The following is a 128,544-nucleotide window of genomic DNA, read 5'->3' on the forward strand; positions in this document are numbered from 1 at the left end:
ATCTCTATGGAATATAATTTTAATTCAACCAGGTTAAAAAATTCAAATTTTTTAACCAAGTATTTGAACTCTAATACATTAAGGTGGATGCTGTGTTAGGTTTATTTAAATATTTTACTGGAAGTTGAGAAAGAAAGTTTGAACTCTAGTCCATAAAAATTTAACCAACACTACACCAAATAAAGCCAGAAAAGCACAGAACCCCAAACTCAATGCTGACATTCTGAAACAACTTACTGCTATATGTTTGCATTTTAAGTTTTCCATCCCCCTCATTAAGGAATGTGAAATTCACCTACAAACTTAATCAATAAGCTATTAAAAACAAACAAAACCCCCTCAAACCTAACCCTGTATTTATTTTAGAATTCGAAATTTCACTTCAGCCACCACCATTTGAACAGTCCCCTAAGGAGACATATTTTCTTACCAGCATGGTCCATTATTGCTTGATGAGAGTCCACAGTGACTTATTGTCCAAAAAAATGCTTTGGACATGGTTTCACAACAAAGAAGTCAATACAAAAAATGTGTAAAATTATATTTCATTTCAAGAAAGCACTGAATTGATCTGAATTGTATCATACTGTATTAATTTTAATGCCATTCCATAGGCAAGTATATATTATGTGTTGAAGAAGGTGCACATATAGACAAACACAACAAACACGGAATTCAGCCCCGATTGATGCATCTTCATTAAATTTCTAGCATAGCAACTGAGTCATCTTCTGCACTTTAGAGTTATGTGAAAAAATTAAAATAGGCACAATTAATTAACACAGCTTCTAAATTACCTTATTATAGTGCACTGTTACGCACTGATAATACCATAATAACAATATGATACTATTCAAGGTCATTTTGCTGATGTACAGGTGAACACTAGTAAATATGATCCTAAGTGCTTTTAAATCAAATCCACAACTTCTGCAGCTTTACACAGTAGAACAGTGCAATACATTGTGCCCCACATTCCAGGAACAAGAGCTGAGTTTAGAGTTGTATTTGTTTCACATTAGACTGGCTTTGCGCTTTCTGGAGCTCTAGCACTTCAACTGTGTTGTCTGTGACCTCCTTTTTTCCCCTTCCTTCTTCCAGGTGCTGGCTATAAAAAAAAAAAAGAAGAAGAAAAAAGTTCTTTTGGTAGCTAGCTCTCACCTGGTAGAACAAGACAGTTTCGAAGTAATGGTACAGCTGAAGTTCTTCTAGAGGGCTGGTTCACAGTGCCAGGATGACCCCGATCTCCACTTACTTCCCAGTTCCTGACTTTGGAGGAAGCTTGCTCTGGTTTCTTGGGAAAAGATTCTGATGTGACTTTCTGCCTTTTTTCAGGAATCCCTGTTACAACCGTTGAGTTCAAAAAGGCCCTTTTTGGTTTCCTCCTCACCTTTAATTTTTTAGCATCAGGCTTTTCTTTCTTAGGGTGCTTTCCCACTGTAGTTTTCCTTGTCTGGTACCTATGGAGGGAGAAAGTAGATTTCTGGGCACAAGGCTGAAGTTGTCTTCTCACCCCCTCCTTCTGCTGTTTTTTAGTTCTGGACGTTTGTTTGCCTGTGGTTACTCTGTTTCCTCTCCTCCCAATAGTACATCTGACAGACTTAGATCCTGCAGCCTTTCTGGAAAAAACTGGTTCTTTATTAGTGCCTTCTTTTCTCTTCCATATTGTTTTTGGATTCTCCCTCTCTAACCACTCACTCCTGATGGAGGTCAGAGGAGTTTTGGTAATTCTATTAAATGGAATTAATCTATAATCTCCTTCTATCACAGAGTTCAAAGGTGAAATGATTAGGTGTTTAAAAGAGTTCTCAGATACAAGACAATCTGTCCTTTCTGTGGAAACAGAAGGTCCGTCCACTTTTTGACTTGAGGCTGCATCATTCCCTTTCTCTCGATCTGGCAGGAAAGATGCTGAAGAAGAACTGCAGAAGTCTGACCAATTGAGTGACTTTGATGGCATGCTTTCTCTCTGTGTATCAGCTAGTTTCTTCATGTTTGCATCAAAGCTGAGACTTCTGAAAAGCTGTCGAACGTGGGAGGGCTTTTTGGCCTTTTCTCCAACTGTACTCTTTGGAGGCGTTTTCAGAATTCGATTTGTCAGTGGGTCATAATATTTCAGAGAACACTGTTTGTATTTATACCTTACAGAGTCCTTGCTATCTGTGGAGTGACGATTTTTCCGCATTTTGGGAATATCTACAGGTTTACCTTTGCACTGTTTTACCTCTGGACACGAGAGTACATACACCACTGTCTTGGGCTGTACAGGACTCATGATCTTGCTATAGGACTCTGGAAGTTTAAGGGCACATAGTCTAGTTTTCATGTTTGGAGTTTTTTCATTTTCTAGCCATGCAATGCTTGCTTTCTGATCAGCTGGATCAGGTTCTCTTCTAGACATTTTCTTTTTTGCTACAGGGTAGTTCAGCAGACTTGTCTGGGTGCCATGGCTGACTTTAACCACCTGACACCTTGAAGCCAGGCGCCATGTCCTTTTCCTAGGCATTTTTACAATTTGTGGGTTGCATAGTCTATCTGAGGCTAAAGATGGGTTATCAAAATCAGAGCCACCACTTAAAGCATCATTAAATTCTGGCAATGCTTTAACTGGTGCATCTTCTGTTCTATTACCCTCAATAACATTGATCCTTTTTTCATCCTTCTGCTTTTTTTTCTTCATTCTCTTCCCTGTACATTTGGCTGAGGATTCACTGTTAAAGTAGCAGCGAAAACGACCTTCCCTGAAATCACGCACAAGTTCTTCAATTTTTATATCATCTTCATACATTATTTGAGACCAAGTTTTTCCCACAAAAGAAGGAGGCACGTGAGGCAGGGCTGGAAGAACTGGCTCTTCGGTAGGAACTATAACATCCTTTTTCACTGCTTCTATTTTCTCTAATGACTCAGTTTTTAAAACAGAAGAGAGCTGTGTTCCATAGTCTTTATCTTGCAAACATACTTGGACCTCTTTCAGGAATTCTATATCTTTTATAGCTGCCTTGGGTAAATCTGTTCCTTCCTGTATTGGTGCATCACAGTCAAAACTCATTTCAGAGCCCTCCAAATTAGTATGGTCCAGAAGTGATGAAAATGGTACGCTGGGATTATTCTCCTCTTTTAAATAAATTTCTTCAGATGTAGTTTCATGGCAGTATTTCAAAATTACATCTTCAATAGTTTCATTCACTGAACTTTCATCACCTCTGTCTGTCTTCATGTTTTTGCATCTTGCTAGTTGTGGGGATGTCCCAAGATCTAGGGAGCTGCTGATACCCACAGTATCCCTGAGCTGGAGATCAGACACCAAAGTTTCATCCTGAGTTCGTAAACTATCTCGCTTTGAGAGAGATTGACCTGAGGTAATAAAGGAAGAATTGCTGTGGCTGTGTGCAGGATTCTGATGAGAAACTGAAGGGCGTTTTGGGTGAAGCAGTGCTGGAGTAGGATTCAAACGTGGGTTCAGTAACACATCACTACTGCAGACCTCCATTGCTCTTTCATCACATCCGCTACGCAGAAACAGATTTGATGCTGCCAAATCCCTAATGTTTTTTCCTGTTTTAGGATTAACAGAGGAACTGTGGCTTGTAGGACTGAGAGAAAACTGCTGAGGTACAGGGCTCACAGCTGTAAACTGTCCTTCATGGCTATGATTTGCAATCCGAGCACTTTTCAGAGTTACCCATTTCTTATCGCTACAAATGCCAGTAGACTGCTGGGATATTCCTGAAACACATTCCTGGCCCCTTTGAAGCTTTTGAAAACCTGCTTGTCTTACAAAAGTTTTCTTTGTGCCCTCACGAGACAGGCATGGAACAGAAGAGCCTATTTCACTAATGGACTCCTGGTCTTTGCTGGAATTCTGTTTCTCACTGTTCCTCTTTTGCTGCATCTCCTCTGAGGACAGGCAAGAAATCCTAGGAGCCTCCAGAGTGGCAGGGAGTGGCATGTCATCATAGGTTGGTCTAAAGGGGAAGGCAGAAAAAACAGCTCATAAAAATCCTGTAAATATGCTTAAAATTTTTCAAACAACAGCAGTGTGGGGGGCTTTTAGGAGTAATTATCTAGACTGCATAATTTCTGAACAGACTGAAATACCTGTTCCAGCTACTTTAGCAGAGACATCACATTCTTAAAATTATGGAAGGGAAAATGCTTCACAAAGCTCAAGATAACAATCTGGGCATTAGTCTATCACCCTCTTTATGCAATCATCAATTAAGAATGGCCAAACATAGATTACAATAACTTTATAAACACAGCAAAGCAGGGAAAGTAAAGATACTTCCTTTGTTTGAAGTGGTAAGCCTATAAAGAGGTGATTTCACTGGTCAAACTACCATTACTTAAAATCAAGTTTTGTAGAGACATGGAACATAATAATATCACACAGCATAAAACTAAAACCACTGTTGAGTATCAATGCCCTTTTCCCTAGAAAACATGGCTGCCTGATAGGAGCTCTGCACATGAGGCCAAGGAATTCCATGTTTACTGTTTCTCACAGACATACCACAGCTTCTGACTCACTCCTGTAAGAAGCCAAGTTAGGATTGTTTGGCCTTGCTGTGACAACAGATTTTTATACATTCTGTAATTGGCAGTTCTGTCTTTAAGAGTGCCTCAAACACAAGGGTCTGTGTCTTCCAGAATTAACACAGCTGACAGATATGGACTGTCTTTCCTATGCAACACAGGAACCCACAAGGCTTCAATGTGTAGCAGCCAGGAAAATCCAATGAAAACCATTTTTAAAATACGTAAATATAACTGAAGAAGAGAATACAGTGTTACACTCAAAAATTATAGCCAGACCTTGTGATGGCTATAATGGATGCTTACTTTATTACATGGCAGGTATCAGTTAACAGAAGTACTGTGAACAGATTTTATAGTACAGTCATTTTCTTGGTTATATAACTAAGACTATATACAGCTAAGGAATATAGGACTAGTTAAGCAAGAGAAATCTCATATAATAAAACAATAAAAAAGAATTATTACTACAGGAATGCAAAGTAATCAAATACATCAGATGATCAAACAATGCCTATCATCTGAACTGCTGCTTTGTCCTTGCATGAATTCTTGCTCCCCTAAGCTCTGAAAAAGGACCTAAAGGGAATGCCAGATGCAACAGGAATAATCTTTCAACTTTCTAACCTCAGAGTTCTTCCATCTTTGTGTGAAACATCTTTGCATTCTGGCATCTGGATATTGCTGAAAGACTGAATATAAAACTAAATAGATTTTTCTAATGGAGAAACTACAGCAAACTCCCAGGTCTCTAGCTCAGTTAACAGCCTACAAGCACTTCTAAAAAATGACTTTTAAGCAATTGTCCCGGGGGGGAAGAGAATAGAACTACAGTTTTATACGGTTAGGAACTTCTGACTGTTTTGCTAGAAATTGCCCCCTTAAGTAGAATGAAGATTTACTTTCTAAAATGCTCAATACTATTACTTTAGGTAAAAAAACTTACATACCAAGAGTTTGGAGGAAGGAATGATTTGGTGGTTTGTGGGTGTTTGGTTTTGTTTTGTTTCGGCTTTTTACTGTGGGAGAACAACAATATCCTTTGAAATTCAGTATAAGGCAAAGCTTTGATGAATTTTTCCTTTTTCCACATAACTACTAGATATACTGGTTCTGTAAAACAAATCAAGTCTTACAAATATTTCCATAATCTTTTAAAATGACACCTAAAGATCTCTTGTGTGATTTCAGCTAAATAGTAAAAGCAGGTATGTAAATCACTGAGTGAAACCGTGTATAAATCCAAATATTTTAACATGAGAAAGAAGAGAATCAAAATCTTACCTCAGGTGTCAGTCAAGACCATGACTTTCTTTTCAGAGCAGGACCACAACATAATTATTCTATTCATGCTTTCTTTTCCATCTTTGCCTTTCTTCCTCCAAACTCTGTCTGGATTTGGGGTTACTCTTCCCCCTTCTTCCTCCAACTTAATCTAGATTTTGTATATTATTTTTCTCATTCTATTCCTTCTTCCAACAACTTAGAGGAACATAGGTACACTGTCTTTCCTAGTTAGTAGGTTTTGTTCACCAAAGGAAGAACCTTGTATTACCAACACCTCAAGAGGAGACTTTTTTAACATGAATTCTGTATTTCTCATGGCAAAAAATGGTGAATGTTCTCATAGTGCTATTAAATCTAATTGTTTAAGATGGGAGCACAATTTATTTACTTGTAGTGATGTGTACATCATGTCCTGGGCTAGCTCAGCATAGATGTGCCTATTAGCTAATTCTGTCACATCCCTAACAATACCAATGAGTGCTTTCAGACAAAATACCCCTCTGCTTGTTTGTCAGACATACAGCAGAGCTGTATTTTGAGAAACACTGTATTGTACTGGGATCAAACTGGGATTTTTGTCTGCCTTTGAAAACACAACAAATGAAGTTTAATTGATTTTCCTTCATCTACAGAGAAAAATAAAGAAAATGCTTTTCACAATCTAAGCATTAATAAATTGGCCAATTAATGTAATTCAAGTATTAATTGAACATGTGAACATGAAAAAATAAACATGCAAATACTTACCTGACAGAATCAACAAACCAAAATCATGAACTCTTTCAAAACATACATAAAATGTACTGCTAAATATATATATGGCTCAGAATTATATTTAGAATAAAATATATAAAGCCCAAATTTTAAGAATTTATAAATGCATGTGAGATTGTACAGTCTGCCATTGTAACTGCTGACCTATACATTCCTTCTTTTTTCAGGTCTTCACATTTAAATGCTATCAGTGGTGTTTCAAATCCATAAGTAGTGAAGTTGGTTTGTCTTCATATAAACAGCAACTGTCTTCATTGAGCAAGTTTCAGCTCAAACAAGCCAAATTTACTGTTCAGCAATAGAACAAAAATAGGAACTCATAACACATGCATTCCAGTAACACATATTAAATAAAAAGCCTTCTGCATTATACCTGCTGTCATGGTATCTGTGGGGATGATGCTGTAAAACATCTTGCAGGAAACGCTCCATCAAGCTACTGGTACCCATTCGATTCCTACAGTATGTTGTAAAATGCCTGTGCTGGGAGCTGAAAATATGCTGGTGAAGGATAAAACAGATGATTAGTCTAATACTACTGCTAACACACAGGCCTATTCCTAAAAATTCCTTTCCCGGTTAAACATTACGGCGTCACTATAAAAATATTAAAATAAAAAGAAAAATCTCCTTTCAGTACTTTAAAATCTTAATAGAGATTTTTAAGTATGCTTAGGCAGTCTCAAATAATACTAAAATGTATTGAAACATCTTTCTGAGTCAGAACTTAAATTAGTGGTTCTGGTAGCTGCTGACAAATCTCTTCTAACTAGCGCAAATACTCTCACAAATCTCCCAGCTGCTCACAAGTCTTAATCAGAACAAATACTATAAATGTATCTATAAATTACGTAAAATATTCTTGAACTTCATATAAGCAAACATCCTATAATTCACTCTAACTCACATGAATTTTTGTTAAGTGCAGAAGATTAAATAGGCTTCTCCTTTCTAATTAAAAAAGTCTATAAGACAGGAGACCAACAAAAGAACTGAAAATGGTTGATCAACTTCCCCCCAGCCTTGATATCTAACACATTACTATAACCCTAATAATTTAAATATAATATATATAGATCTCGAGATTAAAGACACAGAAAAAACCATAATGGATGCAACACAGAGCCGTGTGGCACTTTGGGAAAGCAGAATGCAGCAGCCATGCTACTCCATGAACATCTTTTCCAACAGGTAACAAATAAGCAACATACCTTCCTAGGGCACATATTGTGCAATTCACAAACTGCTTATTTTTCACTCAGTATTGGTTGTTCAGTGAAGAAACTGATATTTAGGAGCTGATAAAGCCTTTAGGTACTCCTTGCTATCTGCTTCCAAATTATGCAGAAGCTGTCTCACCTGTTCCAGATTACTGTAGTGTACGTGGCAACAGTTGCAGTATCCTTGTCTATTTCGCACAGTGGATGCTCCAGGCTGAGGACGTTCTTGTCCTCTTCTGTGTAAACTGAAATAAGCAGGTAATGTTATCAAGACATGTTGTGGGTTGTTTTTTCCATGTCCTTAGCACGGAAATTCTAAATATCTATCTTACTACAGAGAGGGGAAAAACCTGCAAGACAAAAGTTTCTGTTTTGGAATTGTAATGGTAAGTGAGACTATGTATTTTGAAGTATTCTCAAGCAAATTTCACTAAAGAGATTTTTCCCTAAATGCAGAACAGAGGATAACTGCTTGAAGGTACAGTTACCTGAAATCTGAAAATAACTGCCTCTAAAGAAAAAGGCAGAGTCATTTTTACATTTGTCTATTAGTATTTTGAAATAAAAGAAAAAAAGACCAAAGACACCTGACACCCACACAGTAGTTTTGGGACTACAATGTGCCTTCCCCACGGTTTTTAAGAGTACATGGGTGTAAGATACAAAGGTCCTCCAATCATATTCTTAATCCATATTGTGTCACTGTCATCCATTACACAAGGTAACAGATATGGCTGAAAAGCAGATTCTTCCCATTTTACTTTGGTAAGATGGAGCATCACCTAACTTACCTGCTACTGCTGTCCTGTTGTGGAGAGCCCTCAACACCATGTCTTTGGATTCCTACAGAAAAATGAAAACAACAACCAAGAAATAAACCAACCACACACACATGTACAAAACAAAAACCAACAGGGTATCAAGGAGAGTTTTACCTGCAGCTAGCTACTTCTCTTATATTGCATTTGTCAAAACTACTATTTTAAAGGAAGATAAAAGATTTAGTAAATTCAAAAAAGCACAAAGAGATCCTTTTGTCTGCAAACTTCATCCAACAACTTCATAAAATAAGCTTTACTCTTTCACAGCTGAGGTGAGACAGTTTTCCAGCTGATTTGTCTGCGTTCAAGACTAGGCAATCTGCATTGGTACTGCAACATCCATGATCACTGAGAGAAAATGTAAAGTGTCTCAAACAGCTCACAACAGCACAAGAAAATTACACCTACATGGAAACTTTGTGGATGATTCAGAAGTCACTCCTTACACATAAGTCTCATGATGAAATTTAAGAAATCAAAGTAAGCAATTGAACTACAAGTGAACTAATGCTTCTGTTGATAGTTATTCTGTTTTTAAATGCAACTGTGATAAAAGCTACTTTGAACTTTTTCAAATTCTTACCTTGTGCTGAAGAAGCAGAAGCTTCATCAGATCGTTTGATTCTCTCAAACATCTGTAAGTACAAAATCTTTTAAGTCAGTTCATCCTCATACTCACTGTAACCTGAAGCTCCTCCTTCAGTCCAAGCTACAAGCTCTTTAGAAGCTCTAAACTGTTCCAGCTACAGACCAATACTTGACTTAAATGAATGTGCATTCTAAAAAGAAAGTGCTGCTTTACTAGGTTACTCTAATATTACATTTAACAATATGTTTTAACTGTGATAGAAGGGGCTAAATTTTAATTAATGAAATCAAATACTATACTTCTGAGTACAGCCCACACTCTGTTAGGTTATTAAGCAATAACCTTGTCAAATTAATTTAATTACTTAACTTCCTAAGCTGCTTTAACAATTAAGACGAGATATATGTAAGAAAACCCATATGAGACCTACACCACATAAAGTAATTATCTAGGCTGGAAAAGTAATCCTTATTGCTCAAAAGATCTGCAAATCAATTTTGAATCTCACAGTTTTTAATAAAAATATGACTGCAGCAACAAGCAGTTAGGTGCTCTAGGGTGTTCAAACACAAAGGACTTCCAGGTGTCACACAGGCCTTTTAAATCAGCTTTCTAGTACCTACCTTGGAGTCACCAACCTTCCTCATCCACCAAAGCTGACTCCAGACTAGCAAGCAACAAATGTCAAACAGGAAGCCATCTGCAGCGCAGGACACTCCTCTCATCCCATCTGGCAACATGGAAGTAAAAGAGCCTTTTAAAATAACATTAATAATGCATGCTTTCCATGCCCTAAGGCATGTAAATCTTCCTGTACCATTTTACAAACACTTGAACAAATGGATGTACCTTTTTGAAGTCTGCAGCACATCTTTTTTAATATGGAAGCAATTTTTACAGTCTTTCCTACATAAACGTTAACCATTCCTTCTGGAATAACTTTATTTCTTCTTTTTTCCTCATGGGTCCTGTGTACTAAACATTGTTGACATTTCCCAGATTATGCACTGCTCATAGTAAAATACCTGGACTTGTTATAGCAGTTATGGTCAGAAGGAGTATCTTAAGAGCTCAACTTCAAACACCCCCCCTGACCCCCCAAAAGAAAACAATCCACCAAAACACCAAACTCCTCCTACTTCCCATAGTGTTGCAATTTATGTAATAATATTAAAAAAATAAACAAGAAACCCCAGCTGTTCCTATAAACCTTTTCATCTGGCAGGTGAGAAAACCTTTTCTGACAGATCAACTGATCTCAGTTGTCCTGTTGTATTTCCTGCTAGGACTCGAATGAAAGTGAAGGAAAAACATAGAAAACTATCCCTCATGAGTGATGCTTTACGTAAAATCACTTGTTCTACCTGCCTGAAGTCAGCTTCCTGCTATTTTAAGTCTTACTGTGTACATACAATCTTAAGATAAAGCTATAAGTGTGGCAAGGGTGTAGCATCCTCAGAGGAGGCAGTCAGACAGCGGCTCCACGGCCAGCAGGGGACACCACAACCGTTCATCCACTGCCCCAAAAGGAGACTAAAGCACCTCCACACCAAGGTTTAGTTTCATCTCAAAGACCGTAAGCAGTGGTAACTGCAGTATGTTGGAGGATGGAAGAAGACCTATTGTCTTAAAGGAATTTCTTAGAGGAAAGCCTATTCTCTTTATATCAGTGTTTTGAAAAGCCATTAGTGTACAGGACAGAGAAATGAGTCTGTGAACTCCAACTATATACAGCTTGCTGACCATCTGAAGTCAAGCTTAACCCACAAGCTAATAATATTAAGGAAATCTAATATGTAGATGCCTTATTTATGTTGCCAAAATCTAGATGCCCTGAGATCCTTACTTTTTTTAAAAAGGGACTACAGCTATAAATCCACAATGGATTCTTCAGAGGTGCAAGGAAAGTCTGCATAATTCTGCCTTGGTTAAGATATTTACAGTGGGAACTATCTTAAACTGTTGGACTAAGAGTAAATAATATCTGTACAAGATTAAGCTTAAACGTTTTACAAACAAAAAATCCTTCAGATTGTAAAACATGCATAAACAACCAATTATATACAGAAATATTTGATTTTGTAAAATTCTAACCAAGCTATTTTAGCAGCTGTCTCTAAAACCAAGGCTTCGTTTTGGCTTCATTGAATTACTCTGCGTACAGCAGGTAGAGAATGAAAAGCTTCAATCATATTTAGCAATGCAGCCAAAAGATATTAAAGATACACATTAATTTTTTTATTTTTTTAACAAATCAATGGTGCATTTTGATAGTATCTGGGTGTCAAAGCGGTCAGATAAACTCTCCAGACAGTGTCACTCCTGTGTCACAACAAGTAAAATAAAAAGGGTGAAAAGACAATAAACACTGCACCTCAAAAAACACCCCTTCACCTGACAGCTACTGTTCTGGGCAAGCAGAGGGAGAACTCTGCCCTGAACAGAGGGACGTGCCTTCCCACAGCACTACCAAGCGCAGGGAGGCGGCAGCCCCTGTCAGGAGCGGCCTCTCGCCGTGGCCGCCCCGCACGGCGCGGCTCCCGTCGCGGCGGCACCATTCCGCCGTGCCCGCCTCGCCTCGCCCCGTGTCCCGCCGGGCCCCGCCGCCCGGGGCGGAGCCGCAGGAGCCGCAGGAGCCGCAGGAGCCGCAGGAGCCGCAGGGCCGGCGGGCAGCCCAGGCAGCGGGGCCGGCCGTGGCCGCGGGAGCTCGGCCCGCCCCGCCGGGAGCCGGCAGCGGCCGCCGAGCGCTGAGGGGACGCTGAGGCGGCCGCGCTCCGGTCCGCCCGCTCCCAATTCCCCGCTCCCAGCGCTGTCTCACCTCCATCACTCCCCGTTCGCTCTCCAGTGCCGCGCTGGGGTCAAGGGACGCCATCCTCTGCTTCCTGCTCCGGGTCGGCGGGCCGCGCCCCGCGAAGGGAGTGGCGGGAGCTGCAGTTCGCGGGCCGCCGCTGCCGGCCGGGTCGGGCTCCATTTCCCTCAGCGCCGCGCTCCGCTCCCCGGGGACCCCGGCCGCTGTCGGGAGCTGGCTCAGCGCGGAGCCCCAGAGCCTCGCTGCCTCCGGCCAGACGCTGGAAAACTGCTCCGCAACACCTCGGGGTGGCGTCTGTCAGCCCCGGCCGGGTGTTCCTGGTCACGGAAAAGTAATCTCTTAGCTAACTTTCATCTCAGCAACTGTACTGGTCATTTTCTCCCTCGAAACACATTATTTCATGTACTTGAGAGCAGGCTAAAAGGTTTACCCAATTTTTTTTTTTTTTTTTTTTTTTTTTTTTTTTTTTTTTTTTTTTTTTTTTTTTTTTTTTTGTCGGGGGGGATTTAAAAGTAGCTTGCTTTACATGGTGTGGCTTGTTCAAGGTGTTATCAGGACGTTAAAGTCTGACTTTATCAGAGTTAATGCTAGAGCTGCTTCTCTTATAAGTGGGCTTAAGAGTGTGACCTTACTTCAGGTTCTCTTATTTTCAGTTACAGGGTTCTGAACATTTATCTCGTCTCCTGTGGGAAACTAGCCGTTGCATATTTCTCTCATTATGCTGAAGCAGCAGGGTATTTTAAGCGATCCAGGCAGACACAAAAAGTCAACACAACACCCTTATGTGTGAGGACAGGTGCAGATATAGGCTTGGATTGTGCAGTGGAGGGGAAACAATCTTGAATGCACTGTAACGTGGAAAATTTAAAGAGGTTGCTGTAAAAAGGCACTGCTGTGTGGCTATGTGATTATGAAACCATAGCTTAGAAATGTCCACCCACGCTGAGCAAGTAACTCAACACGAATTTCAGATGAGAGAGGAGTAGGAGAAGGCCTCTCTTTAGGGGGGCTGAATTCAGTTGCTGTTGGATTCTTTTGATACATGTATACCTATGACTGTATCTTTCTTGCTGAAAAATAAATACTCAATTACAAAATAGAAGTTGCCTGATGATATTTTGTTGCCTAGTATGATACACAGCTTGGGAAAACTGGAGCATTCGCACGCATGGAAGGCTCAGGCACGTGCCCAAATTAATGCACGTCAGCAGAGCTTCATTGTTTCAACATGTGGCAAACACATATATAGACATGTTATCTTGGCTAAAATAGTTTACTTTTCTGATGGTTTATGGCAGGATTAGCGAGTTACTGTGGCTCGGCTAACTCCATAGCTTGTTGGAACAAAGGAAGCTTGGTTACATAGCCGAGGCGCTGAAGTTTCTTTTCCAGAATGGCTCATGTGAAACAGAAGCCCCTTTTAGCGATGAGAAATCTATGCAGTCTCTCTTATAATGCCGTACAACTTGTCCTCAGAATATTCGTGAATATTTTTGCAAGATAGAATGCAACATTCTATCTCTTGAACTGTCACTCAAAGATAGCAGAACTTAGGCTTGTGTTGCCAAGTATTTCTTAGTCTTCAACTCTTTCTGTATTTATGAACTTGAGGTTACACCTTGACTCAGATTCAGGTAAGGTATTGAGAGATTACCTTCCTTCAGTCTCCTCTTCCCCACCAGGAAACTACTCCTCACATACGTGCATGAACATTGAGTAGGGTTGACAAACTTCCCCTTAAAAAATTGTAGTTACTCCTGTATATTATGCTTTATCTAAGCATCAGACTTTTTTCTCTTTGCTGGTACCTTTACTCATGTATTCAGATTTTAAAAACTGCCACATACCTTTCACTGCTTCGCTTTCTACTTTTACTTTGAATTGTTGTGGTTTTCACTTCTGTTTTCCAAATGTAAGTCAAAGTTGTACCTATGAAATCATTAAGACAAATTAACAGAGTCTTTCCAAAAGAGAAAACAGAGAATGTGATGAAAGAAAATCAAAGTTGCTAAAACTAGCTGGCAGGAAACTCTGGACTACATTTTTAGTTTGTTGCATACGTACTTTGTACATTCTGATGTTATAAGCCTAATTTATCCTCAAATCATTGTTTTGATAAAGTTCTTCAAAGGATCTGAGCTAAGTGTTGACTGACAGCAGTTGAAGGTCTGGGGCTTGAGCCATACAAAGATCACTTCTGGCAAATGTTCCCAAAGATGGGAACAGGATTATGTTTCGGCCTGGATTATAACAAGGCACAGACTACATGTGTAGATTTTAGAGAACTTCACATTCTGAGTAATCTTGGGGAAAAGGTATCTTTCCAACTTTATGGCTAAGTGGCTATTCCATAGTGCCTGACACTGTATTAAAACCTGTAATTCCTAAGAAATAATTGTTGTCTTTCTCTGAAAAATCTGATGTTGTCCACTGGCCAATATCACATATGAGACTTATGGAACAATTTTCTGATCCTCTATGGTATTCCAATTTTCTACTTTAGTATGAGTTCTCTGGTATTTAGTAAGGTTTTTCAAAGTAAAGAAAAGTAATTCCTCACTAGTGAAAAGGCAAGGATAACCTCTTCACAAAACAAAGCTTCTTGTTTTCTTTGCTCTTCTTTACTCAAACAGTTTGCTCAGGTGGACAGATTAATATTACACACTGATTCTTCTCTATTATAAGCATTTTTCTCATTTTTTAATAAAACCTGTGTTTTTAAAAAAATAATAATGGTCATTTATTTGCTTTGATATGGCACTGAATTAAATGAAAACCAAAATAAATTTTTACTCTTTTTTTGGAAGAGGCATACTTATTAATGGGCTTTCTGCTTGCTTCTCATTATCAAAAACCGAACTTTACTTTTTGTTTTGTATTCAAGAGTTTTTTTGATTTTAGCACAACATCTTTACCTGAGCTAATAATAAAAATATCCTAAATTTGCAGGATATTGGTTTAACCACAAAACAAAAGATACTATAAAGATTTTTGGTTTTGCTTCTCATTTTCTTGCCAGACCAACCTTCTTAAGATTAAAAGTTTGAAACTTACATTTTCTTTTTAATTGCTTAATTGTTTAATCAACCAAAAAGCTTGGTCAGCTGTATTTTAATTGAAACACGATAGTAGTTTAGTAGATAGATGGTAGTGACCAAGAAAAAAGCTTGAAATATCATTTAGAAGCTTTAAAAGACAGTTTTAAAAATCATTTTTGATGTGTGAGCTGACCATTGTCTCCTAAAAATCATATTTTACTTTTTTGTAATCAGGTCTTAAATTTTTAAATGTGATTTGAAATACTATACAGTTTGACTCTTTTTCCAGTATCTTATTAGAAGAAAATCCTCCCCTAGTCTATTTTTTATTGTTATTTGGAGGCCATGCTGCTGCTTTCACAGGCTTATGTTGTCAGTTTGTGCGTTCTACACATTTTTTTCCATTAAAATTGCTCTCTATATTTTATTTCTGTATACCTGTACAGACTAGAGATTTTTTTTATTATAATAGTGCTGAGAAAAACTCTGGGATGCACTGATCCTAGAGGGTTTTATTACTGCTGTTAGGACTGCTGTTGCTGTTCATTTGCTGGCAGGTTGTCCAGAAAGAACAGCTGAGGATACAACTCTGAATGGATCACTTTAAACAGTATGGCTACAAAATGTATCCAAATCCAGCGTTTTTGGAAAGTTTGTGTATGATAGGCTTCTAATCATCTTACATTAGATTTCCAATTCATACCCTAGCTTTGCTGCAATTGTTTTGAATCTCTGCATTAGCTTAAATTAACTTGTTTTTAGGGTGTTCTGTTCTAGAAGAAAACACAAAGAAAATAAATCAGCAGTTGACAAGTTTGTATGTTAAAGAGCATTCTGCTTCCAGAGAACACATTTTCATCATGAAATGCTGAATAGTTTACTGTTACAGTAATTTCTGTTTTCAGTTAGTCTTTCCAGATTTGCCTGGTTTTTAGGGCAGTGAGATAAGGGAAGGAACTAGGTCAGTAATTAGGCTTGGGATTGCCTGTGGGTGACTGGTCACGAACTGCAGGATATTCTTTGACCTCCATGTTGTGCATGGAGTTTTTTTATAGCTTCAAAAATAGCAGTTCCTTAGAATTTCTCTCTTCTGTTTTTACATTGTTTCATATCTATTTTCGACTATAATGCCAGTTATAAAATTATCTGATTGATATAGTTAGATTGACCCTTGAGAATTGCAATATTTTTAAGCATAATTGCTGATTACCAAATTTCTTGGAAATACATGGTAATTTCTGACATGTCTGTGCTGGAAGATGCAATGGAAAGGTGTAAAATTACTCCATTTCCTCTATGCTGAAGGGACTCTGCAGCCTGAGAGCCTTCAGCTATGAAGGGAACAGAAACACCAGTAAGTTCTTGTATTAACCACAGTCAGATAACATGACTGAAATAGGCGTATACTCAGGAATGAATTAATCTCGTCTTCATAGCATGTTTTCTTCAGCCTGTTTTAAACCATCCTTTTTATTAACAGATAAGATAACAAATTGATGTGACTTTTTAATCAGATACCAATGTGAAACATTGAAATAGAAATATTTTAAATAAGTATAGTAGATGACTAATACTCCCTTTTAGCTTGCCTCGCATTTTGTCATGGTAGGAACTCAAGACATTTTTGCATAAGTAATTATTAATTCTCATTACTCCAGCAGGCAACAACATCTTTCTGATACAAAGAAATTATTTTCTCAAAGCTGCTTGGAAGGTTATTAATTCTGTTTACCAAGAATTTTCAAGCTCCCAGGAGTTTTGAACCAGCTTTTACCCCTTGTAATATTCTGAATTAAATGTTTATATGCATCCATTTTAATGGGACTTTTCTGATTTTAAATAGATGGATATGAATTTAAGATAATCCAGAATGTAAAATGCTTCTGCAGCTTCCTTGTCTGTAGTGTAATTTATAGGAGTTGGGGAGTTCCAAATATATATACTATTATGTTGAGTCACTGGATGTTCTGCAGTCAGTTTAAGGTGGGGTCAAAATGTATTCCCAAAGTAGTTAAGTAAGTGTTATTTTTCTCTGCTTCAGCTGTTCTGAATCATGTAAAATTTTTTTTATATTCCTGCAATAAACCACATAACATATTTTCTTACATCTGAGAAAAAGTGGACACTCTGCTTTACCATGGGAATAATTTAAAGAAACATTTCTTTATCCTATTCAGGAAGTAAGCAGAAAGTTAAACAAGAGAATTTCTGAGGTTTTTTTCCCAAGGACAAAACTTAATTTTAGGCTAGGAATGCCAGTAAGCAAAAACATTAGCCTTTGAAAAAAGTGTCTTTCTCTTACAGTTTGAAAACACAGAGGTTTTCATAGAGAAATTTTAAAAGGGAGAAAAAGAACTTCTAAATGAAAAGCCTTTCATTTGGTTTGTGTTTCTTCAGCATTTCACATACTATTACTTTGGAACAGAGTTTAGCCTCTCTGTTTTTTTGATCTGTTCTATGTTGTTAGATTGTCTGTGTTTCTAATACTGAAGTAATTGTAGTTCAGTTTCTGGTTTGCACCCAAAGTACATGCAATTAGTCTAATTTCTGTTTGCCTAGTCCCTCAACTAGGCAAATGGAGAAGTGGCTGCTTCCTTCTCCACAAACTTCCCTTCTCTTCTCTTCTCTTAAAAGAAGGGAGCCTATTTGTCTTGAAAAGACAAGTAGCAACTTAAATATCCTTTACATAAATTTCTAAGTCCAATCTCTATATTCATGTAAATTCCATATTGAAGTTCATGCTAAGTTCTGAATTTGGGTCATATAGTCATCTTAAAAAATAGATTGCAAAATAAGGAGGATTTAAAATTAACTTTTGTGTGTCTTATAGAGCTTAAGAATTAGAATTAGAATGGACAAATAAATACTAGGAGGTTCAGCTGTCTCTTTGCTTAGACTCATGTCCCATGCCTTCATTCCCTGAGCCCACTGAGCTGATACATTAGTGATGGTGGTGGTTTTGCTTCTATTGAAGGCAATGAAAGAGTTAAGGTTGACTTATGCACTAAGTCCTTAACTAGCAAAGTGTTTTTCAGAGCATCTAATAATTTGCTTTGCTTCTATCACAAGTAGCAGGTTTATAGGGATTTATCAGCTCCCAACTCAGGCTGGGAGCTGGGTAGGATTTAGAAGCAAAACTGTTACCAGAGAGGACAACCGCAGAGCAGTAGACAGAAACTTGCATTGGTTTTCCCTGTCTCATGTTAATTTCTATGAGTAAATAACTTAGATCCTTGTGGAGTCAAGATCACATGTTTCACAAAATATGTTTACATCCACTAAACAGAAGAATAGTCTGACAAATGTAGCTGACTATAAAAAGCAACTTTAAAAGTACGAATGAATATGTATCGAAACCACCAAACCAGAAGCATCTCAGAACATGGTCAGAACAGCAATAGGTGATTGAAATTGATTTAGATTTGATATGCACCAGATTTGCACTTGGTGTTCAGGAACCATTCATCACTGCAAGGAACTATTGTCCCATTTAAAACCTTAGCATGTTCATAATTCCTAAGGAATGTCAATGGCTTATAAGTATTGCAAAGAGTAACCAGCAGGCTCTACAATTGCTCATGTGCAGGGATGTTTCTTTAGTTAAGATTTTGAGCATTAATGATGCAAAGCAACAACCTTGCTTGATCACATATGAGTCCTGTATAGACACCCTGACTATTAGCATATATTTTCAGGGAACTGCCCAAATTTTGTATCAACACTCAGTTTTGCTCTGTGTCATTTCCAGGAAAATAGAATCCTTTTTAATTTCCCTGTCTCCATTCTGTTTGTGTTTAAGACCAGCTGTGTCTCAGTGATCATGGTAGCCAAGAGCAATAGTCTAGTTGTAGAATAGTGAGGGACAGGAACTGGGGATTGTTTGCTTCATGTAGGTCTGGTTGCTTTATTCATTCTTATTCATCATAATAGTCTCCAGCAACTTGGCTGTGAATTGTTAATACCTGACTGCAGAAGGTGAAACAGAAGCACCTCTTGGGTCAAGAGTTTTGCCTGTTGTAGCATCATAAAACAGTCCTATTTGAATTGTGGATTTGGGGGTTTGATGCAAAGACGTATGATATAAAAAGTGGAAAGTGAGTCTTTGCACTTTAAATTGAAAATAAGATCTATGTTGTAAGCATAGGTGTAAGCACCTGTGCTGTGGCTTGCATCCCGAGTGGGTGGAGGCGACCTAAATCCTGAAGAGGTGTGGTTAAAGTTCATCCCTGTGCTTTGGGTTTCTTTGAACCTAGATGGGCTAGGCTTTGGGCAGATTTTGAGACATCTGACTCAATCCAAGGTGCAGTAAATTCTGGCTTCACTCCTCAGACCTGTCTACAGAGGTAACTCTGTAGTTGCAGGTAATTTATGTGAGGTGAAAAACAGCAAGTTGGTTAATTTGTATACTAGTATAGAAGACACGAAAATGTTTTGTGAAATACGTAGTGAAACAACTACAGTTTGCATAGTCTTATTTTTGTGTCTCTAATCTCTGTAGATCCCTCTGAAATCATTTTTCCAATTACTGACATTCCTTTCCATGGGAGGAGACAGCACTTTGGCTAAAATGGAAAAATGCTGTTGTTGAGTTGGCTGGTTAGCTATTCAATTAATATAATCTTTAGCACTTGATGACATGTATCAGAAGTTGGGTTGTCAAGACACACTATGAGAATTCCATGGGTTTCAAGTGTTTTCTGAGTGGCAGGTATAATCTCTTATATTATTGTCATATGAATATAGAGCTTGAATACCTGTGGTCTGAAAGTTTTGTGGAAAATGAGAAAAAATGCACATATAAAAGCAAAATCTATGGAGGGGAAAGGGTATTTCTAATGGTATTTTTCCCAGGTATTGTATAAAAATATATTATATAATAATACCTTACATGCGTTATATAATACATACATCACATAAATATATGCTGTAATGAATTATTATCTAATATTCATTAATTCATAGAATGTAACACCCTGCTGACTGTGTTTGCAGGAGTTACATGAACTGCTGCAACTTGAACTGGTATGTACCTACATTCATATATATATAAATGTATAGCCATATATGCTTGTGTGTTTTGACCTGACTAAAGTAAGGAGGAAGGATTATTGAATTTCTTCCATCTTCAGAATTATTGAATTTCTTCAATGTGTTATACATGAAAATATTTCAGATCGTTAATATCAGCGTAGAAAGAGGTGTGGACCTGCCTAAATGAGCCAAAGCTTCCTTCACCGGGTGGTTTGTTCCAGTGTGTCGCTGGAGAATTTTGTCATAGTTCCTGACTCCGGTATATAGTGGGTAGTTGAGCCACAAGTAAACATTACAGCTTTACCTAAAGGATAGGCATGAATAGCCATTAGTTTCACAGGAAGGGAGGAAATTACCCTTTTCCTGATTGTCAGGTAGTTAAACGCAGTTTTTCCAAGGTGGATTTTAGTCGATGAGGTATTCAAACAGTAAGGACAAAGGAACAGTGAAGGATTACTTTTCTAAAAAAAAAAAGACCGAACTGTAAACAACAGTAAGTAGTTGCTTTCTTATGTTGTTCAGTTTAAATTAACCCTGAGAAAAACTAAATATCTTTTGTTTGTTCTAATTTGCAAATTCGTGGTTTGTACAATTTAAGTGAATTAAGTAACATTGATGGGATGTTGTTTAGTTCTGAGATTATCTGCACATGCTAATAGGCAACTTGATAAGATCCAGTAGTCCCAGCAGTGGGTATAATTGTCAGAACTATCGGGCAATTGTTCCAGATAAATTAAAGTGACTTTTGGAGGGTTTTTTTTTTTACTGCTTTGTAATTCGTGCTTCGGTTAATATCAGTAAGCATTTCTGAAAGTTTTTCCCCTGTATTTTTTTCCATTCTTCCTGTGCTTCTGTTTGGTTCAACAGGGTTAAAAAGCCCCCAAAGAATCAGAAGTGCTTTTAAAATTAACTTGCTTTTCAACAGACACAGATTATTCGCTGCTGGACGACCCAATGTCTATTATCTGTATGTAAATCCTCTCCTTTGTTCTTTCTCCATCAGGTATAAAGTAGTATTTCTCTGCTTTGCAAGCTCCACGTGCACTGTATGCTCATGAATGCATGCCCCTCTTCAGAGCTCTCTGGCATATTGCCATACTTAATGTAGAGTAAAAATTCGAGGGCTTTGTTAACTTACCCAGTTGAAAAAGCACAAATAACATGGCAAAAATACAATATAACTTCCAGACAGAGTAAGGAGAAGACATGAATGTAAACAAGGTAATTTTTTTTTATTTTCCACTGATTTTCTTCCAAGCATATAACTTTCACAAATTTATCTGAAAAGATCACACTCAAATTATGTCAGCGGTTAATGGATTGCACAAAAGTGTATATTAAAAAGCAATCTAATTTGTGACTCACTATTCCAGTTTTCCAGTTTTGTTGTGTCTGAACATAGAAAGAACTACAGCAATGGAAGATTTAGAGCCTAAGCTTACATTCTTCAGGGATTTAAGATTTCCCCTGTGGTTAATCAAGACAACATGTGACTAAAATGCTGTATTTAGATCTAAACAGAAAACAAGCAGAACTAAACCTTTTCAGATTGAATGCAATTTCGTCCGTAAAATTCTGTTTTCTTTTTTTTTTTTTTTTCTCCCAGGCATGTTATTATGCTGGTTGTACTGTGCAAGTTGGGTAATTACTAATCAAAGCAAAAGTCCTTTTCAATGAAAAAGGAGCAAATGCAGGTAGGACAGAGAGGTAGAAAATTATTTTAAATGCAGCAATCTGCTATTCTTGAAAAAAAAATCCCTCATTTCCTACGAAAACTTTCCTCTGCAAAATGACTTCTGGGCCCTTAGTATTTGGTATTTCAGATTTGGTGCAGTGGTAAGGAAAGATGAGGAAAATTGTTACGTGGAGTTTAATCCTTCCTTGGTTCTGAAGGATGGAAGAGCTGAGGTATCAACACCAGTGTATGTTAGACTAGTTACAAACCTGTTTTAATTTATGGTGAAGGGAACTGGCCCATAAGGACAATTCCTCACTATCCCAACCGAAAGAATCTTTTGCACTCTCCGGAATGCTTTCTTCACTGAGAAGGTGAAAAGTGTTTGGTAAATTGTGACTGTTTGCTGGGGGTTTTATCTTTTTTGTGGATCATGTCTGGGGGTTATCTATCTCTTAATTCCCTCTTTTGTCCTGCTGAAATAGTACTGAGCAAACCTTTGAATTAACTGCCTTACAATAACTAGATTTGGCAAAATACCTAGAGAGACACAGACTCATGTGCCATTACAGGCAGAAAAAACCATCAGAAGATATGCTGTTAAATGGTGTCCGTATTTACCTTATCCCAGTATTTACAAAAGAAGATAATTACTGTTCAAAGAGCTTTTATTAGTGAAGATTCACCGATCAGTTACCTAGAGAAAACAGGAAATCTTTAAAATACAAGAAATAAACAAGTGAGGTGCTTTCCTCAGGCTACCCCCTGTGTTTGTCCCCATATATTCACAGGAATCCTGCTCCCTTGTCCTTTCCTTATGGTCCAGGAGCTCTGTGCATAATCCCCATCCTCCTTTCATGGAATTAGAGGCTTTTTCACTCATGTACAATGTACATGTAAAACTTCAGTGTACACGTATAACTTTCAGCGTTTGAAGTTATATTGGCAGAGCAAGAAGAACTGTCAAGGAGGAGAAACAAGGACTTGTTTTGCTAGATGGAGTTTTTGGTTCCTGTTAAGAGAATCTGTGGTCTGTGAACCTAAAGAAGGTTGCTTAAGAACTGACAGCCTTGCTAACCAGATGCTGAAATCTCAGTTTAGCTGATCTCAAGAAGCACTTCACTTGTCTGTGGGGTTTGTTGTTTTTTTTTTTTTCATGCTTGGTTGGTTTGTTGGAGATTTTTCTTTCTAATTTTTCACTGGAATCAATAGATTTGATATCTGGAAAGCATAGCCTTGACTAGATTCAATTGGTGTTGAACATGTTACATGTTTTGCATTAGTGACAGCATAGTACCACTGTTAAATTATTGTTTCCACTGGCAGGGTAGAGTGGCTGATTTAAAATGGTATGATTAGTGTGGTACCATCAGAGTCAGGTAAACTGTGGTAGGTAGATACTAGTGGAATAATATTTCCGTTTTACTGACTGAGAAATTGAGTGACATGGAGATTGAGGCCTCTCCACAAAACCTCATCAGGCTCTTTACAGAACTGGCCCAGTCACCTAAAATCCAGTTCAAATTTCTGACCAGTGTTAGACTATCTGACAAAGAGAGGCACTAATTAGGGTTTTGAGTAGCTCACTTCTCTCTTACATACAAAAGGAGATTAATCTACTAATTCTAAATACCAAATGAATGTATCACACTGTACAGTTACAAAATGATGCTTTCAGTGTGACTTTTTAAACATCTTTCAGCTCATTCAATATTATTTTCTATAAAACAGAGTGCTTACAAAGAAATACTGTTCAACCTCTTCTCTGCAGAACAAAAAGCAGCCCACAACTGTAAGGTCTCTTTCCATTCATCAGCCACCACATCTGTTGCTTGCTTGGACACTTACCAAAATGATTCATTCAAATGTCTAACATTTATTTTTGGTGAAATACTGGGATTATACAGCGTGGCAATATTTCAAAAATGGGTCTAGAAAACCAAAGGAAGTTGGAAACAACTTCCTCAGCTGAAAACAAACACGGCGTTATATCATTCTGCAGCTTTATTAGAAGGAAGGCAGTAGCCAAGTGAAGCAGCTGGAATCACACTGAAGTGACTCTGAACTCTGCAGATCATTTCATTCTTCCTTCTGCTACAGAGCTCACATCCCTGATTTACAGTGCCTTTTGTTTCAAAGAACTAAGCAAGGTAGGTCAAATTCTCTTATATTTAAGATCTTTCTCTCCCTTCCCTTCTAAATAGTGAGCCTCTACATCTGCAACACTTGTAGGCAAATGTTGTAAGTGGTCTAGCATATACTGGCTAAAAGAGCTTCATGGAAGAAAGAATGTGATAGTCATTTACTTCTCATTTACTTCAAAGAGTACTTTGAACCACCCCAGCACCAAGAAAAGATATGAAAATGTGCATGAATTTAATTTTTAATTACTTTATTATATGTTAATACACACTTCAAGGGGTTTTATCCTGTCAGCGAATGGTAAGTGACCTTAACTTAAATCTCTCTCCCCTCTGTGTCCCCTAGTGTGTTGGTTTTAAATTTTTCATCTGCTCGGGGATAGTGTGTCTTTTAGAGCTGTAGCAATTTCCAGTATAATTAGTTAAAAATACATCAGTTCTGAACAGATTCTAGAACAAAGACTGGAAATAATTTCAACTTAAATAGCAGATTAACAAAATACTTCTGAAGAATTACAGTTCTGCTGAATTAAATAAGGTTTTTGTGATCTCAGCTGGAAAGTTTGTGTGTTTTCCCTAACCATTGTGGAATAATGTAGGATATGGATCTAGCTTTCATTAAGTGTATTGTAAGTGAAAATAAGATTTGAAGCCTTGGATGCTACCACACAATGAGAGAGGAATAGATTCCACCTTCTATTCACAGTTAGTGATAACAGTGTCATTGTCACCTGTTGCCTTTCTAGATGTGATCTTGCAAGCCAAACAATATCCCAGACCTGGTTTTGTGGACTTAGAAAACATGTAGACGTTGAATGTTGTTTCTGAATTAAAACACATCTGCTTTCTACGAAAAAAATTGTATCCCTGAATAATATAAAATGCTTATTAATTCATAGCTAAGGAGAAGAGAGTGACTAAGGGTATGTCAAGGTAAAGTAGTTTGTCAGAGCAGATTTGTAGAAACTGATTTCAGGATTAACTTACTTAGGATAGGAAAGCTTACTTTCACTATCATAATGTTATTGTTCTGCCTCAGAACTGGGAAATGCAAATGTTTTGATAACCCAATTTACTTTTGTTTAATGTCACTCCAACTTCTGGCAAAATTTAAAGCATTGTCATCAACTTCTGCCAGGCAGACGGGATAGAGATCCTATCAACTTTACTTCAATCTTAGGGATTTTTTATATGCCATGAGTGACACCAGAGTCCACTTCTGTTGAACTGAGAATCTCTTTGATTATGGCACAGTGGAAGTTATTTGACTCTGGAGAATAAATTTATGGTTTGGATTCTCTAATTGCCTTTGTGGAAAAGGATCTTGAGTCAGGGAAGCTCTTTCTAAAGATTCCTAGGCAGATCTGATTGCAGATTTTTACTGCATGGGTGAGGGCAGATGAAAAGTGTTGATCAAAATAATGCCATTTCTACATACTCTATATTATATATTCTTCCTTTTAATTTTAAGAATTTCTTTTTCTGCTGACAACCAAATGAGCAACTTCTGAAATGCTTCAATTTTTGTTTGTTTCAGAAAGATTGATTCAAGAGGAAAATTTCTGTTTCCTAATAAAGCCAGTTGCCTTAAAGAATTTTCTTTTCCTTGTGTTTTTTAACAAACACTTGAAGTTTGTGATCTGTTATTCGATATTAATTTTGTATTAATAACTCTGCTATTCCAAGCACTAAGCTGCAGCTAGGTTTCCAGGGGGTTATAATCTATTCAATGGTCTTATTATTTGCTTATTTATTTATTTTGTCTTATGGAATGTGCCAGCAGTTCAGCTGTCTCTCTTACTGTGGTGGCTGGTTGTCTGGCTAATTTGCACTCATTATTTCTGATAATGGTTTAATTTGTATTCATTCAGTCTGAAGCTAGCAGTTTCACAACAGTGCTGGGCTCTGTTGTGGCTGGCTTTGCACAAGAGAGCTGACTGTGAGGAGCAGTTTCTCCTGGCCTCTCAGCAGAAGAAAGGGATTGCTGTGACTGGGGTAGGCAGTGTCCAAGGGACATGGAGATGAACTCTCACACAGTTGCTTTTACTTTTACACTGTGCTTGAGGCTCCTGAGACAAAAAGGAAAAGTTGTGTGTCTGCAAAGATGGCATATAGTACTTCCAGGGGAGCTCAGCTACTTCTGTACTCTTTGTATCTTCAGTATGTTCCAGAGGTTGAGGACCTTAAAGCAGGAGCAAAAATCTTATTAGCCCATGGTTGTTTTTTCCAAAAGGAATTTCTGCTAATTTATTGCAGCTCTGTTAAAGCTGGCCCACCATTTTGCTGCAATTCTTTGGATGAGCTGAACAGACCTACTGCAGATACAATAATTTTTCATTACTGAGCTCAGAGGGAAGCTATCAAAACCCATTGCCCCAAGTTAGGTGTGCTTGCAAGGATTATCTGTGAAGGCCAGCTCTGTAGAAGTCTCCAGTTCTTGCCAAGGACATTAGCTAGCAAAAGCTTTGTAGCATTCTCCTACCTCTTCTCCCCTACCCAGGCTCTCTTGTCCCTTTTTGATACTTCTTGAAGGATGTATTTCAAGAATCAAAAGGCACAAGTATGAAGAACCAGCATTTTTTTCCTCTATCCACTGAAGATATTTGCCATTTTATTCTTTTGGCAAGTTATTCTACTTCCAACTTTACCTTCAAATGTACTGTTTGGCTTTGGGCAAGATACGTCTCTTCCTTCCCCTACTCTTCGTATGTCTCTTTCTTTCCCTACTCTTCTTGTATGTGTTTATTCTGTTTAATTATAAACAAAGCAAGAACTGTCTTTCATTATGTGCTTATAGTGCCTAGAACCACTGAGGCTTTGATCTCAAGGGCTTTTGGGTACTTTCCCAACATAAAATACTTGCTTCTTTCAGCAAGTATGAGCCTGGCATGCAAGTTTTATTCCCTTCTGAGGGCTTCTAGAGGAGAGAGAGAAAGTGGTGTATAGTAAGTCCTGTAAAATCAATGCAATTCCACTTCCTACACTCCCATCTCTTCTTTCTAGTGATGTGCTTTTAATGAGCTTAAACAGCCCCACATCATTTTAATGAGATATTTTGGAAATGTTAAGAACCATTGCCCATTTAAGAAACCCGAGTAATGTTAACTGAGGGTATTGTACCATATCTGACAGAGCCAAGTGAAAAGTGATTTGTAAAGGTAATTTGAGAAGCTGAAAAACCAGTATTTCCAAGCTCCTAATTTAACACCTTAATCATAGGTACCATCTATTCTTTTTAATTCTGGGGAGTGTTCCCAATTCCATGTTAGGGAAATAGATAAATATCCGGTCCTCCTAAAACTGTGTTTAACAATATGAATTTTTCTGTTTTGCAGGAATTAAGTCAGTACTTATTATAGACTTGATCTGAAAGTTGAAAAAATAGTTGGCTTTGTATGAATAGGAAAATTAGATTAACCCTGATACAGGAGTAGACACCCTTTTAATCTACTGTACACAGTGATCCTAGTACATTAACTATGAGGACATAATAAAGTATTTTATCCAAAACATTCCAGCTGATAAGGTATGTGCTAGCAGTATTTTGGAATTCAATGTTCTGATATACCCATGCAAGAGTATGTGTCAAGAGTAATATACACATAGCAATATTGCATTTTTGCTAGAAGAAACTGCTGACTTATATAAATGTGGGATATAATAAACCTAGGAAAACAGAGATCAATTTGGAGGGCATACTGTAATAAGTGACTAGGAAACTAACCTCTAAAATTGAATAGGGTATAAGAAGGCATATTAGAGGAAGGAGTTGTGGTGCTAGTTTTCTCTGGGGTTATTTCTCAATTCTTTTTGTTAAAAGGACTGTAAATATAGCAGATTGTGACCTATTTTTTATCTCTTATTTGACAGATATTTCGTATCTTGCAGGAGAGAGCGGTACTTTGGATTTTTTCTGTAATGACCTGTTGTTACCCTGCAGTACCTTTCAAATGGCTCTTGTCTAACATATATTTAATTAACCTTAATTAGTCTGCTGAATCAACTGCAGAAAGAAATCTCTGCATTTACTCTGTATCCTCTACTCTCACTTTACTATTTTTTGTTAGGAGGGAGTTGTGGTTAAAGCATGTGTTTGTTGAGACAGCACAACCATTTAAAAAACATGCTCAGAGCTGCATGTAATGATTGCATGAATGCTAGACAAAATATTCTTTCATCACATATTTATGAAACAGTTGCAAAGTAAAAATTCCAAGTAATTTTTGCATGAAAACCTTAAAAAGCCATAATTAATTAGAAACACAAGCATTCATTATCCCTTCAGTCCGGTCACTGCAAAGCTGAGGCATTTAATGTTTTTTAATCAGATATCTCAGTTGCTCTAGGTATCTAGTTGTTATGGTGGCTTATAGCCAAAGAAAATACTGCTGGCATTTGAGGAGGAATAGAAAACATGTCAAGCTCCCGTGGAATACTTGATTAGTGTGTTACCTGACAGCCAGTAGGGTACTTGGTGTACCTGCTGGGCTCTGTCATCTCTGAGCTGTGCCTAACAGCTCTGAGGTATGTCCTGGGACTGCTGAGACAGAACAGTGGGGATGGCAGCAAATGGTGGAAATCCAGGCTGCTTTTCTCCTCCGTGCAGAGAAAACAGACCAGGAGCAGTGAGGGCTGCCCAGGTAAGTGCTGTCTTCCTCCACCACAACGAGCATGATGGCACAGAAGGGAGCCTCCCTTCAGGAAGGGAAAGGTCTCCCAGAGGTGAAGCCGTGGTTTCTTCTCTTCACCATGAGAAAAGGGACAGTGCTAAGTTTAAGAAAGGAGGGTAGAGACTGTGGTTGAACTGCTAGGTAGGGACTCTAGATTTAGCACTTGGTTTGATCAGAGACTTCCTGTAGGTCATTCTCAGCATTCTCCAGTAAACCAGACTGATGATACTTCTCGCTTGAACCTCATTTCAGTAAGGGTTATGAATACTGAAGCATTATGACTGGTTATGCAAGTACTTTGGCAGTGCTGACACATACAATACATTAGGCAATTTTTAAATCTCAAGTGTCACTGTTTAGCTGAAGGTCTCTATTTTTTTGATAAGAACATTAGAACTTTTTTCTCTAAAAATGGTGCTGCTTTTAAGTGTTTCACGGATATGACCAGTCATTTTCCTGACTCTGGTGTACAATTATTGTGGTTACGTGATTTACAGTGGCTACAGCAACTTCTTATATTCTAAAAATATATATTCTTATATACTAAAAATTATATTCTTACTTTTAGCTGTATTAACAGAAGGGAATAAGAGCAGAAACAAGTACTAACTATGGACTTATCAAGTGCCTTCTCCTGTGCAATCCAGGGGACGTTTGGGTTTCTTTGTCATCTTTGGGAATGGAAGACCTGGTGCTTGGGATAAGCACGAAAATAAATCAGTGTTGATGTTATGCAGTTGCTGGTTGCAGGCATTTATCAGGTCCCTGATTGTGTAAATATATTGGAAAATATTTTATATTCAGGGAGCTACTGTGGTACTTTTCTGACTACAGCAGCTTTACTTAGACATAAAATCGGCTTTTCCATATTTTATTTTTTTTAACGATTCTATGTGGGCAAAACTGCTGATCTGAAATTGTAGATTTACCAATATTGACTGAGTCTGTGCTATACGAGTTCGTTAATCCTGTAGCACCTTGTGTAAAGTGTTCTCAGGCTATTATCTGGTCAAATGACTTCAATACCACAGATGAGGTGATGTGTTATGACTAACAGGGTCGTGTTTGGCCTTGCTTGAAGAAAGTTAGTTTTGGCCTAGGTTCTAGGATATGTCTAGCTAGTGCATTGCAAATGCATATCTAACACTGCTTCACTGAGAGACATAATGGAGAATGAGTATTTGCATTCCTTTCTTATCTGCTAGAACAAATACATCTATATTGTGGCTCAAAAACATTTCCAGTCACATGTTGTATCTGTTGTGACCCGTTCTAGTTATTGAAATAAGGATGACGTGTGAAGTAATTAGGTTGCCATATATCTAATTACCATTAGAAGGGTAGCCAAAAGACAATTGTTTGTGTACATGTCTGTGAAAGAGAAAGCATAGACACAAGCCTTGATTCTGCCTTTGTGTATAGCAGCTTAAAATGTTCCTTACCTAGTAGCTTTGTCTGCAGGGCCAACTTAAGGCTTAATCTGTAGCACAGCTATGATTTAATTTTGTAGAATGAGTGTATCAGGCACCTCCTGCTATAGGAATGTTTCTGCATAGAGGCAAGTTATCTTGGCTTTGTCCTTTTGAGGGAGAAATATGAGTCTATGACAGTCTGTAATTTTATCAGTGTTCCTTGTGTTTTCCAATCTATCTTATGTCTTTGTAAAATGCTTGCCAGAAATACATGTGTACCTCTACTGATTTTGCTCAGCCTTCTGAGTTTTGAACTTCACAGATAAACTATCAGGTGAATTTCAAGTTTATGTTTTTGAAGTTAGATAAATTCAAAATTTGTCACCTCAGAAATTCTAAGAAAAAATTATGAAGGCTTTCAACTGAATTCAATACCTGGATAAACTTGCTGACACACAATATGACAGGCAGGCTTTAGGTGACCTTTTGTGAAACTAGTTGTTCTCCAACTTTTGGCTCTTGCAAATGACAGAAGCTGAAGTGATGCAATCAAATAAGCTTTCCTTTAGCCACAGATAATACCCATGGAATCTGATGTGCTCACAGTTGTTCAAAAAGGCGCTGATAGGAGGGTTTGTGTAGTATCTTCCCTCCATGAACTGAACTATTGACACAACCAACCCTCCAAACCTTATTTTTTCCTAGTAAGTCAGGATCCATTACTGTGACCTCTAGGACCAATTTAGCTGGGTAGAGGCTCTAAACACTATTTATCACACTGAAAAATAGATTTGTGGACTACCACTCAAACACTTGTGGTGACTTTTAACTAACATAGATAATGAATAAGCTCTTCCCTTTGCCCTTTCTGTAAAATTCAAAGGTAATGAAGACCAAAACTGTGAGAGAGAGGTTGTGTGGACTGAGCCCGAATCTGTGGCAAAGAGTGCCTCTGTAATTCAGTTAGGTCCTAACTTGTGTGGTGCCCAGGGAATTTTGAACCCTCAGGAGGACTTTGCTTCAAGTGAAGTGGACGAAAATTGCAACTTTTTTGTGTGTTTTCTTCTATTTTAGACTGAAAGCCTATGTAATTTAATTCCAAAACTGTTTCATTGACCTCAGGGCTGAAGTGTAGAGAGGTCAAACGACTTCCCTGGTCAAACAGGATGTATGTGGCATAGCCATGAATAGATTCCAAAGTACTGGTCCTGTGTCATAACTGTAAGGCCATTTTTAGTGTGACAAGAGCTGTTCTGTTTTAGGCAGATCCAATCACTTGCCCAAGTCATTGTTATGGCTTAGCTATAACAGTGGCAGAGGACACGAACTCTATGTACCTTTAGTAGAAACCTGTGAATATGCCAACTGAGATCCAAGTCTGTAATTCCCTGCTGAAATGCAGAGAAAGACTGTTCGTGCAACACGTGGTGAACCCAGAGGTTCTATGGCTTTGTATTTTAGAAATATTTCCTGATGATCTGTATTTCTTGGTAATTCTGCTTTCTGCCCCAAGAGCCATTCTGTTATATTCCAATAAAGTCATTTAGAAATTAACTTCTGTTTTACAGAGGAGGACAGGAAATGAAAGCTCCTGGTCAACTATTTTCATAATTAAGCAACTGAAGGAGGCTCAGTTTTCAGAGCTGTTTGTGGCTCAGCAAACAGGAACGGACTCGTCAAACAACTGCTGAGTGTACACTTTACACAGGGTGTTTACTATTTAAAATAAAATTTTAAATAAAAGGACAGGATGAAATCTAAACTTGGTTGTATTAATCCATATGCAATAGAACGCTGTTCTGTAACCTGTGGCTGCTCCCAAGGCTCATTGGCAGGCCTCTAACCACATTTTCCTGTTTATTGAAAAATGTTTTCCATGCACTGGCTCTCCAGACCATCAGACACTGAGCCAGTGAACTGTATCAAACCTTCCTTACCCTTTCTAGCAGTTGCCTTAAAGCCAAGCAGAAACTGCTGTGTGAAAGTATTGTTTTCTCTACTGAGCCTCAGTTTGCAAACACGTTCATGAGAATTTTTCCCACTTGGAAAGTAAGCTATTTGTCAAAGATCATACAGGAAATTAGTGACAGAATAAGGAGTACAATTAGATTTCTTTACAAGACCTAGACTTGGATTGCAAGACTATTTTGACTCTGGAAATTTATTAATTTCAGAGTCATGTATTAAGAGATTATATGTTTCAAGACCACAGAGAAACATCCCTGCTGAATTATGGTTAATGGAAAAAATCTGTGTCCTCATTGATGTAAACCAGCATAAATCCACTGACAATCATCTACTACTTATCTTTTTCAGGACAGGACTTAACACCACAAGTCCTGCTATAGAAGTGATTAATATATGTCAATGTCAGAAGTAAAAGTTTCTGGGCTTTGCAAATGTAATCGGCAGTCTTTGCAGAGCCCTAGCCATAGAGTCTAATTTCAGCATCTGTGCACTGGGAGCAGTGGCAAACAATGTTCCTTTTGCTTTTTACTCCCACTGCTAAAGAGTCCCTGCATTGAAGACTAGAGTTAAGAGATGAGGAAAAATATGAGCCTGGAAAAATAATTGCATTCTAAAAGTGTGCTCTTTCATTGAAGTTTTAAACTACAGGAGGCTTGGGAAATATTTGGCATTTATTTGGGTATGTGTTTTTTCTCCTGCAATACATCATATTTAAAATGCTAAATATAAAATTAACATTGTTGGGCAGTAGGCAAATGTTTATCATTGTCATTACAGTTGGAATTTTTTTTTTTTGTTCAGTTGCATAAATTTGATTTGGAGGTATAGTTTTTTGTATAGGCAAACCCACTTAACAATCCAGTTCTTAACCTGACTGTCCTCTGAAACTGTCCAAATATAATGTTCCAGATGTTAGTGGTACTGCTGCATGTTTATACTCTTCTTTCAGCAGCTGTTAAGCTGTTTGAAAAAATTACTCAGATGGGTGGTAGTGGTATTTGATGCAGAATCCACCCCCAAGGGGCATGTAATTACATAAATGCAGCCCAGTAAGTATCATTTATCAGGACAGCAAACCAAATAACATTTTTTCAGCCTGATGTAAATCACAAATGCTATCACAGCCTCTTGACAGAACAGGCTGTGCTGACTCTTACTACATATTTTTTTAATCAAGAGATATAAAATTACACAACCATTTTTTTTCTTTGCTTCCCTGTCTATCCACCTACAAATGAGAAGTCTAGTCCTGCTAATGCGTGCGCACATGCGTAGCTTCCCTGGTGTGAGTAATCCTTTCAAACTGAGTGAACTCCTTTTTGGGGGAAAGGTAAGTACATGAGTACGAGTTTGCAGATGTGGTTCTGCAGACGGTGTGCTCTGGAGACCCCTCTCCCGCTGTCCTTAACATGCTATAATTAATGGAATTACAGGAATGCAGGGCTGGGTTCCAAAAGCGCGGGCTGAATTTTGGTTTGGGAATGGAGATGGCTCAGAAAGCGGTAAGATAAATCATAGCACAGCTAATTGACTGCTCTCAGGCACAGGTCTTCAGTGCAGCTGAGTCCAGCCGAAAAATTCAGCTTTAAATGACAACAGAGTTTAGCACAATAATTGTTTTGATCATTGCAGAGACTTTTCTCTGATTGTGGCCACTTGTGATGTGCTGCAGCTTTGCCTACACTGCAAACTAAACACTGTGAAATAATACTGTGAAATAACTTCTGACTGCTTTTCTTTCTGTTGTTCAAACTCTGTTTCCTGTCTGTTTTCCCATTCATTTCTTTTTTCCCCCTCACTTTTGGTTTATATCCCACTTTCCCCTCCCCCTCGCCTTCCCTCCCACCCACAGAAAAAATTTCCATGTAAAAAATTATGTAGTACTTGCAAGTTCCAGAAGCTTTTGCAAGAGAAGAAAACTGAGAAAATTCTGTAATTGTCTTAAAAAAAAAAAAAAAAAAAAAAAAAGACACACATATCTTTTCATTAATAGCTCTTACAGTATGTTTTTTGTTCATAGGAAACTTTGTTTTCTTTCATCTATTATGTATTTCTCAGCTCACTAGTGGAACCACAGTGTGTATTATCCTTGCAATATGTTCTGTATATTTCCTTCTCTGCATTCTTTGCTGTTCTAAGGAAATCCAATATGTCAAATGGGCCTGAAAATCATCATTTCTTGATACAAAAACATACATGAAAGAAATTAATAAACCTGTGAATTTTTAGTTGCTGGAGAAGTCGCTGTCTGTCATTTTATTAACTACAATTTGAGACAGGGGTGGTGGGTGAAATTTTATAGAAGATGGCTTCCTGGCATTTCAAGTGAATTTTTTTTCCTACATAGGTGTCTAATGCTTCTCTGATTTTAGACAGATGTAGTCCATGAAAATTGCTTCACACAGGAACAGAGCAGTAAAATATGAAACCTGACCAGAAAAGAATAGCACAATCATACTTCAGTAAAATTTTGCATCTTGTCTCCTAGAAATTTATCAGTGATAGTGTGCTCAGTGCTGTCTATTAAGAAATTAATGTAAGGAAAACAGTTCTTGAAGATTTCAAGTTCTGTTTTGATTTGAACATTTCTTGAAATGCCTGTGACTAAGTTTCTTCACTAGTTTTGTACTAGCAACTGACAGGTAAAAGGTGATAGATATGCCAAACTAAGGCAATGTTTTTGGCTTATCACCAAGAACTTAAAAGAATTGCAGTTTACTATTTACAGTGCAGTAAAACATTTCTTCTTTGACAATTTAATTTTTTTTTCTTCCCCAGAAAGCCACTCTGCAACATGGCATTTGAAGATTTTGAGAACTACTCTTATTTCTACGACCTGTCTGAGGAAGATGAGTCACCCCAGTCCTCCCTCAGCACTGCCCATATCATTTCCCTTTTCTTTTACAGTGTGGCATTTCTGCTGGGAGTGCCAGGTAATGCCATTGTCATCTGGTTTATGGGCTTTAAATGGGATAAATCTGTTTCCACGCTCTGGTTCCTGAATCTGGCCATTGCAGATTTCATTTTTGTTCTCTTCCTGCCCCTCTATATTACATATGTGGCAATGGGCTTCCACTGGCCTTTTGGGAAGTGGCTCTGCAAAATGAACTCATTCATTGCACTACTTAATATGTTTGCCAGTGTTTTCTTCCTGACATTCATCAGCCTTGACCGCTACATCCGTCTTGTCCACCCAGTGTTTTCCTACAAATACAGGACCGTAAAGAACACCCTCGTTCTGAGTGGGGTCATTTGGATGTCAGCTGCAATTATTGGTGGCCCTGCCTTATACTTTAGAGACACAGCTACAGTTCTCAACAATGTCACCATTTGCTACAACAACTTCCATGTGCATGACAGAGAACTTATTTTGCTGACACATCACATTCTCATTTGGGTGAGGCTTGCATTTGGTTATCTCTTTCCTTTAGTGACAATGGTTATTTGCTACTCACTGCTGATTGTCAAAGTGAAGAGGAGAACTGTATTGACTTCTAGCAGGCTTTTCTGGACCATCACTGCTGTAGTTGTAGCCTTTTTTGTCTGCTGGACGCCATATCATATATTCAGCATTGTGGAGCTGTCTGCTCACCATGATGAAAACTTGCATGACTTACTACAGGATGGCATTCCCCTCTCCACTGGCCTTGGTTTCATCAACAGTTGCCTCAACCCAATCCTCTACGTTCTGATTAGCAAGAAGTTCCAAGCCCAGGTGAAGAGCACAGTGTCTGAGGTGCTGAAGCTGGCCCTGTGGGAGGTGAGCCGCTCGGGAACGGTCAGCGAGCAGCTGTGGAGCTCAGACAATGCGCCTGTGCACCACTGTGAAACTGCCCAGTGACTGCTCCTGCCAACAGCTCTCTCCAAAACAGCTGACAGGAGATCTGGAGGCGTTCGTGACTTCACATCTGCCAGTCAGACGTGCCTCTTTGCATATACACTGTTCTGTAAACAGCTGGCTTAATTGCACTTGCTGCTTTAATTGAAAGGTTTTTAAGGGACATATGATTTGGATGTGTGCCCTTGCAATGCACATACAGCCTGAACTGAAAGTTATCAGCATAGGTGGAATTACTCTAACTGGGCTTTTGATGACGAATGTTGTAATCCTGTTGGTTTGCTGTGGTTCCATATCTCATTGATATCAAAAGAACACAATAAAAATATTCCTCCTTGCCATTGCTGATACCACTCTTAATTGAGGCATTCTCATCTAAGAGGCTGTGGCTGTACATCACTGGGTCATGAGCCTCCTGATTGCCTACTACTGCCCTGAGGAGGAATCCCCTGGCTACATCTCACCTAAATGAAGCTATCAGTGGCTCCACTCTGCAGCTAGAGAAGAATCTCAAGATGAGAACACTGAATTGCTGCCTTCTACTGTCAAAAAAGTAAAATATGGAAATAAAACCTATCTTCTCCCAATGCTCTTTATCTTATACTCAAAACTAACACAGGAGACCCTGTGTTTTCTGGTCACTTACTGCATTTTTAGCACCAGTTGGGTGCAAATGAGCAGATGTTTCATATAGGTATTAGGCTCATTCAAAATGAGCAAAGAATTAGTGAAAATATTTCTTAAAGCTTCTGTGCCACAATTCTTTTTATGTGTTTAAAATTTTAGTCCTACAGAGGTTTACAACTATGGATTGGTCTTTATGACTCTTTCAAGCAAAGGTAAAGAAATAGTACAACATTTTGTTTGTCTTAATGTCAATCTTAAAAAAAAATGGGTGGAGTGAATTAATCAGTATTCTGTTACAAGTCTGTAGCCAAATTCAGACTTCTTTTCCAAATAAGAGGCAAGACAGTTCATCCAGGAAATGGAGTCCACTCCCATAAGAAAGATGAAGTAGTCCCAGTTATGCTGTATTCTGTTCCAACTTGTTGCTTGCTGCAGAATCACACAGGCATTCATGCAAATATACATATATATATAGGTGCTGTGTGGAGTGAACCAATTTCTGATGCATAACCACTTAATTAAAAAGTTGAATGTGGGACAAAACTCCACTGAAATAAAAGCATAGAGCTTTGGGTAAATTTGAATTGTTTTTTCCTAGTTATTTGCCTAAGCTTATAGAATAAAACTGACTTTCAGATAATTTATCTAGTTTATATGGCCTGCCAACACATTAGTAGCATTTATGCTGTAATTGAGGCCTTATATATAAATAGATTTGCTTTTGTATAAAATATATTTGTATGCATGAGCACATCCAATATTGGTAGCTGCACATGTAGAAACAGCCTGACTGTGGTCTGTACCTATTTCTTTGGGCTCTGGTTTCATACTCTGAGAGAGTTAGGCAGTGGAATTTCAGTGTATTTCCCTTTGGGCAGGAAAGCTGGTAAGCAGCATTCTTCCTTTGAGTCATTTGCTGCCTGGTACATAGCTGCTCATCATAATATTTTGGCACCGTTCTGCTGGACGTGCCTAAATCAAACATTTTGCTGTTTTTCTTCACATGTTCCCTGACATCTTTCTAAGAATGATGTTCTTTCCTGGCTGTAGTCCAAGTGAAGTAATAAAATTTTGTTGTTTCCGAAGAGCTTGTTCGTTTGCTTTTCTTAGCAGCAATGTATGGTGACTGGCTTTTCTTAAAACAGCCCCTTCCCAAAGATTTTGGAAGGTGAAATCAAACCCTGGCCCTTTCTACTATGGATTTAAGGTTCATATCAGCTTTCAGCTGTATGCACACACATGTTCCTATGTACAGCACAGAGACTGATTTTCAAATGGGAGAGCATATATGTCCCATCTTGTATAAAGGATCAGAAACTGTGGCCTGAAGCAGAAGGGAGAAAGAGAGAGGATAGAATTGAGTAAGGCCAGAATCAGCCTTGATCTATGGCATTAAGTGGATTAACAATTGTGCAATGGAACTGCTACCGTTCTCACCAAGATCAGTTACAGAATTATCTAAATCATTTCTTTAAGAGTAATGCAAGGTATCTAAACAGAACAGATAATGCTCTAAGTTTCTGTTTCCAAAGAGTCTCCAAAACAATACCAACAGTTCTGTGGCCTTGGACTGAGGAACGCTTATTCAACTCATTGCAGTGGAAAAAAAGGGGCAGAAAAAGGAAAGGAAACTATTCCATCATGCAAAAAGATACTACAGAAATAGCTATTGACACATTTCATAATGGACAGGTTCTAGTTACTTTTATCTTCTTCCTGTACAGTTTGTGTTTCTGAAGGTTTTATGTAGATTAGTTTTTGTTAAAACTGTTTTCCTAGTATTCCCATATGGAAAATATTGAAGTTACAGGATTTTCTAGTGATCTTTCTGTTATAGGGTGCACTTGGGATACTTGCCTAATGTATTCCAGGGTGCTGATTTTTCACAGGCACAATGACACAGTAATATACCAGCACATACCCAAACACTACCCAAAAACACCTAACACAAATATATGTGAATTGAGTGGAATACTTTTGCCCACATACCTACCTATTTTTTCACTGGGAACACTGTGCTCTCTAGGGTTTTTTGTTTCTTTCACTTCTGTGCATCTTTCTTTTTAGTATTAGGAAAAAAAAAACCCAAACAAACCAACTCTGCCAAAACCCAACACAGACACACACACACACACACACACACACACACACGAAATCTCAAGAACCAGAGAGTTTGCATGTGCCTGCTTTGCATAAATGTAGCACGCACAAATCCAGTCTGGCAGGTCACATGGATAACTCAGTGCTGTATTTTAAAAAACTCGCCATCTATAAATCAAAACATTTTATCCACTTAGGGCTTTAATTTGAAAGCCAAAAGAGTATTAAGGTAAGCAGTGCATTGAATAGGAAGGTCAGAAAGTGATGGCCAAGATAATAAAATTTTGAGGCAGAATTTTTAATAATTTATCTGATATGGTTTTTGCCAATTTCTTGCTTCTGACAGCACCATGAAAGAATTGGTAAAACTGAGCCACACGATTTAGTAGAAGCAACAGCTAGAGAATTGCCACAAAAAGGGCACTGTTTAGGAGTTAGGTTTATGGAAGCTGGCAAGTGAGCCTGTAACAATACTCACTTTCAGATCTTTAACTGTGCTTTAAGCCTCTAGCAGGCAGATTTTTTTACTGAGACAAATTATAAACAAAGCTCTTACATAATCTGAAGTTGGCAGACCTTTAAACAAGAGAGGACCTGCTGTGCCAGATAACCATACAGATGCTCTGTGAAACAACAGAGTTACTTAAACTGCTGCTGTCAGACTTCACACTGGGCATCTTCATCTCAGTGACCAATGCAGCACGCAAAATAATTCCATTTCATGGTCACAATAAATCCTGTCAGTCCAACACAAGGCCTAGAATTATGAATTTGTTTAGAAGCTTCACAGCTTTGACAGCTTCTACGTTTGCATCATTCCTATAGACAGTTTTTGGGATTTATTCCTGATAGGTTCTTCATACGCTAAAAGAAATGTCAGAATTAATTTAGAATCCAATCAGGAGGTGAGCACACAGCTCAAACCGCTATTAATTTCATTACTTTTTATATCCTTTATGCGTTTGCGTTCTCAGCTGTGTTTCTCCCTTTACCTCACGGGCAGGTGTGCAGTTTAGGGGGGTCAGGCAGCCCCCCGCAGTGGCCGCAGCCCGCGGTGACTCCCGGCTCCCGCCCTGCTCCCGGGGCACCGCTGGGCTCGCAGCGCCCCCCAGAGGCACCGCCCGTGCCCCGCACGGCAGCGGCTGCTCCGCAACGTAATTTGATGTGTTAATTAAGACAGAAAAGTCGACGTATTCCATCCCAAATGTTTCCAAGCCTCCGAGGAAAAACAAACAAACAAAATCAAGTCGTAAAGCAGCTGAAAAGGTACCAGGGTAGTCTCAGGCCTTATCTAGAGCACTGCAAATCACTTAGAAGGTAGCTTCCTCTCAGTCTCACTGGAGTGTTAGCTGTCAACGGCCATAGCATTTGGTTAGTCACCACCCTTACTGAACAATAGGAATTTATACTCCTGCTTACCCACTAAAATATTGCTTGCACTTTCACTGAGACCTGCTCCTTTCCCTTAAAACCATTTCTCCTTCCAGAGGAATTCCAGACATTTCCACAGAAGCCATTTCCTCCAGATGGAGGAAGGAGCATTTCAGGATTTTAAAGCCATGGCAATGTTAACTCTGAAGTGATGCTCTCTGCTCATACTCCTGGGTACTTCAGTGAGATGCCAGAGCAACCTCGAAATTCAGTTTCAGTTTCTACTTTACCCATTAAGAAAATCTTACATTTGTAAGCTGGATTACTTTTAAGATTCTGAAACAAGCACAGACACTGCACATTTTTTGCAACAACATTTATTCTAGATATATCAAGACTTAAATCTTATTGAAAGCAGCTACATCCATTGATTGTACATAATCTTCAAAAGCTGTTATCCTCTCTTCCAGCATATCTGTTCCAACTTTATCATCTTCAACAACACACTGGATCTGAAGCTTTTTGATACCATAGCCAACAGGTACTAGCTTGGCTGCAAAATAAAAAAAGAGAAAAAAAAATTAATACTCCTTAAATTGGTGGAATCTCTTAAAACACAGATCTAAGAATTAACTGACCAAAGCAATTTGCAGAAATATATAAGAACAGCTTTTGGCCCCCATTATGGACGATTTAATTAACAACCCAGCATTCATTGCAACTGATTGAAAAAGTTTATTTCTGTGGACCTCTGCCCCCTCCCCAAACCAGTGATGTGTGTGGGTGAAGGTGTTTGTTTGTTTGCTACATCAGCAATTGTACAGAGAGACACAGGATAGCACAGCTTAAGTTCTGTAGCTTTTAAACCTGTATTTGAATCTTAACCAGGTCACTGCACTAAGACACCTTCTCTGACTAAAGACACTAAAGTACTGCAGTTCCCGTTACCTACATTTCAGAGATCAGCAAACAGTGACCACAAGTCCAACCACTCATATACTACCCCAAGGGCCTGCACTCTCCCTCTCCCAGCTCTGGAATTTCCCCATACTTACAAGATCCCCAGACCAAGCCATCTGCCTGAATGCTTCGAACGCACTCCTCTAGTTTGGCCATGTCTGTCTCATCATCCCAAGGTTTCACATCAAGCAAGATTGATGACTTGGCAATAACAGCTGGTTCTGGGGGAAGAAAATCACCATGAAAAGGTAGGAATATTCCAAAACCTCATTAATATACTTGCAAACTGGTTTTACAAGAGCAACTTATCCAATTCTATAAACCAGAACCTGCTCACATTGCTGTGACAGGCCTCTGGCACTAATGTACATTTCTGAAGTACCGCAGCTCACATCTTCATGTTCAATATTGTAGATACATAATGCAGACTCAGATTTGAGTAGCTGACAGTGTTTGTTACATAGGAAGTCCTTTTCAGAACATCTGAGAAGGAGCCTAATGCTGTGTAACAGTTTATTTTCCACAGATGGAATACTGCAACTGCTACAGATTTGAACAGTTTCAGGCCAGTAGCTGTGGAGTAACTTTTTAAAAGAAAATGCTCATGTTATCACTATTTATGTAAAGCTCAGTCTCTGGAAAGAAAAAGCAGGAGTGTATGAATCAGAACAAAAAGCATGTTAACATTCCTACTTGCTATGGGAAGGCTGAGCTCACTGGCAATTCAAGTGAAACTAATTACTCCTGTCTCATTCCAGTCAAGCTGATCTTTTATTACAGTTAATTAGTGTTTCTAGCCATCCTGTTCAAATGCATGAATATTAACTCAAGTGTAAAAGATTAGGAAGTTCTGGGCACACATACTTTTGGATTTCTTTGATTCATACTGGGCCAGACGTTCTTCCCTCAGTTTCTTTGCTTCTTCACTTTCCTGAAAGAGAAATTTGCAGTTACAGAAAAGCACCAAAACTCTGCATCTCCAAAGTGCTACCAAACTGACTGGCATCAACTCAGATAAAAACAAAACATCACAACTGTCAGCCGAAAGATGGTGATTTTTTGTTTTACTCATCATGTAACCAGTCAAAAGTTGGACAGTTCACTGTATTCCAAGACATTGTTTTTCAACTTTTGAGTTTTCAAGCTACACTTAAGAATTTCAAGTAGGATCAATTACAAAGGTCAGAAATTTAAGTAACTTCAACTAGGTCAAGGTGAAAATCTGCATACCTGTGTTAATTTCTATAATGCAATAAAAATAATACAGAAAGGTCACAAGTACCTCCTCATCATCAGATCCAAAAAGGTCAATGTCATCATCATCTTTGCTATCCGTGGCCGCACCTGTTGTGTCCTCAACATCAGCAGGACCATATTTTCCCAAAGCCTTCTTTACTCCTGGCAAGCTGAAAGAAAAATGTAGACATTAGGAACCTACTCAAAAGGCAATACAATCACTGTTAGTTTATCACTACACCTACAAATGCATTTGTAAAGAAAACCTAGTGCTGTAAAAGCAAAAATCCAATTTTTCTACTTGAAACCAGAACCTTATGAAAGACAGCCGCTAATGCTCCTGACTCGGCAGCTGAGTAATCTGTGAATATGGGACTTCCTGTAGCTCATCAAAGCTGGTATGATCCTGCCCACCTAAGTACAGGGATAGCAAAAGCCTCCCCTTAGCTGCACTGTGCTCTGTCTCGGAGGAGTTACCAACTTCTTTTCCATGCTTTCCTAGAACTATCTTCGCTTGTTTAAAAACCACGAAGTGACTTAAATCACACTACTTAGGTAAATACTACTTTCCTTACTTATTATTTTCCTAAGTTTCAGTGAACACTTTACCCTAAACCCTTACTTTGAACAGCATAAGGCAGGACTCCCTGAATTTACCTTCTCTTGCAGCTCATATACTGTTCTCTTAGAATAAGCTCACATTTGTCTTGCTAATGTGAATTGCTGTTACTGGAGCAGTAAAACAGGCTTTTGATCTCAGGAACTGCATGCAGTTTCCAGGGTGGACTTTGTCACTTCAGAATCTCAGGCGCCTTTAGCATTACAAAAGCTTCAGAAATGGACTGGAGACTGAGCCACCCATGTTTGGAAGAGCTTCCTCCAAAGAGGACTGAGGCTCAGAGAAAGCAGTGTAGCAATACTGACCCCACCTATGCTGTAGGTTTTCAGAGAGGCCTGCAGTCTCCATGCACGTCAATACACGACCTTTCATGAACACTGAAAACCACTAAAAGAGAAAAGAGATACTATTTTCTTCTATATCTCCCTTTCTTTCCATGTTCTTCAGTACAACAAATCATTAATTTTGGCCTTCGTACTGACAGAAGTCTTCTCTGTTTCTGGAGCTGTTTGTGTTCCTACAACACAAAATGCCACGTGGTGCTACTGAAAACCGGATCTGTTCAAACTCGATGAAACAAACGCAACAATTTGCAGGCTAGTTCGGAGAGATACTGCAGCTTCGAAATTCACCCATACCTTGCCTTCTGCTTTTCGTACGACTTAATATGATTGTACCACCGGAGAGCATGGAACAAATCTGCAGGCGGTGGGGCAGCGATCGCTTCGAACACTGCTATGTCAGCCTGCGAAGGGACGTACCTGCAAAGAACAAGCCAAATTAACTCCCTTGCTCGGGGCACGCAGGAACACGTGGAGCAGCGGCGGCCGCCGAGCAGCGCCGCCCGTGCAGCTGCCGCGGTGACTCAGGGCCCTCCCGCGTCCCCACCGCTTGTCTCCGCCAGGCCCGACTCCTCCACACCCCAGCAACCCCCGCCGCCTCTCACCCCTCGATGTAGCTCTTGTCGGCCAGGAAGTCATTGAGGACGCGGAGGCCGGCGGCGGACTTCAGGTCCCCGAAGCCCATGGCGGCGGCCCACACGCAGCGCCCGCCCCGACCGCCACCGCCGCGCGAAAGGGCCGCGACGCGCCTGCGCCGGCCTTATATAGCGCCGGTATTCCTGCGCGGCGCTGCACGCAAGTGTGTTCTTCCGCGAGAGCGAGCTGCGAGGTAGCTCCTCACGGGTCGGCTGCTGCAGGGCAGGGCGTGCAGCGGACGAGGCACCAGAGGTGCAGGAAAGCGTCGAAGTTATAAATACGAGGCCTATAATAAACCTTAGGAAGCTTTGCGGCGTTACAGAGGTTTTGTAACATTGTAGTGTCGCCACACCCCGCCCCGCTGGCACAGCGGAAGTTGCCGGAGTTGGACGAAGAAAGTGACGGAAAGGGACGGAAATTGCCGAGGGAAGGGCAGCGCGTATAACGGTGGCCGAAAAGGCTGTGGGCTAGCGGCGGAAATTGCCCGTGTCATTGCTCGCCGATAGCTTGCCGGAAATACCCGAAGCGGTTCGCTCCGGAGGTTGCCGAGTGCGGACTGCGCTCTCCGGAGATTGCCGAAGGCGGCTCCGGAGATAGCCGAAGGAGGCTGAGGGCAGCGGCGGAAAAGCCCGAGGCCGCCGCCATAGAGGCCGAGCGCAGCCGTCCCGCGGCGCCGCGGCCCGTCCCGCGCCAGGTAACGGCGGTGCCGCTGCAGGCGGGCTCGGTGGGCGCGGGTGCCGCTGCTCCGGGCGCCTCCGCCCGCCCCGCTCCCGGAGTCCTTGACGGGCCGGGCGGCGGGCCGGGGGCTGCCCGGCGGGCGGCGGCGCCTCCAAGGTGACCCCCGCGCCGGGTAGCGCTGCCGCCGGCCGTGCCCTCGGCCGCGGGGACGGCGACACCGGGCCCGCCACCGCCGAGCTGCGCCGTCCGGTCCGTGGGGGAGCGGGGCCGGGGCCGGCGCTCCGCTGCAGGCGGGGAGGCCGCTCGGTGACATTCCTCTGTGTGATGTATAGATTGTTAGAGAATCATACCTTGCGTTTGAAGGAGGTAACTCACTCTCTCATAACTGTGCATATATAGGTGTGCATACGTGCTCCTTTGCAGCTGGTGTACAAGTTTTTACTCTGCCTGTTTAAAACTTGACAGCAAACATTTAAACTGATAACAACAATGCGGTTTTTTCTCTTCCCAAGGAACAATGCTTCGACTGCTTGCTGTCCCCAGGACCTTAGCTGGGGTCACCCAGTCCTCCAGAGTATGTGGTAAGTGTCTGTAGTTTATATCTGTCTCTCTGGTGATAAATGTACGTGCAGTTCATTTATCCAAGGATACATATGCATACTTGGTTTGCAGGCTCATGGATCATGTGTTGCACTGTTGGTAGAACTGGGATTTTATCAGCACTCCATAACTAAAATCAGGATTGGGGGATATGATGGTTTCCACCTAGCATTAAGTGAAAGTTGCTTTTGTTTTCTTTCCTTTCTTTCTGTCTTTCAGGGCGTACAACTGCAACAGCAGCCAGCAACCAAATAGAGGTGTTTGTGGATGGCCATCCTGTGTTGGTTAACCCTGGAACCACAGTACTGCAGGTGTGGGGAATGACATTCTCAATTTTCTGGGACTTCCCATCTCACTTCTTGTCAGCATGTTCTGTTCCATACAGCAAAAGGCCACCTGTTTTTACATTGTTTCTTGCAATTCTTTGGGGGTGTTTTAACTGTGATGCAATTTCATGTGGCAGAAATCCTTTGGGGAATTCAGTGTCTGAAAAAGAAAAATACGCCATGGTTGCTTGAAAGAAGATGCATGCAGCATCAATCCCAGCTGCAAAACTTTATGCAATGCAATAATAGACTTTGATAAATTCTGGTTGAACTTCTATCTCTGAACAGTATGTGACCTCATAGTCTTTCAGAACCTGTTCATTTTGTGTCTTGTTACAGTATGTCTTGGGTAAATGAGGGATTGTCTCCTTTTAGTTATTAGTTATGATTCAGAGTGCTCTTCCTTAGCTGTTTTTATTTGTCTTGGTGTGGGAATAAAGAGAACCTAGATTCCTAGCCTGTACTGCATGTTGTCACTTTTCAGACTAAAATTTCAAGTAATTTTTTTTTTTTTAAGAAGCCATTAAATGAAGATGTGGTATAATGAGTTAGACATTAAAATACGCAATTTATTTCAAGATATAGCCTTTGCTCTTTGGATACAAGTTCGTAATTTATTTAGGCTTTAGAATGCCCCCAGCAGGAAACTAGTGTAAATTTTTCTTAAATGCTATTTTTTTAAATTAGCTTTTCAGTTTAGCCAATGTGGTGCTGTTTGGTAGAAATTATCAGAAAATCTAGATCTTGTTAGAGTTTTTTTTTTTTTTTTTTTAATTCAGTGATATATCTTCTGGCAGGCATAGCTATTATGCTGTAGCACAGATCCCATTAGCTGTTGGGGTTTTATGCAGGAAAGGCTGTCTTCATCTGTTCTCTGGAAATCTGTTGGCTCTGTCCTCCTGTCTCTTCTGTCATGTTGTCTTTAAGTTTGGGTCTGCTGAAGTTGAAGAGTGACTGTGGAGCACCTTTATACACAGTATCTGTGTTGTTGAATTACCAGGAGTCATTATGCCCATTGCTGCTCTCTTTATGTTTTTCAATTTTTATTTTCATGTGCTGTTCCTTAAAGATTGTATGTGTTCTTTAAAAAGTTACTTGTATTGCTAGTGCCCTGTTGCAGAGAATTCTCTCTGTTATTGGAGGAAAGAATGAAAGAGAGGTCAGATCTCATTTCCTCAATCACTTACAAAGGTTAGAGAAACTATATTTGTAATTCAGATCCTGATTTTTTTTGTTCTGTCACAATTTTTTATTTATGGTCACTTCTTAAGATGAAAGGTCAAGTGCACTCTGTTCTTGAGCACTGATAGTGTTACTCTTTGAAAAGCTGCATAGTGTTTTCTGAGGTGGAACTGAAAAGTCTCACTAAGATTAGATTTTCCTTTGTTTCTTATTTTTTTATAGGCTTGTGAAAAGGCTGGAGTTCAGATACCTCGTTTTTGTTACCATGATCGTCTCTCTGTTGCTGGAAACTGTAGGATGTGTCTTGTGGAAATAGAGAAAGCTCCAAAGGTATTGTTTGTGTTTCACAGGAATTGCAATAGGGAGCTTAATAGGATTTTTTTTTTTTTTTTTTTTTTTTTTGCTGTGCTTGGGCCTAGTTTAAATCTTGTAAATAATTGTTGTCATTCAGCTGCTCAAAGCAGTTTTTTCTCATCTTCCTGCTGGACTGTAGTGATTGCTTAATGAGTCAGAGTCAGTTCTCAGGTTTTTATGGACTATCTTGCTCTTGGACATGAGCATTTGATAGCTGTGAGTTTGCTGTTAGATGCATTTTATGCTTTGTAGTTCAAGCTTCAGCCACACATTTTCAGCTGATACTACAGAGATAATAAACTCCAGATACTGTATGAATTTAGCTGTAGGATCAGTACCTGCAGGTTCATTTTAAGTAAAGATTTCAGTTAGTGGTTTATATTCTAATGCATTGGTATCTGTTGTGAAATAGTTGATTTCAGGAGTGAACACTGTCTTCAGCAGCACTAAGAAATTTATGCACATTCCTATGGAGTTCAGTCTTGGATTACACATTTATACTCACACATAAATTTTTTAGCTCACCCCAACTTCAGTTCCATCATTTGAGCTTTGTGTCTGTGGAAATGTCAGGTTGTCACTAAAGGTGGAAGTCATAATGTGATTGAAAATAAGAAGGATTTGTTTACTAAGCAGGAGTTTTTGTTAATCTTGCAGTAATCTTGAGAAGAATTTTATTCCAAGACCTTATACAGGCTTTGTGCAAATAAATGTCTTGTGAATGATTCATGCTCTGAACTTTGGTTCTAGAGTTTTTCTAGATGTCTGCTGAAGCTCTTTGATTTGCCTTTGATTACACCTGACATTCTTAATGCTGCTTAAATTGGGACTGGAAATTGTAGAATTTTTACCTTTAAATAAATCATAACTAATGTAACCTTTCTATATAGCAGATTATTAATAAATATGGCTTCTAAGTGACTTTACCAGGTAGACTCTTATTTTTTTCCTTGCAGACCTCTTTATTTCTATTTATTTGTAGCAGGTACCTATGTTAGGACTTGGGGGGAGGAGGTGGGGGCTTTGTGCTCCTGTTGAGAAGAAACATATTGTGTTCATGCTTGCTTTTTATGGTGATTGCAGCCAGTTGCTGCTTGTGCCATGCCAGTTATGAAGGGCTGGAATATACTGACAAACTCTGAGAAGTCCAGGAAAGCAAGGTACTGTTCTTTCAGCCTCCTTTTGCTGATTAGTTCTACTGTCTGCTAAATGATGTTAAGTTGACATTAATTTCATTCTCTGAACCTAACAGAGAGGGTGTAATGGAGTTCCTGCTGGCAAATCACCCATTGGACTGTCCTATCTGTGATCAGGGTGGAGAATGTGATCTACAGGTACAACATCCAATTAAATTATGTAGACTTCTGTATAAAAATGCTGCTTTCCAGCAGCCTGGATATGTGTATGTTCTGTTGTCTGTTGTAGGACCAGTCAATGATGTTTGGCAGTGACAGGAGCAGATTTAGAGAGAGCAAACGTGCTGTGGAGGACAAGAACATTGGCCCGTTGGTCAAGACCATCATGACTCGCTGTATACAGTGCACTCGATGCATTAGGTAAACTCCTTTACTTTCGCTGAGGAGAGCACTAAGCAGGCATGTTTGTGTCAGTTTGTTACTAGTGAAGGAAACATCATGAAGGGTAGTCAGTTTTTTAATTTTTTTTTTTTTCTGATGATACTTAAAAATTTTATTTCTGTTAGTGACTGATAGTTGGTTTCCTGGAGCTACCAGACAGGAAATAGAGAAAGATGGCCAGTGCATGAAAGTGAAATCAGAGTTTTGCAGGACAGAACTGCTCCCATGGTGTTGGTGCCAGAGTGGGTATGTGACTTCCTCAGCCACAAGCTGTAAGATTTATTTATTTTTTATAGCCTCCAGTAGCTATATTTATGCTGTTCTGTAGACCTGAGATGCTGTACTGGCCAACTTGAGCCAGATGGAAAAGAATGCAATGCACCCAACTAGTTCTAGAAGGATCTTGTTAGTTAGGACTATTCTTGGACTCTGTGTAATGCAGTGAGTGCTGAACTGCTGTGTTTTTTGATATAACTCCCCCTAGTTTCTGTGTTTTTTGGTGTAACTCCCTCTAGTTTCTGTAGCCCTTTCTGGATGAAATCCTGCAGATGGTCCTGCTTGTGATGGCACTGACTAATGCATCTAAACAATTGTTTTCTTCTTTCAGATGTATGAACTAATGTTTTGTCTTAAAAAAATGAGATGAGGGCTGAAAAATGTTCTCTGTTGCAGCTGTACATGCCAGATGTGTTTCTCTTTCTTTGTGCACCTACCAGGTTTGCTAGTGAGGTTGCAGGGGTGGATGACTTGGGAACAACTGGAAGAGGAAATGATATGCAAGTTGGTACTTATGTTGAGAAAATGTTTATGTCTGAGTTATCAGGAAATATTATTGACATCTGCCCAGTTGGTGCTCTTACCTCCAAGCCATATGCCTTTACTGCACGGCCTTGGGAGACAAGGTAGGTGTCTTAACTCATACTGAAGACACAGCTTTCTCTGTTTGTTGTACACTTCAGCTTAGAATATGTCCATCTGTGATACCAGGGGTTTTCTCTGATTTTTATTTTCTGCATTTTTGTTGTAGACTTTCCCATAGACTGAATCTAACACCAATTTTGTTACAGCTTATATAAGAAAAGGAAGAATGTTATAGCTTGTAGACTGTTCTTTCCTTATTTTTACCCTAAAATGTTTTGGACTTGCAGATTGCTAAATAAAAGTGCATATAAAGGAAAAGAGAAATTCATTAACTAACTAATTGTTGAGGATATTATATAAAATGTCTTTTGAAACTAAGCTGTTCCGCTTCAGAGCAGATCTGTGTGATTTTCTTAAGTAGCTGTTTAACCCTATACAAGCCCTGAAACATTCAGGAGGCAGAATCACAGAGCATTAAGGGTTGGAGTGGACCTTGAAGATCATCTAGTCACAGCCACCCCTGCCATGGGCAGGGACGCCTCTCACTAGATCAGGTTGCTCAAGACTTTATCCAGCCTGGCCCCGAACATAGGAACATGCTGGTTTGACCATCCCAAGGATATTCAAAATCCCCAGGAGCTGTTGTTAGTCTGGAGGAGGAGCAGGGGCAGGCGGAGGAAGGTCCCTCCGCACAGCTCTCCTCTGCGGGAAGGTGCAGGGTGTAATTACCGGCCGTGTCCGCTGGAAGGCTCCCGCAGCACGGAGCCGGCAGCGGTGCTCAGTGCAAGCGCCGGATCCGGATCTCCACCAGCAGTTTTGTCCTGCCATAAACCAGTGACACACTGTGACAGAATGACATCCTTAACCCACCTTCAAGAGATGATAAACAGCAAACAAGGAACACATTCAGACAGCAACGTGTTACATAACCCAGCTCTGAGAACGTTTGCAGCAACTCTGAGACTAGCACCTGTTAAACTAGTACAATGAGTGCTTATAACAAATTTGTTTTCACACTCTCTGGTCAGATCTGTTATCTCAACTCTTCGTGCCCCACACTGGATGCTTTAAAAGACTGTTGTGATTTAACACAGCAGGCAGCTAAATACCACATAGCCACTTGCTCATTTCAGCCCCCCATGGGGCATAGGAGAGAAAATTGGGGGAAGGAGATGGAAAATTTGTGAGCTGAAATAAAGACAGTTTAATAGGACAGAAGAAGAAAATTACAATAATGATAAAAGATTTGAATGTACAAAGCAAGTGATGCACACTGCAATTGCCCAGCCAGTCCCTGAGCAGCAGCCCCAGCCAGCTTTCCCCCTTGTTCACATACTGGGCTTGCTGCTGTGTGATGCAGGACATCCTTTGGCCCACTGGGGTCAGCTGTCCTGCCCGTGTCCCCCCAGCTTCTTGTGCTCCTCAGCCTCCTTGATGGTGGGACTGGGTGTAAAGCTGTGAAAAGTCCTTGATGTGGTGTAAATGTTGCTTGGCAACAAGTAGAACATCCCTCTGTTATCACACTATTCACACCCTAAGTCCTAAATACAGCACTATATCAGTTACTATGAAGAATATCACCTCTATTCAGGCCAAAAATAAGACACTTGTTGATTATATATGAAAGACTGCAAGTCGTTTATTTGTTCTTCTAAACAGGAAGGTAGAGTCTATTGATGTTCTTGATGCAGTTGGAAGCAACATTGTAGTGAGCACGAGGACTGGAGAAGTGATGAGAATTTTGCCGAGGCTGCATGAAGATATCAATGAGGAATGGATATCTGACAAAACAAGGTGTGTAGATGTGCTTGTACCAACATGTGTTTATGCATGCATTAAAGGGACACTTTGCAGAACCAGAAATGTGCACAGTAGCACTGACTTTGGTATTCAGCTGTTAGTGTTGTAAAGCTATAGTGAAGAAGAATAATTGAGGAAATACGTTTTTTAATTCTATAATTGAAGTTGCTGAGTTTCCTAATATTCTGATTTTTATAACATTTTTTCACAGTAACTTTTATTTCTATTACTGATTGTTTTGCATGTTTTTGAGAAGGAAAAGTTAAACTTTCAAAGGAAATACTTCTTGGTTTTCTCTTTTCTAAAAGCTTGCAATAAGCAAACTCATAGAATTATACACAATTATCTTTGTCTTTGCTCTTTTATAATATTCTTGGTGTTCACTTAGGTTTGCTTATGATGGTCTGAAGCGCCAGAGACTTACTCAGCCAATGATCAAAAATGAGAAAGGAGTATTTGTTTATGCCTCGTGGGAGGATGTATTAGCTCGTGTTGCTGGTGTGGTAAGAACAATTTTCAATATAAGTAATCTAAAGTTAATTTCTAAAGCTGGATGTATTATGAGTATTAATATCAAATGAGTTATATTAAAAATATTTTTTCTTTAAGTTTAGAGGGGAACATGTAACTGCTAATTAATTGTTTCCATTTAAATTTCTTATTTTTGCTAAAATTCCCTGTTTCATGGATTAGATCTTTTAAAGAACTTTTTCTTATCATGGTTTCATTTGGAGCATTGGGAGAAAAATTACTTACATTTAAATAGGAAAGTAAACTGTTACTTCAGAAATTTAGGGGGAAGCAATTTTCCTGAATACTCCGATCTATCTGAAGACATATTTAAACCTATTTAAACTGTGCTATCACCACTTTTGCCATCAAAGACATTAAGTCTGTATTACTTATATCTGAATTGTGCTTTCCTCAGTGCTTTCTCCGTGTGGTGATTGATTCTACAGCTCAAATGAAGTGCTGCATGACTGCTCTGGATTTTGATTAAAAATTTTATGTGGGTGAAGTAGAATTGAATAACTGTAATTGAACTTTCCTCAAGGATGTTTTTGCCCATGATGCATTTGGCAGGGTTTGTTACAAAAGCTATTTCTTCTCAGGTAATACCTTTGAGTTAAGTTTACTACCAGAGCTTGTGTTACGTGAGTTTGTATTCTGTCTGCACTGTGGGTCTGTTAAAAGCATTCACCAACCTTCCTCTCTCAGCACACCAAATGAGAATTAGCTACACCTGAGTGATAACTCAAGTGGGAGGGACCTGCATAGAATACAGAGAGCTCTTCCTTGTTTATCATGATTTCTGAAGGAGCTGGAGTTTCTGCCTGGCAGGAATCAGACATCACCGATCCATTTGTGCTACTCCAGGCCAGCAATTGCACTGCTGGCTTTGGCACGCCTTAATATAACAAGTATTTACCTGGGCTAAATGAGCATTTAATTCAGCGGTTTCCTTTGTTTATACTTCCTTTCTCTCCAGCTCCAGGCAGTGGAAGGTAAGGATATAGCAGCAGTTGTAGGAGGGCTGGTGGATGCAGAAGCACTAATAGCTCTGAAAGACCTGCTGAATAGAGTGAATTGTGATACGCTCTGCACTGAAGAGATCTTTCCTACTGCTGGAGCTGGGTAAGAGGACAGGCAGTGTCTGTAATTAATATGTTGATAAACTTTCCGGTCTACAGATCAGCTCATGGCAATATTCTGAAATTAGCAGGGATAACAATTGCTGATGCATTAGCAGGATTTATTTGAATTTACAATACTCACATATAGAGAGTATTTATGGACTGTGAGTTGATTCATAGTCTCTCCTCCAGCAAGGGTTGCACACTTTACCCCTTGTTGTACTGTATGTATGGCTGCTGCAGTTTAACAGTCAGTCACTGAAAGGCAGTTACACTATGTTGTAAGCTGGATAAGTCAGTCTATTTCTATCTATGGTGTGAAAACTTTAGTACAGTTATGATTAGTAATTTGGATTGAGAAATCTCTTCTTGCTCTTCCTTTTCCTGAGATGAAAAAGGGTTTTGAGCATCTACAGTCTTTACCATAGCTTCATTCCTTCCCTCTACTGAATTCTCATCCTCTTTCCTACATCTTTTTGTTATAGCACAGATTTGCGCTCTAACTACCTGCTGAATACCAAGATTGCTGGGGTGGAGGAGGCAGATGTCCTCCTTCTGGTTGGCACCAATCCACGCTTTGAGGCACCGCTTTTTAATGCTAGAATTCGAAAGAGGTTCGTATCCCGTGGTGGTGAATAAGCATGTGAATCCATCTGGATTTGATACAGTGCTCGGTTGGAGCTGCAGGCAGTAACTTGAGAGCATTCATTCAGACGGGATCATTGGATTTAGTTCACCTTTTAGTAAAGGGAATGGTGATTTATGTGTGGAAAAAGGGTAGTGCCCTGTAGCGTAGAGCCAGTTCATTCTCACTTTGACATTTTACATTAAGTTCACCTACTCAGACATCTATTCCTTTGTTGCGTTACACAGATACCTCAGATTTTCTGTTTTATAGAAGTCTGTTAAAGCATATTCCTTAAAGGTTTATTTTCAGCATCAGCTTATTGCTTTTTGTATTGTAACAAATCAGATGTACTGAGTTTAGAAGCAGTCATTCAAGTTCAGCGTTTTCTTTGCCAAGTAGTGTGGCTTTCCCAAACTTTTGAATGTAGCCAATTCAATTTTAATAAGATATGTCAGAGGCAAATGTGTATAAAAGCTCTGTCTTTCTTAATGATGGAATCTTTGAAAATACCTAACTTTAAACAGTAATGGCATTGAAATTTTGAAAGGAGAAAATGTAGTGAGACTTTAAAAAGTATATTTTCATATATTTTTATAAGTCTGTGCCATGAGAAGCTGCAAAAAAAAAATTTTAACCAACTAATTTTTTCTGTGTTTATCTAAAAAATAAGTGGATTTCTAAAATTTCTGAATTGGCAGAAGCTTGGGGGGAGGAGGGGATTGAGTTAGGAACTTGTCACGTAAGGTGTGTTGCTGTACTGTTTCTGGAATATATCTAGAGAAATAATCCTTCTGAAAAAAACTTTAGGCTTGCTTAACAGTCAGAATAAAGCTAAATTGCATCTTACCAAAACAATGAATGCCATTAAAATTCCTTTGCAATCCTATTTTAAGTTACTACTGAAGTTATAATTAGTGGCTTTGGTTGGGTAAAAGTCTATATTTTTTTAATTTTTATAAACTGTTGGTTGTATTTTCAGCTGGCTTCACAATGACTTGCAAGTGGCCCTTGTTGGTTCTCCTGTGAATCTGACCTACACATATGAACATCTAGGGGAGTCCCCACAGATACTTCAGGACATTGCTTCTGGCAAACATGCCTTCTCTAAGGTACACAGAACTTAAAGAGTGTACTGTTAAATTCCATGGGTATTGAGTAATAATCTGAATTCTCCAGAGACAGATTTGACGAAAAGTACCATGTTGTAGGTGGGGTTATTTGCTTTTAATCAAGTGCAGAGCTGAGGTAATGATTAGTGTGTACCAGGTATTTATAAACTGCGTAATATATTCAGGTGTGTAAAACTTTGCAGTGCAGGAAACTCCTGGGATATTTCTTGACATAAAACAGGCTGTTTCAGGTGCTGCTGTATCCCAGCTGGTAGATGGGGTCCGCCGCTTGGGACCCAGAGAGCCACAGCCACCCCAAAGGATGTCTCGCTAGAAACAGCTCCTTGGGGGGTCAGGGCGCTCCTCAGCTGGCAGAGGGGCTTCTCAGCATTGCGCAGAGCAGTGATTTTTCAGCTCAGTGATTTCAGCTCTCAGTGATTTCAGCTCATGCCCTTGTGAGTTAGCCCCTCTTTTAGCCGGCCGTGGTGAGAGAGGGAGAGGTCTCGTATGGAATTTCCGCAGGTGGTACTTTATTGAGAGGGTACCAGCGAAAGGGATCCAGAGACGAGGAACCTCAGCTTGGCTCCCTCCAGGGCAAAGCAGCTGGGGCTCCGCCCACTCCCACACTGCTGTTTCCACTTAAATGTGTGATTATTGAGCATACAGTTCTGTACTGACAAGGTTGTTTCCTGCTTACAGCAGGCTCTCTTGGCTTTATCTCTAAATGAAACAAGGACCATTTTGGAACCATAGGTATGCATGGAAGACTCATGGAGAGATTTGGGGATTTATTACATTATCTGTACCAAGAATTGTCTTTGTAGCTGTGGAATGAATTTCTGATTGTTGGCTTGCACAGGTCCTCGACCATGCCAAAAAGCCGATGGTGGTGGTGGGCAGTGCAGCCCTGCAGCGCGATGACGGAGCTGCCATCCACGCTGCTGTTTCCACCATTGCACAGAATGCCAGGGCCAAGAGCGGTGCTGGTGCTGATTGGAAAGTCTTGAACATCCTACACAGGTTTGCTTTGAAACTTTTTTGGGAGCAGCTTGCTTGCATATGGGGCTACACAGGTTACCACAGTGTATGTGTACAGATTGCTTTGTGTACACACAAGCAGTTTATTTGGTTAAAACCCGTAGGGACTATAAAAACCAGAAATACAGGCTAGCAAAAACTTCTTAATAAAAATAGGTTCCTTGAGCTGGCTCTCCATGAGTCTTTATTAATTTATGATATTCAAATGTAGAATTTAAGGTTTCAATTTAGACATAGAATACAAGAGAGCTTTATAACATCTACCACAGTGCCCAGTAGGATGCACAGCAGACCAGTGTCACTTGCTAAATACTTGCATTTTATCTAGAGGAAGAAGACCAAAATGGCCATATTTAAATAATAGGATTTCTTTGTTTGGGCTTTTTTAATATTCCTTTTACTGTGCAGCTTCTCAACTGAATAGTTAATAGAAAGCCTTGAAAGATTTTCATTTGAGAGCTTTTGATCTTAGCTATTCAATTTGTCAAGATACTATGCCTTTTAATAGACAAACTCCTCTTTGGACAGTCCTTCACCACTCCCTTTCTAAAATTCTGACTGTCAAATTGACCACGTCTGTAAACGAAAAATTATTTCACCAAGTGTAATGGCTCTTAATTCGGGAGACTCAAATTTCTTCTGCCACAAGCAGCTTCATTGATACAAAAATAGTATCGTTACAGCAGGGTTTTGTCCTCTGAAGGAAGCTGGAATATAGCATTCTGCTGCTGAAATTGAAATACTTAGTACTAAAATACTTATGAGTTAGAGAACACTCAAGGTACAACTGTGGTTTTGCAGTTCTTCATACTGACTTCCATGCTAACAGTGCAGCATCCATTCTATCTTAAGTGCAAAAAGCAACTTAACTTACTGAACTCTCTGTGTCTGACTCTGTCAGACAAAATGAGTTTCATTAGAAGATATGTACTCTAGAGAGAATCTTTTTTCTTTTAAATAAGACTCACACCTGATTATGGAGGATTATGCAAAAGTGTTGCTTTGGAGGACTGCCAGAAAATGGGAATTATTATTTCATTTTTTAAAGGTTTTTTTATGTGTGCATAAATGAATAGTGGTTTTAAGACTTTGATGATTTGAAGTAGCTGATGGCCCTAGAGTTGGTCTCTCCTCTTCTATGTGAGTGCCCTAAATTAAAGGCCTGATGAGTTCCATTCATAGCTGAAATGTCATCTGAGCATCAAGCTTCACCAGTGAGCTGCCTTCCACTAGGTTCTGACTTCCAATGTCTGCCTTTATTTTTGCTATCCCATCTTAAATAGGTGAGATTCCCTGTGGAAACTTTAAATGGTGTCAAGTTGTCAAAATGCAAAACTAACTTGATACTCTGTCAAAAATTTCAGCTGCCTTTGAGCTTCATGGTTGTCTTGTTACTATTAGGAACCTCTTACATCCCTTCAAAATATTTAGTCAGAAAAATAAGTTAGGTCTGTTCTAACCTAACAGATGGGAAGGGAAAATTCTGAAATTACCTAGTCATGATGTATTTGTTCCTACAGGGTTGCAAGCCAAGTTGCTGCTTTGGACCTGGGTTTCAAACCAGGAGTGGAAGCAATTAGGAAAAGTCCTCCCAAAGTATTGTATCTCTTGGGAGCAGATTCAGGTTGTATAACACGTCAAAACTTGACGAAGGACTGTTTTATCATCTATCAAGGTAATTAGTAAATTAAGAAATGTTGCTATCTTAATAGATGGGGAAAAACCATGAACAGTGGCATAAAACCCTTTGAGGAATTTTAGCCTTTGTTTTCTGCCAGGAAAGGGAACTTCTAACACATACCTGAGGTAATGGTTACCTATTCCTTAGGTAAAGATGGGAAACTGTTGATGATTAATAAAGGAATGTAAATCAGTATAGGGCTTCTGAAACAAAGCTTCAGATCTGGCAGACAAAAGAGCATTAGTTTCCAGCTGTTCTGTCATACCAAAACATGATCTGATCTCAATCTAAGAATCCTTGTTTCAAGAACCTCCCAAATCTGAGTGACTATAAAGACTGAAGTACCATTTACTCATGTTTGTAGTCCATTCTTTCTCCCCAGAGTATTAGCCAAGTAAGATCTTAGAGCAGCCAGCCTCATGGGCTTCAAATTACTGCCTAAGCAAAACTTAGAAAATCCTTTTTTTCTGGGGACACAGAAATTCTGTCTTAGTAAAGCATTTCTTTTCATTTTGGCTTACTTCTGTCTCATATGATTGTGTACTGTTTCCTTTTCCCATGTATTTAGGGCATCATGGGGATGTGGGAGCTCCCATGGCTGATATTATTCTCCCGGGAGCAGCCTATACAGAGAAGGCAGCCACCTATGTGAATACTGAAGGTCGGGCCCAGCAGACAAGAGTAGCAGTAACACCTCCTGGGATGGCGAGGGAAGACTGGAAAATTATTAGAGCTATCTCTGAGGTACTGTTGCTGTTATAAGTTGCTTCTAATAAAAGTATATTGAGAGGCTAAGTTCTTTTTGTAAACATTTTCCAATGTAAAAAATGGTAGATTTTTAGGGAAGCACATAGTTTTAAGAAGTAATGTTCTATATTGAATCCTGTGTTAATTCTGTGAGTTAAATCATATTGTTTCCCTGTTGAGGATAGCTCTAATATTGTAGCTGCTGTATGCTGTTGGAATGCATAATGGATGAAGCTTTGCAAGTCTTTGTGAAGTGCTTTAGAGGAAGCTGGTGGGACCATGCAGTTTCTTGCTTTTTAGAAAGCAAACAGCATAGACTCTGAGGCCAGGATCTGATATCATTAGATGAGGTCAAATATGTGCTCACTACTCAGAGGGAACAAGATGCATTGATAATTGCATCAATTTTTATATCTTTTGGTAGTAAGCTAAGGAAAATGCAGGTATGGAAGGAGAAAAGAACTTCCCTTTTATCCTTTGTATAGCAAACAGGACAGCCTGGTTTTTAACATGGGGAAGTGTTGGCTATGTAGGCATCAGAGGTCCAACAGAACAGTGACTTTGGTTCAGTTCATGCATTCTAACTGCCTGTGTTTTCAGGAGTGCAGACTTTTCCTCATTTTACTTTAGGGATGTTAATGAATTAGTAATCTAAACCACTATGAGTTAAATCCCTAGACTTGATGGCATTTCATTCTGTGAATCTCTCAGCTGGCTGGTTTGACCTTGCCTTATGAGAACCTTGATGAAATACGGAAGCGTTTAGAAGAAGTATCGCCCAATCTGGTTCGATATGATGATGTGGAAGAAGCAAACTACTTCATCCAGGCAAATGAGTTGGCAAAGGTAAGCAAAACCGAAGCAGCTTGGCATGATTTAGTGCTGTTACCTAGCATAATGCTTTTTTGAAAAATCTTCATGTGCAGTATGAGAAGCATTTTTTGACCTACACTGAATGCACTTAACAAATGCACTTAGCAAATCCTTTGGTAACAAGCTTCTGTCATACAGGTGACTTTCTTTTCCTCTCTTACCACAGTTAGCGAAGCAACAGCTTCTTGCTGATCCTCTTGTTCCACCTCAGCTCACAATAAAAGACTTTTATATGACAGGTATGTATAGTGTGGTCTTTCCATACTGAAATCAGAACATTTTGATTAGCTTTAGAGTAAGGTTCTTATGATTCATTTAAAGCTTTCTGCTAAAATAAATAGGATTTGAGTCTTCTGAAGAAACAACATTTTTCAGTAAAATTATTTGGAATTTACATAAGCACAGACTGTATTTTCAACTAAGTGATTTTGTTTATCCTCCTTGTATGCAGTCTTGTACTAAATTTACTTTGTATTGCATCTGTGTCCTTACGTGTTTGGATTTTTATTTTTTTACAGACTCCATCAGTAGAGCATCCCAGACAATGGCCAAATGTGTGAAAGCTGTTGTTGAAGGTGCCCATGCAGTAGAAGAGCCATCCATCTGCTAGAGACTAATCAGACTGCCACCACCTTTTTCTAGGTTTTGGTTGCAGCCAACTGCTGTGACTGATACATATTTTTCAAAATCTATTTGACAGGCCATTGTATTTTTTTTTCTTCCTTCATTCACATTTTCATCACTTCAAATAGCCCCATCATACTATAGGACTGTTGTTGTGTCTGAGGGAACATGCAGCACTCAACTTACTGTACCCAGAGGCAGGGTACATGATGATTGTAAACAAATAAATTATAAATACCAAGCCACCCATTACCTGTGTAATTCATGTACTCATGCTATTTTTGTAATGTACTTAAAAAGCAAGTTGTCACTCATACTTAATTTATGCCAATGTTAAGACCTATCCCTGCTCTGGATACTTGTATGTTTCTTCATTTAGTTTCAGTTGAGACTACTAGTGGAGGAAATAACAAATAATTTTGATGTTGTGGGGAAAAAAAAAAGCAGCCTTCACCCAGCTTCCTCATACTGAACTGCTTTAAAAATTGGCAAAAATACTAAAGGCCTTTATACCAGTTCAAATACAGAAAAAACTCAGAATAATTTCTCTGTGCATTGATCTTTATATAGCAAAGTGGGGAAAGGGGTTTTGTGTGGTATTTTTTGGTTAAATGGTTGGGGATTTTTTATGATTTAGAATAACTTCAGAACAGTGACTCTCCTCTGTATTATGCTGGTTAATGTAAATAACTTCAACTGGCTGCTAAAGTTCAGTGTAATTCTTCCAAGAATTGTGAAAATGGGAACAGTATCATAATGCCATCATTTCCAACTGTACTATTTTTTAAAAGTGGTGTTAATTGTGCATGAGGAGAAGCTACACTTCTCAGTGTTGAATAATACTGAGTGCATGGGGGTGGTGCTGTAGAAGTCTTAGTTTTATAAAATTCCTTTTTTCTTCCATACTTAAAATTTTTCAGTAACAAACATGTAACTTTTTAAAAACTTGTTTTCCTTTTGCCCAGGAGAAGACTCTTCCTGGTTATCCTGGTGCATCATGGTGTCCTCACATGAGCTAAGTCTTAAATGTTGGACATGTTTTTTCTCAGCCTGCCATCTCCAGTTACCAACAGGGACAGAGTCAGTTCTTCTGGTGATACAGAAAAGGGTAACTGTTCATTTTACTCAGATACTGCTATACATGTTAGCGAGGCAGTGAGGGAAGATTCAATCTGGTTTAAATGTGGCAGTTCACAGGACCAAGTACAGCATGAAAACTTCCTCCTGTCCTTGTGGAATGTTACTTCTTTAGGAGAAACAGGGGTTTATTGGTACAGAGCAAAAGAAAAATCTTGTGGCATATGCCAAAATGTTTAGGAAGAAAGGGTGTAGCTGAATCCTACATTCAGAAAAACATTTGGTTCTCAGGCTCCTAAGATGAAAACCTTTTTGTCACCCCCCCTGCCCCCACCCCCATGTTGTACAAACACAGAGGAGTAACTTCAGCTATGCAACAAGCCAGTTATCACTTCAGAATTTATAAAGGCTCAAAAGCTTTAGATTTTTTTTTTCCTTAAATGTTGTAGCATTACTTTGGGAGCTCTGGAATGCTTTTTGGTTTCTTGACAGCTCTACATGCTTCAATTGGTATGTATAGTAGGTTCTTGTTTCTGTTCAAAAACTTTCCAGCCTTTATCAAGAAAGGCAAGAAGGGGAAGAAGTACATGTTGTGCTCTCTGTCCTGTTTCTGCTGTCTTTCCTACCTAACTAGTTAAGTACGGAATTTTTCAGCCAAGCTTGGTAATAGCAACTAGGCTCTCTTTGAAATTTGAGTGTTGGAAACTAGGAAAGAGAAATCTAAATTAGCATTCTTATCCACTGAGTTTAGAGCACAACCCATCCCTTATCTCTTCTGTTTGCTCTGCTGGCAGTGGACAGTTGGTGAACGAGGACTTCTACCCACCTAGTGACAAAAGCATAACGGGTCTGCAAAGGCAGGGAAGTGACAGAGACGGGGCAGAGTATTGGAACAAAAATTACAGGGCTATTCACACAACTTACTTCTGTTTATTTAAAAGAAAAGGTTTACCGATACTGCTACTACTTGCTGGTCCTGAAGCTGCAACCTCAGGTTAGAGAATTATGAAAAAGTGGCAATGAAGAGCTGGGATGGTGGGAGATAAATACGCTTGGAGTATTGTTCCTGGTGGTAAGGTAAGGGCTGACCAGCCGGGTAATAACACTGCCTGAGCCATTAGTGAGCTGATGCAGCTCACTCCACGTGCAAGGCTGGTGGGTGCCTTTATCTGGACTCTGCTGGGGTGGGCAGGGGCTTTGTTTTGGAGCTGAGCGCAGCCCCGGAGGAAATGCCATTCCTGCAATTCCCCGAGTGCATCCCTGGTTCCATCTGGTGGCCAATTGGCAGAACTTCTCGGTGCATTGCCAGACCTTCAGGTGCAGTAATCTTCAGCCTGCTCCTGTGCACTCCTGCCTGTACAGCCTGCCAAGGAATAGGAATGTGTCTGGGGAGAGATGGATGGAGTTGGTCATTAATTATCCTCCTCTCTGAGCACAGCCCTCTGTAAACACGGCTCTTGTGTGCAAACTATTAACCCCAAACATGACTTAGATTAAACCTTGCCTTTTTGTAGTCTTGTCTTCAGCAGGTGCTTGTGGGAAGTAGAGAAGGCAAAGGGTGTGTTAATTCAAGATAAAACCATACTATGCAGGTACACTTTCAGCAAGTTTAGGCCAGGTGCATTCAGATTAAAGATAAACTATAACTACAGGCAGACTTCAGTATCTAAGTCTAAAGCTGTGATTTCAAACCAAACAAAAATAAAAACCAAACAACCAAACAACAACCAAATAAAACCTCCAAAAAACCTGCCAAAACAAAACCCAAACCCTGTTCAACAGCCACCTTACTGAAGCACCAGCATCCCATGGGGGCATCCCTGTAATTCCAGAGGGAGAGTGCTTAAAACCCTGGGCAGTGTAGTAAGCTGCTTCAATAAAAAGAAACTAATGGAATTATAATAAAACAGCAAGACTCTGAAATGTCCCACAAAATTAGGCCAGTCATAAAAATAGTTGGAACTGACTTATTTTTTAATGTATTTTGAAGCATAGCTCAAGGCAGAAAAGAAGGTGTCTGTAGCATTTCCCCAAGAAGTACAAAATGTTGGATCAGTGCCTCTTCTGAGGCTGATAAGATTCTTTTGGCAACACAGTCTGCTGCATGCCTGACTGGGGGATGTACTGTATTTTAATGTTGAAACCAACAGAAATATAGCACAGGGTCAGAGCTCTAAAGGAAAAGCAGGGTGGCAGACTGGCATCAGCCTTAATCCAAAGGAGAAAGGTAATATAGCTTCATCTCTGTCCTCACAATCCTGTTCCTCATAAAATACTCTAAACAATGGCTAAGCCAAAACATCCTCTCCCCAAACAAGACAGTCTCCTAATAATTTGTTCTGCTGTCCTTTGAATATGCAGTAAGATGAAGTCACCTTTAGTGCTGAAGGGTTGGAAGATGATTCTTAAGGCATGGACAAGACAAACAGAGAAAGTGCTGAGCAGCAAACAGATAGAAGAGGACTTCATGGTGACTACCAACATGGAAAAAACGTAATAAGTAAATGGGGAATTCTGGAGAGTAGCTAAAAGCTGACAGCTGCAGTAAGCTTTTTATAAGAAGTACAAGAACCCTACAAAATGTTAAAATGCGTAAGTTCTCTCTACCTGAGAAATTTTAAAGTTCCTATTTAAAAACAACAAAAAGCAAAGCTAAACACAACACACCATTTTCAATTTATTAATAGAAGTTAACAGATGATGATTATTATTCATAAAGTGCCAAATGGACACAAGTGCCTTTGCGAACAAAACACTGAAGTTTACAGAGAGTCACAAGGAAAACCTAGCTCAGAAATGAACACCAAATCCTTCACTCTGTGTGTGGGCTTATACAACCCATAGGCCTTTCTGTTGTGTAACGTTTTCTCCAAGACACTTTACAGAAACACATATTAGCTGACGGAATGACGTCAGCAAAGTGTCCGGAAGTGCCCAGGTTACTCCCAACTCTCCATAGCTCAGCACCACAGAAAACTGGCACAGGGAGACATAAATAATATATAAAGCCTTGTAATTCAAACAAAATGAGTGATTCCATAATCAGCAAAGCCTGCTATGCTAAACACTGTTAATAATAATGTTTTCCTCTAGCTACATCACATTCACAGTGCCTAATGCAGAGAAGCTTGCTGAGATTTAGAGGCTTAAGAGGTAGTAGAGACATCTCCTCACTCAACTAAATTTTGAATACAGCTAACTAGTGTTTCAAAGAAATAGTTTTATTTCATCTTGTCATCATCTGTACACCTGTGTTTGTTTGAAATGGATCAGAGATGAGAACCATGTATTAAAAAGAAACATACTAAGAGCAAAAAACTTCATATGTAACAAATAACTTTCAAAATCCACTGGAATCCCATGACCCTAGACACTAATTAAGCCTTATGCTTTGATGCTAGCTCAGCTCCAACTATTTTAGAAAAATCCTGTCCTGTATGCTCTTTATTTCCTAATTATCCATCATAGGATATTCCACACCTTTGTTGGAAGCTACTCTTAGAAGACTTAAGATACCATTGATTTGGTCCAGAGTGGCAATTCTCATCTTTCCAACTTGCAGTGGTGACCAAGATCCTCTGCAACTCGAATGTAAATGAGTAACTGGACTAATAGCAGAGAGGACTGGTGATAAAGTGTGGAGCTTTTTAACCACTACAATTACAGTTAATGAAATATCAATAGACAGAAGGAGATAGTAAAAATACAATAGTATACTTTGAATTAACAGAAGGCTTCCCAGTAAAATGGGATGGTATTAAAGCATTCTGCTGGGACAACTTATTCCATTCATTTGTCCTCTATTTAAAGAGGTCTCCACAGATGCCCAACATACTCTGGACAACCTTCCCACAATTAAGTCTTACTGCTTTGTCTTTGCTGAGCTTTAGCCAGACAATACCATTTATTTAATGCAGATTAAAATACACATTGCTAATGAAGAACAGATTAGTGAAGTCTTAGTTAATTACCATTTTCAGTACAGTTCACTATCAATTAATTATATTATCATGTAATAGCTAGCATACATCTGCTCCCAATTGGTTAAACACTTCTGCAGCTATACTCCTACTGAAACCCACAGCAAAGCTCTTATTGCTGAAAAAAGCTTGAATGAGCCCCTAAGACTCAGAAAAACAAGGCTAGTCGTGTACTTTGCGTTGCTTTGCTAGCATTTGGGGCTTTAAACAAAGTCAAGCAAAGTTACTCCGTTGTACGTATGGCTTGTCCTATAGTTTCCGCTGTGCTACCTGCAACACAGGAGTGCACTAAAGCACCAGTTTGAAAGAAGTTTAGCAGCTGAGTTAAGAAGCTCAATTTATACCATAACCTAGGTATATTTCCTAGAGAAAAATCCTCAGATCATAGACAGTGTTTTTGACATAAGGACTCTGCGGTTTTGAAAGATGGCAAAAAGCATGCTAGTTACCAAAAACATACAACTGCAGCAGCGTTACTGAGACCTAGGTTCACAAGAGACAACCACTGCTATAAAATTTCCATGTTAAAGAATTGTTAAAAAATAAGCATTTTTCTGTAATACTGATATGCTGGGATTTAGTAGTTAGCTTTACCCCAGAACTTGCCACTCTAACACAAACTAATACCACATCACAGCTGCTCAAGACATTGCTTAGAAGAATGCATCATGATTTTGGGGTGTATTTAATTTCTTACCCTTTTCAGTCTTTAAATGCCTAGAGACTAGATCTCTTACACAAATGTGGCTCTTCCAATATGAAAATCTTGAATTAATAACTATACACTTAGAGTTGTTCTTCTCCTTCACAACATTCACCTGCATTTTAAATAAATTGCTAATCCCTTTTGCAAGCATTCGTAGACATTGGAACTGTTTCCTCACTATGTGTCTTTCAAAAAGTAATACCAAGATGCCTTCATTATAACACTATTTGTGGAGAACCTGAGAGTCTTCATCACATGCACAGAGTCTATGTCATGCTCCAAAAATTCCTGAGGTCTGCACTCGGGGGTGTGTACGACCTTGAGAGAGTCAAGGTTCATTTCTTGATGCAGCCTCCTCCAGTAACTAGTGTACAACCTAAAGTACCTATTTCATTGCTTTATTAGACTCACAAAGCTTATTCTCTGCGTCGCTGCCCTCTGTCTCACTACTAACACAAGTGAGACACATCAGCACAGAATGCCTCATTAGCCAGAAACCTGTGATTTACAGAACATTAATGTTCTCTGACCACTCTGTGCTCAAGCGTACAATAAGTTTACTGGATGGAGCAGTTGGTGCAGGGATGAGGCAGATTTAAAACAAGGCAGACAGACCCATTCTGAAGAAATGGAAGTTCCAGAATACAATTCTGAATGTTGTACCATGAAAGGAGATATTTCATGCTGTAGGTTTACACATTGTCCTTGTACAGAAGTTTCAGTGTCCAATTTGTTCTCCAGTGTCATTTCAGAGCACTGCTCTACCCATCAAAATAATGTATGTCCCAAATAAGGAGTCTTGTCCATTAAGATAAGCAAATCTTTTTTTAAAAAATAATTTAATGCTACATTACTAAAGCTAGCAGACTGCTCCTTTAGGTTGTTACTGTGTAACATTTTCAGGAAAAGAATTAAAAGGATATTTGCATCTCTTAGTGAAAAGCAAATTACTCTCAGGTAAATAAAGTTTTGTTAAACAAATTTATCTATCCATAAAGTACAAATTTTCATTTCTCTGTTCAATGATTACATAGTCCACACAATCAAGATCTGGCAAATTTTTCATTTTTCCTTTTTACTTTCTCCTCCCTAAAAAGATTTTTTTTTTTTTTTTAACAAGATGCTAAAAGTATCCCATTTCAAGTTTTCTTATTCCAAACTTCCAGATTCAAAAGGTTTCTCTTTTGCTTGGCATTAAGCTTCTGGCTTCATAATTAAAACACATCAAATGGATCTCAGGATGTCACCAAAATATGTATGCTACTATGATGCATGTTTAAATTTAGGCAGACAAGTAATCTGATTACAGGCAGTAACTGCAAAGTCAAACACATTAGCTAAAGAAAAGGTTTAATATTGTTTCTGTGCTCAAGTGCATTCATAGCCATTTCTCTAAAATGTTGAATCATCTGCATCCCATTTAAAAAATGCAATTCCAAGATACTAAGTGTGCTGTACAGATAGTCTCAAGAGTACCACAGAGAGATGCAGCATAGATTAGTGGTTCATGGTGTGCATCTCTTCCTAAAAGACAAAAAACATCTTAATAGCCCAATGAAGAGAACTTGAACTGTAGTTGAATTATACTGAACTACTGAATTAAGTTGAAAGTAGCAATTCTCTTGTTTAATGCAATGGTTGATATAAGAAATCACTTTCTACAGAAACTTGACTTTGGTGCTGTAGCAAAATCCTACTGGCTTGCTAAGAGTTTTAGACAAAGTTATCCTTCAAGCACTTCTAAATTAGTAAGTGTTAGTAAGGCCTGCAAACATTTGCAAAACAGGGGTCTAAGAATTTGGCCCTTTATCTATCTATTTAGAATAAAAGAAAAGGAAATACTAGTTTATGCTGCATTTATTGAATTCCTGAATCAATGGAGATAATTTATCTGTAATATTTCAAAGGGTTTGCGGTTTTTCAATCATCTCATACCTTTGTAATACCAACATTTGTGATCCCTATCATTCCTGTAAAGAATTTCATGTATAGGACATTAAAGCAGTTTTTGTTGAAACAGCTTACAAAAAGAACAATCATACTTCATGCTCCAAAGCATACAGTAATGACTAGTAAAATTATGAAGGACCTTAATTACTGCATTATTTCTATACAAAATAGAAACTCTACTGAAATACAATATAGGAGCAACGTCTTTGGGTTGGGTTTTTTTTTGTCATTTTCCAACATCAGCAGAACTACGCATTTAACAGATTAATAACGAAAAACAGAAAAAAAAAATTCAAATAACAGAAAAACACCTCCCATGCAGTAATTCCATTGAACGCAACACTCTCGATTATTAAACTGAGCTAGGTAGACTAACCATAATCTAAAAAACACTCCTGCTAAAAAAAACCAGTTTGACCCAAAGACCAGCTGACTTTTAATTATACTTTAATTAAAACCTATTTATCTAAATGAAAAACCCACTATGAACACACGAACTACACTCACCATGCAGGCTGGGCAAACTCAAAGTATGTTTTGAAATGCGGATATACCTAAAACCCAAGATTTTATTTTTTTTTAAGTACAAGAACTGAACTAAACCAATGTATTTCAGACTTGGCAGGGGAGAGGAAAAGGTTGATAATATAAGTAATTCAGTACCTTCATCCATACCACCTTAGTCTGCCTGCAGTACAATTAGTCTATATCACCTGAATAATTTTTACAATGGAAAAAACATAATGTATAGCTCATTAGTCTCCTAATTATCTCTTCTTCCTTCGGGACAAATAAAAAGGCACCTTTGCAGTTCATCTCTGAATAGGGCTGTGCATAATACTACTTCAAGAAACATTATCACAGATCTGCTGACACAGATATCAGTGTCTTCACCTATAGATACACCACAGCATCTGACATTGTTTTGACAGCATTTAATATGTTTTTTACAATCTAATAAAAGAATCTGCAACAAAGAAAAATACTATTAATTCCTATTACAAGACACTGTAGTATAACGGTATAGCATTTCTCAACTCTGTATATAAGTTTGGAAATATATTCATAAATATCAAGAACAAAGCCCCCAAATCAAAACAGTAACTTAAAAAGAACCGAAACAGATTTTTAGAAGGCTGCAAAGTGCTTTGAAAACATTAAAAACAAAACTCAACTGTTGCCCCCAAATTTCTTGCTATGAGTTCTGTTTCTTCACATCCCATCCTGAAGGGCAGACAACGCTAAATTTATGACAGCACAATTTCTCAGGTATCTATCATAGGTTCCTCTCACTCGTATTAAATCCGCCATTATTTCTCTACGTAGCCTACTCTAGGAAGAAATAAAAAAGTAAAAATTAAAAGAATTTTTTTTTCTACCTGTATATCTAATTTTATTTACAATGCCTTGAGAGAGAGAAAGACGTTATGGTACAGTTACACCAAACTATCCGGCATCAATCTCGGCTGTTTACTAAGACTACGAATACAAAAAAAAGTTACACGAACTTTCACAATTACACACTAATTTTTAGAACCATCACACAATGACAAAAAGTTATCAATTTTAGAAATACAGAAAATAATGACATTGTTTTAAGAACAACGAAGTTACTAAAAATATATTTTTTTACCGTACCTCCTTTAATTTTTTTTTCCAGAGAGTTGATCTTTACAGGTTATTAAAAAAAGAAAATTTCTTCAGCCACGAGCCTTTGTGTTTTATTTTTATTTAAAATAAAAACTCAAACAAACGATAAAATATTTTGTTTTGGCCATTTGGCTCCCTCCTCCAAATTGACACTTTATAAAAACCTTCTGTACTTTTTTCCCCCTCCCTCTCTCCCTCTCTACTACCTCCAAGATGGTAGGAAAGTTGTTGTTTTGGAGGGCAGTGGAGCTGCTCTCTGATGTTATGTCCTCTCGGTGCCTGTAGTGGTGCTATAGGAGGCTGCTGGCTCTCTTCTTGAGCAGCCCCAGCAGCCCTGCCTTCTTTGCTGGAGAATATATTCAGGGATTCCCCTTAATAATCACCTACCCTCTGAGCACTTTGTAGTTTTAAAATAATAAAGAGCCCCCAAAGCTTCCTCCCCACAAAAAGCAGGATCTTCTCAGAGACAGGGGGGCAGCAGCTCCTCAGCACAGAAGCCCGAGCACATTCCCAGTCCCTCTGCTGGGGAGGAAACTCTGATCTGTCAGCCCAACAGAGGGAAAGGGGGGAGAGGAGAGAGAGGAGGGAAAAAAAAGCAGCTGGAAAGGTAAGCCAGGCCCGGCCTGCATCCCCGGGCTCGCGTAGCGCGGCAGGCGGTGCGGAGGGTGCAGGGTGGGCGGGGAGGCGGGCTACGCGAGGCCGGGGATCGGCCGGAGCGGCGTAGGCCGCAGTAGGGGGTGCGGGGAGCCAGGGGGGTTTTTGAAGCTTTCGGGCGCCAGGAGGAGCGCCGGAGGGGGGTGAGACGGCCGCCGGAGCCCAGCGGGAGGGTCGGGGCGCGGCGCCTTTGCCCAGGAGGTGAAGGGCGGCCGGGGAGAACGGGGGCGGGGGGGCGCTAGGCCTCGGCGCGGCGCGGCCCGGCCGCTCCGCTCCCCGCCCCGCCGGGCCCCCCGCGCCGGGCCCCGGGCCCAGAGCGGGCCGAGCCCCGCCGCCGCCGGGGCCGGGCGGCTGGGGGGAGGCGGTGGGGGCGCCGCGGCTGGGGCCGCTCTTCCCCCCCAAACCACCCCCCCCACCCGCCCCCCGCGCGGGGCGAGGAGGCCGCGGGACGGGGGAACGGGGGCGGCATTAATTTGCCGAAATGACTTTTAATGAGCGGTGGCGCGGTGGGGGGGCACCCCCTCCCCCTGCCCGGTGCGGGGCCGCCGCGGCGGAGGCGGTGCCGGTCCCGCGGGGCTGCGCCGGCCGCGGCCTGGAAAGTTTCGCGGCGTTTTCGGGGTGCTTTACCCCCCCGCCGCCGCCGCCGCCCACCCCTGTCCCGCGGCCGTGCGGACGGTGCCGGCGGGGCGGGGGCACCTCGGAATGCGGTCGCAGGTTCCCCCCCGCGCGTCCCGTACCCCCTTTTCCCCCCGTCGGTGACCCCCTTCGGCCGGGGCGGCGGCGGGTGGGTTTGCCGCACAACTTTTTGGGAGGGAGCGGGAGGTGGCTCTGGGGGTGCGGGGAAGCCCCCGGAGTGTCCCCCCCGCCCCCTATGCCGCCGGCACGTGGGGCCCCGGAGCAGGGAACGAGGGGCAGGGGCGAGGGGCTGCCTCGGCCCTGCCTTCGCTCCCCGGCACTTGCCGGGCCCCGCGGCTTCCTGAGCCCTGCCGGGCCCGGGCTGGAGTCCCTCGGTCACTCCAGGTGCCAGGACCCGTTGGTGGGACAGGAGCCACAGCCCACTGTCACCTCTGCCAGGGGAGGGGATCGCCTCAGTAGCCCCTACACGGCGAGGGCTGTGTCTGGCCCTCTCTCGTGTCCCAGTGGGCTCCCAAACCGTCCCTGTGGGCTGGGGTCCTGCTGGGCTGCGGGGAGTGTGAGGTGCTGCTGCCCCCCGGGAGTGAAAATGAAAGGATCCTTTTTTTCAGGGAAAAGAACGCCTGGTAGTTGTGAAGTGAGTGCACTGGAAGACTCATCAACGCGCTTCACCCCGCACAGGTGAAATAGCTCCGGTTTCTAATGCGGGAGGTGGCACATTTTGGTCAAATATTCCTTAGTGTGTCTTTTTAGGTCAATACGATAGTGGCTTTGTGCAAGTAACCTCAAATGAATTTTACAAGTGACAGCGACACTCACCTCAAAGCCTTATACCATCTTTTAAATGATTAAAATACACGGAGTTAGTTTTAACTTTGTTACTTAACAACGTGCAGTGCGGGTTTATTTTAAGGCCTTTCAGTTTTTGAGGATTGGGAGACTTTAAAATAAAATGGACAAAATTAGGGCAATGCATCGTTCCCCTGTAGACAGGTGCCCTCCCCTATGGGCTCACCTGTAGTGGCAGTGTTTCCTGCTCTGGCCATACCCACCAGGGACCACTGCTGATGGCTGAACTGGAGCACCCGTGGTCTGTGTGGAGCTGTCATTTACCTGGTGACACTCAGCCTTTTGCATTAATTGTTTGTAATCTATACAAAGATCACACAGGTTTCATTAGTCATAAAGCTAAATTATTTACCGAAAGCAACACAAAATTTATGTACTGGGGGTTATTTTGAAGTTCAGTATTTTTGTGATGAGTGAATGAATTTGTGTGTAGGGCCTGGTCCTACAGAACTGTGTATACCATGTTCTTATGGTGTGGTAAATCATCAGGAGGTATAAATTTATTCTAAGATCACACTGAAACTCCAATAGCTTATACCTGCTGAAAGGCTCCTCTGTGAGGAGCTCTATTGGTTTATTTATTGAGTATTCCTACTGAAGCAAGAATGATATTGTATTGTGAGCAAATAAGCTTATTTGTCTTTGTGGTATTGGGACTAAAAATAAGACAAAGGTATTTTGTTTAACCCCGTATGGAAGGGCAGGTTATCTGTTATTCGAATAAATTAAAGACTTGGACTTATTTTTTTTCCCAAGTACAGATGCAGGGTATGTTGTAGTATGTTTATCCTCCACGCTATCTCAGGATCTTGCTTTTGGTATTTTGAGATAATGTTTTTAAAGTACATTTCTGCCATATTGCAATGCCCTATGGGTCCATTTGTTGCTGTATCTGAAGGCCACCTCTTTGCAGCCCTGCTCATCCTGGCAAAACCCAGGCCTGCTTGTAACTACATCGAAATAAGCGTGCGTGACAGCCTCCCTGTGAGGATGTGACAGCAGGACTGAGGCCTGAGACCTTCTGCTCAAATAGAGAAATCCTTGTTCAAAAGACTTTCAAGATACAGAGCCCATCTTGAACCTAGGTCAGCAATAGCCATGTTTAGGAAATTACTTTTTTGAAATCTACAGGAATGTATTACAAGTTTTCCTAGGTAAGTTCTTTTTCTTTAAAAATCATCTGAAATTTCTAAAATTCATAGAGTCTTAAATGTTTGTTGTTTTAGGGTTTGGGCTATCTTTGTCAGGTTTTCTCTAAGGTACTATGCAGTACAGATGAGTGAATCAGCTGAGATGAAAATTCCTATTTAAGTTCATTTGGTGTAGGGAAACAGAAAGAATCTGTTCAGTTTGTGAGCAAAGACTTCCTTTTTTCCTCCTCTTAGTTTTGATTTTAACTAGTTACTAGTCTGTAACTAGTCTGTAACTAGTTTGATTTTAACTAGTTACTAGTCTGTAAGTTCTCCAGCTGTTGCTATTATTAGGAATAATGTTTAATTTTGTATTTATTGTGTTATATTCTAAAACATCATCTGTTTTACCAGTATTGCCTAAAACATTCTGCTGCGTCTCTGTTAATATATTGGAGATCCTTATGCAATGTAAACTGCCTTTTGCCAGAGCAGAAGTAATAAGCTTTCTAAAAAGGCAGAATGAGGGCAATACTGCTTCTTTCTTCCTAGGTAGATCTTAACATATGAAAAAAAAGTAGTCCAAAATCTGATTCCAGGTGGTAACTAAAAATACCTTGTAAGATCTTAACATGTTAAATGCCTTGATCTGTCAGGGTACTTGCATGTGTGTTGCAGTACCTGGCACTTCAGAGGCCTTCCTGAGTAAGGACTGTACTCCAGTTAATAAAAGTGCTCTGTACAGGAACTCTTGTAGTTGACTTCAGTTGCTTCCCAGTGTTTTCTGTCTCAATTCGAATGCATTTACTGACAAAAAACCTCTTGTTTCCACAATTACAGCATTCTTGGTTTGGTAGCTGAGTGTAGAAGAAAATTGAGCTGCTAAAAGACTAGAACTAAGCCAAACTTACGGTTAGATCCCAGTATAGGACAGAAGGTACAACTTGGTGATATTGGTGTTGATTACAATTACATGTGGTATAGCTTCTCTTGATTGAACAAAACATTTCAAAGAGAGGTATTAGTTGCTATTAAATAGAAAAAATGAATGGTTTAGATTCCTACTTAGAAGTGTACTTTTTACTAATACTGATTGAAAAGTTTTGCTCTTTAAGTGCGTGTCTTTTTGTCGTGAGTTTTATGGCTTCTGTTCATCTTGGAGTGGATGAAATTCCATGTTTCCAAACATCTTGCACCCTGCGTGCTTACTCATTTTCAGGAAATCGGTCTGACAGTGGCAGGTACTTGTTCTTTCTTAGTCAAGAGGAAATGACCAAAGTACTATTTATCTTATTTGAGCTTGTGGAGAAGCTGAGATTCTTGTAGATCCATGTTCTACTTCTGGCCCCAAGCTGATGGTTTTGGGAACGTACGGGGATGATTGTACCTTGTCTGGGAGAGGTCACGAAGGCACCAATTTAATTTACTGTGTTGTTTGCGTTTGCTAATACTAGCCTAAATTTCATGTTAAATACCTCTGTAGTTGTGGATTTTGTTTGGATGCAGTGTGTGAAGCTCTAAGCTCAGTTCTCTTAATTATACATCTTTTAACCACCAGCATATAATTGCCTTGCAATTTACAATGCTTTTGGGGATTCCATTGCCTAAAAGGGTCTTACGTACATTGAATGTCAAGTTCTGAGCATATGTTTAAGAATGTATCAACCCACATGATTTAAAATACTCTAATATTTTCAGCACAGCATTTGCACGAAACTACCCATCTGAGTTTTAAGGCTCTCGTGCTTTTGGCTTTCTATTAGTTAGTAAGCCATTAACTTCCCTGTAGGCTACTCATGATGTCAGGTACCATATTTCTGTATGACATAATGCTGGTACTTGGGTATGGTTATAGTAAAGATTGTCCTCCAATGTTTGCTGCTACACTCTTTTCCAGCTTTTCTGAAGGACTCTTTAGCTCTTTTGAGAGAGGGTACGTGGAGTGCAGAGCTACGACTCTGTCATCTTTGGAGCTGATGTGCACTACAAGGGAGCTGATTATGCCTGCACTGAAAAGCCAGTACTAAAAGCAGTTGGGAGCTGGCTTGTTCCAGAGGGTGATAGTAGGTATTGGCAATTGGACAGGTGTATTTCAATACCTGTGTGTATTGAAATCTTTAATTTCTATTTTTGTAGTCATTGTGCAAACTACCTTGGGTTGTCTTATATACTACCAGTGGCTGCACTTAGCAGGACAAATAGCTCTGCTTTTACATGCTGATGTTTCAGAGTGTGACTTTGCTCTGTGTTCTGCCTGTCCTTGCTGTAAAGCCTTGCTGGGGGTGGTAAGTTTGTTACTCTTCTTCACATGTCCAGATAGGACTTACAGTCAGCTGCTTAAGAATAAAAATGGGACAAGGCGAGAAGTGAATGTGTTATGAAGTTACAAATATTAGTGATAACCTCATAAGAATGTGAAAAATACCCTCTGGGTCAGATTAGCATGAATCCAACCTAATGTTCTGTCTTGGGCAGTAGGAATAAGCGATGCTACTTAGGAAGGGCACGAAAGCCCAGACACTATTTTTGTGCTTTCTTCTCTTACTATTCCATCACCCATATTTGTTAAATTCGTCATGCTAGCAGGTGCATCACTTATGTCCCCGCTGTCTATGGACTTCTCTATTGTCTCTTTGAACCTGATGGTACTATCTGCTTCCACTGTCTCATGTGACAGCAAGCTCCAGCAGTTTACTACGTGTGAGTAGTAAAAATGAAGAAATACTTCCTTCATATGTTTTGAGTCAATCTCTTACTAACTTCATCAGGTACCCCTAGTTGCAGTATTGTGTAATCTAGTATGACTGCTCTGTATTTACCTTGCTCCCTACCATGATTTCTTAAACCTCAGTCATTACATCATTTGGCAAAGGCTTGCATTTTGGGATTCCCTTCTGTTCTTTGCCCTGTTGTTTCTGACTAGCTCAAAATCTTTTCTTTAGAATCAGTTGTTGAGGGAAAATCTAGGTTCCTCAAGAAGCAGCTTCTGGTTTCTCATTCACAGGTTGTGGCTAAAGTTAGTTTGAGCAGGCATAATTTTTTTTTCTGTTGAACCTTCCTACATCTTCAGTGTAGAGTATAAATGCAAAACTGAAAACAGCTTCCAGGAAGTTTTGTATTCTGATATTTTTATCTGAAGTACAGCTGCTTAAGCATTTGCTTTTTCCAGGGGAAGTCCATGTTTCCGTCATCTTTTACTGAATCCTGTGGGACAAAAATAATTTCTCCCCCACCCACTATTTAGCTAAGTGTAGTTTCAGTTCTCCTCAGTTAAGTGACATGTGCCTATTCCATGCTTGTGCTACTTTCTACGTAGCAGCAAAAAGCTCGATTAAGAACTCCTGTAAATTGTTAAAAATAAAACACTGCATCAGATGAAATCAGAATGAAGAGATTTAAGTGTCTTCATTATTTATATATATATATTTATACACACACACTCTTATATGGTATGCCATGGAAGTGAAAAACAAAACAAACCGCTCTTTTTAGATCAAGTCCAACTTCAGTCACTGATCCTGGCAGTGTTATCCACATAGCGGTATGTCTTTTGGGAGTCTGTTTAAGAATCTGCTAATAATGATATAATTGCAAGTTTAAGAAAATTGCTCTGTTGGTTTTTTTAATATAACATTAGTTGGCTACTATGTTTATTGGCTTCCTTGTTCCTTGCACTGTTTGCAAGGAATTAGTTGCACTAATTGATTACTGTCAGGATTTTTAACGTGATTATATTGGCATGAGCTTCTCTTAGTGTATATATTTTATATAGTTTTAAACCCAAAACCTCATGTTCATGCTTGTTGGTTTCCCTGGGGATTATTGTCAGTATTTTTGTGTGAATGTTTCATATGGCATTGTTCTTGTGCCCTGTATCTCTCAGACAAGTGAGAAGTGAAATACCATGCCTGCCTTCACACAGTCAAGTTAAATGCAAAAATAAGACTTAATTATGAGTTAAATCCAAAAATAAGACTGCAGCCATAAGAACAAATCTAGGATTATAGTGGCTGGAAACTGTGGAGCTGTTTCTTTACAGAAGCTTAACGGAGGCACACAAGGTATGCATTTCTCACTGTTTACTTTGGAACCATCCTCAGGATCTCTTTTTCTTTGGTCTCTTGCTTGCTACCTTCAGAAAAGAATTACAGCTGGGTTGTACAAAAGAGGAGAAAGTTACTGATCCATCAGAAACTCTGCAAAGTATGATAGTAGTAGTTTAAAAGGAGGTGATAAATCAGAGAAAATAGAGAGCAACATGTGGGTCACCCCAGCTGCAAGATACAATTGGTCTTTCAGGTTTTATGTCCAGTTCAGTATGGCACCTAATACAAGCTTTGATTAACTGAAAGAAGCAGACTCTCCAGCAAAAGGCTTTCTGTCAGCATTGTGTGTATGAGATGCAAGTAGTTAAGACTCATTTGATTACTTTTGCTGCCACAGTAATAGAAGAGTCCATCTCTCAAACATATGGGATGCAAACACTGACCACAGCTCCTGTAATGGGTTGTGTTCCCATGAGATTTATATTTTTCCTTCATGTTGTTGCTGAATAATACTGAGAGGTATGTCAGTATCTGCGTGAGCCAAGGTGACTGAAAGGAATATTTGGTCTTTAACATGCTAAAGAAGAGATTGTTTCCTCTTCCCATTCTGTCTTTTTGAAGGGCACAGTCAACAATGTGCTTTCTTGTTGTTAAGACTGATGTGTTGTGGAAAGTCATACTCCAGTGATTGCTGGTTTCAATTGATGTATATATATATATATAGTATATGTGCTTCTATGCCTTGAGAAAATTTGGGAAAGGTGATTGGAACTGGACTAGGTGTCTGTGCTTACGTTGTGGCTTTCTGGTTGTAAGCAAAGCACGACCTGCCTCTGGGGTGACTGCTTCCCTGTGTGCATGGAAGGGGAAAATACAAAGTTACCATTATTGTCAAATGATTGCTTAGATTGCTTGCAGTAGTTACATTCAGTAGCACCTGTCTCAGTTCATAGGCTCTGTATGCCGTATGTGTGCATGTACAGCTGTTCCAAGAATTTTAAGTGTGCTTTTAAATCTTTAGTACTCTTCTGTCTTTCTGCTTCTACAGCTAGAAATATGCTAATGAAGGCCAGATTTATGCTGTTTACTCTGTGGGATTGGGTGTTTTGGTTTGCCCTGGTGACTTAAAATTGTTTTTCTAGATCCCCCAGTGCCACAATACTTTGTCATTTTTTCATGGTACTTTTTCACAGCAGAAAGTGGAGGCTTGTACCTTTACAAGAGGAAAGTACATCTTTCCTGCTAAATCTGTATAGGCTTCCTCTTGCGATTCTGCTCTTGCCATTTTGGGCCTCGGGAACAAGTAATTTCGTTGAGGTGGTAATCTGTACATTTGTCACATGCCTCTAATTTATTACATATTTCCTGACTATCACCTCTATGAACATTCCTTCCCTTGGTGTATAAAATATATGAAACTGAACAGAGTACTGAATGAATGCACAGTGTTCAAAAGAGTTCATTCCAGTGCCTCAGGATGACCTTTCTGAATAAAACCTACCTTTGGCAGGTTAAGTTTAGTGTATCACAGTAGCTGCAGAATATATGTAGTGTTAAGTTTTTTGAAACTGCTTTGGGATGATTTGGGGGGTTTGTTTGTTTTTTTAAAAAAGATGATTGCCAAAGACCTCCATAATGTGGGGAACTGAAAAATTACTTTATGGTTGCATGGATTTACACTGTAGGAGCCTACTTTAGGAGGAAAACCACCCAGCCTCTTGCTGAATTGACATTTCAGCCCTTCTGGCATTGATGGGAGTACTGACTGATACCAATGCCTGCATTTCACTAAAATAAGTACAGTGAGGTAGGATAAACTTTGAAGAACCATGATGACCTCAGGAAGGACTGCGTATGGATGCTTGCAGAAATTGTAAGGAGCTACATGATCTGAAAGACTGGTCATCAGATGTGGTAAAGAAAGCTTTTCTCAAAAAAAAAAAAATAAAAAAAGCTTTGTTGCAGTGAGTGGCAAAATAATTTTGCAGAGCGAAGACACTCTGTGGTGTTTTTGTAAGCAGAGATACCTTGAAGTAAGCCCTCTGCAATCCAATGGGTTAAACATCTTTCAGCTTGATTTATGAAAGCAAGTGATCTAATCTGACACTTAACCTTTTTCAACTTGTAGCTTCTAATCACTTTCTGGTAGATGAGCGAAGTTCTGTTAAAGTGATTTAAGTGTTGTGGCAGTAAAATTTTCTTTCCCCCAGTAATTTGGTTCATGTTTTCCAAAGATCTGTGACTACCGATTGCAAACCATTGTGCTGTTGTTTTATTGGATGCTAGCTGATCCACAGGCTTGATTCATATGCCCATTTACTTACTATAGTAATATCTGTTTTATTCTGACTGACATTGACCCTTTTGATATTTTCCTTAGACAATCTGCTTCATCTTGGTTCATCATCATTCCAGGATAGTGGTGTCCTTGGGGCTCTCTCATAACATTGACATGGTACAGAAGATTTAAAATCAGGTATTGTTTTGGGTCCTTTTTTCTGGCCAAAATGAAGCACACAACCTAGAACCAAATGCAGTTTTTTTTCCCTTATGTGATTTGTCTCAATATTTTGGTTCTTTCAGCTGATGTTCACAAGGAATAGAGTCACGTGATGTATGAAGGCAAACACATACACTTCTCTGAGGTTGACAATAAGCCCTTGTGCTCATATAGCCCCAAACTGTGCAAGCAGAGGCGACTTAACGGCTACGCCTTCTGTATCAGACACGTTCTGGAGGACAAGACTGCCCCCTTCAAGCAATGTGAATATGTGGCCAAGTACAACAGCCAACGCTGCACCAACCCCATCCCCAAGTCTGAGGACCGTAGGTGAGTTGTGGTTTCTTCTCTGCGAAGTGGGGAGTGGCTGGGATGTTTTATTTCAGTTGCTGCCTGGTTTCAGGATGAGGGAGGAACTGGCCTGACTGAATTGTTTTCCAGGATGTTCCTTAGAGGATTTTGTTTTAAGACCAGTAAATTTTATTTTATTTTCTGTGGGAGTCAAGTACTCAGTGAGAGGGCAGTAACTTAATCGCAGGGAAGTTTATGGGAGAGTTCACTGCTTTTCTCAAGTTCACTATAAACTGTGGATCAAACCTGCTACACAATATCAGCTGTTCTATCTCATTTGCTTTGTCTCTCACAGTACATGCTCTTAGAAAGGCCTGCTTGTTTAGCCAGCAGTGCCAAAAGCACACTTCCATCTGCTTTTTCAGGACAAACAGTTGAAAATGCTTATCTTCTGGACATGGGGAGTGGTGACACAGAGACAAATCCAGAATTACAATCCAGTGTTGGTGATTTGGTACTAATCTGTAGTGTTGTTTTACTGGAATAAAATAAATATTACTTGATAACAGATGAGCCAGCTGGAAAAGTGCCACATACTCCCTTTCTTCTTTGCTTCCCTTATTTCTCTCCCGCTCCCTGCCCAAATGAAGATGCCCAGAATGCTCAGGTATTAAATTCCTTGCAAAATATAGTCCTTGAAGTTGTTGAGGGCTGAGAATTAAAAGCAGGTTTCCTGTATTGCAGCCCATACTGTAACCACAAGGGCATTCTTCCTTGCTCTTTAAAACTTCCTGAACACCAGTCTCATTGGTGCTGCTTAGGCTGAAATAGCAGAATTTGTCTAATCTTGGCTGCCATCTATAAATGACTTTGTTTTTCAGAGCTGTCATTGCAGGTTTTGCCAGTAATGCAGTGTTTAATTAATGTGTATGTTAACTATCTGAGACCTTTTCTCTTAGAAATGCTTTTTTAAACCTAAAATATGAACAAAATATGCCAAAAAAGTCAAGCCACTATTCACTGACCTTTCACATTATTAGCTGCCATTCACTAACCTTTTGCATTATTAGCAGTGTTCCCACTGTGCCCTACATATAACTTCCTTCTCAGCTCACAGCTCCCTCTCTTGTCTGAAACAACAGTTGGACTGTGCTCTAAATTAACTTGCACTTCACCTGCCATTTCAGCTGAGGAGACTGATGAAGTGAGAAAAAACATGAATGTTTGTCAAAAGCTGTAGGGCAAATGCTCAAATGGCACAAGATGAATAACTTTAAGCTGTAATTTGACAGTCAGTGAGTGTTTCTTTGCTACTGTACAATTGAGGCTCTTTGGAAATAGGCTCACAGAAATGATCATAGAAATTGTTAGCACAAATGGTATGCTGTAATTTCAGATGCAAGAGCTGACTGAGAGAGTTGCTGTTTACCATGGGTCATACCGAAAAACAATAGAAGCAATAGTACTTAATGACTTTTTACATCTCATATGTTCCCATGGAATTTGTGATTTTTCTTTACACCTTGAATTGAGTTCACACTTTGTTCTTTTTGATTTTTCTCAAGTTAAAGTGAAGTGTGGTCATGACATCTGGTGTATGTTATATTAGAATAATTCAATTGCATGTCGAGTGTCACATTACAGTATTTGAAGAGGACAGCAGGTGTCTGAAAGAGAAAAACTTTTAATTTCAAATGAGAGGATGTGATATTTTAAAAGAATATTTTAAAAGACTGTTTCTCAGGGCAGAGTTTAATTTTAACAATAACATTTAATGAATGCTAGTGATGAGACTGTGGCTGTTCTAAACTTCTTTTTTTGGCAGGCAAACCTGTATCTGTTTCTTAGAAGACTTTTTTCACACTCCATTCAATATAAAGATGTTTGCAGTGTCTGGGTTCTTCACTCATAGCTTTTCATTTTCTGTGTACAGAATTACTGTCAGATGGTCATTTTGTCACAGTTTTAGACACGTAACTGTACATGATCCGAAGCAGGCTGTATGATGCTCTGACAGCAATCTTCTTTCCTACTTCTAGAGATTGTTAAAAAAATTATTTCAAAAGATGCATGCATTATATGCCAAAAGCTTCATAGTCTGTCCACAAATATTTAAGAAGAATTATCACTTGACCCCAGACAACTAAGATGCTACCAGCCAGAAAGATGGTTAATATGATGCTAGATTATTAGATTTCTTATTAACCAATAACATTCTACAAATTAAATCTATTCATAGTGTGTGAGTTCATTGCCTTATTTGAAGTCTGATTTTTCTATTCACTACCTTGTTTTTTTAAAGAATATATATATGTGGGATGATGCACACATGGGTTTTATATCTCTATTTTCTCTGAATACATGTCCTACTTCTTTCTTAATCAGATACACACAAAGATAATGAAATGCAACTTGATTTCTAAATATACATTTATTACAATTTAGTTGGGTTAAACACTGTTTTGTCTTGAATTCTCCTCACTTAAGAGAATCTTTAAATATTTTGTTAATATACAAGCTGCTCCATTGTTTATTTGGATCTTCTTTTAAGTAAGTGATGGAAATTGATATTGGACTGGGGTGTACTAAGAAGCAGAATGCATTTATAGGTAGAAAACCTCACTGTCTGGATTCTTTCCTTCCCAGTGGATGCGGGAAACTGTCCAGCTAGAGTCCTCAGAGCCCATCACATTTTATGTGCTTCATGTTACATAATTTTAATGGATATCAACCCACGCTGTGTGTGGACTTCATCTGACCTTACCTGCCCAGAATAGTGCCTTTGGTGCTCAATGAGGAAGGGTAGAAAACCTGTATTAGACACTTACTGTGATACTATCAGCTGAGCATAATTCACAGACAGGTTGCAGAAGCAACAAACAGGGCCTCTAAGACAGGCTTACTAGAATTGGCTCTTGTAGGGCCAGCTTGACCCCAGTGGCTTTCATGCTCAGACCTATGTGAAAAGCACTGTGCTACTTGCACGTTTGGTTCCTGTCTTCCCAGTAATGCGACTTCCATGGAGCTTAAAGTGCTAATGCAGACGCTGCAGCACTGTGTGAAGTCAGAGCCAGTTCAGGCCAGGGCTAACTAAAAGGCCATCCTGGAATGTGCAGGGTGGGGAAATGTGGGTGCATGCCCCCCTGGCTGTGCACAGGGCTAGCAAGAGCCTGACAGGGTCAGGGCTGAAGTGGTGCTAATGAGAACTATGCCTAGCCAAAACTGCTGGTGTGCAGTCTTCTTCAGCCAGAGAAGACAGAACTGCTCTTCCTGGCTTCTTCTTGCTCCTGTTAGTCCAAGGTGTGACAGCCTCGGTTATACTGGGAGAGAGGGAGTTGACAGAGCCTAATGCACAGAGCCAAGTCAGGGTGTATTGAAATCTGAATGTTGTAGCCTGGCATCTGTGGATTTGTGTCCAGGGGAGCCAGTTGGCTCTCAGTGATGCAGTGTGGTCAGCTGCAAGAGCCAAAGCTTTATTCTCTTTCATATAAAATTGATTCTTTTAGAGTTAAATGAACAAGAGAAACCCTTAATAGCCTAAAACTCTGAGGATTTTAGCAAGCTTATTACCTTTCCACAGACTTACTCACCTTTTCTATTTATTTTTTTACTGTTATTGCAACAAAAACAGACTATGCAGTTCTACCTCCTCACATCAGCATAAGCACAGGATGACAATAGTTTAAGTTCTGAACAATGTAAGGGAAGCATTCGTGTTGAGCAAAACACTTTTTATTGGCGTAAGAGGGAAAATAATTCCTTTGTGTTTGTTTAGTCTGTTTATTGGTTTTTTTCTTCTGTCGTACTAAAAGTGCTGTGGTAACTGTTCAAACAAAATATTTAAAAAGGGCTTAATTTTAAATATGGAAACAGTGCTTGTTGACTTTATGGGAAGCTTTATTGAGCCCTCATTATATAATTTTATTTTTAGAAGTGCATCTCTCGGTATGAATTTACAGTATTCCAGTGTGTTCTAATAAGGACTGCACAAGTTGTTGGCTTCTAGCTTGCCTCGTCTAAGTTTATTTATTACTTACAACATAATGTAATGAAGAAATTATTTAGACAATGATAAGTAGCAGTGCTTTTCAGCCTTTTCTGATTTGTGAAACCTTAGGAGTATGGGTCTCTCAAGAAGCTACATATATGGAGACCAGTAAAGAGCATATAGGAATTTGCTTTCTCTTTTTTCCCTTTTAAGGACCCTTAAGAGCTGTTCACACATTGTTTCTTTAGAAATGGATGGACAAGTTGAAAGTGACTAAACTGAAGTGCTAAACCTTTTGGGGGGGTTGTTTTGGGCTTTTCTGCCATTTTTTGCTCTATGAAGACCAGAAATAATATAATTTTAACCTATTTTTTCAACAAAACTTACTGTTCTCAGATTCATACTGATCAGATTTTAAAGAATATCTTCATGGGTATTTCATTATCTTGTCTATTATTACCTTGATGCAGACATCATTCTTTTCTTGTATCTTTGGTCATCTATGAGCTGTAAGTAACAGATGAGATTCTGCAAGGACAAATTTTAGTTGTTGGTGGGTTCTACAGAGTCAGGAGTGCCGGCCTGTGGCATGCAGGAAAAGGATCACATCATGGTTTCTAAAGTTCTGTCACATGCTGGTTCCAATCAAACAAAAGTTAATTGCTCGTTTTTAGTATGTTATCTGTGGCATAAATTGTAATTATTTTTACTTTCATGACAGATTTTCAAAGACCATTTTGCTTTTTTTTTAATAGCATGACTTTGAAAGTTTTACATGTTAGAAGAACTTAAAATCCGTGCTTGTAGCTTGTATGTATACATATTTCTGGCATTGGGTAAATTCTTTCTAGCAGCAGAGAATTTGTTTCAAACTAGATTTTTGTTGAAGAATATTCAGCTAATCCTCTGGCTTCAAAATTCATTATGTTAAAGTACTAAAACAGAATTCAAGTATTTATGCTACTTGTTCAGTAAGTGGAAATAGTGATCATAGCAGATAGATGTCCACTGAGATTGTCCTTATAAGAAACTGCTCCCTGCTACAGTGGAATTATTATTATTATTAATAATAATAATAGTAATAATAATGCGTGCATTGATGGAAATGTTAACTACTTCCCCTGAAGGAATGGGCAAATGAAAAGAAATAGTCTTCAATGTACTTTTTTTAAAGAGCTTTTGAACTGATAAGTTAATGGCTTGTGTTCTTGCTGCTTTATGTATCCGCTTTATGTATCCTGTTGTCAATTTGTTTTGTTCACTTTGGATTTTGACTGTTTACCCTCTTAGAGAGCTAAGATTTTGAATGATTGTATGTGATTCTCCTATGAATAATGAATGAAGACTCTTATATGTTAAGATTAGAAATAGTCACTTGTGTAAGTTTTTTTCTTGCTGGTTTGGGAGCACCACAGTTACCTGTTGAAAGAGTTGTGTACAATTCTTGTAAAACCTTTTGTGTTTCAGTTTGTATTTGCTTGAGATATGTGTTGAGGGGTTTCTCCTAAGCGATGTCTTGTCTTCAGATTTTACTTCTGGAAGTTTAATTAATAACTGACTGCGTTTACTTTTCAAAGGTACTGCAACAGCCACCTGCAGGTACTTGGCTTTATACCCAAAAAGGAGAGGAAGAAAAAGAATGATCCCATAGAGGAGGTAAAGGTCAGGCATCAGATGGATGCTATGGCCTTCAGTCTGACAGTGCCCACCCTGGCCTTGAAGATGCCCAACGGACTGGATGGGATGTCCCTCTCCCCTCCAGGGGCAAGGCTTCCTCTCCACTACCTGGAGGCAGAATTAGAAGACCCCTTTGCTTTCAATGAGGAGGATGATGACCTAAAGAAGGGGGCAACAGTGAAGAAAAAGTTGCAGAGCAAGTTGGCTCAAAACCGGCAGCGCCAGAGAGAGACAGAGATTTTAAAAGTTCGCCAAGAGCACTTTAGCCCCATTCCTGCACCTTTGCAGCAGCAGCCTCTGCAGCAGCAGCAGCACTCCCATCTGCCACCTTCATCAGCTTCGTTAAAGCCGACAGGGCTACCGCAGGGCATAGTCTGCAAGTCACCTCAACCTCTGAACACCAGCCTACCAATGCAGGGAGTGGCACCCACCACACACACTATAGCACAAGCACGGCAGTTGTCTAACAAGAGACCTCTGCCCCTCCTGCCACCCGCCAGGGCTCCTGTCACGGACCCACCAAGGACTGACCGGGTCCTCATGAAAGCCACAGCCTTCTCTCCACACTCGTCCTGCATGAGCCGGCTCCAGAGACTGGTGAAACTGTGCACTCGAAAACAGCAGCTGGACACTGATCTGTTTCCTCACTTAGGTGAGTAGGTAATAGATGCACTGCAGACGTATTTTTTAACCTGGGACCAAAAGACTAAAGGGGACTGTCTTCCTAGCCCTGTCCTGAATTCCCGTGTGGTCTTTCCAAATAATCCTGAGCTAGGTAAACTCTTGGCATTTTCTTTAGCCCTGTCATCTATGAGGGGAATACCTGAACCCATAAATGGTTTATGGCATTTTGATTGTTTATTCTTCTTAATGTCCTGTTAACCATTTGAGAAATCAAACTGAGGTGTAGAAAACGTTGTTTGGATTATAGAGACCTCGTGTAGATGGTTTGCAACTCGAGTAGCAAAGGTGACACTGGTGATACCTACATGAGTGGACAAAGTTAGATTGAAATATTAGGTGTGTGATAAGTGCATGTGACATAATGAATATAAGCAAAAATTTGGCAGTTTGGGCCATCAATCTCTGCAGATTTGAAATTCCAGGTGACTTAATTTTTTTAAAATTCTGTTTTATTTTTTTAAAAGACTGGATGTGGCACTTGATGCCATGATCTAGTTGAGGTGTTAGGGCATGGGTTGGACTCGATGATCCTGAAGGTCTTTTCCAACCTACACATTCTGTGATTCTGTGATTTCTGTAATTAGAAAATTGGAACACATGTGAATTTTTCTTGTCTGGGAGCTATTTATGTATAGAACATGGATGAAGAAAAGGAAAAGACCACTTCAGGAGAGCAGTACTGTTCCAGAAGGTAGTTGGAAGGGTGGAGTCTTGTCTGCATACTGTGCAGGAATAGTCTTCCCCTTACATGCAGTAATCAATAACTGCTTGTAAAAATGTAAGCAAATATAACCAAATTTGTGCTATGATAGTAGTGCTCTGTAAGCTTTGAAAAGGCAACTGATCTTGTGGCTGATTTGTGTAATTGTGAATATAGACCTAGGCAAGGTCTATATTCACAGTTAAAAAGGACATCTGCCCTTTTTATCTTCCTCACCATCCAAAGTTACTTTTCTGCTTAGTTTTAGATTGTACATTTCTAACAAGTAAAATGCTGGCAGGGAAAAGGAAATAGGAGTCTATGTGACTTAAGTTAGGAACACCATTTATGATGTTTGAAATAAAAAAAAAGACTTCAGATAAATCCAGATATTCCCTATATAATGTCTTATTTAATTGAAAACATCTGTAATTTTTGCTATTTCAATTAACTTTTTCTTTATTTGCTGTTAAGATCTGCCCTTTGGCACTCATGGGATAGTTTGACTATTTGTTCAGGAGATAATTAGTGTCCCATAGCATGTCCCCAAAGGAAATTGTTCTTCAGAAAACAGCTTTGATGGTTCTATATGTAGTGCAGGTCTTTAGAGACATGGCAACTCCAGAGGCATTTCTGAGTGTCACAGACCTCAATAGCTTAGAAAGTGACCTGTGTTTTGAAAGACTGTTGTAAGACCCCTTTCTGTGCTTAATGTTTTACATTATCAGGTGGTGAAGAGAATATGTTTTCCTAAAAAAAGAGGCATAGTAAAAATAAAAAACGGACCTATACATGTACAGGTAGGCAGGTGCATAACTATGTGGATGCATTTAGAACAGTTTATATTCGGCAAAGTAAAGGAATTTACATGTTAATTCTGTGAGAGTGGAAAATTTATTTGTTATTTGTTCATTATAGGCCTTAATACTGAAGACTGGGTATACCAGTTCAGGGAATTTCAGGATTTCTTTTCTATATGTGAGCAGCACTAGAGATGACTGCACAGAATTTTTCAAAAGATTAGGCCAGTTTTATGTGTACCAACATCAGAGCCATGTAATTGGATATTAATGTAAGTGCAGTCCTCAGTGTCAGTAGAGCTGGATCTGGATTAGATTTTGTTCCTTCCTTTCTGCAGTGCCCAGGAGAAGCAAAACAACTCAGTTTCTGATTTTGTTTTTAAACTTTGGGTAAACAGTTTGTTATGTGGCTGTCAACTGTGGGCATCTTTATGGAATGATTAAGTTGTTTTTTCATTCCTTTATGGAAGAGACAACAGGAAAAATAAACATTTAAGTTGAAAGTATAATTCTGACATTTTATCAAATGTCCTCAGGTATCTTAATTTAGTTCAAATGTATGTCTTAAAAAATAAAAACAAAAAGTCATTTTTTAGGATGCTGAAGTTCCTGAAAATTTGGGGTTTTGATATCTGTGGGTCATGTTAAAGTGCTTGTTCTGTATGATGAAGTGTTACCTGATGATTGTATTCCAAGTATGTGTGTGTGTGTCTAACTCTGAAAGTGCTTGACCAAGTACTGATGCATTTCCTAGGTTCAAGGCATCTGACTTCAGAATCATCTCAGATATAGCGGTTCAGTTTAGTTTTAGCAAAAATGAAATGCTTCTTAACTCTATCAATTTTCAAGGAGAACACAAGAAAATGAAAAAGCAAAAACTGCTAGCTTGTAAATGCAGCAATGAGATTTTATCCCACCTGCTGCAAGAAAGTGGCAAGAATTTCACTGGATGTGGGAGAGCGAGTAGAAAAGACTACAAAAGATAAAAGTTCCAGATAAAATGTTCCACCTGAGAACTTAACTGGCCTCTTTCTGGCTGTCCCGTTCAACAGCTGTGTGTAGGTTGACGAACTGAGGCTGCTGGAGCACACTCTAAGTGTATCATGCTGCATCATCATTAAGTGAAAACATGCTGCTTGGTGAAAGTGCAGGAGTGTTTGCATCTCTCTCTTCAGCTCTTTCTTCATGCTAATATGTGCACTTGGCAGGCAATTACAGAGACTGAGCAGAGGAACATCCTGAGTAGCTGTGTGTCTCTCTGTGTCCATGCTGCTGTGTCTTACAGTTTTCATATTCTTTTATGTCTTGGCACAGAGAAGAGGTCAGAATATAAACAGAAATGAAATTGGCCTATTTAGATCATATAGTATTAAAATTTACTGAGGAGTCAGTTCTTCATGACAGGGAGTTCTCTCTTACCTCGTACTTGCTTATGAAAACTAGTATTTCTCTGTGAGTAAGATAGTGGGTGATTTTTCTTCCACTGTTTATGGATAAAGAAGCCAGTAAGGATTTTAAAAGCAAAAGTCAGGTATGACAGTGGATGCTATTTGCACAATGTAATGGAGCTGTTACTGTAGCTTTTCCTGTATAATTGAGAATACGGCATGATTTAATCGAATGTAATTATGTTTGCAACTATACTATACATTAATCTTTCGTGCCAAAGGTTACTCAGAAGCTTATATAAGGTAGATGGTCTTTTCATCCAATTTTTATGTTTTCAATTCTCTTAGGGCTGGATTGGTCTGAAGACAGTGGAGAAGAGTTGGAGGATTCAGAGCAAACCTCCCCTTACCAGGTTGCGTGGTCTATCCGAGAAAGCCTCGGCTATGAGAGACCTGAGTGAGTACGATTCTTTAGTATTCATCCTGGCCATGATGGAATAAATCATGGAAATGTGAGCTTCACTTCAAGTGGAGTCAGTGGAACCTTAAGCACTTGTCAAAGTGTTTTGCTGAAACAAAGGATTGTTTGAACTCAATTGTTTGTAATAGCTGTGGAACAGCTTGTCACCTTTTGTCCCAGTTTCCAGCTAACTTAGAGACCTTTGTGCAGTCTGCTATCAGAAGGATGCATCAGGAAAGGATTTAAGCTTGTTTGCCTGAATTTAATTGAGTTTAGCGGGATTTATTATAATGAACTTGTGTGCCTTGATTGAATGGGGTAGCTATTAGTTTCTTGTCTTTCCTACTGGTTGTGAATAATTTTGTCAGTAAACTTGCTACATTTTACTCATTAATTCTTGTAATAATTATGCAGGCTATTGTTCTAATGTGCTTTTTTAAAGGCCATGATATTTCTTTTAATAATTAAGTGTCGACTAAACCTCTCTCAATACTTGTGAGCACTGGAAGGAAGTTATGAGATCAAAAGGATTTAGCTGCTGGTTCCTTAGAGCAGGAATTAGCTGCTGGTGCAGAAAGGCTTATGATGGTCTTTATATACTGCTAAGTCACAAATCTAAACTAACAGACCTATATTATCATATCCTGCTGTAAATGTAAATTTGAAGGTGCATAGTTAAAACAAAGCATCCCGGGTGCAGTAATGTAACAAAACCGTTGTATGTTATTAACAGAGAAGTTGGGGTCTCACTAGACTTTGATTATAGTTGCTGTAACACGACTCTCATTCACTGTGCAACTGGACTTTTTGATACTACAGCTTTCCCCTATTGTTTTGTTTTTCAACTATCACACTTAGAATAATGTTGTTAATGAAACCTTATTTTATTGTTGCATTCTGAAAATTTTGAAACTTATTAGGATTTCCTGCCATCTCTGAAGATTGTCCTCAAGGTCAACAAAACTGTATCTCTGTCACCAGGGTGCTAAATATTAAGAGCCTTCAGTGAATCAAAGCTATTAAGCAGAGTGTAGACTTCACTTTTTTAAAATAAAGGGGTCTATTTTTTGTTACGAATCACTGTTGTTTTTTAGGGTATCAGCAGTTTCAGACTGAGCTTTCACAAACATTACTTCTAATTTAAAAGGCAACTTTTAAATAAAATGTTTTGGGAAAACGTGAACAGACTTTCAGACTTCTAAATCATACATAATTTTTCACAGCAGATATATCTATTAAATAAGTTCCCTTACACTCTTCTCTCTTTGACATTTGATTTGATTCTTCCATAGATCACTATTTTTTTGTCAACTTGTAAAGGTCATCTCCGTGTGTTTTGTCTTCTATTTGTCTTAACTTCCTTTGGATTCTTCCTACTCTTTTCTCATACTGAGAGAAAATAATACCTTGTCTTGACATTTTCTCTTCCATTCTAGCATTCTGTACACCTCAGTTAAATGCTGTCTTAACTATCCATGATGGATAAATTTTTGGATGCAACTGACTGCATTTGTATTTCCATCAGCCTGCTCAGTGTTAGCTCTTCAACAACCTTGCTAAATTTTGATCATGGATAAGCATTCCCTTCATGTCAGACTTCTGAAACTTTTGTTCCTATTCTGCAAGCTTCTGTAGAGGTTTTTATTACCTGAAATGTTTCATTTTGACCCTTCTGCAGTGTGGTCTGCCTGCTGGTGAAGATGAATTAGTTCAGGCTGTTTCTGGGGAGATTTGATTGGTCAAAATGACTCTGTCTTGCTAATCTGGTGGTACAGACTGGGGACTCTTAGAAAGTCAGCCAGTGACTTGTTACAACTCTGAATTCTGGGGGCTTGTTTTACTAGAAAACCAATGAAGATTATTTCCCAAAACTTTTAGTTTTTGAAATCACATACCTAAACTTAGGGGATTTACTTTCTGTTTTTCATAGTAAAATTAAAGCTCTTTTTTCTCTGTTCATTTGTATCTGAGCTTGTGGTCCCCACCAGTTAACTGCATTCTGTCTTTTTCCTTTTGACTACATGGAGGACAGTGGGAGGAATACTTCTCAGAATGGACTATTGAAGGAAAGTGTACAGTTAATTTCTGCTTTACTAGACAGCTAGTTCTCAGCATTTCTGCTTGTGTGACTGTGGGGGAAACCTCTGTTGAACCTCTTGTGTGATAATCTAGCTGCTCTTAAACTCTCAAAAATTTACCAGATTTTTTTTAAACTAATGTCTTAACCAGTTGTCCTGGTTTTGGCTGGGATAGTGCTCATTTTCTTATTAGCAGCTGGCAGAGTGCTGTCTTCTGGGTTCGGTACAACGACGTTGATAACGCTCTGATGGTCTGGCTGTTGTTGCTAAGAAGTGCTAGCCCTAAGTCAAGGACACTTCAGTTTCCCATGCTCTGCCAGAGAGGATGCGCACCAGAAGCCATGAGGGAGCACAGCTGGGACAGCTGACCCCAGCTGGCCAAGGGGATACTCCACAGCCCAGAACATCATGGGGAGAGCTGGTCGCTGCCTGAGGTGGCCTTGAGTATCAGTCAGTCGGTCGTGAGCAACTGTATAGGGCATTACTTGTTTTTCTTGGTGTTTTTTTTGTTTTGGTTTTTTTTTTTTGAATTAAGTAAATAGTAGTAGAATATTTTACTTTGTTTCCATTAATAAGCTGTTCTTAGCTCAACCCACAAGGTGTGTTTTTTCTGATTCCCACTGGTGGGAGCAGGGAGAGCAAGCATGCAGCACTGTGGTACTTTGTTGTTTGATGGGGTTAAACCATGACAACAATAATACGTTTTTTGGTTCACTTGCCTTCTGGCCTTTTAATCTGTAAAATTCATATTGTTGCAATCATCTCTGGAAACGCAGGCCAAATGTTTGCTTTTATTATTCTCTGCTTTAATTTTGAAAAGTTGTGTTCCTATGCTCCCAGGATTTCGGGATGCAGTGCTTCAAGACAGGCACAAATGTTTGAGTTCAGATAGCACAGGAGTTGGCAGTGGGCACAGTGCAGGCTGGGTGCTGGCAGAGAAGGTTGCTGGGGTGGGAGGAATCCCTTGTGGGAGCAGCAATTTGGAGAGAAAGAAGGGGCTGTTCCCTGCTGCAGGTTACTGAAGCTTCCCCCTAGATTATTTGATTACTGAGTCTGGTATCTTAGAAAGTGCTGGAAAACAAATTACTTTCTAACGAAGTATTTCTTCACTTCCAATGCTGAAATACAGCTAAAGCAAACGTTTCAAGTAGCAAGTTTGAAAAAGGAATGTGAGTCCCTCCTCATACCAACTCACTCAAAGGATTAAATATCAACACGGTGTTGTCAAAAGTTGGATTTAATAACTCCCAATAAGTAGAATAACTAAAAGAAAGAAGGGAAAGTTCTTCAAAATGCTCTGTAAGAAGGGATTTGAAGTATAGTTGCTGGGGTGTCTCAGAATAGAGAGCATGTTCCCCTCATTCCCTGGTGGTGCCTGGCTGCTGGTGCTACCCTTTTGCTCTTCCTTTCTGCTGCTTCGTGCTGTCTTTGTTTTCTTCATGAACACTCAGCAATAATCCCCCTGATGTTTCACATGACAGTCTGAAAGAGAAGGGTTGGGAGAAAGCATTTTGGATTATCAAATGGCTCGTGTGCACTTTCAGAAATCTTTGTAAAAATGAAATGCCACACGTTAAGTTGAACTTCAGAAGTTCTATATGCAGCTTAGGAGAATAAACTAAATAGAATTTGGCAAACTTGTTTATGAAAGAGCAACAATAAAAGAATCTTTCATTTTCATGCCTTCTGAAGAAAAAAAGGTTTTATTTTGATATTTTTAGGTTTCTTTGAATGTATAAATGTTTTGGCTAATCTTACTGGCCTGGGAACAAAGTTCTGAACAGGCTTTTAGAAACTGGCTTTTAGAAATTTTGGCTCAAAATAAGCCCTTGCCCACTGCACTTCTATACCTTTGATATATGTCTTCATCTATTTTTAAAAAAGATCTCATGAACTGAAGATCAAAAATATTTTAGCATACAGTGACATTTTTTCTGACTGTTTCAATGTGAGAGAGGTAAAGTCTCAAATACAGAGAAATGTACATTAACAAACACTCTTTCCACACAAAAGAAACTTCTTTCCATGAAGAAATACTCTTGTTATTCTTAAAGTTAATTTTTAACCATATTTAAAATTAAATCAGTAAGTTTGTTTAAAAGTCTTGGCCCAGAGCAGTAAGGAAATATCTGAGATATTAAACCTACCAAAAAATATATATGCTACCCATGTTTTCCTCTTTTAATAATACATTGGAAAAGTAAAATCTATATTAAATAGCCCACAGTCAATTTATTTTTTTTGAACAGGTAGTTTTCCCCAGTAAGCATTCTTCCCTAAGAGATCTTAAAAGTGTATTTTCTTTTTATTTTCAGTGTAAAAATATTCTAAGCATTACATATGTTAAATATTTTTAACAGGTTATATTTGCTGCTAAGCGTGTAATTGCAGAGGTTAATTACTTGTAATTTATGCTTCTAGAAAATAAGCTGTACTCTGTTTTAACAGACAAAATATGTTTTATGGTTGACTTTACATAACACTTCACAAAAACCTACATTTGTGTCAAAGGCAGTGCTTGCTGCTGCAGAGTTTTTGTGGAAAGCCTTAGTGGAGATGGCTGCAGTCTCTTCCATTTGGCCTGTATCTAAATAGAGTCAGAGTTTCCAGAAAAGAAAGTAGGTCTTCACCATATTGCCTTTCAGGGACAGATCTGCTGTCTATGTTTCTGGATCTTACTTTATTTAGTAAATATCATGGCTCTTATTTCACATCTCTTGCATCTCAGTGGTGGCCTCCTTTGCTGTGCACAGGTTTGGGTGTCAGCTCATTCAGTCCCACCGGCTCTGAACATTGCCAGCTTTTGATATGCTTCATTTGTTTGGATTTCTCTTCTCTCCCTTGCCCTTTCATTGTGTTACAGATAGGAAAGTTGGCAAAAAGTTTCTCTGCTCTATAAGAAAAAAATTAGAGGAAAAACCGAACAGAGTCTGCTTAGATTCAGCACGTGTATTTTGTTTTCCATGAACAAAAAACTCATTCTGCAAACTAGTGCTTGTTGTGGAGAACTTCTGGGTAGCTTCATGGACCTTGTTGTTTTAACAAGTTCCAGTGATGATTTTCTTTTTCATAATTTTTACTTCATTTAACTGAACGTGTTGACATGGTTTGATAGTCTTGTTGGTATGTGCCTGGATGTTCAGAGAGCCAAGATAAATGGAGAAGGGCTTTCTTAAGCCAACAAAGAGTTGGATTAGTCCTTCATCCCGTCATTGCTTAGCCCTGGTCTGATCTTTCCCTCAGTATGTTTGAGCTAAATGTGAATTTCTTCTCTACTGCTGTCCTGTAACTCAACTGCAGCTCTGCAGCAAGGGTAAATCAGTATCAGCTGTTAGCTGTGTTAGTGTGTATTTTGGTTTAAAAAGGAGCACACTGCCTGGCAAAGTAAAAAGAATTGGAAGAAGTCAGCAGTTTAGGTACTTGTTAGAATTTGACCATCTTCTCTAGCATGATCATTCCTCAATAAATTTCCAATACACAATTCCCCACTCTTGTCCTCTCCATTAATTGCACTTTGATTTAAGCATTGGTCTCATTTGCTGAGACATTTACAGTAAATAAAGGTTAACAGTATAGATTTCTTTTTGAAAAGCAGGGTCTAGACATTTAAATGTGTCAAACTTGATGATAAATTGATGTAATCTCTAATAATGACATACTAAGAAGCGCAAACACCTTTAAAATTTAGAAGGCATCCTGCTTTTGCTATTTCTCAAGTAACACTGCCTGATTTCAGCATTTGGATGTTTTTGTAGCTAGAAGACGGATGCCAACTTAACAATTCTATTAGAATGACGAATTAGCTTAGTGGGGAAAAAGAAATAAGTAGTAACTTAAAACATATTTGTTTTTATTTTCCCTTGCTCAGGTCCGATGATGACAATGCAGATGACAGGAGTTCCAGGGTGACCAGACTTTGCACTTACTTTCAGCAGAAATACAAGCACCTCTGCCGCCTGGAGCGGGCAGAATCTCGCCAGAAGAAATGCCGGCACACGCTCCGGAAAGCCTTGCTGCAGGCGGCCAGCAGAGAGCCGGAGCGCGCGGGGCAGCTCCTACAGGAACTCCGGAGGGCTACCTGTGCTTGTACCAGGTTAGACCTGCCCTGTGACTGCAGGAGCCTGGGGCTGGGACAGGGTACACGTGGGCTGAGCATCCAGCAGCTGAAATAGTGGACTCTGAAACTGTAGTCATGCACGAGGCAGAGAAAACATGACACACAAGTGCCTGTCACTGGAGTAAAATAAATGTGACATACGGCGTTTTCCATGAAGACAGGCCTTCTCCAGCTTTGTGTTTTAAAATATGGATGTTTTGTTCAGCAGTTTCTGGGCCCAAATATCTGGTCCTTTACTATGCCAGTAGAAGCGTGTGCAGTCTGGTCTGTAGTTCACTGCTTCAATTCAGATTTTGTTTTCCAGACAGCATTTTTTGAAAAGTCTGTACCTCCTCTTAATTATCTTCCCAGCAAACCAAATTTAAGCTCATGCTTTTTGTTAGATTTAACTCAATCTAACATTAAATAAAACTTGGCAACAAAATGCATAACTTCTAACAACTTTGAAGGTTATCTTCTGTGGGAATTCTTTCTAGATAATGTCAACATCCCTCCAGCTCTCAGCATATGGAGAGTTGGTTGATTCATATTAGTTCAGGAGCAGACTAAGTCTGAACCCTGCTGTTACGTTTGGGGTGTCAGAAATATCCTTTTGTTGTTGTAGTTTTGCTTTACAGGATGTTTGGTTATGGGGTGTAGTGGATAGTATGAGATGCAGATTGGAGCTAGATACTGAGAGTATATTTTGTTTAATTGGATGCTTTTGTTCCTGGACAGTGGGATGTGGTTCATGACAGTTGGAGGGTTTATTGTTGGGGAGGTGGACTGATTCTGAAAAGCTGCTCTGAGGTGTAATTTAGAAGTCCATTAGTAGTTTACAAAGTTGTGTATAAATGTCTCCAGAGTTAAACTACAGCAAAAATTCACCTGAACTGATAAGCTCTTGCTGAGTTTTTTTTCCCTATTATTTTTGCCTTTTATTAAGCAAAAAAAAGTTTACATTATTTTGGGTAGACCAGCAAAGCCAGGTATGCCTGTCATCACTGTTCTAGTCAATTTAAGTAACCACAGAATCTTTTCAGATACAAAATTTTTCTCAGGAGTAATACTGCTAACTAAAACTTTGCTCAGTCAAAGTGCAGTTGATGACAGAAATGGCTGAAGGAAAAGAGTCAGGCTACAGACAGCTTTTTGTCAACCTAGAAAACAACGTGTACAGAGGTGCAAGTCAGCCCTGGAATCGCCAGCTTTACCTCCATGAAGGTGACATGCCTGGAGAGCAGGCTAACCCCGAGCGAGCTGTGTAACGCTTGAGCACTCGTCCACACTGCTGTCTGGTCGCCTGCTTGCAGCTCAGGCTCAAAGCACAGAGGCTGTGCTGGGGAAACGCCCAGCTCCGGGCACCTGCTGGTGGATTGGGCTGTAGCACATTGGTGAAGGAGAGCTTTTATCCATGTTGAGCACGCTCAGGCTCTGCCACTCCAGAGCTCAGTCTAAGTTGGTCTGAGCACATGCTTGCATGTAAGCTCTGGGGATGCTCGGCATGTTTTGATTTATGAACAGGCTTGGAAAGCGCACTTGACTCCCATCTAGGCATACTCAGTACTAAAGTTCTAAAGACAGACCTCATTTTGAGGGTCACCTGTGTTGACACTCACCTACTGCTGCCCTTTCTGTTGCAAGGTGTTGTGATATTTACATGGTAGCAGCACATAGCACCTCTCATTACAATTAAGGCCCTGTGAAATAAGAAACAATCCTGTTACTACAGTCACACCTTCACCTGTCATTGACATCTATTTAGTGTCCCTGTGTAGAGCCTGGTAGTAGTGTGCACCCATCTGGATCATGACACACACACACACGTGTGTTATAATTTTTCATCCTACCGTGCCACCTTCAGTATAATAATTGTCTTGAGTAACCACTCGAGACTGGGGGTTTGTCTGTAAACTCTTTTATGCTTTCTTTTCAGCACAAGCCAAGCAAGGCAGAGAGATGCAGAACCGACAACCTGCAGTGGAACTTCGAAGGGAGAGCAGTGCACTAACAAGGCCCTTCCATTCACCAGGCACTGTTTTCAGCGTATCCTCTTAACTCAGGGAGTTGCATTCAGGCATGGAAGCTCTTCTGGTTTAGGAGGATTTTTGTTTGTTTGTTAGATATTTGCATGATAACTAAGTTTTCATGAAGAAATACCTAATTGCTAGTGTGTAATCAACTCCTTTGCTTTTGATTTGGCTGTGTGATTTGGGTGTGTAGGCAGTGAGGATAAGTAGTCTGCTTACTGGTGTCTGTAATAGGAACATCATTTTACTTTGTGAGCTGTATTTAGTGTGTGCAAGAAACCTTTACAAAAATGTCATCCTTCACAATGACTTGGTACAAACCATGTGATTTTCAGCTTCTTGGTTTTCATACAGCTCTTGGTAGGTTCCAATAGACCACCTTCCTGTGACAGTGTTATGGAAAAAGGGTTTTATACATAGTATAAAAAGATAGCTTACACTGACCAGAAAGATGGAATTCGTACTTTGCATTGTTTAAAGAAGCAGAGTAGAAGGAGTCACAGAACCTCATAGTCCAGGTGAGGAGGGGTTCCCTGTGCTTGGAATTGCAAGCAAAGCCTGGAAAGGATGTTAAAAGTGAATGGCTGAAGATGGCAGAAAAGAGAGAGCACATTAGATGTGATTGGATTTTGGTTCTGAAGACTATTAAAAGGCAGACTTATGACCTGTATAGTTAAAAATTCTGCAGACTTTGTCTTTTTTGTTTTTAGCTGAAGAATTGTTGGTGCTTTTGTTGGAGTGACTCCTTTTGTTGGAGCTTTTGGTTTTGGTATTAAAAGTCACTAGTGCTGATGGGTTCAGTTACTATGAGACTGCAGCACCTTTCCAATCTTTTTGTTTTGCAGATGCCTTGTTTTTATTGCTTGATTTTTTGCAGGCCACTTAAAAGCAATCTGCAGACAGTTCAAAACCTCTCTGAGAGAGCACCACGGCGTACAGCTGTGCTTGGAATTTCCTTCATGATTCTGATGGGATTTTTTTTTTGTTTGGGTGTTTTTTTAATTTAAAGTGTTCTCGCTTGTTGCTGTCCATAGAGCAGGGTAGTCAAGAGTAGTAATTTTGCATGTACGCTCGTTTTTTCTCTCTGCATTTTCTTCTCTAAAATGAGCAGGTTCTTGGTTCTGACCCCATCCATCCAATCTGCTGTCTGGATTGTTCTGCAGGTTTTTCATTTTCTTTGTATTTTTTTTTGTTTTGTTTTAACACTTTATAAACATACATAGTGATGTTGAGGTCTAAGAACTGTTCAAGATGGGAGGAGTGCTTCTAATGTTTGGAAAAAAAACACACAATGAAATCTCTGTTTGATTTGCTCTAAGTCTGGAAACATTTTTACTCCTGCTAAGGATTTTTCTGAAGGAAATCTCAGCAAGCTTATGTGTGGATTTACTTGACCTTTCTGTCTGCTTGCACGTCTTTTTTTTCAGAGGAGCAGGAAGGATCTTGAAACTTCTTTGTCTGTGCTCTAAAGATAAATGCCAAGAATGTACCTTAAGAGATTGAATTAAGAAATACTCTTTCTTTAATGTTTCAGTATGGATTGTCGTTAGTTTGTAAGGAAATAGTCCTGTTGACTACACTGTTCCAACTGCTACTATTGATCTATTGATTAAGGCTCCAGGAAAAGGCTTCTTTTTGCTAAGAACTCATTAGTGAAATGGCTGCTTTTATAAAACTATCTCAGTATATAATAAAATCATTAGAGATTCTGCATGAATGCGGTTTTTTTCCGCTTTAAAAGTTGGGTTTGAGCATTACCTAGCTTTGAACTTAAATAGCAAACTTAAGGCACTCATTAAAAATAGTATCTATGGACAGAGAGAGTTGAAGGCTCTGATCTTTATCAGATTGATAAATCAAAGGGCGTTCCTCCACCAGTGTCTTGTGTTATTCCTGATGCAGAAATGCACAGATATCTTATTGAACCGTTCTCAGCAGCTCTTCTCGAGTTGCACAGCCAAGTTTGCAGATGGTCAACAGTGCTCTGTGCCAGTTTTTGACATTACACATCAGACACCTCTGTGTGAAGAACATGCCAAAAAAATGGTAAGTACAAAGCCATCATTGCATTTATGTGTATTGGGAGGATCAGGAGTTTTAACCCTAGTCTTCCTATGAAATCTTCCTTGACAGTTGGCAAGTTTATGAACTTAGGAGTTTGTTTGCTGTTATTTTTCATAAAAGGGTAAAACTTGACAAACATTCCCAGTTAGGATAAAGTATGTTGTGAAAATCTTTTACATAGTTTTGAGGATATAATAAAGCATACATGGGAATATTCTTCACTGGAGGAAATTTGATTATTGTCTTGAATTGAGAAATAGAAGATCATTGTGAGGGAACCTCACAAATAATGATCTTTATTTGGACTCACTCCTGGTCCTTGGATCTGAATATAAGATAAGTGTGGTATTAAAGACACTGCAGTAAAGACATCTTAAGCAGTCACAGTACACAGGGCCCAAAGTAATTCTTAAAGGAAATGTAGATAGCAATTAAAAGGATGCAAATAATGGGTTTGATACTTTATTTACGCTTTAGTAACTATTAGAATTTATCTTTAACCTCCTTCAGGGATCCATAGATCCCAGAGAAAAAGCAGTGGCCTACCTCAAGTTTAGAGAATGGAGAAATGAAGTTGATGTCTTCTGCTCTCCTTTTATGACACAAATCTTCCAGAACAAACCGTTCAGGATAATTTGCAAACCCACTTCTGCCCTGCCTCTCCTTCAAGTCTTCTTATCCTACCTTCAATTAGGTTAAAACTGCCTTTTTTGTTTTGTTTTGTTGGGTTATTGAAAGTTTTTTGTTACTGTTTTTGTCCAGCCTCTCCAATAATTGTGAATGACAGAATTTTTTGGATTAAAATGTGAGGGTTTGTGCTGCACAGATCTTTCCCCCTCTTCTAAGCAATCTTCACTATGTCCCTCAAGGTTTACTTCTGTAGCAAATATAATCCTCTGCCATTCCCAGTATGATGGCAACTGAAGACTGATGATGGTTTGATTTATTTTTTAATGTGTCAGTGATAGCTGTTCAGAGGCAATGAGGCCATAATTGTTTACCCACATCCTTATCCTAGTCCAGCAGTATTAATTTTGTCTCCTCAGTGCTGTCCCTCTGTTATGTCAGTGTGCACTTGAGGATTCTGGCTTCAGCTGCTGCACATTGTCCACATTAACACCACCTCACAACAGCCTTTTGTCTTTAATACTTACAGGAGTGCTGCTAAAGGTTACAGCTTTGCAGTATTTAGTTAGGGTTTGCTATGATAATTTTTAAAGTGATGCTGCATGATCTGCTATTTAAAATACCTCATAATTTGGTTTATGTTATTTTTTCTATTGGGGTCGATGAGGAAGGAAACAGCTCAGTTTTTAAAACTGTGTCTGCATGTAAGCTAGCAGTCCCTCTTACATTACATTCCACATGTCTGTGGAATGACCAGTGTGAAAAAAGCAAGGAAAGTAATACTTGTTCTTAATATGCTCCCATTGGTATTGTTTTGCTCCCAAAGGATAATTTCTTGAGAGGGGACAGCTCCCGTAAAGTTCAGCACCAGCAGCAGAGGAAACCCAGGAAAAAAACGAAGCCACCTGCACTTACCAAAAAACACAAGAAGAAGAGAAGGCGAGGCCCACGCCGGCCCCAGAAACCCATTCCTCCTGCAGTGCCCCAAGGGAACCTCACCATGCCTGCCACTGTCTCACTGCCAGTAGAGATACCCCACATTCGGTCAGTGCCTTTCCTGCCCCTTTCCCACTGCTGGCCTGAGCATTGCCAGTGAGCACTGTACAAAGCTCTCAAGCAGCATCTGGAGCAGGGCTAAGTATTGCATCTCCATGTGACTGTTTGAAAATACTATTAGAGTGTGTCATTTCAGATTTGAGCAATTATTGGGTTTGATGGGTAAAATATCTTGCTCCTGATATTGCCTCTTACGTAATTAATGAGTAGCCTAAGTGTAAGCTTCCTAAAGAAACTACCTAAATGCATTTTTTTCCTGTATAATGGAGAAAAATGTGTGGGGAAGCATCCGTTGTAGATGGATATGCACTGATAGTTGTCCTTTGGAGCGAGCAGAGTTGAACACCAGGGACTAATGTTCCTTTCTGTTCAGGAGCCCCTCCACACCAGAGCTCAGTGCCGATGAGCTGCCTGATGATATCGCCAATGAAATCACAGACATTCCACATGACTTGGAATTGAATCAGGAGGACTTCTCTGATGTCCTGCCACGGCTGCCCGATGACTTGCAAGATTTTGATTTCTTTGAAGGTACCATTTTATTTTACGCTAGCATGAACACAGTCAGTGAACTGAAGAAGTGAGTGTTTCTAAACTGCATTTCAAGGAGTTGCTTGCTTTTCTACAGAGGTAATAAATTCTAGAGAAGGAAGTGTGCATTTGCTCTGTTGTTTGTGAGCTCTGAAGTAAAGCAGGCTTTAAGAAGGCTGTGTGCATAGTTCTCTGCTTGCTCATATAATTACTACTCTGAAAATCGTAATTGGTTTAGTATTTTAATAATTCATTTTACACTTTTACTGCCTGTCAGGGTTATAGTTTAATCAAGAGTGTTCTCAGTAATGGCATCTTCCTGCCATCGAGTGGGGCTGGAATCACAGTCAATGTTGGCCTTTGATAAAAAGAGAAGAGAGTGAGAATAAAATCTTTAAATACATATTTGAAACTAGCTTTTGATCAGAAATGAGCTTGAATTTCTGCATTCTAAAGCTCACTACCTATAACATATAACAAAGAAATTAGAATGGCCTGGTACATGATTTCTCTGGTCATTTTCTGATATGACATCAGACTGTGTTTGAATTGAAATTAACCTAAATTATACTGTCTGTGTAAATTTTAGGTCCAGGCTGTAATGTGGTAAGTAGAAAGAGGGATTGTGGACCACGTGTTATTGCAGCATTGAAGATCTTACTTAAGCATTTTCACTTTAAGTCTAGGAAGTTTAAGAGGCATCTCCTGTTGTAGTATGTGGAAGAGAAGGGGGAGGGAGGATTTCCATTGAAGAGGAAGGTGTAACTTCATGGTTTTCTTACCTTGCTTAGCTAGTGAACACTGATGCATGGTACTTTCTGTGTACTGCAAGCCATGCTGGAAGGTTATCATCCAATGCAACTCTGTACTGAGCTGTCTGTACATTTTCATCCCTTGAGTGCCAGGGCCAGGCTCACGTGGGAGCAGTGCACTAACTGGTGGTGTCCCTGTTTCTGCAGGTAAAAATGGAGATCTTCTTCCGACCACAGAAGAGGCTGAAGAACTGGAACGGGCCCTACAGGCTGTAACTTCTCTTGAGTGCCTGAGTACCATTGGAGTACTTACACAGACAGATGGTGTGCCAGTTCAGGAGCTGTCAGATAGAGCGATAGGGGTGTTCTCTACAGGTGCTGGAGCTCCAGGAATGCAGTCCTTGAGTCGAGAGGTTAACACGGATCTGGGGGAGCTGTTGAATGGGCGTATAGTACATGATAATTTCTCCGGTCTGGAGCTGGATGAGAACTTGCTCCGTTCTGCTACCTTGTCCAACCCACCTACGCCCCTGGCAGGGCAGATCCAGGGGCAGTTCTCAGCCCCAGCCAACGTTGGCCTTACTTCTGCCACTCTGATAAGCCAGAGTGGCCTTGGGGAGAGAGCCTTCCCGGGACAGTTTCATGGACTTCATGATGGCAGCCATGCCTCCCAGAGGCCCCACCCTGCCCAGCTGCTGAGCAAGGCAGATGACCTGATCACCTCACGACAGCAATACAGCAGTGACCATTCACACTCCTCACCCCATGGAAGCCATTATGATAGTGAGCATGTGCCGTCTCCCTACAGTGACCATATCACATCCCCTCACACCACATCCTTCTCTGGTGATAACTTGGCAGCTACCTTCTCAGCAGAGATGCCCATGATGGCACAGCACTTGCTCCCAACTCAGCTGGATGTGCCACTTAGCGGGGTGGTCAACCCCAGAACTCACTGGGGAAATCTTCCTGTCAATCTTGGGGACCCCTCTCCGTTTAGCAACCTTCTTGGTGCAGATGGACACCTCCTGTCCACCTCCCTGTCCACACCACCTACCACCTCGCACTCAGAGACCACACAGCCTGCCTTCGCCACTGTGACCCCCAACAGCTCCAGTGTGCTTCCGGGGTTACCGCAGACCAGTTTCAGTGGCATGGGTCCTGCCTCCGCTGAACTCATGGGCTCCACCTCCCCTAAACAACAGCTCCCTCAGTTCAGCGCAGCCTTTGGGCACCAGCTGAGCTCCCACAGTGGCATTCCCAAGGACCTGCAGCCCAGCCACAGCTCCATAGCTCCTCCCACGGGCTTCGCAGTGACCGGTGCCACCGCTACCAGTACCAATAACGCATCCGCGCCCTTCACCACCTCCAACTGAGCTTGTCTGCCTGGCTCCCTGCAGGTAGATGGGGGACCTGTGTTTTCTATCTTTCCTTTTTTCTTTTCTCTTTATTTTGTCTGTCTTCTCTTCCCTTTTTTTTAAGAGGGGGTTGAGAAGAAAACCCCTGCTTCAGTACTGACCAGGGTTAGCCCTCTGTGAACCTTGCTGTAGCATTCACATGTGCTTGTTAGGCACCGGTGCTCATTTATTGCAGGCAGGTTCACTGTTCCCCAATAATTCCTTAAGGATACAGCACAGTTACTGGATGTAATTGATCTCAGCAGTAAGACCTAGAAATGGGAAGATACCTCAGATCACTGATGCATGTTACTGTTCCCTAGGGTTTGGATCAGTGCTTGCCATCCCATTAGCATCTGGTAGAAAGTTTTCCAGTGGGCAGCAGTCTCTTGATTTTTTTTTTATTTTTTTTTTTAATTTGCTCTTTTCCCAAAGGTAGCATCTGGCATGGAAAACTTGGCTGCACACATTGATTTGAGAGTGGTGCAGTGAAGTCCTAAATCAAGATCATGATTCAAGGATGAGTTTGGCAGTTTCTGGAAATAGTCTCTTGACCTCCTCTGTGTGTGTGTGTGTGTTTGGGGTGCAGGGAGCAGCAATTCCTTTTCTTCTTTTGGTGATGAAGTAGGAGTTGTCCCCTTCCAGAACTGGTCACTGTTCTTACTGCATGCTGATTTTTGGGGTTTTTTTTACTATCATGATTTGTAATTCACTGAGTAGCAAAGGGATCAGTTGACTGGTTGCTCATAAATTTGAAGGCTGATATGAAGTTAGCCCAGGTAAAAAAAAGATAAACAGAAGGACTGAAATATAGATTATGGATTAGAGAAGATTCCTGTGAGAAATTCCCTTCCTTGCTGAATTACAGTGGCCTTGTAGCATTGATGATTTGCCTTTTCAAGTGTGTCTTTGTCCAGAACTCTTTGCCTGACAGGCTGACAGGAATTTCCCAGCTGACACAAGAAGAATTAGGTTGGTTTTCTGCCCATCCACACAAGGCTAGGTCAGACCCATTGTAAGTTTCAAATGGATGCATTTCTCACAATATGTCTGACTAGTGAGACTTTCTTGGACAGTTTTTAATCCCCTGAGAGCCATATAGTTTTTCCAACACTTGTAGGGTTTGATGCTCTGTTTGGGAAGCTGAATGTATGTAAGGAACTAGCAGGTACCAATCAGCAGTCATAGCTAACCAAAAGAGAAATCACTAAGGCAAAATAGGTGACAATTCCTTCTGTCTGCAGGATGGTTTTGTTTGTACTGATCACCTGCTAACGACAGCATTGCAGTTCCTAAAGAAAGGAGTCAGCTAGGTTTTAGATTTTTAAAAATAATTACTATTTTTTAATTTTGTTTTTTTTTTAACCAAGAGGTAATAGCAGGAGAAATTCTGAGGTGTTTACTTGCATCTCCCTATCAAGAAGGAATTTGCTTATAACTCTATAGGGCTCAAAATTGCTACTGTACTCTGACTGTGTAAAAGTAGCTCCTGTTTAGTACAAGTCTCTGCTCTTCTTGGTTTGTTTCAGAGATGCAGATGAGAGAAAATAGACCGACTACATTTCAGTCTTGTACTGTCGATGATGGATTTTATTCTACCTTACAGTAAAAAGTTCTACCGGTGTGTATTCTAGTCTATTTCAGGAAATTAAAAGAACTAAGCACATGTAACAGGGAGGCTTAATAAACTTTCTGAGCAAAGGATCACTGAATGAAATTTAGTTACTATAGGAATTCATTTTGTTAGCAGTCAGGAACACGCCAAAATAGCTGACCCAAACCTCTCCTTCCATCTTCCTAAGGAATAGAGTTTAAATGGGATAGGTCTTGTGTCTTCTTACTATTGTAGCAATCATACTATCCCTCTTTCCTTGAATGATCTGTCCTCTTGAAATATAAAAGAGTATGGATGATGCACATGTCCTTTTCTGAAATTGCAAGTGTATGTGGGTGGAAGAAACAAAAATTATTTTCATGCTTCTGTTGTTATGAAGTCATTATTTCATACTTGGTAAAATAGATCTTAATAATATAAGCCGAATATTTCAAGTGGTGATTTAAATATGTTTGTAACACTTAAATGTTTTTAAATCACATAAAAAGTTTAATTGAAGCCTATGAAACCCTGCTTGTGATTGTCCTGCTGATTGAGGAATGCCCCGCGATATTGTGAATGAGGCAAATCTGACAAGGCTTTTATTTATTTTTGTATTATGTTACCCATACTTTATTGAGGAGACAACTGTTTGATTTGCAGATGATTTTTGTTGTGTTCATATCCTTCTTCAATGTGCTGGGATGTTTGACTGAAAAAGAGTGGAGAACTAGTATACCAAATGGTTAATTGTTTCATCTGCTTGTGTATTCTTGTAATTTTAGAGGGTGTTGATTTCTGTGTATTGGTTTCAGGACTTTGGTCTTGAAATGGTTCTTGTGCCCATCAAACTTCTAATGAAGCTGCAGCTAGTGCAGAGTATATTTACCCCACATCATATTGATCTTTCTTAGCAAATGCTGGGGGGGAAGAGAGGATAGGAAGTGAGAGCCAAGCTCTGCTAGGTTGTGTTGGTATAAATTACAGAGGTGCTTCTCAGTCTAAGGTCACGGTGAGTTTGTAGTGGTCTAACTCAGAACAGAACCCAGCTCCTAATCTTGCATTGATTTAGACTGGGAATTTCAAAAGCTATCAGAGCTATGCAGGTCCATGATTACTGTTTGAAATCAATGGCCTTTGTGTACCTGCATTTCTTTAAAGTAGCTTAGGACATCAGGTCTCTTCCCCCACTTAGATTTCAATTTTTTGTATATCGCTTAACAACTCTTCCCTGAAAACTGACTGCGTTATATTTTCCATGAGCAAACTAAGTTTGCAATAAAGCTGCACTTTCAAAAATAAACTTCAGTTTGTATACAATTGAAATAGGAATCCCTCTGTCCTGTCTGCCACAGTGTTCTGAAACGGGCCGCCTCACTTGCCTTTTCCTGGTTCACCTCTCATTTTTTCACTACTGCCAATTTCACGGTTACATGGCTACCAAGCAGTTACGGGTCTTGATCTTAGCTTTACAAGGTGGATCACTCCAGGTGTGTTTCTACACCCACACAACCTGTTGACTTCAGTGCACCAGTGTCTTACTGTTGGATGCAAGAGATCTAATTGAGAGGTAGGTGTAGTGAGAGATATTTCACACATCCTCTTCTGGGAAGTCCTGTTGGCCTAGTTAAGGTGGTCCTTGAGGCTGTTATTTATGTGGTTCCCAGGTAGAATCCATGCTCCCTCACAAATGTTTTTGAGTATCAGCTCGTATAGCAATTAGCCTTCTTGTCACCCTTTCACCAAAGAGCCAGTGTAGCAATTTCAGATGCTCAGTATCTGTTCTGCCCTTTATGTGTTGACAAATGGAATAAGGCTAGTTGAACCTAAAAGTTAATTTCTTCACATAAGATTGGAGTTTTAAAGAATGAAATAAATTAGACATAGAATAGAATAACATTTACATAGTTTTGGCAATAATAGCACCTCAATTAGTCTCTGTTCAAAAGTACTTAACACAAGACGAATTTTGACAATGTACAGAGGCTTATCAGGAATAGCTTCATGCTCTTCTGGTGCATAAGGCATTCTTTAAGACATGCTTTGATGTTTCCTTTCACCTAGGAAGACACCAGCTTTGAGGGGAACCATATGCACTTAGATACCTCAAAGTTGATTTGTTTTTTGGCTTCATAATTATGATATAAGAACTTTGTCTCCTGCCTTTGAGTTCCTCCAGATTCTTGCTTAGATCCCTTCTCGTTAGTAGCATGCTTCTCTCTATGGCTGAGCATAAGGGCTTTAAATTGATAATGCTGAGAGATAGCACAGTTGAAGGTCTGCCTCAGGCACTGTGGAGAAAATGGCAACAGGTAGATTTCTAATTGAAAATGGAGATTTGCAGTTCTCATTTGGAAAGCATTGAAAACCCTGAGCTTATCTCCTGCTAGGCAGAAATCAGAGAAAATAAATTTTCAAAGAGAAATTGTACCTAATAGCAAAGAGAAGCCAAGGGGAGTGGTGTTTTATTTTGGTGGGTTTTTTTTTTTTTTTTTTTTTTTTTTTTTTTTTTTTTTTTTTAATAAAAGGAAGATGAGAACTGAAAAATTAGGTTATTCTTTTGTGAGCTGCCACTTGCTTTAGGGGCATGGCCAAAGCAAAAGACCTAGGACTGAACCTGCAAACCAGTAGCCAAATTCAGTTTGAAGCTTTGTCTTGCTGTAACAACATCTAAATACAGTCTGGGATTGAATCTTCTTGCAAAGAGAGTCCTGCAAAGGTGTACAATAAACAGTGGCCAGTTTTCTTCCCTGAAAAGCTGGCCCTGGTGGCTACCTACACTGCTACTGAACTCCAGCTGCTCCCTGAGCTCCTGCAGCCTGCTTGCTGCTGTGTATCCCTGAAGGCCTTGTCAGGCCTCCAAGGGTATTTCTCCCTGTCTTTGTGCTGCAGTGAGCTAAATCCGCTCATGAATTGTCCAACAGTGTGAGCTTTCGGGCAGAGAGGAGGGAAAAGTCTTTAGAAGAGCCAGCTACTTGCAGGGCACAGGACGGTGGCAGGAGGTGCTCTCAGCCAACTAACAGTAGAAAAGTTACCTGCAGTGATCTTTGGCAGTGAGACATTTGTGTGGCTGTCCAGGCAGCTTCCCTGGTGGAACTGGGGTATTTTTTTCTTTTGTATTTTTGCATGTGAAGGAGTCTCCTGTGCAGACCTCTTGCAAGGCCCAGTGGTGGCAGAAATAGTAACTGAAGGAATAGTTTGAGGCTGGTGTGCTGGCTGGATCTTTAGGTCTTTCTCACCTACTGATCACAAGGTCTTTCTGATCTTTTGTGTAACATTTAATGATGGGGCTTTGTGGGCTACTTCTCGTACCTCCTTTATTTCCTTCCACTCTACATTCTTCATCATTCTTGCTTCTATTTTCCCTTCTCAGACACTTCTCCAGTGTAAGTTATGCCAGCTAGTAAGTCTTCTGTGGTTCTGAGCTAATTCAACTGTAAAATGAAAAGGAGGAGAGATTTCTGCAATTCATAACATATATTTGGATGCTAAAATGACAGTGCAATAGATCAAAGTATTTCTCAGATCAGTGAGTAGGGAGATGTTTCACAGCATGCTAATATGTCATGAACTAGATGCTGAGGGTACATTGATCATGGGAGTGCACATGCTGGCAGTGAATATACAGGCATTTTTAGCAAGAATTTACCTTCTCAGAAGTTCCTCTTCTTTTGAGATGTGTATCAGTAGAAAGTCACAATTAAAATTTAAATTACCCTTTCTTAATACGCTCAAGCCCAAATTAAAGTAAGGAGTGTTGGTGACAGAAATCTATTTGTGTTCACTAAACTTAAATTTGGACTTCAGGAGAGGTCTGGTCATAAGAGATGTTAGTTCTGATCAGTTAAAGTTTCAGTCTTGTCTTTAAAACTAGACAAAAACACTATTGTTGAGAGAGAAAAGTTTGGGGGAGGAGAAGGAGTTAGAAAATATGCATCTTAAAACTATTTTCTCACTTGCGTCTTCAGCCTCTTTTTGAGAAAAAACCCCAAACAGTAGTGACTATTTTCCGTTTGCTGTCTGGTACTTCTTATGGTTGTTGAGTTCTTTGCTTTCCCCTGTTTTACTCTGCTCCTTCTCTAGCTGCTGTAGAATGGGGTAGTAGTAGAAGCATGAAAAGACACAGTGAGCGTGGCTGTAAGTTGACAGCAATGGTTGGAGAAGGCTTTCTTTATCTGTCTCCTTGAAGTAAGTGTTGGCACCCTTTCAGTCTACTCTGGGTCATAGAATTCGGTCTGGAAGCGAATAGGATGAAACTTGGCCTTTTGACCATAAAACTGTACTTACTTGCTGTAGAAAAATGCATTCTTCCTACTCTTCTTGCTAGTTCCTCCCAACACACACAGAGTGAGATGTCCAGAGTTACCTGTGTGTCGAGCACATAGGCATTTTGAACTTGGTCCAGTAATGCTAATGTTTAACCTGCTTTCTGTCGTTGTCAACTGGTGCCCACAGAGATGAACTCTGGATAGCTAACGTTCCCAGATACCCTCTGGAAAACTTTAACTTTGGTGCAGAATGCTCTGATGTAGCTAACTGCGATGGCATTGGCTTCTACCTTGGAGTGGACTGATTTACCCTGAAATGACTCTCTAACCTGCGTCTTAAACAGTGTAGGTGGTTCTGGTGCAAACAGATGCATTCTAAAGTGATGGACATTCTGATTCTCATGCAAAATAGCTACATCCTACCAGAAAGGGTTGAACCAGTTTCTCTGAACAGTGATGACCTTCACTGTACAGTTTTGGGTATGTCTCAGGGATTCCTTGTGGAAATAAGGGCAGTTAACAAAAAAAAAAAAAAAAAAAAAAAAAAAAAAAAAGAAAAAAAAAAAAAAGAAAAAATAAAAGAAAAAAGTAAATAGTTTTAAAATAAATAATAATTTAAGGTAGAGCGTCACCTAAGTGAGAGTGCAAGGAGGAGAAATCTTTGTTCAGTTTCACAGTCAACAGTGTCTGGCTTACGGACTCTCTCTTCTCGGGGCTCTCATCTCAAGTTCAACATACAGAATCTTTTTCATCACGCTCAGCTTTAAACTTTTTATTTAAAGATACCCTTCCCCAATGAGCTTTCAGAATACTTATTGTAGATTTTAAGAGAAATGGTATATTAATTTATGCTATTAACATCACCTCATAAATTATAAGTTTTATACTAAAGCTGTATTGAGTGTAATGAATTATGTTGCATATGTGTTTTTAATAGCTATAAAATTATATACAAGCTTTTTTGGAAAAACAAACTAGTGAAGCACCTTTTTACACTGGATCTTTGCCGTGTCAAGGTGTACAGCTATTCTTTGCTACCTTGCAGATATCTATATCTATATATAGATATATATATAAATAAAATAAAATGGTATCCTGTATCAACAAGTATAGAACTCTTTTTAACCCTTATATTACTGTTCCTATAACTCTTTTTAAATTTTGAGTGTTACATTCTGCAATAATTTATCCGTGGTTTGTACCTATGATTAGAAATTTAGTTACAGGGTAAATAGATCAAATTTAAAAATCCAACTACTGTAGCTGGGAGTTGTGAACCAAGTTTGTAAGACCTTTTCTTTTTTTTAAATGTATTTATTTCCAGTTAGCTCTGTGAGTTGGAATTTGAAAAGTTGGAACATTAGGAATCTACAGTGTCTTATTCAGGAATTTTCCCCTCCTTTCCTCACAAAGGAATTCCCACTGTGACTTATAAATAGAATTAGACTGCTTGTGTGCATGTATGTATTATATATACACACAAAAAATATGCATTGGGGGGGATGTATGTGCGATATGAATGTGTATATTGTATGTAGGTCATAGTTTTGTAAAGAGAAAAGTAGTCAAGAGGTGATGGAATGTATTGTAGAACTGTGATTATTTAGTAGGGGGTTGTTATGTCCTCACTGTTGTATAAATAACTGAAACTCTCTACTATATAATCTTCTGTTATAAGGCTAACTCTGATATCATGTCAATTTTACTGTTTTTCAAATGAGTTGCTTTGAGCCCTGTTTAAAATGCCATGAAAATACCAAGCTCCCAAAGACAGCCTTTAAATAAAACAAATAGGAGAGGAGGAGTGATGGAAGAAATAAGTTTTCAGGAAAAAATTAATGGGAAGGTTTACATTCAGTGGGATGGAGAGGCATGAGAATTGCTGTATCTTTGCAAATTAATACCCAAATCTCCTATGGTCTGACTTGGAAAATGTTGTCAATCAATGTACTTGTGTTTTCCAATTAGATTGTAAGGGGTACTGTTTGTGCAGTGGTCTCCATTCCAGAAAAGGATCTTGTCTTCAAAGCAGATTTTTTTTCTCTTCTGAGGATATTTGTGTATATCAATTTTGCCCCAAAACTGCTGTTGTGGGATTGCAGAACAAAATATGCATTCAGTCAAGGGAGTTTCATTTAGGCTGTGAAATTCTGAATTTGATTATGACCACTTACTGGTTTTTTTGTCATTGGAAAAGGAAGATTTCTTTATGAGAGCTCTCACTTGAAACTGTGAGAAGTCAGAAACATTCTTCAGATTTGCTTACTCTTCATACTGTTCTGTTCAGGCTAGAGAAAGTAACCCAATTGTTATTCATACAGTATCACTTCTAAGCATGATGATCCTGGTGAATTTAAAAACCTTTTTAGAAAAATAGAACTTCCAATATTGAACAGAAATCTGATTTTTTTTTGCAATTTTTTTTAATATTTCGCTCCATATCATTATGTTGATACTCCCTCAGGCATCCCTTTCCTTTCCTTCTCCCCACAATTTATTTCTGGCACATATGCATACAGGCAAATGGATAGGGAGATGGAAGTTGTCAGAGGCCTTTCCTTCTGCTTATTTGGTGGTAATGGGAATCAGGAGCATAAATCTTTATGCCTTTATGGAGGAGAATAGACCCATTTTTGTGTATACCTGTACAGAGAGTTATATCTGTATATGAGATAATGGTAGCATTTTGCTGAATGTGGACTTGCCCTCATGATGTACAATAAATACATACGAATGCAATCAATCTAAATCTATATATACATGCATACAGATTGATAAATGGAATATAACTTGTATCACACACCTGTACATTAGCTGTAACATGAGTGTGTGAGCTAAAGAGAGGGACTATCCACGTAACATACGTGTTACAGGTAAGCACTTGTGCCAGATAAGTTGTTTTAAATTCTTCTGAGGGGTCTGAATGACTCAGAGACTGATCTGAGCTCGGCCACCACTGGTTTGTGTTACCTCAGCCCTCGCAGTGGAGTTTCCTTGCTATGTCTCTGCTTTTGTTTTATATTTAGTCTCATTGAGGCCTCTTGCAAAACGCCAACTTCTTCTGCTTCTCTGCTCCATTGCCTCCATTCCAGCTTCTTGTCCCTGCATCTCTGCAGTTTTTCTTGCTAGCAGCAATCAGCTTTAATGGCCCAATCCAGCTCTGCTTATGCATGAAGGAAATTCTCTTGGTGACTGGAGTGGTAGCTGAATTGGGCCGTGAGCACCTGCTTGAACTTATGCAAACTTCCCCAGCTTCAATTGTGATTCAGTAGGACTGTGATTGATTTGCAGATGAATACAAACCTTTCATGGAACCTGATGCAAAGCTTCCTAGCATATTAAAAGGTTAACCTAGAATTATATTTAAGTGGTTAAAATGCAAAAATTGCACCCACCAAATACTACCTCCAAATTTCAACCGTAGAGAGAAAAAAGGAGTTTGATTTGTGTTTCCTATAACACAGGCAGTAAGCAAAAGTCAGCCCTGTACTCTGTTCTGAGCAATGGGGTTGTCATAAAACATATCAAAAGAAACACAGTTTGTTACACTTTACCATAAAACATTTTAAAATGGAGTGCAGAGTTGACCATTAACATGCTAGCACTTTGCATCTAATTGTGCATTGGGTGATCTTGCTTATTCAAGTAAATTATGGCCTTAAGTGTTTTATTTTCTGTTTTCTGGCTAAATGGAGCTTCTATATCCTTTTAGCAGAAAGCACCTGTCAGCAACCTGCTCAGTCACATTGAAGTGCTGTGTAACTTAGGCTTCAGTTTCAGAGGAGAATGCTGCTCCAGTTCTGTCATCGAGCCATACTGGATTCCATGTTTTCAATATGGCTATGACACAGTTTTTCTTGGCCACAATTCAGCCATGGAATTTTGTCTTCCTTGCATTTCTGTTAGAAAAAGGTAACTGGTGTGCTGTTCCATCTGAGCTTTCATGCAGTCATACAGAACTTCTATGATACATATGTTGGCGCGTGTGTATGGGTATGTCTGTGTACTGCGTGTGGATAATAGATTGATACGCACACGCTTATTACGCTATTTCAGTTTATGTACGTGGAGAATGTACCTGTTGGTTATCTCCTGATATATACTCATGCATACCTATATTAAATATGTATATAGAGTGTAGGTGTCCTGCATATACATATGTATATGTTATGAAACTTGGTTGGCAATTTTTTCCACACTTTTTTTTCTTTTTTGCAAATTGCTGTCCCTTATTACTAATTTTCACTGAAGCTGCATTATATAGAAGAAATGGAGAAATGTGTTATCAAAGTTTTATTTTAAAAAGGAGACTTTTAATTATCTAAAGCCATTTGTAATTGTCTTTTGAATTTTTACTAGAAGGGTTGTTCTTTTAAAAAGGAAACAAAAAAAAAACCAAGAGCAAGCAGACAGGCCCTTACTCCCACCATTGTTTAGGTGAAAGAAATGAAACCACAAGTTTCTAAGTGTTTATTTCCTTCAGGTGTTTCTGAGGCATACAGTAATTGCATTCTGCCCCATCCCCCTTTTGTTCAATTATAATTAATGATTCATAATTTTCTTTTTCCCTCAATACTTTTGTAAATCATTGTTCACCTCCTTCAATAGTACTGATATCACTAAGGAGATTTCATGTCCTTCTGTCCTTTTTAGGAGAAATACCAGTGCATCACTATTGTGTTTCATTTTAACATACTTTGTGGAGGATGGATGTTTTTATTGAAGATGTCTGTAACCCGTCTAACTTATTTAATGTGAGAAGCCTTCATTGGAATCTATCGTCTGTTTGTTTCCAACAAGTTCAAGTTTCTGCAACTGTTTTTTCACCAACATGTTAAATAATTCCCTTCTTATTTTATGCCTGAGGTTTTAAAATTTGGGTTTGTTTTTTGGGTTTTTTTCCTTCCAATTCCCAAAAATGTTTATCTACAAGTGGAGCAAAACAGATGTCAGAAGCTCAACCGATATCCTTTTTGCAGTGAAGGGTAAATATATTTATCCGAGACTTAATAAAAGAAGGTGGCAAATGGACAATCTGAAGTGCTTAGAGGGAATGCTCTCTCTTTTTAAGGCTGTCTCCGAGAAGTTTGTGTTTGGTGTCATTTTAAAGGTAGCTTGATCATGCTTTGATATCAGAAACAGCCTTGTAACAAAGAGCCTCATACAGTTGTTCGGTCACTAGAGTTTAAAATGTAAACAAGTTGCAGTGGGAAAACAAAGGTGAGGCAGTGTATTTTGAACCAGTGAATTGTAGCTTGCAAATGTACCTGATTTTGAAGTAACTGCATGGTAGCAAGGATTAGCAGTCTCTTACACCCCTTCCTTCTTCCCTCTCATCCCTGACACATGTGTTCAGCATACCATACATTGGGAAAAATAAGCAACTTCCTCCAGCAACGCTAATCCACTAAATGACTGCTTAAAGGGAACATACAAACGGGCACTGCCGCGTCCCGTCTCATGGTATTAGCTGGCAGACTGGCTAATACGCACAAACAGCCCAGCCCAGCTTGCTTCTGTGGATGTGTTGCTTTGGGAGAGTGTGGTGCATGGAGGTGCCCGAGAAGAAGGGTCCCTCCCTGCAGGGTCCCTGGCAGCAATGGCATCTTGCACCACTGCTTCTAGTGCTGGAGGCTCACGGACAGCATTCCAGGGGCGGGGAGGAAAGCTTGTGTTTGTACTTTCCCTTTAAATAGGAAAGGTTGGCTCACATGTTCCTCATACTTCTCAATGAATGTACTGTATTACCATATAAAAAAATCAATTAAATGATAATAGATTGGTCTCCTTTTGTTATCTGGTCCTTGTTTAATTTGTTTAAGGGTTTTTGTATACAAAAGTTTACATTTTTATGTATATTTTTCTTGTGTAAAAACTGATGTAATATGTGTATAAAACACTGTATGTATTATCTGTATATAGTGTGACAAAATGATTTTCTTTCTTTCTTTTGGATGTATTAATAAATCTTGCTGTGAAGTAGCTGTGTTTACTTTGATGAAACCCTTTTCTCCAAGCCATTTTGCCAAGTCCAAAATGTATGGATATTATTGCCCAGGATGAAATCTACTCCATAAAGTGTTTGGGGTCTTTTTTTTTGTTTAAAACATATCGTAAGTACAGTTATTAAACTGTCCTTTGCTTAGATTACTGTAGAGTCTGAGTCAGCTCTTGCTTATTCTCTGTTGCTTTCTAATGACATTAGCTAATTAGTTTTGCAAACAACCTGGGGTCTTCAGTCTCAGTCCTGATTCTAATTATAGTGCTTTCTAGCTCTGGATCACTGGTCTGGAGACCAGATCCCCTTCATCCTGCTTTCTGGTTTGGGGAAGTCTAATTTAAGGGGTATAGGATAGAATTCTCTCATGTATGATATGTTTTCCGAGATTTAAAAAATATATACCTGCTTCATCAACAAAACTGGTTAAGTTGGAGTTTGGCATTATTTGGTGATTAGCATGTGGATGAGAAATGGTGATGCTGTGGGGCTCTGGTCAGCTCTCAGGTAGGCTTGCCAGGCCAAGGCATGGATCTCGCCTACATTGGCCAGACACTGGGAATCACCACTACCTTGCTCAGGTACAGCTGCTGTTTGTGCCACCCTGCTGCAGATGGTGCCAACAGGACTGCCTTGGCTGGCACTGCCCTTCCAGTGCTGGGGTTGAGCTTCCAGAGTGGCTTTTCCACAGTAGCTCAAAGGATGTCCTCTCTTTAGACAGAACTAGCCCTTGGACACTTCATGGTAAGTAGATGACTGCTGCATCTCCCTCTCACAGTTTGTTTTGTGAAGTCTTTTGTCTCTGCTTTCTGACATGAGGCTTTGTGCTTCCAGTGGTGTTTGCTTTGCTCGTCTCCATCTCCAGTGTGTTTGAGGCTGTGACTTGTGGGGGAGCAGTTGTGTCCTTGGTGAGACCATCTCCCAGGTTCTGTTTTTCATTAGCAGTCTCAGTGCTGACCTGGTCATCGGAATAACAACCAGCAGAGCTTGATGAGAGAGAGATTCAGTAATTTGACTTCTCTTTTAATGAACAGTGGCCCAGCTATTCTAGACAGTGTAATTAGGGCAGCATTTCACAGTACCTGGTTGTAATTCAGGCCGAGGGGTAAGTAGTGTCAGTGAATGGTGTAGTCTTTCATGTCAACATGTGCTGCAAAGGTTTTGTCGCAAAGATGAAACTGTGCTTTAATACCTCATGTTCCTAGGAGATGGGAGTACACTGAAAGTGTCGCACCCAGACCTTTATCAAGACAGAGCGATGACAGAAAGGAACAGATGCTTAAAGTCAACAAAAGGAGAGTGCAGCAGTGTAAGTTCAGTGCAATATGACTCGAGAAAATCTACCCCAAGCTTGTCCTTTTCTAGGGAATTCTCAAGGTTATGGGCCTGAGGCAATTGGACACTCTAGGGGTAAGAGAGATGAGACAGTCCTGGGCTGTTTCTGATGCAATTCTGTCTATGCGTGTGGATATAAAGCTGATTCCTTCAAAGTACTCCATCTCAAGTAGCACTCAAAATGGCAAGAGGAGGATTTGATTCTTATGGAGAAAATACTTGTTTAAAATCTGCTTTTAAGAAAACAGTAACAGTTGCTGTTTGGTGTAAGATTTGAGGCTGTAATGAGGACTAAGAAGGTGGAAGTTAGGAAAATGGGGGCTCTTCCCTGGGGATGACTCCCTGGCAGAAGCCGATATGTCCACTGTGGTCCTGAGTGGGACATTCCCCAGTGTGGGCTTGATGAGGGATGGATTGAGACTCCTCTGCTACCTAAGGCAGAAACTGACTGACCTGTGGGTTTTTTTCCCCACTATTTTCATGAACAACATAGAAATGCTGCTCTTAGAAAATGATTACATGGCTCTAAGTCTGAAACTTTACAAAAGCAACTGGTCATTGTTCTAGTGCCACATTTCAAAACAAAAATAGGTTTTGTTTGAAGTATCAATTCAGGAAGAATGTGGTACATTTCTCTTTGTATTTTAATAGTTCTCTCAAGCTCCAACAGTAGCTTTTTAATAGCTGGCAATTATTTTCTCAGGAAAGCTCATTTATTCTGTACTTGAAAAGCAAGTGACATTTTGTTACAAGAGCAAGTGTTGCTCTGGTATTCAGTGAAGCAATTGGAAGGAGAAACTTTCATTAAATTTGGGAGCTGGCTTCCTGCAGAGGAGCCTCTCTCCCACCATCGTGACAGGCAATTGTCCCATCTGCAGGAAATAATGGGGACCATCTTCCACAGCATCCCCTGGAGCCTAGACCCCAAGCACAGGGCTGGTACTCTCTGCAGCTTTCAGATCTGAACTAGAGATACAGGATGCTTGTTTTAAGGGGCTAAGAGGTGATTGTCATGTTTGCTGGCATGAGGTTCAGCCCAGGAATGGATGGATTGTTTTATTGTTACTGCTAATTTATAAATTGTGGAAGGTGCCAGTGAAGAGTCCTGGTACAACTGAATCTAGGGAAAAGAAATTGAAGTATTGTGCTAGAAATGTCCCTGAAAGCAAAGTATCTTTGATATTCAGGCTATTTCTTGAGCTTCCGTAGGGGAACAGTGGTACAGTAGTTCTTTGTCTATATCCAATACCTCCCTTGACAGATGTCCTTAGGACCAAAAGAGTCAGGTCTTGTTCACCGCCCACACCTCATTTGTGATGGCCAACATCTCCATATCGTGGAGGAGAGTACTGCAATGTAAACTCAGTCTGGCTCTGATTGTTCCTGCTCAGCTTGTGCACCAGCTTCAGGTTCCTGCCTGTTCAAAGTGTTTACTTTCACACTGTGCAACTCTGGTGGAAAAACCTCTCTCTAATCAGCCAGCCCCAGGGCACTTCTTCAAATCTGATTTGTGTGCCCCTGCCTGGCCTGGCAGCTGATACAGCCCTAAATGCTGCTACATTGAACAGTGATTTTCACAGCTCCCTTGTGTTCAGCAAGACCATGTTTCCTGGGAGGGTGTCATGGACTTCAAACACTTCCCGTTTCCCCATTGCAACTGTGCTGGATGTAGTGATGGCCCTTTGCTGCAGGAGAGAAAGTACTCTGGTGACAGGGAAGGGAGAGGGTCTTCCCAGCTGCAGACCAGTGCCATGAGCCTGTGCTGTGACCCCAGGGAGGGCAAAGGAGCGTCAGGAGCACAGCTGGCGTCTGACATGGCACCCTCCTCTGTCTGTCCAGTCCTATGTCAGAGCATCTACAGCATAACAGCATACAGCTCATGCTAAAAAGAACTTCACAGATGAAAAATATCCATTTTTTCTAGGGTTTTAAGTGTGTTGAAACCTTTCTTCTCCACCTGTGGCTTTCTTGCACCAAGGCTTTACATGTGCTGACAGTGGCAGCACTCAGGAAAGAATGCATGGGAAATGCACACTCCAGCTGAAGGGGTAGCAACAACTCTTCCTCAGCCAACTTGTGCCAAAGCATCAGCAAGAACAGAGAGGCTGATTTATGTCAGATCTGGGCCAGTACCCTGCCAAGGTTTGATTTCAAGCTGTGAGTCTCAGTTATAATACTGCCACGTTGGCAGAGCTGGTCCACATTTGTGCCAGTGGAATTTGTGCAGAACCAGACCTTGGAATTGCTCACAGAATTTCCCAAAGGGACTGTTGTTGCCATTTCCACATGGGACATGTGGTACATGGTTACAGCTTCCCTGTATCTCTCCGTGATGGTGCCAGTCCCTTTCAGGGTTAGAGCTGCCAGAGTTCCAGGGGCATTAAAGTTCTTTCAACCAGTGTTGGGCAGGTCTTAAAGATAACCTTTGCTGGATTTTATTTTCCATTTGCTAGAGGAAAATGTTCTTTGCCATCACCCCATTAGGAAGAACCCAGCTGGATGGCTAGAGAGGTTTAAGGGGTCATTCTTTAAGCGCCCAGAATGATATGAATGGGTGAAATCCAAGACATATCGGGTTCTTCTCTGCATGTTCCTGTTGCCTGTGACTGCAGACATTTAAACTTGCTGTCTGAATCAAGAGACAAGTATTAGCATCAAACAGAGGATACCTCCTTAAATGTGCATTCTTCTATAATTTGTGCTCTCAGCAATTTGCATACATCTGCTATGGTTGCTTTAGTAAAGAGCTTTTTTTAGTCCAGTAGAGTGTTCAAGTCAGTAAAACCACTAGACTTATTTCTGAGAGCATGTGATTACTGGGGCTTTTGTTGGCTTTGTTTTGTTGTTGTTGTTGTTTCTCTCTCTCTCTCTCTTTTTTTTTTTTTTTTTTTTTTTTTCCCCAACCAGTTTACTGCCTTGTTTAATCCTGCAGAATTTAATTATTCTGTTTACCAATGTTTCTTCAGTGGAGCCAGCCAGTTTCCTCTGTTAATAATCTCTCTTCTTCTTTTTTTTTTTTTTTTTTTTTTTTTTTTTCTGTTCTCCCTTGGGTCCTACTGTTTAATATAGCTTTTAGGTTGTTTTTTTCCCAGTGTTTTGCTCATTCTGTACAATGTTTCTGTCTTGTCCTCTCCATCTCCTTTCCCCTCAGACTGCAACTAAAATTGTTGCTGAAGAGATTCTGGTAAGCAAAATTAAATTCCTAGAGCTCAGAATTGTTCCCTGTCAAACCTCATCCTCCTCACTCGTGTCTTTTATCTCTACCAGCTCTGCCCAGGTGTGAGACCTTGCTTGGCAGAGCTATTCCTAATATCCCTAATTATGAAATTAGAATCAGGCAAGGTCTCAGTTGGCCCTTTCAAAGGTGATGGGGATGAGGATGTTGACAAACAATCTTAGAAAAAAAATCAGTAAAGCTTCTGTGATATTTCGCTTGTCCTGGTAAGCTGGCTGCCTGTAGCAAATTTTCTGTGATGACACGCCAAAAAGATGATGTCTTTATCAGACACCATTTCCCATTAAAAATGCTTTAAAAGCTACCAGTCCTGCTCATCCTGGTTTGCTGTGATGTTGGCTACTTTCACACAGCCCTGTGCTGTGGGGAGTAAAGTGTTTCACAGAGATCGTGCTGTGCCTCTTTGAGTATGTCCCTGGCTTTGGGCAGATTTTGCCCACAGGCAGCAGTGATGCCATCTGCCTTTGCCAGGTGACAGAGAACAGGGCTGCTGGGTGGCAGCTTAACTCTCAATTAATTGAATACTTGCAGGCACTCTTTTCCTTTATTTCACCCCAGTAACACGGGATATTTATCCACAATTAATATCCACTTTCTGTCTCTTTCTGCTTCTTGCTGGATTTTCTGACTGGTGCTCTTAACCAATGCCAAAATCCCCATCAGGCTGGTCTAAGCTGAGTATGAATGAGACAAACAATGCATAGATCTTCTAGTCTATGCATTGTTTGCAATATAATCTAAACCATACAGAAAATGATGGAGGATATAAGCAGAAAAGGGCCAATGACTCAGTGTAACTCCGTATGTTCAGAATCAGTGAGTGACACAAAAAGCTTCTCTTTCAGTTGTCTTTCTGTTCTGGTGTCTGCATGCACTTTGGAAGTCCATATCAGAGGCTGCCCATTGTCCCATGCACCTCAGCATCCCTGTGACACCTGGCAGCACAGCTGGCTTCAACATCACCTTGTATACTCTCTCCACATCTGCCTCCTTGTCTTTGTTCTGCCTTTGTGCTGCTCAGTGACTGTCTCTGGTAGACAAACTGCAGATTTTGCTGTCTTAGATCCCAACTTATCCCAGTGGATCCAACTCTTGCAATTTTTCTTGTCCAAATCTCCAGTTTGCAGTCCATGCAGCTGTGACAGGGAGTTATTTTTTATTCTCTTGCTGCCTTATCAGGCCCCCAGCCCACATTACTTACCCTGTCCTATATGGGTGGCCATCCTGGTGTGAGACTTCCTGTCTGGAAAACTGGTGGGTTTTACACATCATGTCCCATCTGTTGCTACACTCTGGTCCTGTAATTGAAATGCAGCCTGTGGTGCAAAATTCTTAAAATACATCAGAACGATAAAAGAAACTCTTCTTTCACTTTGGTAATCTCTAATGCTATAAGAACAAATCATCCATATACTTCACAGTTCAGCCTTGTCTTCCTTCTGCCTCTTATTTTTCCACCAGCTGTTTGGAACTTGATTTGCAGTGGAAGATGGTATTCAATAGAAGGGATACACTAATGACAGCAAAGAGCTTCAAACTCTTGCACTTGGAGTATTAAGTTTTATGGCTTTCCCAGTGCTGTAAAACCAAAACACATGCTATTTTATTTTTCATTTTGAACATAATTTTGTTTATTTTTCTTGCAAGGTTTTATACTAAGATAAGTATTCTCAGAGGTTTTGTTTACTCTAGGAAAATGGCTTGACAAAGGAAAATATTACTGTGCAAGGGCCACAATGTGAAATTCCTTATTGGCTATAATTTTAATGTGAAAGATGCCAGACTGTTAACAATCAAAAATTAAGTTTTCTCCATTTGTTTTCAAACAGGTAATTTGCTAATTATTTATCATGGGATTGTTCCTTGTGAATGGCCTGAGTGCATGGCATCCTTCTAATGATCCTACTGTCATGATCTGTGCAGGAGAGAAATGCTGTTCTTTAGGGTGGAGGTGCAGAATGAAGGCAGTGGTGCTCTCCTCTGCAGCATGTGGTGGAACAGAGCCCTGGTGTCCCAAAGGACGTAATCTGATGTTAGTAGTGTTATCTGCAGAGGTTAGAGTGTTTGCCCCAACTGCAGGGCAGGGCCTGGGGGTTCAGTGCCTTCTGAGTTGCTCTTTAGGTGGGAGCAGCCTGCCTGTTCCTGCAAGAAATGTGCAGTGGTGGAAGAGTGCAGAGTGCTGTCATCACAGACTTGGCTACAGCTACGGCAGGACTGTAGGATATTCTTGTTTGAGATTCAGGATGAATGAGCCTTGCTGGCAGAGCTCTCCTGCTTGCTCCTTCCATGCCTGAACTACACCCAAATGGAGCTGTGTCCTCCAGACCAGAGCTGTGCCAGTCTGACAGGGCTGTTTGAAGGAGCCTCAGAAGTGTGGTCCCAGCAAGTGTGTGGGTAGTGCTGCACATGGTGCTGGGCCCTGGTAGAAGCAAATAATGAGAAACCCGGTGGATGGCCATGGGCTGGGCAAAGATGTTGCAGATTGCCATAGAGGGTGACTAGACCTGCTTGGTCCATCACCTTTAGTTTTGCATTCCTGATTTCATTTCATTGCTCAAACTCTATAAGGAGCAGCAGACCATTGTAAGAGGTTTTTGAAATATAAGTGTAGCCTGAGTTTTTAATAATCAACCCAAGGTAGTTCCTGTCGTGTGCTGGGTTTATTCCAGGGTGGCCATGACAGAGCTGCCAGGGCTGCTACCTGGTGGCAATGACAGTGACAGTGTGTGTGTGCCCTGTAGAGCTGGGGATGCTGACAAGCACAACAGGGCTCTCAGTTCCAATTGTTCTTTTCAAACCAAGAAATTACATCCTGCAATGTGTGGCATAGTCTGTGCAGAAGCTCACATGTGAGCAGAATCAATGCTCCCCAAGTGATGTGAGATAAGGGAGAGCATGGGGAAGTGGAATATCTTTATTAGTTTTTTCAAGGGGAGATTCTTTTTCACTTTTCATTTCCTTTTGCATTTCCTTTCTGTATTTGAGCTTTAACATTAGATTTGATTCTGTCTTTATAGCTTTCAGGTGAAGACTCATATATTTCATCAGGATTGTCTCTCTTGTTTTCAGGACTGAAAGTCCCAAACAATATGAAGCAGCCACAGCCGTGTACACATCTGGAGTCCTTTTATCTGCTCTGAAGAGGCACTTCCCTTTATTCTTATTCACTCTCATTACTTAATTTCCTAAAGACGCTGTAGCTCTTCAATACATGTATGTATGTCAAAATGTCTCACTAGGCTCTTCCACTATGGGAAACAGTATATCCTATTTCCAGAGCCGAGGAAATAAATTTCCTTCATTTTAGCTCATTACTCTTTAAGAAATTGGTTTTTTTCAGTTATCCTGATAACCTGTATTTTGACAGCTCCAGATTTACTGGGTGAAGCTCCTGCATCTCTGCAAACACCTTTTTTCCTTGAGACTTCTCTATCATCTATCATATCCTTCCTAGGAAGGACCTTTTATTTGGGACTTTTCTTGTGTCTGCCACCGGAGGCTGTGTCAGAACACAATTTATAACACCAACTGTGAAGTTTTAAAATACACCTAGTTTACAGGTGCTCTGAAAGGTAATACATGGCTTTGCAGGCTCATGGCAATCTCCACAGGTGAGCTTGTACTACCTGTCCTGTGCTAACTTAACTTCTATGGCCAAGTTTTATAAAAAGAGTCATCATTTGCATTGTCTGGAATAGGATCTTAAAGGAAACATTAGAAAGATAAACTACCAGAAGCAGTGCTCAGCATTTTCTCATCTGAGAGTCACTTAACCTATCCACAGGAAACACCACAGATTGTCTTACAGAGGGTTGTTAGGAGAGCTTTCACTTATGACCAAATACAGATGAGACCAAACTTCAGTGTCTGAACACTGTTCTCCTTCCTCCTCTGCACTATTACTGTGCATGTAAGATGGGCTTTCCCTTTCTGACCCCTCATGCTCCCTGAGCTTCCTCCATGTCAGCAGCTGGAGGAGCCAGCACCGCCCTCATTATTGCTGATTTGCTCAGAAACTTTCCCCAGTGCTTCATGGTGTCCTCTGAGGGTGTCTTATGAGGCTCGGGTCCAGGGGGAGAGTGGCCCCATGCTGATACATTTGGTCATCCCATGGCTAAACCAGAAATATCCCGTGCTCTCACACATACTTCTTGATGCTGTAGGCTGTTAATTGCACTTTCCTACCTCTTGAGAATATCTTGGAGATGAGGCATGTGACTGTGAGGTGTTGCCGTGCCATGTGATGGAGGAGGCAGCAAAGATTGAAATCCAGACCAGTTCATAAGAAGAAAATACTATACCAACATGAGGGACTATTTATACTTAATGAAAACCCTGCATTTGAATCTTAGACCTTACTAAACTCATTTTTTTCAAAACTGCTTCACTTCACCTGCACAAGAGTCATGACTGCCACCCATCTCACCTCTCCTAGGGGCTGTCCTGATGAAGCCACTCATCCATCTGCTGCAGAAATCCCACCTGCAAGCCGAGTGATCCTCCTTGTTTTCAGTTTCCATTGGCTCTGGTGAATGCCAGCACATGACCCGCCCCAGCCTCCCTTGGGAAGTAAGAGGCTCCTGGCTCTTTCTTTTCACCATCTCCCACCAAGAGTTGCATGTTTTACCATGAAGTTTCCACTTCCTTAACCAGCCCTATGCTGGTGACACTGGGTAAGATGCATGAATTTGCTGGAGACCTTGAGACAATGTTGATGCTACTCCTTTCCTAACCACTGCTCTGAAGGTGTGTCTCATTTTCAGGTGTAATGAACCCCTCTAAGCTTTTCCTTGCCTCATCTTCCACTCTGAACATTTTTCAGCAGTTACCCATGACAGTCTGATGGGAAAGAAGTTTTACTAGAAGAGTGTATCACTTGCTGATTATTTTTTTCCTTTTTTGTGATGAAAACGCTCCCGTTGGGTACTTATCACCTGGGCTCTTCTTCAGGAGAGAGACCAGACTGGCTGGCAGCAGCTTCAGCACTAACAGGCTGTCAGGTATGTGGGTCTGACGGTCCTTTTAGGGACACAGCAGCTGTGCCCGCCTGGCTCCACAGGTAACAACAGCTGCCCTGTCCTGCTGGGATGGGTCTTCTGTAGGCTTCATCAGCTTGCCTGAGTTTGATTCTGGGTTTTGTAGCTGTTTTGTCACTGATTTTAAGGCAGCCTCAAAACTGCAGGTGTGCTCTCCTGTTGACAACTCTCTTGCCTCCAGTTAACACCAGACACCAAATTGTGGGGAAAATTAATGGCACCTGCAAATTCTGTGCTCTTAAATACTGAGATGCTTCATTTGCAAGTACAATGAGGTATTTTGGTATCTGAGGCCTGTGCCTCGTGTATCTGCATATCTTAAGCATGTAAACAGCTGGAATTTGCTCCGAATTCCTGCTTGGCTGACAGGCGGGCAGGCTGTTGTGGCTGTGTACAGTGTGCTGTGCATGGCTCCTCAGCATGTCCAGCAGCGTGCATGTAATGTTGGTAATCCCTGCCAGAACAGCAGCTCCTGCTCTCCTGTCCTCCAGTGGCTTTAGGAACAACTCTCTATGGTTCTCTTCAGCACACCTGATTATTGCTGAGGACTCAAGATCACTTCATTCCAGGGTACCCTAGCCCAGCTGAGACCCTGTTACCAGAGCCAGAAGGGGAGATTAAGGCCCAGGGGACCTGCCTGGCCCTCGCTGAGCCCAGAACAGCCTTAGTCCTCTGTGAAGAGGACCCATGTGCCCTCAGCCAAGGGTACAATTTTCTGGAGCCCACCAGGGCTACATTGCCTGGGCTTTGCAGCAGGGCAGTGGTGTGCAAGCAGTTAAATCAAGCAGGGATGTATTTTGCACTCCCTCTCTGTTGTTTCCCTCCAGCTAATCTCAAGTCATTTTGAAAGCTCATATCATGATCTCACTGTATACAGAAAACGTAACAGCTCCAAACCCTCATCCCGACAGCACACAGGAAGTCCATTGTTGTGCTCTCTGTCAGCACACACAGCTTCTGTCATGTCCTGGGGCTCGGGTCAGCAGGCAGAGCTCTCCTACAATGCTCCTAGGCTGGCAGAAGCTCAGGCAACTCCAACACCCTCACAGCCAGTGGGATGTCACTCCTGGGGGAACATGGGTGGAGTTTGCTTCCTGGACCTTTGTGCCCCTCAGAGACAGGCAGTGACAACGGGAGCTTTGGCAGCGGCTGGGGCAGGGGTGCAAGGCTGGCCAAGGTGGCAGGTTGTTGAAGCTTTGCCCATGGCAGCCCTGAGATACTGCCCATGGGGCTGCTGGGGTGTGGCCCAGGGAGTCTTCCTGGGGAAATAGAAACCTTGCTCTTAGGAAACCAAATGATATTTTACACGCCTCAGCTGCCAGGTTGCTTTGTGGTTGGGTTCATGGTACTGACCTATCTCTTGGGCTCTCTGCTTCCCAGCCAGGAGCCAGAAGCCCCAGGGACACATGGAGTACAACACATGGCAAATCCTAATTTTAATTCTAACATTCAATTGCAGGAGCAGCTGCCTGACTCCCAAGCTCGTCTGCCCTCCATCCCACAGGGGTACAGCTGAAGAAGTGCCTGCAGTTCTTCCTGAATCTGAGGCTGGCTGGCTCCTGAGCAGATCAGCCCTGTGCCTGCCAGGGGATGCCAGCTGCCCTCCTTCACCTGCCCTCATCTCCTCGCCTCTCAGAAAGGGCTGAGGCTGCCACCTCCTCATAGTCCAGCTGTGGGCAGTGCTGTGCAAGGCTGGCATTCACAGCTTCAGCTTGCCCCTTGCATTGGATAAGAAGGAAATGCGTTTCCAAAGCTGAATTGCTGAGGAAACGCCAGGTTGAGCATGCAGGTGGGACAGGCAGAGCGAGCTGCTGTGGGGGCAGTTTATCCACAGGACAGACAGACAACGTGAAGTTATTAGACAGGCGAGGGAGCTGTGTCAAATAGAGCAGAACTGCCTGCAAATGCAAAAAAAATCAAGGTTGTCAGGGTAAGCAGGAATACAGAAGGGATAAAGAACTCAGCATTAAATTCCTCTTGGGAGGAGTGTCAGGGCAATAATGACTTGCCAGGGCTTTGATTTCTGAATGCCTATGATGTGATTTGTTCACTGCTAGTGGAAGATTTTGTTGGGGGTAAAGAGACCAGGGGAAGCAGCCCACGCTCATTGGCTCTCTCTAGATAAGGAAGTGTTTGATAATGTGACATCTCTGCTTTCTGAGTGGAGAGAGCTTGTGGACTGCTCTGCACAGGCAATTCAGTCCAGCTGGCAGCATGCAGGGTTCTTTATTACTGTTTCTTATGATTATTGTAATTTTTAAAATTATGATTACTGTTATTTGTTAATACAGACACCTGCCAAGACACACATTCCATTTTTTCTGCCTTCCTAAATGCCTAGTTTGTTAGCTGTGCATCTGTGGACACATATTTGATCAAGCCACAGCTTCCCCTGCCAGAGTGCAATGTGAGGGCCTTCACAGGGGACTTTTCAGAATGAACTGAACAAGGTGTGTTGTGGGGTGTGTGCACACATATCCATAAAACAGACTGTCATTTTTTTACCTGTCTTGCACTTTCCTCCATGAGGCAATGTTCAAACCACATAAAAGCAAGCTTCAATACATGGAGAAATGTGTTTATATTCTGAGACCCAAGGCTTGGTGTCTCACAGGCCTGCAGGCTGTGTTCTCTTGAGTCAAGTTCTTGATACATCCTGGGAAAGCCAGAACTACAAGACTTTAAAGTGGTGATGTTTTCAGGTGCAGAAAAGCTGAGTAAGACCATTTGGTATCCTCTGTATGGACTTTTGCCCTGGACCATTGAATACAATTTAGAAATCAGGTGCCCAAACTACTCCTAGAGAGAGTCAAAGCCAATCCTGCTGGAATAGGTGTGTAGCCAGGGCACAGGCAGGAGCATTGCTGGCAAAGCTTTTGCAGACCCTGATTTACAATTTATTCTGTTTTTTCTGGCAGAAGAGGTGGGTGATGTCTGGACTCATTTGATTCACCAGGTGGAAGCAGCCAGCCACGGTGTCGGTGTCGGCAATGCCTGAGGTCTGTGTGCCAGCACAGCGCAGCACCCTGCTGGCTCGGCCATCAGCTCTCCCTGAACCTTTCCAGGTGCAGGTGGCACCAGCTCTGAAACACAGCAGGCACGATGGCAGAGGCAGTGCAAGACCACGGGAAAGCCTGGGTCGTTGATGAGGCTGTTAGCGCTCTTTCAGTCCTCTAATGTACAAGTCCTTACCAGAAGACACTGGCTTAATCTCAGCTCAACTGGAAAAATGCCGATGACGATGACTGGAAATGTCATCAGCTGCCTGTGGGCCAGGCTGGCCCTGAGCTGATAAGGAGCAACACAAAATAAAAATGTCAACACAAAACTGGAGAAACACAGAGGGCGGTTGCAGCTCTTCTCCATCCTGTAGGAAGCAGAGCGCCTCTGTTACCAGTCCTAGGAGCTGAACTTTCCCTAAAGCCTCAGTGACAAACTCTGCTCTTCCTTAAAAAAGAGAAAGGTGGCTGCTCCCAATGCTGCAGAGAAAAAAACTGAACTCTTGCCCCATTGACTTAAATAAAGAGGGTAAGTAAACTTTTGTTGGTTTCTTTAAATTTCTGGGGGCAAATTTCATGATATTCTGTGCTGCAACCTTGTTTTCTTTAAGCATTGGTATATGGTGGGGAAAGGAGACTTAACCAGAAGAAGGGCTGATCCATCTCCCTCTCATCTGGAGTATGGGCTTTGAACATCACCTGGACACTAGGTTTGGGCAGCAGCTCATTTCACCCCATGCCAAGTGTGCTCTCAGGACTCCACAGGAACACCAAATACTGCGCCGTTTGGGCCAAAAGTAATGCTAGAAGTGACCATCTGACCTTCTCTCTTTGCTGGAAGGGACGTGTTAATTTTCCATGGAAAATGGGG

The 128,544-nt window shown here is 40.2% G+C and overlaps 5 protein-coding genes, 1 long non-coding RNA gene and 2 other non-coding genes across 15 annotated transcripts in view; 3 read left to right on the forward strand and 5 right to left on the reverse strand.

Moving 5' to 3' along the window:
- ZDBF2 (zinc finger DBF-type containing 2) overlaps window positions 1-10,010 on the reverse strand; it is an 11,129-nt gene extending 1,119 nt beyond the window's left edge. The window contains exons 1-7 of one of the 2 annotated variants that reach the window (XM_066322645.1): window positions 9,854-10,010; window positions 9,225-9,276; window positions 8,612-8,663; window positions 7,960-8,065; window positions 6,974-7,101; window positions 1,391-3,968; window positions 1-1,108 (exon numbers count right to left, since the gene is read on the reverse strand). The exon at window positions 1-1,108 is cut by the window's left edge and continues 1,119 nt beyond it. In XM_066322645.1, coding sequence (XP_066178742.1) covers window positions 1,055-1,108; window positions 1,391-3,968; window positions 6,974-7,101; window positions 7,960-8,065; window positions 8,612-8,663; window positions 9,225-9,276; window positions 9,854-9,970 — 3,087 coding nt within the window. In that variant the 5' untranslated portion in view covers window positions 9,971-10,010 and the 3' untranslated portion in view covers window positions 1-1,054. The other variant, XM_066322644.1, reaches the window with a different exon arrangement.
- Window positions 10,011-23,809: 13,799 nt separating this feature from the next.
- On the forward strand, window positions 23,810-36,150 carry CMKLR2 (chemerin chemokine-like receptor 2). Of its 2 annotated transcripts, none has more exons than XM_066322648.1 (2): window positions 23,810-23,933; window positions 34,753-36,150. In XM_066322648.1, exon 2 carries the CDS (start codon window positions 34,769-34,771, stop codon window positions 35,813-35,815), a length of 1,047 nt encoding a protein of 348 aa, XP_066178745.1. In that variant the 5' UTR covers window positions 23,810-23,933; window positions 34,753-34,768; the 3' UTR covers window positions 35,816-36,150. The 2 variants fall into 2 exon arrangements, with proteins under 2 accessions (XP_066178745.1, XP_066178744.1); XM_066322647.1 differs by lacking the exon at window positions 23,810-23,933 and adding an exon at window positions 28,466-28,564.
- A 4,099-nt stretch (window positions 36,151-40,249) lies between these two features.
- Window positions 40,250-43,766, reverse strand: EEF1B2 (eukaryotic translation elongation factor 1 beta 2). Its single transcript, XM_066322662.1, has 6 exons — window positions 43,672-43,766; window positions 43,364-43,486; window positions 42,153-42,276; window positions 41,735-41,801; window positions 40,966-41,091; window positions 40,250-40,463 (listed from the first exon to the last, which is right to left on the reverse strand). Exons 1-6 carry the CDS (start codon window positions 43,749-43,751, stop codon window positions 40,309-40,311), a joined length of 675 nt encoding a protein of 224 aa, XP_066178759.1. The 5' UTR covers window positions 43,752-43,766; the 3' UTR covers window positions 40,250-40,308.
- Window positions 41,318-41,451, reverse strand: LOC136363892 (small nucleolar RNA SNORA41). The gene has a single exon (XR_010744081.1). It is a non-coding gene; the product is annotated as a small nucleolar RNA SNORA41 (small nucleolar RNA).
- Window positions 41,874-41,953, reverse strand: LOC136363889 (small nucleolar RNA SNORD51). The gene has a single exon (XR_010744078.1). It is a non-coding gene; the product is annotated as a small nucleolar RNA SNORD51 (small nucleolar RNA).
- Window positions 43,767-43,908: 142 nt separating the features above from the next.
- On the forward strand, window positions 43,909-59,663 carry NDUFS1 (NADH:ubiquinone oxidoreductase core subunit S1). Of its 2 annotated transcripts, none has more exons than XM_066322660.1 (19): window positions 43,909-44,396; window positions 44,893-44,961; window positions 45,200-45,291; window positions 46,711-46,818; window positions 47,926-48,002; window positions 48,095-48,176; window positions 48,268-48,398; window positions 49,136-49,321; window positions 50,940-51,074; window positions 51,469-51,583; window positions 52,570-52,715; window positions 53,200-53,328; window positions 54,322-54,451; window positions 55,311-55,471; window positions 57,010-57,164; window positions 57,739-57,914; window positions 58,629-58,763; window positions 58,957-59,029; window positions 59,309-59,663. In XM_066322660.1, the coding sequence occupies exons 2-19, from the start codon at window positions 44,898-44,900 to the stop codon at window positions 59,398-59,400; spliced, it is 2,187 nt and encodes a 728-aa protein (XP_066178757.1). In that variant the 5' UTR covers window positions 43,909-44,396; window positions 44,893-44,897; the 3' UTR covers window positions 59,401-59,663. The 2 variants fall into 2 exon arrangements, with proteins under 2 accessions (XP_066178757.1, XP_066178758.1); XM_066322661.1 differs by lacking the exon at window positions 43,909-44,396 and adding an exon at window positions 44,624-44,746.
- Window positions 59,664-61,399: 1,736 nt separating this feature from the next.
- Window positions 61,400-69,022, reverse strand: LOC136363437 (uncharacterized). Of its 2 annotated transcripts, XR_010743989.1 has the most exons (3): window positions 68,766-69,022; window positions 67,635-67,681; window positions 61,400-61,876 (listed from the first exon to the last, which is right to left on the reverse strand). It is a non-coding gene; the product is annotated as an uncharacterized lncRNA (long non-coding RNA). The 2 variants fall into 2 exon arrangements; XR_010743990.1 differs by lacking the exon at window positions 67,635-67,681.
- A 4-nt stretch (window positions 69,023-69,026) lies between these two features.
- Window positions 69,027-115,052, forward strand: INO80D (INO80 complex subunit D). Of its 4 annotated transcripts, XR_010743988.1 has the most exons (14): window positions 69,027-69,384; window positions 70,676-70,745; window positions 78,470-78,565; window positions 78,673-78,919; window positions 84,446-85,197; window positions 88,466-88,574; window positions 94,524-94,748; window positions 96,688-96,797; window positions 98,694-98,827; window positions 100,299-100,516; window positions 100,902-101,059; window positions 102,019-103,211; window positions 112,783-112,982; window positions 113,724-115,052. XR_010743988.1 is itself a non-coding variant. In XM_066322657.1 (13 exons), the coding sequence occupies exons 4-12, from the start codon at window positions 78,702-78,704 to the stop codon at window positions 103,185-103,187; spliced, it is 3,093 nt and encodes a 1,030-aa protein (XP_066178754.1). In that variant the 5' UTR covers window positions 69,027-69,384; window positions 70,676-70,745; window positions 78,470-78,565; window positions 78,673-78,701; the 3' UTR covers window positions 103,188-103,211; window positions 112,783-115,052. The 4 variants fall into 4 exon arrangements, 3 of the variants coding, with proteins under 3 accessions (XP_066178754.1, XP_066178756.1, XP_066178755.1); XM_066322657.1 differs by having other exon boundaries at window positions 112,783-115,052; XM_066322658.1 differs by lacking the exon at window positions 112,783-112,982 and having other exon boundaries at window positions 69,028-69,384.
- The last annotated feature ends 13,492 nt before the right edge of the window (window positions 115,053-128,544 follow it).

This window comes from Sylvia atricapilla, chromosome 7 (genome assembly GCF_009819655.1).
Source record: "Sylvia atricapilla isolate bSylAtr1 chromosome 7, bSylAtr1.pri, whole genome shotgun sequence".
Taxonomy (NCBI): domain Eukaryota; kingdom Metazoa; phylum Chordata; class Aves; order Passeriformes; family Sylviidae; genus Sylvia; species Sylvia atricapilla.

Coding starts and splice junctions, on each gene's coding strand:
- EEF1B2 (XM_066322662.1), bottom strand. CDS start 43,751: ATGGGCTTCGGGGACCTGAAGTCCGCCGCCGGCCTCCGCGTCCTCAAT. Junction 42,277..43,363: donor TACGAAAAGCAGAAGGCAAG/GTATGGGTGAAT, acceptor TTTTTCTTTCAG/CTTGCCAGGAGTAAAGAAGG. Junction 40,464..40,965: donor TGGCTTGGTCTGGGGATCTT/GTAAGTATGGGG, acceptor TTTATTTTGCAG/CCAAGCTAGTACCTGTTGGC.
- INO80D (XM_066322657.1), top strand. CDS start 78,702: ATGTATGAAGGCAAACACATACACTTCTCTGAGGTTGACAATAAGCCC. Junction 94,749..96,687: donor GCTACCTGTGCTTGTACCAG/GTTAGACCTGCC, acceptor CTTTCTTTTCAG/CACAAGCCAAGCAAGGCAGA. Junction 98,828..100,298: donor AAGAACATGCCAAAAAAATG/GTAAGTACAAAG, acceptor TTGCTCCCAAAG/GATAATTTCTTGAGAGGGGA.
- CMKLR2 (XM_066322648.1), top strand. CDS start 34,769: ATGGCATTTGAAGATTTTGAGAACTACTCTTATTTCTACGACCTGTCT.
- NDUFS1 (XM_066322660.1), top strand. CDS start 44,898: ATGCTTCGACTGCTTGCTGTCCCCAGGACCTTAGCTGGGGTCACCCAG. Junction 45,292..46,710: donor CTGGAACCACAGTACTGCAG/GTGTGGGGAATG, acceptor ATTTTTTTATAG/GCTTGTGAAAAGGCTGGAGT. Junction 51,075..51,468: donor TGGATATCTGACAAAACAAG/GTGTGTAGATGT, acceptor GTGTTCACTTAG/GTTTGCTTATGATGGTCTGA.